The sequence below is a fragment of the Polypterus senegalus genome, chromosome 10, assembly GCF_016835505.1.
Source record: "Polypterus senegalus isolate Bchr_013 chromosome 10, ASM1683550v1, whole genome shotgun sequence".
Taxonomy (NCBI): Eukaryota; Metazoa; Chordata; class Cladistia; order Polypteriformes; family Polypteridae; genus Polypterus; species Polypterus senegalus.
In genome coordinates this window covers 147,969,167-148,113,345 of record NC_053163.1, presented here as the reverse complement: position 1 = coordinate 148,113,345, position 144,179 = coordinate 147,969,167, and the positions used below count along the sequence as shown (strand labels likewise).

The 144,179-nt window shown below is 42.1% G+C and overlaps 1 protein-coding gene across 1 annotated transcript; it reads left to right on the top strand.

Annotated features, from left to right (window-relative positions):
- Positions 1–85,815: 85,815 nt before the first annotated feature.
- ccl25b (chemokine (C-C motif) ligand 25b) lies at positions 85,816–140,356 on the top strand. The gene is made up of 5 exons (XM_039767034.1): positions 85,816–85,954; positions 132,568–132,680; positions 135,351–135,471; positions 135,634–135,742; positions 138,770–140,356. The coding sequence occupies exons 2-5, from the start codon at positions 132,617–132,619 to the stop codon at positions 138,779–138,781; spliced, it is 306 nt and encodes a 101-aa protein (XP_039622968.1). The 5' UTR covers positions 85,816–85,954; positions 132,568–132,616; the 3' UTR covers positions 138,782–140,356.
- The last annotated feature ends 3,823 nt before the right edge of the window (positions 140,357–144,179 follow it).

Below are 144,179 nucleotides of genomic sequence, written 5' to 3'. Positions count from 1 at the left end.
TCGTTTCTTTCCCTCTAATAAATAAAACAATTTTTTGAATGTTTGCCTCTGAGATTTGTAAATTGTCTTTGCACAAGCTATATGGGAAACTGTCAACATTTTAATTTGAATGGCATATCAAGATCTCCTTTGGTGTCCAATGTTATCCACAGAAGATGTACTACAGTACATTATGTTTCTTGGGTACATCTTTCTTTCAACATTAGATATTCTTCATGATATTGTAAGTTGATGTTTTAATCTTCCGCACCATCACCACCAACTGTTTCAGCAGAGTCTATTGATACGCATTTAACCAATTTGCCGTGTAACTGATCGACAATTTTTACATGAATTCGTTTGACTTCATTGTTTCTCGGTACTAGGATTGCCCGTGTACTCATTATTTCTGTTGATAACCCTTTGGGCTGAAATTCTTCAATAGGATTTGGACATAATACGTCTTCTTTAATTAGGAACTTAAAGTGAGGAAAACGTTAAAATTTATAAGAGCTGAGAGAGCCGAAACTGTGTCTGTCAAAAGCATTCACACGAATGAGAAGTGAGAGGACCGCAGGCGTTTTTGAATAGGGTTGAGAGGAGGGCGGGACTTGAAAAAATCACATGGCCAAAGTCTCATCTTGTGGGACTTGAAAAAAATTTCTTGAAAAAAGTCTTGTCTTGTCTCAGGATTTTTTTATATAATAGAGAGATGCATCTATTTATTAATTTATGACTGTCCAGCACTTTGGTCAGTGTTGGCTGTTTTTTAATTGTGCTTTATAAGTAAACTCAACTGCATCTGCTCAAGCTTCTTCTCTCTCCTCAGTCCTTATCCTTCTTGACTGTCATTGTCTTTCATCACTGGTACCCACTTCTTACTTATCTCTTATCTTGATAAACTCAAAATCCGAGGTTAGGCTTTGGACTGGTTCAGGTCCTACCTGTTATACCAATTATCTTTGTGTCTCCTTGTCTTCTCCACAGGTGTTCCTCAGGGATCAGTGTTGGGTCCACTTCACTTTTCTCTCTACATTCACCCCTTGAGGAGTGTTATTTCTTCTCATGACTTCAACCACCACTTCTATGCTGATGATGCACAGATCTTCCTCTTATACAACCCACAGGTTTCAGCTCAGAACTGCAGCTGTCTCTCTTTGCCACCTGGTCAACTTAAATTTAACCTTTTAAAGACAGACATCCCATACTTGTCCTATGACTCTCCTTCCTCAGATTTGTCTCTAGTTAATGCTCTTGAAGATGTTACGCTTTCACCATCAGTTACGGTCAGGAATCTCGATGTGAGTCTGGACTGCTTACTTTCATTCATTCTCCAGTGGCCCAATCCTGCCGTTTCTTTGTTCATAATATTCAGAGGATTCAACTGTTCCTTACTAACTAGGCCACACAACTTCTTTTTCAGGCACTAGTGAACAATTATAACTCTCTTCTGGTGGGGCTTCTTTCAACTTCTATCAGAACACTTGCAATGGGTCTAACTGAAGCCTGCAACAGTTATGACTAAGGTAACAGAACACCCGCAACATCAGTCATGAAATGCCCTTTGAATCAGATAACCCTCCCACCACCCTAATCTTAACCACCGTGTAACCAGGCATTTGATGGACATTTTGTGACTGATGTTGTGGCCCTATGTGATATTTCGGGGCATTATGTAATAGACCTCATAGCTTTTGCAAACTTCTGTTGGACCTCTCCTGCTCCTCCTGGTTTTTTTTTTTTTTTTGGTGTTCACTGTTCCTTGTTTCACTCCCACCACACATCTGCTTTGTTTCTCTAAGCTTTTATTTCTAGTAGGATTGACCACCACAAGGTGATCTTCTCTGGCTGCTCAAATCGTTCTTTATACAGCTTTCAGTTAATTCAAAATGCTGGTGCAAGAATCATTACAGGATCTAAAAAGTATGGATACATCACTCCAGTTCTCACGTCCTTACACTGTCTCCCGGTTAGGTTTAGGGCCGATTTCAATATCCTCCCCTTAACTTATAAAGCCTTAAATGACTCAGGCCCTGCTTACTTATCTAAACTGATCATCACTTACAAACCTGAGTGCACATTAAGAACTAAAGAAGCTTATGATTCGAATGATTAACAAAATAAGAGTAGGAGGTGGATCTTTTAGTTGCAGGGCCGTGAAGCTGTGGCTTGATCTGCCTTCTACTATCAGAGGTGGCCATTCACTCTCAGCTTCTAAATCAAGGCTGAAGACTCCCGAGTTCAGTTTAGCATACCCTGACCAGAGCTGCTGATTAGCTGTGCATATTGCATCTCATCTTTGTTAGTTTTTTGTGCTAAAATATAAAAAATATGATAATTATAAACTGTTATTAACCCTCCTATATTCTGTTTCTCGTCTCGGTATCCACTCAGTGCCACTGCTCTACTGCCAAGTTGTTTGCCTGCCTATGGAAAAGACATCTCAGATAAAGGAGCACTGGAATCATCGGGTTGGAGCTTCCTAGCATCTGATTGGTCAGCCCAGCACTTACTCAGCTGTAGAATGGCCAATGGGGGGAGGTGGCTTATCGGCCAAAGTCTCCAGGACTCTGAATGTATCTGGCTTGTCTGACTCCTTTCCTATAATCTGGCCGTGGCTCTCCAATCAGCTGATGGACAGACATTGTTATTTTTCATTTATGTTAATTGGTTTCTATTTTGTTTTTGATGTAGCTGTTCAAATCCATGCCCTTATATGTGATAGTTCTGTATTTTTTGAGTGCTATAATCTGCTCTTCTATTTTGCTTTAAGAGTTGTCACTGCGCTCTGTGCCTGTACTTGATGAGGTGTGCTGTACAAGAACAAAGTCGTTTGTACTGTTGTGTTGTATTTCTGAAGTGGCCATGACAGATTGGCCACCAGGCTCTATAAAGAGGATATCTTATGTTCTGTTTCCTGTGTTGTGTTTACCCTATTTATGACACTCATTGTGTCCCAACATACCTGAAAGGTGGTCTCTCTGAATTACCCTTCTTTCATCTTTTTTCTTAAAAGGATTTTTTTCTTGTTTTCTTAGTCAGTCAAGACAGACGGGCTGTGAAAAGTCGCGGTCTGTTAAAGCCCATTGAGCCATTCTTTGTGTGGTTTTGTGCTATAGAAGAAATACATTGTTGTTGTCGCTGCTGCTGTTGTTGTCTCTCCACTGGCTTCCGGTTGGTGCAATGGTCCAGTTCAAACCTCTTGTCTTGGCCTGTAGTTCTCAGAATGCTTCTGCTCCTCAGTCTCTGCAGTCTACATCTACGGAAGTCTCTATTCTGCCTTTGCCCATTTGCTGACCGTCCTTCTTTTTGCCAGATTTGCCAAGACTGGACAATGCATCTTCCATTGTTGCTCCAAAGCTGTGGAATGATCTCCCTTTGGCTGTTCAAAGTGCACCCAATGGTTAGGCGACACCTTTTCATTGAATATTTCAGAAGTGCTTAGTGTCTCTTCTACAGGACAGCTGATTTGTGTCTCAGTCAAGTTGCAGGTTTAAATTTGTAGCAGTAGACCTTTTGGTGCTTGCATCTTCTAATCATTCTTGTATGTGTTTTAACTTGTTTTGTAAGATGCTTTGGATAAAGGCATCTGCTAAATAAATTTCCTATATAATAAAACACTTAGGTATGGAGCAATCTGATTGGTCAGTTTGGCTTTGGTGTGATTGGTCAGTTTAGCAGTTGGTGATGTGATGAAAGAGGAAGTGCAAGTGTGAGAGGCACAAGGTGGGGTGAAGGTCTCCATGAAAACCCTAAATACAAAGAGGACTGTTTGACTTATGTTAGGTAGATTGCCCAGAGGGGACTGGGCGGTCTCTTGGTCTGGAACCCCTACAGATTTTATTTTTTTTTCTCTCCAGCCTTTGGAGTTTTTTTTTTTTTTTTCTGTCCACCCTGGCCATCGGACCTTACTTATTCTATGTTAATTAATGTTGACTTATGTTTATTTTTTATTGTGTCTTCTATTTCTCTATTCATTTTGTAAAGCACTTTGAGCTACATTTTTTGTATGAATATGTGCTATATAAATAAATGTTGATTGATTGATTGATTCAAAGATGGCAAGTATAAAACCGGATCGGGGCAAGAAAGGCACTTTGAAGATAATGACAGAGTCTGAGAGGCATGCGTTTGAGAAAAGGAATGCCGATGAAGAAACGTTCACACACACATGAATACTGAGGAAAGGTGCTGGAGGTACACGTAGGGCAAGAGACAGCAGACATCTTTAAATTACACCACGGCTAGCAAATCATAATCTGACATCAGTTATCGGCTGGGACATCGTCTCTCAAGCAAAACATGGGTTAAAAAACGGGCATCTCTTGGGAAGCCAAAGTAATGAGGAGAGTTTCAACACTCTGGATTAAAAAGACATGGAGATAAATGCATTTAATGATCTGAAGTGGGTAAAAAAAAGAAATAAAAAAAAGAATGGCACTTAATGAGTTGCCAAACAGATACTTTTTTTTTTTTCTTGTTTGTTTTATTGGTGCTTTGAAGAAAAAAGACATTTCCTGTTATTGTTTCCATTAATTTATCTTGTTAAACACCTACAGCTGTGAAAACTAACCAATCAGCTGCCTGGGATCTTACCGGGGATTACCAAGCAGAAACACACACAGACACACAAACACAGGCGTCCCCGCGTGTCACACATGCAGTCCCACGCCTACGCACACCGTCAAACACCCAAAGTCACAACCACACTCATACACCTACACACACATCTGCTCTTACAGGCTCTCACACATATACGGTGTGGACTGTGGGGGGCACTCAAGAGTACTTTATAAACACAACTAGAGACCCTCAAAAATAAAATCAGCAACAGAAATAACTTTATTAAAAAACAAAGGACCTACTACACAGGACAAATGGCCTCCCCAAAAAGACAACCATCAGGGCCTGACTGGCCTGTGGAGTGCCTGGTCCACTTACCCACTGCCATAACCTTTCTTCTAATAATAATAATAATACGTTTTATTTATATAGCATCTTTCCCATGCGCAAGGCGCTTCACAGAGTCGCAGAAAGAACAGCAGGGTATACGTAATATTGGATACCAGTAACGGCCCACTGCACACTTGACTTGAGCATTCCTAGTTTTTATCCTCCTTCTCTGTTTATCATTTGTTTGCTCAGAGGTTGATGCGCTTGCTGATTCCTGAGCAGCTCTTCTTTTCTCCACCCTAGCGCCGCTTCTTCTCTTCTTTTGTCGGCATCTTTTCGCATTAAAACTGATTAAGTCAGTGTTTGTGTTGCAATTACTTAGTATGTTTTCCTTAATTCCTCACTTAAGCTGAACCCTAAGTCTTCAATCTGCCTCAAGAATGATTTAAGATATGAAGAGGTAGGGGAGGTGACTGCGAAGGTGGTAGGGATGAGAACGGCGCCCATACGCCCTGCTGGCCGGTGTCGAGAGTTGATTCTACAATAAAATAAAATAAGAATAAAAGAGGAATAACCTTGGAGGTCAATCATCACCCTGAAAGCGGACAGTAGAGGTCATGTATTATATGTGTACCAAATTTCAGGTCAATAGGTGAAATGGTTTGTGAGCTCCAGGGGCCTCATGTATAACGCCGTGCGTAGAACTCGCACTATAACATGGCGTAAGCACAAAAGCCGAAATGTGCTTACGCACAGAAAAATCCAGATGCAGGAATCTGCGCGTACTCCAACTTCCACGTTCTTCCGTTACATAAATCCCGATCAACGTGAAAACTAACGCTCGTGCACGCGCATTTTGTAACGCCCCAAATCCTCCCAGAATTACGCCTCTTTGAATATGCAAATCAATATAAATCGCCCTTAAGCGCAGCCTTCTGTTAAAAGACAATGGGAAAAGCACAGGGAAAATATAAGAATTTCAGCGAATACCAAGTGGAGGCAAAGGAAAAACATACTATTTGTTCAAATAAACTGTGGTATAATCAACAAAATGAAGCTGATCGAGTGGCATAGCGTGTTGAAGAAACTTGAAAGCTCACATCCACAAAATCGCACAGTGCCGGAAATAAAAAAGAAGTCACATATCAAAGTTGCCGTGAAAAGAAGAGTTGTAAGCCCACTGTCTGAGTGTCATATGAAAGTTTATTAGGGTACAGAGAAAAAAGGCACACGGTGGAGAAAAAGCACGAAATGTCAACTTTAATCTCGAATTGTCCACTTTAATCACGTAGTTTATTTTGTCATTTAGTAGAACATCATAAACTTCATCTTAAAATCGTTTAATTAACCAGTTTCTGAAAATTACATCGTAATTAAAGTAGCACGTTAAATGCTTTGTTTTGTATTTGATCTTCTACTCGTATGTGATCTGTGTGTGTGAATCACTACTTGCTTCTTAAACTGGCTCTCTTCCTCAAACTGGACACAGAGTCCATTACATTTGTGATATTACAGCTCTCTGAATAATTAAAATACTGAGATGTATACGTGATGTCATTTTCATGATGATAGGAGCTAAAGCACGTTATTAAACATGTGTTTCATGAGCCTCGTGCTCATGACAAGTATTTATCTTTTGACGAAATTTGTCGCTGCGTTTTTAGCTGTGTTGTTATTTTCTCTTTCTGTTTTATATTCAATATATATTGGCGTGGCCGCCCCAAGAGTCCTTGCTTTTCTTTCCCCATGTAACCGATCGCCACACAATCAGCTCTGTAATAGACGTTCAGCCATCTGTAAGCTTAGCGCCGATTCTTCAAAACGTTTAAAGAACATTGAAATATCTTCGTAGTACATGTTTAATTATTCTATCCTTCACGACACTCCCAGTGAAGAATATAGATTATTTAAATGAAGTTAAAGTTTTATCTGTATAATTTAACAAACATATTTTGCTGCATTTCACCTTAAAAATGATATCGTCATCATATGTAAATACGCGCTTTATAAAGTGGCTCAGGTTGTGTAATATTATAACTGTAGTGCAAGTTTACAGTGAGGTGATTGTACTTATAAGTACAAAAAGTTCTACAAGGAGCAATTGATTGAGTGCATTTAAAGTTCTTGGGATTAAACTGTTTCTGAACCGCGAGGTCCGTACAGGAAAGGCTTTAAAACGTTTTGCAGAGGCTGAGACAGCATGCCCTTAAAGCTGTATATCGATAATTCCCTTTCCGATCAGCTGCTGCTGTGATTCACACTCAGATACAGTGTATAAATACTCCGAGTCGTGCAGTGAGAGTGATAAGGAAAAAGATGATCCGCTGTGGCAACTCCTAACAGGAGGAGCTGAAAGAAGAAGAAGAAATAGAAGTGAGAGTAACAACACTAAAGCAGTTCTGGTATTTGGAATACTATGGCTGTTCCCTCTACCATTATATTGTTACGAGTTAATTACAATCAGATGCATTACACTAATAAACAATATGCGGTTAGTTTCTGTGTATTTATAAAGCCGCGTCATGAAAATAATGAGTAATCACATAAGAACAGTAGCACTGCTTTGACGCTGGGTGCCGCCAGTTTGCAAAACCGAGCGGAGAGTGCGTGGCTTTACGCCAAGTGTAGGTTTTATACATCGCGATTTGAACGGGGAAAAGTTCTTACGCAACATTTCTGTGCGTACGCACCGTTTATACATGAGGCCCCAGGTGATTTAAAATCCTGGACAGACAAACGAACAGTCACGGTAGCGTATTATATATAAAGACAAATATTTCCTGCATAGAACACAAAACAGACAAATACAGGATATACAAAGCAATAAACAGAATAAAAGGAAGAAAACAAATAAGCGAGTGTCTGAACAAGTAACATCATCTGTGATATAACTCTCCTTCTCTCTCACACACACACATACAAATTATCCTAAGCACCTGGACAGAATGTCACGTTAAGTTCAAAGTCTTCCTGAACAGATGAGTTTTCAGTTGTTTTTTAAAAGAATGAATTGAGTAATTACTTTCAACAACAACATTTATTTCTATAGCACGTTTTCGTACAAACAATGTAGCTCAGAGTCCTTTGCAAGATGAAATAAAAAAGGAAGTTAAGATTAAGCAATAATATTAAACAGTGTTTAACAAAGGAAACACTAAGGTCGGGTGGCCAGGAAGACAGAAAACACACCAAAAAAAAAAAAAACCCCAAAGAAACTCCCATTAGCCTGGAGAAAAAACAAAATCTGCAGGGGTACCAAGGCCAAAAAGACCACCCAGCCCCCCCCCTGGGCATTCTATCCAACATACTGTAAATGTTCTAAATCAGACCTCATGGTTTTTGGGCTTCACATGGAAAAAATTGATGATGATAGTCATGTAGACATCTGGGACACACGCCATTCAAGCCATAAATGCAGGGGGCAGCACCTTGATCAGGTGGTGATGGCACAGATCGCCACCACAGAAGAACCAGAAAAGGCAACAGAGAATTGTAGAGATTAGTAGGGAATTTCAGAACCCAGCGGAAAATGATTATTCAATGCCAATGCAGACTAATGTAGCTACGAAAAAGCCATTTTAAAATAATGGGTTTTTAGCTTTTTAATTGTTCTATAGTATCCATCCATTATCCAACCCGCTATATCCTAACTACAGGGTCACGGGGGTCTGCTGGAGCCAATCCCAGCCAATACAGGGCGCAAGACAGGAAACAAACCCTGGGAAGGGCACCAGCCAACTGCAGGGTATTCTATAGTATTAGCTTGGCAAATATCTGTTGGTAGTTAGGTAAACAACAGCAAAAAGCTGCCTTACCACTTCTTTACAGGATGGATCTTGGAATTATAAGCAGACTTTTATTTGAAAATCTGAGTTTACAACTTCCAAAATATAAGACAGGGCAAGATTATTTAAGGCTTTGTAAAGCGTTAGTCATATTTTAAGGTCAATTCTAAATGTTGTGGGTAACCAATGTAACAACGCTAAAACTGGTGACTTTGGGACTCCTTCTCATGTCTGGGCTTCCTTCTGTGAGAAAAAAAAGCCATTTTAAGTTGTGGCCCATACTACCTTCATGTATCCCTCAATAAACCCTTCCAGGTTATCCTTGGTGTCATTTGGGTGGAGCTCCTCCAGCAGCACCAAGGGCCTCATGTATAAATGGTGCTTAAGCACAAAACTGTTGCATATGTCCGTTTCCATGCTCACAACGTGATGTATAAAAACCAAACTTGGAGTAAAGCCCCGGTTTTGCCAACTGCCGGCACCCAGCATCAAAGCAGTGCTACTGTTCCTGGGTGGCTTCCCTTTATTTTTTAGATTCTTATCCCTGATGCGGCTTTATCAAATACCCTGACATTAACCACATATCATTTTTTAGTTCAGGGCATCTGATTGTAATCAACCTGTAACCAGATAATGGTGCTTTGGAATGGCCAAACTATTCCAAATACTATAGCTACTTTAGCGTTGTTACTATCAGTGCACCACTGAGTATGTTCTATAGTATTAGCTTGGCAAGTTTCTGTTGGTAGTTAGGTAAACAACAGCAAAAAGCTGCCTTACCACTTCTTTACAGGATGGATCTTGGAATTATAAGCAGACTTTTATTTGAAGATTTGAGTTTACAACTTCCAAAATTCCAAAATATAAGACAGGGCAAGATTATTTAAGGCTTTGTAAAGCGTTAGTCATATTTTAAGGTCAATTCTAAATGATGTGGGTAACAAATGTTGCAACGCTAAAACTGGTGACTTTGGGACTCCTTCTCATGTCTGGGCTTCCTTCTCTAAGAAAAAGAGAGCCATTTTAAGTTGTGGCCCATACTACCTTCAGGTACCCCTCAATAAACCCTTCCAGGTTATCCTTTAGATTCATATCCCTGATGCGGCTTTATCAAATACCCTGACATTAACCACATATCATTTTTTAGTTCAGGGCATCTGATTGCAATCAACCTGTAACCAGATAATGGTGCATTGGAATGGCCAAACTATTCCAAATACTATAGCTACTTTAGCGTTGTTACTATCAGTGCACCACTGAGTATTTTAACCCACTGTATCTGAGTGTAGAATCACAGCTCTACGGCAGCTGATCGGAAAGCTCTATGGCAGACTGTGTCAAAAGTGGGGAGAAACGAGCACACGCTACCTCAGCCATGCACACAGTCTATTTGAACTACTTCCATTCAGCAAATGCTTCGGAGCCTTTCCTGTAGGGACCTCGCAGTTCAGAAACAGTTTCATCCCAAGAGATATAAACACACTCAATCAGTCCATCAAGTGCTCCTTGTAGAACTCTTCGTACTTATAAGTACAATCACCTCACTGTAAACTTGAACTACAGTTGTAATATTGCACAACCTGAGCCACTTATGCTTTCATATTGTATATTTTTCATTGTTTTTTATCGTATTATTATTTTTTTGCTGTTGTTACGTTGCGATTTCATAGGAAAATAAGTTTATTGAGGATTTGCATATTGAATCTTATTGTGCCATGCAATAACAATAAAGGACTTCAATTCAATTCAACAGAAGAGAGCGTGTATTTACAGATGATGATGATTGGCTTCTATGTCAATTTAGATTTCTAGGTGCTATCTTCTTGGAGCTCTTGATATTATTTTTCGGATAAAATGCAGTAAAATATATATATATTATATTATACAGATAATTTTTTTTAACTTAATTTAAATAATGTATACTCTTATTAAATGTGTAGACACAGTGGACAGTGGTAGAGATGAGCTGGCGCCCCATTCAGGGATTGTTTCTACCTCACGCTGTATACTTCCTGGGGCTGGCGCGACTCTGGAAAGATGGATGGAATAATTAAACATGTACTGCAAAGATATTTCAATGTTTCTTTAAAGTTTTGAAGAATTGGCATTCTAAGCTTACATATGGCTTGACATTTATTAAAGGGCTGATTGTGTGACGATTGGGTACTTGGAGAAAGAAAATGAAGGACAGGAATTGGGACAGTACTGCTGCAATAAATAATTTCATCGAGGGTGGCGCATGGCGCAGAAAGCATCTTGCTGGAGGCAGGAACAATCACTGGACAGGGTGCCAGCTCATCACTACCCCTGTGCCACTGCGGCCCCATTATTTAATACATGCTTTAGCTCATTTCATCATGAAAATTATATCAAGCATACATTTTTGTATTTGAATTGTTCAAAGAGATGTAATATCATGAAAGTAATGTATTCAGTGTCATGTTGGCATAAGAGTAAGCCCGTTTAAGAAGCATGTAGTGATTCACACACATAGAGCACATAGAAGAACACACAGAATACAAAGCATTTAACGTGCTACTTTAGTTACGATGGGATTTGAGAAACTAGTAAATTCAACAATTTTAAGATGAAGTTTATGATGTTCTACTTTAATGACAAAATAAACTATGTGAATAAAGTAGATGTTTCAAGATTAAAGTTGACATTTCCAGCTTTTTATTTTCACAGTGTCCCAGTTTTTTTTCTTTTCTCTGTACCCTAATAAGCTTCCATATGATACTCAGATGGTGGGCTACAACTTGCCTCGATATCTGACCACTTCTTTTTTATTTCGGGCACTGTGCGACTTTGTGAACTTGAGCTTTCAATCAACTTCCTTATGTTGTTTATACCACTGCTTAAACCAACAAATAGTAAGTTTTTTCTTGCCTCCACTTGGCATTCACTGATGTTCTTCTTCTTTTTTCTCCTTGCTTTTGCCATTGCCTTTTCACAGAACGCTGAACTTAAGGGAACATTTATATTGATTCGCATGTTCAAAGAGGTGTAATTCTAGGAGGATTCTGGGAGTGGCAGCAGGTGCTTGCATTTCACGCAGCCTGGAATTTATGGAGCGGAAGTGCGTGGAAGTTGGCTTACGCACGATTTTCTGCATCTGTATTTTTAATTCATACGCACATTTTGACTTTTGTCCATGCGCCATATTTTTGTGTGAATTCTACACATGGCCTCAGGTGTTTCTGCAGGTTTACTAGATGTACTAGAAAAGACCAATGCCTGTATTTATCTCTCGGAGTTGAAAAATGTGCCTAACTGGCCAAAACATTTCATAGTAATGCAAATTTGATCCTCCTCCTCTGTGTAGGGGTAAAAGAATTGTATTGATTTCCCTGATATAGGGAACCACTCCTAACTTCACCAGGATTTAAGAGAGCTTTGCTAACTTGCTAGGAGCTGCCAGAAGAAATCTGCCAATCACACATTCCGAGAAAGACAAAATGTTTTAGAAAGGCTGGACAATAATGAAAGTATAAAAAGATACCAATTTGACTGAGATCGTAACAAATCATGTATGTTACCTGATCCTGCCATCTATGTCAAGAAGCCATGTGCAGTCAGTCGAAATGAAAGTGTTACATTTTTTTGGTCCCAGGGAAAATGCATGTTTGTAATAACTGTGATTTGGGAATGTCCCAACCAACATTTTCTTGAATTTTGCACCAGACTCTAAACACCCTAACAATGCGTGATGTCATATGCAGATTCTTAGTATCTGCACCACTCTACGTGACGTAACGTTTAAGCAAGCTGCGGCCTTACAGATCATGATACAGATATGTTGCAGCCTTGACCTCAAATAACTACTTTTTCCTCACATTAAGCAATGCTGAAAATTCCAGAATGGCAAAGGATTTTAGGTCTGGCTCAGGTGTGCTCCATTCTATTGATCACCGTTGAGATGTTTCTACACTTTATTTGGACTCTGCCTGTGGTCAAGTGAATTGATTGGACTGATTTGGAAAGGCACACACTTGTCTATAGAAGGTCCCACAGATGATTAAAAACTAAGCCATGAGGGTGGGTGTCCACCAGAACACCAGAAGAGCATGCTACTGGCTCACTGAGGGTAAGTGACCATATGGGTCTGGTTTTTCTTTTTGTCTTTTTTTGATTACTTTACCCTGCTCTGATTAGCTCTGTCATCTGTTCCTGTGATCCAATGACTCCCTAACTTTTCCTGCATTTTCAATTAGAATTAGAATTAGAATTAGAACAATCTAGACGAGAACAGGCCATTCAGCCCAACAAAGCTCGCCAGTCCTATCCACTTGCTTCCTCCAAGAAAACATCAAGTCGAGTTTTAAAAGTCCCTAACGTCTTACTGTCTACCACACTACTTGGTAGCTTATTCCAAGTGTCTATCGTTCTTTGCGTAAAGAAAAACTTCCTAATGTTTGTGCGAAATTTACCCTTAACAAGTTTCCAACTGTGTCCCCGTGTTCTTGATGAGCTCATTTTAAAATACAAGTCTCGATCCACTGTACTAATTCCCTTCATAATTTTAAACACTTCAATCATGTCACCTCTTAATCTTCTTTTGCTTAAACTGTAAAGGCTCAGCTCTTTTAATCTTTCCTCATAATTCAACCCCTGTGGACCTGGAATGGAAAGGATGCCCTTGCGATTGGCATGATGATGCATTGGTAGCACTGTCACCTCACAACAAGGAAACTTTAGCTCAAGTTCCACAGGTGCCAAATACAATGCAATACAATTTATTTTTTTATAACCCAAAATCACACAAGGAGTGCTGCAATGGGCTTTAACATGCCCTGTTTTTTGACAGCCTCCCACCCTCGATTCTCTAAACTCCCAAAAAAACCTTTGCAGGGAAAAAACAAATGGAAGAAATCTCAGGAAAGGCAATTCAGAGAGAAACCTCTTTCCAGGTAAGTTGGGTTAAAAAAGGGGTCAATACAATACAATACACAGAACAAGACACAAGTAATCCTCAATACAATACAATAAAACAACAGTAATATTACATGTACAGAGCAAAATTCAGTAGATGTTATCACATAATAGGACTTTGATTAGTTCAGAGTCCTGAGGACCTCGGCCATCAAGCTGCCCTAACCCTAACCCTCCCCAATGTTGGCCATTCCACAGCTGAGTCAGTGCTGGGCTGGTCAATCAGATAAAAGGACCCTTCTACCTGATTATTTCAGTGCTCCTCCATCAGAGATGACTTTTCCTCAGGCAGGAAGGCATCTTGGCAGTAGGGCAGTAGCACCAAGTGCCACATTTGAGTATTGAGAAGAGAAAAACAACAACAACATTTATTTCTATAGCACATTTTCATACAAACAGTAGCTCAAAGTGCTTTACATATTAAAGAATAGAAAAATGAAAGACACAATTATAAAACAAAATAAATCAACATTAATTAACATCGAATAAGAGTAAGGTTCAATGGCCAGGGGGGACAGAAAAAACAAAAAAACTCCAGACGGCTGGAATAGGTGAGGGTCAGTAACAAACTTCTACAGATCCTCTATAGAAAGCATTCTCTGTCACAGTATGACAGTGTGGTATGGCAGCTGCACAGCACAAGACAGGAAGGACTTGGCACGGGTGGTGAGAACAGCATAGAAGATCATGGGAAGTCCTCTCCTAGACCTGGACTCTGTATATGCTGGAAGGGTGCAGAAAAGGGCCAAATGTACAGCTGCGGATCTCACCCATCTGGGAAATGGACTGTTTGTACCACTGAAAGCGGTACAGAAACATAAAAACACGTACCAGCAGACTGAAACACTGAGAGCTGTGAAGTCCATCTGCCCCTGCTGATACACACACATACATCTACAACAACAACAACATTTATTTATATAGCACATTTTCATACAAACAGTAGCTCAAAGTGCTTTACATATTAAAAAATAGAAAAATGAAAGACACAATTATAAAACAAAATAAATCAACATTGACATTTACTCTAACCTGCCCCCCTGTAGACATGCACAAGCACTTTCCCTCGTAACACAGTTTATTTTTGTATAGCCCAAAATCACACAGGAAGTGCCGCAATGGGCTTTAACAGGCCCTGCCTCTTGACAGCCCCCCAGCCTTGACTCTCTGAGAAGAAAAGGAAAAACTCCCAAAAAAAAACCTTGTAGGGAAAAATGGAATAAACCTTGGGAAAGGCAGTTCAAAGAGAGACCCCTTTCCAGGTAAGTTGGGCGTGCAGTGGGTGTCAAAAGAAGGGGGTCAATACAATACAATACACAGATCAGAACAAATCCTCAATACAGCAAAAAATAAAAATTTTAGAAGTACGGAGTAGAATTTAACAGTAGATGATATCACAGAATAAGATTTGGATATTTTTAGAGTCCTGGAGACCTCATCCATCAAGCTGCCTCCCCATTTGGCCATTCCACAGCTGAAACAGTGCTGGGCCAGCCAATCCGATGAAAGGACCCCTTTTTTCCATGATTCCTGCGATCCTCCATCAGGGATAACCTTACCTTAGGCAGGCAAACAACTAGACAGGTGGGCCGTGGCACCAATTGCCACATTTGAGTACCGAGAACAGAAACAGAATAGGTGAGGGTTAGTATTCAATTATAACTATCATGTTACTTATGTAATCAAACACACACACTCGTATTCCTCCCCTGCAGACCCACGCACACAGATCACTGGTCTCTGCAGGCGTACTATTCAAGTCTGGACTTGATGATGTTTTATTGCTGCTGTCTTTTATACTTATTTTGTTAATTTTATTATTTAAAGTGTATTGTGTATTTTAAGTATTCTGCCTTGAAGCCGAGTCCTACCAACAAAAACATTTTCTTACATGTATGCATAATGACAATAAAGAATTCAATTCTATTCTTATGTTTTAGTGGTAATGACTAACAACAGAGATGCAGTCTGCACAGTTAATCAGCAGCTCTAGTCAGGGTCTGCTAAACTGAAGTAGTGAGTCTTCAGCTGGGATTTGAAAGGTGAGACTGAAGGGGCATCTCTTATTGGAGCAGGCAGACCAGTCCACAGTTTTGGGGAGGTCCTGTAACTAAAAGCTCGACCTCCCAATGTTATTTTATTAAAACTCAATCATCATAAGCAGACCGGCATCTTGAGATCTTAATGTGTGCTCTGATTTGTAAGTCATGAGATAAGCTCAGATATGTAAGCCGGACCTTGGCCATTTAAGGCTTTATATGTTTAAAGGAGGATTTTGAAATCTGTCCTAAGCTTAACTGGGAGCCAGTGTAAAGATTTAAGAACTGGTGTTATGTGTTTGTATATTCTTGCTCTTGGAGTAATTCTTGCAGCAGCATTTTGGATTACAGTTTTTCTCGATTGCTAAAACACTAAACCCTATTGTCTGAACCAAATTCTCAGTTGCCTGAACCCACTTATTGAATCAGTCACACTTTTGGCAAAACCATAAGCACTTTTCACCTGTTTAGACACATCTTGTCAACACATTGTCATTGTGATGCACCTGTGTTGCATAATGGTGAGCACAGGTGGCAAAAGTCAAACACAATTAAAGCTCAGTTGTCACCGGTTGAACACAACAACTCAAAATTTATCACACTTGTGGCTAATGATGTGAGGGTACATATAAGCCAGAGCACTGGTTTGCGAGGCACTACAATGGATAGAAATCTAAGAAGAGGAGTTCGTGTGAGAGGAGGTCGAGCAGGTCAAGGTTGTCAGCGAGGACAAAGAACAGTAATATCTGATGAAATCAGAGCTACTATAATTGACCATGTTCTTGTCCATGGTATGACAATGAAGGAGGCTGGACTAAGGGTACAACCAAACATCAGTAGATTCACTGTGTCCACCATAATCCGAAGATTTAGAGAAGAGGTAGTTACCTTTTTTGACATTATAGTATGTAAATGTTGACAACAATTACATATGTACAATGACTGTACTATATACTGTACCACAGTAAACATGTTTCTGTACATCACTGTGCCAGTGTACTGTAGTAGTGTAATGGAGGGTTAGTCTGACTGTTTGTAGGCCTATTCCATGTATGTATTTTTTGTAAGTGCATGTTCTCTTTTTGTAGAATTGAAAGACTGCCACATGGGGGTGGTAGGACATCTATGTTCTCCCCACACCAAGAGACCCTAATTGTCGACATGGTCCATGAGAACAACACCATTAAACTGCGTGAAATTCAGTTGAGGATCATTGAGGACCATGTGCATTTTGAGGGTATTGACAGTGTCAGCCTCTCTACTGTTGACCGTGTCCTCAAGCGCAACAGACTGCGCATAAAACAGCTGTACAGAGTGCCGTTTGAACGCAACTCTGATAGAGTCAAAGAGCAAAGATTCCAGAATGTACAGGTTGGTATATATCCAGACACATAAATGTTGGTTACTGTAAGTAGTGATTTACTGTAGTTGGCCTACATCACTTACAAAAATATATATCTATTCCTACAGAGAGTTTTTGAACTGGATGCAATGGAAAAACCTCCATGAATACATCTACATGGATGAAGCTGGGTTTACAGTTTTTTCCAATTGCTAAAACACTAAAATCTAATGTAAAGCTCAACTGCAAAACCTGACACTCAGAGAGCAAAATCTCTCCTCACATTTGTTATATTCAAAACACAAATCACACATTTGAACACAAAAAGCAATTAACTTGACTTCTTTTGCATTAGAGTGTGCACACTTTCCTACAGAAAACACAGGAATCTGACAGCAATAAACTTTTAGCCATTTCTAAACACACCCATTCAAAAAGCCACACCCATGTACCAATTAGGCTAAAACAAGTGTCACCCGGTCAAGCACCTGACTGCTTATTAGTTAACTCAGCAATCAGAATGTGAGAACTATAAAACTCCACAGATTTACCAACACTAAAGAACAATGGAAGCTGGAGGGAGAGGAAGAGATGGTAGAGGTAGAGGTAGAGGTAGAGGTAGAGGTAGAGGAAGAGGTAGAGGTAGGGGTGCACAGAGAGGTGAAAGAGGACAAAGACAAAGAAGACAAGCACTTTCAAATGAAATTCGGGCAACATTAGTCGACCATGTTATAAATCATGGATTGACAATGAGAGAGGCTGGACAGAGGGTCCAACCCAACCTGAGTCGATTTACTGTTGCCTCTGTCATCCGGACATTTCGGCTTGAGAACAGGTATGTTCTGTAACACCCACTCTGTACTGTATATATACAGCAATTCAAAGTATTCTTTACTTGTACAATACTACTGCATAATCCTCATTAGAAACAAGAAAGGCTACATACCAATATATACATTGTTGTCTTCTCCAAGGACTGAGAGACAAGTAGGCGTGGTGGAAGAGGTCGGATGTTCACAGAGGCACAGGAGGTAGAAATCATAAACATGGTTTTGGCAAATAATGCCATAAGACTTAGGGAAATTCAAAGCCACATCATGAGGGACGACACAGTTTTTGGCAACATTAGGCAAGTTGCCTTGTCTACCCTTGCTCGTGTTCTCCAGCGACACCAAGTACGAATGAAACAGATATACCGGGTTCCTTTTGAGAGGAACTCCGAAAGAGTCAAAGAACTGAGGCACAATTATGTGCAGGTAACTATTAGACTACAGGATGTTACATATAATGCTGCATTTTTCCAGTACTAAACATAAACCTAAACCACTGCTTATGTAATCTTTTTTTGTTCTCAGACAGTGCTGGAAATGGATTCAAATGTGATCCCACATGAGTTTATTTTTATTGATGAGGCTGGCTTCAACCTTACCAGAACCAGAAGAAGGGGAAGAAACAGAATAGGTCACAGAGCTATTGTGAATGTTCCTGGCGTACGTGGGGGAAACATCACAATGTGTGCTGCCATCACAGGACATGGAGTTCTATACCACCATGCCATTCTTGGTCCATATAACACAGAGTTGATCCTGACATTTCTGGACAGAATGCAGACATCTTACAACAGGCAAACCATACGGACGATGAAGGGCAGGAGCACAGATATGTTGTAGTGTGGGACAATGTGGCTTTTCATCGTGCAGCCATGGTGCAAAATTGGTTTGCCAACAACCCACATTTTATAGTGGCTTACCTTCCCCCTTATTCTCCATTTCTGAACCCCATAGAAGAGTTCTTTTCAGCATGGCGGTGGAAGGTCTATGATCGTCAACCCCATGTGCGTGAGGGCTTCTACAAGCAATGGAGGAGGCATGTGAGGAAATTGACGTAGGAGCTATCCAGGGATGGATAAGACACTCCCGACGCTTCTTTCCTCGCTGTCTAGCAAGGGAAAACATTGCATGTGAAGTGGATGAGGTGCTGTGGCCAGATCCACTGAGACGACATGACCCTGCATAAATCTTGTTTTGTTGTTCATTTGTTTTTTCACTTGTGCATGTTTGGGTTTTTCTGTTGCAAATTGTAGCTAAATAAATTATTTCTTTGAACCTAATTTATTTCTGCACATATGTCTCTGTGTCCAATTCTCAGTATTTGCAGTTCTGACAGTCCCTAAAGAGATAAAAGTGTTTCGGATTTTACAGAGTGGTGTTTGGTTGGTTGGAGGAAAAATTTAGGCATGGGACAAAAATGTTTACAATTTGGGGCAAAAGTTTGGTTTTGATAAGTGTTTATATAGTTTTGACTGCAGAGCTTCATTTTGCAGGATATGTGAGGTGTTTTGCTCTTTGGGTGAGGTGTTTTGTGAATTGTGCTAAATGATTTGCAAAAATGAGCCTTGTTGTCAAAATTGTGCTTTAGCAATTGGAAAAAACTGTAATCTCACCAAAAGGAGAAGGAGAGGCCGTAGTGTGATTGGCCAATGGGCCATCGTTGGTGTCCCTGGGCAGCGTGGTGGCAATGTCACACTGTGTGCTGCCATCAGCAATCATGGTGTTGTCCACCATCAGGCCAACCTAGGGCCCTACAACATTCACCAGCTCCTCATTTTCCTCAATCACATGCGAGATGCTCTGTTAGGGCAGCAGGATGAGCAGCCCATCTATGTCGTTGTTTGGGACAAAGTGAGTTTTCACAGAGGCCTCCAGGTTAGAGAGTGGTTCAATATGAACCAAGGTTTTATCAATCTTTGCCTTCCACCATACTCCCCTTTCCTGAACCCCATTGAAGAATTCTTCTCCTCATGGCGGTGGAAGGTATATGAATGCCAACCTTATACCAGGGTAAATCTCCTGCAAGCCATGGAACTGGCCTGTGGTGACCTGGGTGTGAAGGCATGTCAAGCCTGGATACGGCATGCCAGGGGTTTTTTCCCATTGCCTGGCCAGAGAAAATGTGGCCTGTGATGTAGATGAAGTCCTGTGGCCTGACCCAGTACGGAGAAATGATGCTGTGGCGGAGTAATGCACTTCTTTTCTTTGTACTTCATTTGTATATTTTTGTGCTCTTTTTTTACGTACAAGTGCTACATGTAAATGCACAGAATTTCTGTTTTTTTGCAAATTCTTTTTTCTATGTGCAAGTGTTAAAAATGCCCAGGTATTTTGTTTTGCAACATGCATTTAGCCTAAATAAACATTTATTTCTACCGCTTCATGTCCTGAGCATTGTGTTTTCCTTTTTTCTATGTAGTGTTTAGTGACTACTCAGTAGAGTATTTAATTTAGATTGACTTGAGGCCTGATTTGACAGCATAGTTCAGTTTTGAGCACAGATTGAACTGTTTTGGGGTGAAAGTTTGGTTTTGCAAGAAGAGTCAGAGGTTTTGTGAATGTAGCTTGAAAATTGGGTTTTGTGTTCACAGTTTAGGGGAAAGGAGAGCAGCTTTCCAGGAATGTGTCTTAGCAATCGAGAAAAACTGTAACTGGAGGCTGTATAGAGAACAGTTTGAACATCCAGTGAACTCCGCATTGCATTAGTCAATCCTACAGGTCAATGCTCCCCTGTCTGGAGTTTGCGTGCACTCCCCTTGTTCATGTAAAATTCCTCCGTGGTTTCCTCAACAGGCTAAAGATATGCAGGTTAAGTGTTGTCTCTTTTTATTACCCTCCTGGTTCATCCTTGATAAGCAATACCACTCTGGAACGAGAGGAGGCACTGTCGCTAACAGAGTCAACTCTTTCAGTTCACATAGCAAAGAGAAGACAATGAATAAATGAAACTGACTCTGTCCCCTCCGGTTAGAGGACTATATATATTTGAGGTGCTCACAGAAGGTGGACTGACGTTCGATGGAGAGGGAGCGCCAATCCAGACCCGAAAGGCTTTAGGATAGAGATAGCAGATCTTAATTTTGGTTTGTGTGTGTCATCACACTCTGTTTTTTGTTCAAATCCATTTTGTTGATTAAACTGGAGCCACCCGATTGGTACCCCAGCATTTATGGAGATCCGGTGTCATACCTCACACAACCACAGTAAACTGGTGTTGTTAAATTGGCCCTGGCGTGCGTGTGTGTCCACCATGCGATAGGTTCTCATCCTGTCCAACGACTGTTCCTGCCTTGGACCTGCTGCTCGCTGGGATGGGCCAATGCTTCTCCTTCCCCCTGCTCTGTATAATCTGGTTTAGAAATGGATTGGCTGGTTGTTCTCGCTTGCCAGAATATTTAGGCCCTGACTTGACAGGACTGGACAACCATGGGGTTCAATTCAGACAAAACAATTGGAGAGAAGCAAATGACCACTCACACTGGTCCCGTGATCCTGCAAGTGGCCTCTATTGAGATGTACCTGCCCTGACAGAATATTCATAAACATAATTCAAATGAGATCAACCTAATATGTTTATTGTAGGGAGGAAGCCATGAAGAGAAGAAACAGTGAGGCAGAACAGCAGTTGCTGGTCAACCTGGCAAACTCACACAGATTTGATCCCCCGACCACCACCAGCATGTTCTCTCCTCACTGGCTTCACATTCCTTCAAGTGACTCTTCTTGTGAGCCCCCTAGTGACACAACAACTTTATTACTCATAAATGATGGTGTGGAGGAGGTGAGGGCGACTGTCCATCACAAAGCAGACCATCAAGGCAAAGTCTGTAATTTGTTTCAGATAATTAACATCTCAGTCCAGGAAGTTGTGTGCTCAGTCAGATAAGAAATATGAAAACAGAGAAGGCTGTGGAAGGGTTAGAGGAGGGGATGTGAGAACAAGTTCTGAAACTCTGAATCAGCTTGTTTTTTGATCCTTTGCCCACTTTGCACTATCCAACTGGAGTCAAGGCCAAGTGTGTGAGAGGCAAGCCTGGGAATTTTGGGGAATTCTTCTCCTTAGCTGTAATCCCTGAAGCCATTTCTGCTTCTGGCCTGCCTAGCTCCTAACCCCCTCATCATAGTCGCTTCAACTTCAAACCCCCACTCTTCTTTACCTCTCCAGGCCCTTCCGGGAAAACAGCAATGGATAACCCACTGTGCAGACTAAACAGCGAGGCAGCTTTAGGGATAAGAGAATGAAGTGAGAGGTCACTCTCCAGCCGTCTAACACTTCACATATGGAGGGGTCCGTCTAAAGCCTTAACACAAAAAGCAGAATGGCTTGTGCATCACCAGATGAGATTTTACATGTAATCAATCAATCAGTCAATCACTCGTAATCAATGGCGTAGCTAGCTTGCTGAAGGCCCTTGTGCAGCACCCTGAGGTGGGAGCCTCTTGTCTAACATAACTGTTAGTAATTTATTCACAAATAGATCCTAGGGGCCGGCAGGGCAGTGGTGTCCGTGACCGCGTCACTATCAGATCACACACTGATGACAAACAAATACTAATTGGAATTTGTAATAACTTTTTTAATCGCTTTATTACAGCAGCTGTAAGTTAGCAAAAATAAAATAAATTGTGGGAATGGAATGTGGGAGGTGTGGATAGTAGTAGTACATAAATATATGAAAGATGTGGACCCGCTTACTCCTCCAAGACCACTTTTTGAAGGAAGATGACTAAAATGTAACGTAAGCTAGAAAGTAGAAACTGTTCTGTGCTATAAAATGAAGCCATTTCAATATATAACAAATTAAAGTGACAACACCGGCTAACGGGATACTACTACACAATCGATCTGTTTTTACACAAGTTCTGAGAAAATCGACATCATAAAGTGAGGTGTCAATGGTTCCAAGAAATTTGCCTTGTCGGTAGGAGATTTCTTGGTCACACACAGTATATTGCTTGTTTGACTTTAGTAGTTTCTCCATTTTTAACGGTTTTTAGCAGATAGCACCTGATCTGAAGCCGTTGTATCGCTACTTTCAGACTCGGTAGTTGCAAACATTTCACTCACTGCACTGTCTGCATAATCTGCTTGTGGCCATTGTGATGATTCACCAGCATCAGCATTCTCAGTTCCTACCACTGGTCCTTGCTCAGTTTTGAGAAAGGTAGAAGTCTTGGTAAGCTTAGTGTTTTTCAGCTCCTGTTGCAGGCGTGCCTTACGTTTAGCAGCATCACTCTTATAATGTTTGCCGAATCCGCTGCAACTGGCCGACATGATGTCGTATAGCGAGACTAAAAAAAGTGTCAAATTGTTCAAATATTCGCCGTTTGCCAATTAACAGGGACCATAACTTAACAATAGAATTGCTATGATTTACGAGTTCGAACTTTGAAAACTGTTGACATCAAATCAAAGGTCAAAAGTAACAATTATTTATAATAATAATAAAAGATGCTTTGGAAAACATCTTGTATCACCCCAGTCCCAAAGGTATCACGTCCTAGTGAGCTGAATGACTTCCGGCCTGTCGCTCTGACGTCACATGTGATGAAGACCATGGAGCAGCTGCTGCTTCACCACCTGAGGCCACAGGTCTGCCATGCCCTCGACCCTCTGCAGTTCGCATACCAGGAGAAGGTGGGAGCGGAGGATGCCATCATCTACATGCTACACCGATCCCTCTCCCACTTGGACAGAGGCAGTGGTCCTGCAAGAATTATGTTTCTGGACTTCTCTAGCGCCTCCAACACCATCCAACATCTGCTCCTTAGGGACAAGCTGACAGAGATGGGAGTAGACTCACACCTGGTGGCATGGATCGTGGACTATCTTACAGACAGACCTCAGTATGTGCGTCTCGGGAACTGCAGGTCTGACATTGTGGTCAGCAGCACAGGAGCGCCGCAGGGGACTGGACTTTCTCTGGTCCTGTTCAGCCAACATACATCAGACTTCCAATACAACTCAGAGTCCTGCCACGTGCAAAAGTTCGCTGATGACACTGCTATCGTGGGCTGCATCAGGAGTGGGCAGGAGGAGGAGAATAGGAACCTAATCAAGGACTTTGTTAAATGGTGCGACTCAAACCACCTACAACTGAACACCAGCAAAACCAAGGAGCTGGTGGTGGATTTTAGGAGGCCCAGGCCCCTCATGGACCCCGTGATCATCAGAGGTGACTGTGCAGAGGGTGCAGACCTATAAATGCCTGGGAGTGCAGCTGGATGATAAATTGGACTGGACTGCCAATACTGATGCTCTGTACAAGAGAGGACAGAGCCGACTATACTTCCTTAGAAGGCTGGCGTCCTTCAACATCTGCAATAAGATGCTGCAGATGTTCTATCAGGCGGTCGTGGCGAGCGCCCTCTTCTATGCGGTGGTGTGCTGGGGAGGCAGCATAAAGAAGATGGACGCCTCACGACTAAACAAACTGGTGAGAAAGGCAGGCTCTATTGTAGGCACAGAGCTGGACAGTTTGACATTCATGGCAGAGCGACGGGTGCTGAGCAGACTCCTGTCAATCATGGAGAATCCACTGCATCCACAGAACAGGATCATCTCCAGACAGAGGAGCAGCTTCAGCGACAGACTGCTGTCACCGTCCTGCTCCACTGACAGACTGAGAAGACCCCACACTATGCGACTGTTCAGTTTCACCAGGGGGGTAAACGTTAACATTATACAAAGTTATTGTCTGTTTTACCTGCATTTTTATCACTCTTTAATTTAATATTGTTTTTTATCAGTATGCTGCTGCTGGAGTATGTGAATAGGATTAATAAAGTATCTATCTATCTATCTATCTATTCATGTGATATTCATCCTTCAAAACTCCTGCTACGTCCGCTACGGCATGCCAAAGATCGTCAAATTTTGGAATGTGCGCTACTCTGTAAGGTGGACTAGGTTGTGTCGTGCTCCGATTAGGCTCCAAGTATCCAAACCCCCGAAGTTTAAAGTCGTATCATCATGGATTGGATTAGATTTACCTGGTGATGGTGCAAACTTGCCACTGAAACTGTGAATTATTAATGCAATGAACTGTGCAAGTGATTTAAGTTATTAAAAATATTTTTTAAATGTATACGGCCCTAAATGGGTTCCCCTTAAGCTCGTAGGCCCTTGTGCTTTGCACAATCTGCACAATCCATTGCCGCGCCATAGCACGTAGTGCTAGTAGTCATATTGTCACCTGTACGGAGCACGTTGAAATTCTGGTATGTTCAACCAACATGCAACACGTCACTGTGATAAATAAGAAAATCTGTAATCCAAAACTCTAAACCAGGTAAACAAAATCAAAAGCCAACACCCAAAGTATAGCTTTTGTTTATTTTTCTTTGTTTACCTTAAATTATGATTTCCCATATGTTTATTGTAATTGTGAATTGTTTGCTAATATTGTTCTGCTTATTTATTGTTTAGTATTTATGTGTTGTGCTATGCTTGCTCATGTTCAATGTATTTTATGGGTGGAACCTCCAAGGGGCGGGCCATCATGATATCACTTCTGAAGGACCGCCCACTGCCTGTATATTCCGAAGCCAAGAGCACATCCATCAGTGGTTCAGTGACGTTTGCAGCATGCTGTGTCTATTGTGAGTGTTCATTTTGTTGGTTTCTTCCACGATTGCTTTTCTTCTTGGATTTTGTTCTTCTTTTATGGATTTAGTTCTTGTTCACATTGGATCGCTGTTTACGCAAATCCATTTGTTGTATTTTGACATTTTTGTTCTTCTCGTGTTTACATGATTACATTTTTCTTTTGGAAAGATTCCACAGGTATTCAAAAATTAAGCTCATAATTGTTAATTGTTTTAAATCCCAGACACAAATGACAGTCCAAATACAAAGAAGTTTAATGGCACCAATATCTTTTTACAACAGTCTCTCTTCCACTCCCTCGCCTGCATCGATTCTGACTGGCAGGGAGTATGGCAGGGAAATGTCTCTGCTCCCCAGTTGTCCATTTTTTCCTCACTGCCTCCTGATCAGGTAAAGGAGCAGGACCCGTCCTGGCAGGGATGCCCGTTGATCCCTCACACTATTCATAAACACAACAAAAATTATCACTAGAATGTTTTCATCACATCACATTTAAGTGCAAAACGGAAAAAAATAATTAGTAAAATGTAATGAATTGCACAATTTATTTATACATCAATATTGTTTTTAAATCATTTGAGAAGAAATAATATTTATTCAAGCTAATATTTTTAACATATATGTAAAGAAAACAACAATAACCTAAAATTGCACCAGGGTATTGTACAATAGCTGACCATGTGCTCTGACCCCCAAAGATCATGTAAAAATACAGTTTTGCCTTAGGGATTAATAAAGTATCCCATCATCATCATAAATATTCATTGACTTGCATATAATTTCTCCAGTTTTTGTCACTTCTTAGTGTTATTTTGATTCAAAACATTGTTTGAATGCCCGTATTTTGTATTGGGCACAGAGTCAATATTGGGCCCTGGTAGGCCTTGGCCCATCCTGTGTTGTAGCTTAGGTTTTTTTTACAATCTTGCAGTTGAGTAATGCGTTTAGTAGTCTGATTACTTTTTAAAGTAATGAGTAACCAAACCCAATGTCTATTTTACTGAAGTAAAAATACCCGTGTTATTACTCTCCAAGCAGGACTGTGTGTAGGGCAAGACGCACACAAACTGGCATGACGCTCCTTTGCAGAGCTCAATTGCACAGCAATGCAAAAATGACTGTTATGTGAGCAGTGAGCAAAACAAGACAATGTTAAATAAGATACCAGCTTAGGTTTAATGCATCTATTTGGTATAGATATGTAGAAACAGTGTGATTGAGTGATGCAGCGGCCTGCGTTCATACCGAGAATCATCGATGGCTCAGATCCGTGGTATAGAAAGGGGATGAATGCAGAGCACATGATGGACTAGACATATTAGTAACACACAAGACAATTATCACAGGCGTCATGCTTGTTTTCAACTTCACAGTGGGAAATGGTGACATTTAAATCTTTTTTTTCTGCAGTTTACTGATGTCGGAATGTTTAGACAAAGGAGAACTCCATAAGATTACTTGCGCATGAAGACGCAGATTTTTAAGATAGCAGGGGCCTCATGTATAAAAAGTGCGTACACCCAAAAATGCTGTGTACGCCTGTTTCCACACTCACATTGCAATGTGTAAAAACTAAACTTGGTGTAAAGCCATGCACATTTTCACGCTAGCTGAATCCCTGGCGTATGCAAGTTCTCCACTCGGTTTTGCAAACTGGCGGCACCCAGCGTCAAAGCAGTGCTACTGTTCCTGTGTGCTTTCCCTGTAGTTATTAGATTCACATCCCTAACGCAGCTTTATCAAATACACTGAAATTAACCGCGTATTTTTTATTAGTTTAAGGCATCTCATTGTAATCAACCCGTAACCATATAATGGTCCATGGAATGGCCAAACTATTCTAAAGACCATTACTGATTTAGAGTTGTTATTCCCAGTGCACCACTGAGTATTTAACCCACTGTATCTGAGTGTGGAATCACAGCTGATTGAATTATTGGTATACAGCATCAAGCACAAGCTGCATCCGCAATGCGCACAGTCTATTTGAACTTTCCTCAAACGGCAAATGCTTTTCAGAGCCTTTCCTGTAGGGACCTTGCGGTTCAGAAACAGTTTCATCCCAAGTGCTCTAAATGCACTCAATCAGTCCATCAATTATTCCTGGTAGAACTGTTTGTGCTTATTAGTACAATTACCTCATTGTTAAATTTGCACTCCAGTTATAATATTGCACAACCTGAGTCACTTTATAAAGCGTGTATTTACATATGATAATGACTGGCTTCTAAGTCGATTTAGATTTCCAAGCGCTATCTTCTTGGAGCTCTTGATATAATTTTTAAGATGTAATTCAGTAAAGCATGCACAGATACATTACACAGACAATTTTTAAACTTCATTAAAATAATGTATATTGCTAATAATAATTAAACATGTAAGGACATGGTGGTGCAGTTCTAGCGACGAGCTGGCGCCCTGTTCTGGGATTGTTCCTGCCTCGTGCTATATGCCTGTTGGGATTGGCGTGACCCTGGATGGATACATGGATTGAATAATTAAACCTGTACTATGAAGATATTTCAATGTTCCTTAAAAGTTCTGAAGAGTCATCATTCTAAGCTTACAGATGGCTTGACATCTGTTACAGAGCTGATCGTTTGGTGATTGGTTACTTGGAGAAAGAAAAGGAAGGACAGGAAATGGGGGTTAGTACGTTTTAAATAGACAGTACTGCTACAGTAAATTATTTCATTGAAGGTCGCACACTGCACAAGCATCTTGCGGGAGGCAGGAACAATCTCTAGACAGGGTGCCAGCTTGTTAGTATCACTGCGCCACCGTGTTCCCATGTTTAATAACATGCTTTAATTCCTATTATCATGAAAATTATATCAAGTATACATCTTAATATTTACATTATTCAGAGTAATATCACGAATGTAATGGATTCTGTGTTCTGTCGGCAGAAAAAAAAGCCCATTTAAGAAGCACGTAGTGATTCACACACATAGAGCACATGATACAATACCATTTATTTTTGTATAGCCCAAACTCACACTAGAAGTGCTGCAATGGGCTTTAACAGGCCCTGCCTCTTGACAGCCCCACAGACTTGACTCTCTAAGAAGACAAGGAAAAACTCCCAAAAAAACCCTTGTAGGGAAAAAATGAAAGGGACCTTGGGAAAGGCAGTTCAAAGAGAGACCCCTTACCAGGTAGGTTGGGCATGCAGTGGGTGTTAAAAAGAATGGGGTCAATACAATACAATACAATACAATACACAGAACAGAACAAATCCTCAATACAGTATAAAAATAAAAATTTTACAAGTACGGACCAGAATTCAACAGTAGATGATATCACATATTATGATCTGGATTTGTTTAGAGTCCTGGAGACATCAGCCATCAAGCTGCCTCCCCCATTTGGCCATTCCACAGCTGAGTCAGTGCTTGGCCAGCCAATTCGATGAAAGGACCCCCTTTTCCCATGATTCCTACGATCCTCTATCAGGGATGACTTTACCTTAGGCAGGCAAAACAACTTGACAGATGGGCCGTGGCACCAAGTGCCACATTTGAGTACCAAGAAGAGAAACAAAATATGTGAGGGTTAGTAACAAATACTAATTGTACATGTTACTTATGTTTTAGTGCTAATGACTAATAACAGAGATGCAGTCTGTACAGTTAATCAGCAGCTCTAGTCAGGGTATGCTAAACTGAATTAGTGAGTCTTAAGCCGGGATTTGACAGCTGAGACCGAAGGGGCATCATTTATAGTAGCAGGCAGACCAGTCCACAGTTTAGGGGACCTGTAACTAAAAGCTCGACCTCCCACTGTTATTTTATTAATCCTTGGAATCCTAAGCAGACCGGCATCTTGAGATCTTAATGTGCGCTCAGGTTTGTAAGTCATGTTAAATTCAGACAAGTAAGCCGGACCTTGGCCATTTAAGGCTTTATATGTTAAAAGAAGGATCTTGAAATCTGCCTTAAACTTAACCGGGAGTCAGTGTGAGGATTTAAGAACTGGAGTTATGTGTTTGTACATTTTTTGTTCTTATAATAATTCTTGCAGCAGCATTTTAGATTAACTTGAGGCATATAGAAAACAGTTGGAACATCCAGTGAACACCGCATTGCAGTAGTCAATCCTACTAGAAATAAATGCATGAATTAATTAATTTCTCAGAATTCTGTTTATTTAGAAAGCGCCCTAATTTCCCAACATTTTTAAGATGGAAGAAAGCTGATTTGGACAACTTTGTAATATGGCTTTAAATGATATGCTAGAGTCAAAGATAACTCCTAGATTGCGGGCTGATTCAGTAAAATTAATTGGGATTCCAACTGAGTTAAATGACGACAAAATATTGTTGTGATCAGCGTCATTCCCTCCGACAATTAACATCTCTGTTTTATCTGTGTTTAAAGACAAGTAGTTCTCATCCATCCACTCCTTTAATTCACTAACACAACTAATTAAAGACATTGGAGAAACTTCATTTGATCTAAATAAAAGGTATAACTGGGTGTCATCTGCATACAAGTGAAAATTAACATTATGTTTCCTAAAGAGATATCCCAGTGGCAACAAGTAAAGTGTAAACAGTGAAGGTCCCAGTACTGAGCCCTGCGGGACACCATATTGAACTTCTGTTCATATTGAATCTTCTAGTATTGTTATTCCATGGAAGACCCAAAGAGTGTCTGATTTTTAAAGAACATGCCGTAGAGCGTAAATGGAGGAAAACTAAACTAACTATCCATTATGAGATATTGAAGGCTAAAATAACAGAATACAATAACACAGTCCGTCTTGAGAGGCGCTGCTATTTCTCTAATATTATAAATAACAATGCTAGTAATCCCAGAGTCTTATTTTCTACAATTGATCGTCTGTTAAACCAGGTAACACAAAGGAATGCCCCCAGAAAACTTCCAGTGAAACCTGTGAGAACATTGCTGTATTTTTCAATCAAAAAATTAATGATATTAGAGATAACATAGTATATCTCCCCAACACTGCAGAACCTCCAAAGCCCCGGTACTCCATTATAAACAAATTAAATGCTTTCACCAGGATAGATTTACCTGAATTACATAGTATAATCTCTCAACTGAAACCCTCCACCTCGCCCTTGACCCAATACCAACAAGGTTTTTCAAAGAAGTATCAGGCGTGCTAATTGACAATATTCTGACATAGTTAATTGTCATTAGATACGGGGTCTTCCAGACTGTCTTAAGACTGCTGTAGTTAAACCCCTGCTCAAGAAACATATAATCTTGACCCCTCTGACTTTGAAAATATTAGACCCATTTCTAACCTGCCCTTCTTAAGTAAAATTCTAGAGAAGGCAGTCATTATGCAGTTAAATGACCACCTCAATAAACTTGCTATTCTTGATAAATTTCAGTCAGGTTTTAGAACAAATCACAGCACTGAAACTGCACTCGTTAAAGTAGTAAATGACTTGCGGTAAATGCAGACAGAGGCCATTTATCTGTTCTCATCCTCTTAGATCTGAGTGCTGCATTTGACACCATTGATCACAATATTCTTAGAAATCGCCTTAGTCAATGGGTGGGCCTCTCTGGCAGTGTCTTAAATTGGTTTGAATCCTACCTGGCAGGGAGAAAATTCTTTGTTAGTTGTGGTAATCACATGATATTCTATATGGTGTTCCACAAGGCTCTATCCTGGGTCCGCTGCTTTTCTCAATCTACATGCTTCCGTTAGGTCAGATTATCTCAGGTTACAACGTGAGCTACCACAGCTATGCTGATGACACACAGCTGTACTTATCAATAGCACCTGATGACCCCGACTCTCTCAATACACTAACACAATGTCTTACTGGTATTTCTGAATGGATGAATAGTAATTTTCTCAAACTAAATAAAGAGAAAACTGAAATTTTAGTAATTGGCAATAATGGATTCAATGAGGTTATCAGAAATAAACTTGATGCATTAGGATTAAAAGTTAAGACGGAAGTAAAAAACTTAGGGGTAACTGTTGACTGTAATCTGAATTTTAAATCGCATATTCATCAGACCACTAGGACAGCATTTTTCACTTAAGAAACATAGCTAAAGTTAGACCTCTTATATCATTGAAAGATGCTGAGAAATTAATTCACGCTTTTGTTTTCAGTAGACTAGATTACTGTAACGCACTCCTCTCAGGACTACCCAAAAAGACATAAATCACTTGCAACGAGTGCAGAATGCAGCTGCTAGAATCCTAACTGGGAAAAGAAAATCCAACACATTTCTCCAGTTTTGATGTCACTACACTGGTTACCTGTGTCATTCAGGATTGACTTTAAAATACTGCTTATGGTTTATAAAGCCTTAAATAATCTGCTCCATCTTATATATCGGAATGTCTGACACGTTATATTCCAAATCGTAACCTTAGATCTTCAAATGAGTGTCTCCTTAGAATTCCAAAAGCTAAACTTAAAAGAAGTGGTGAGGCGGCCTTCTGCTGTTATGCACCTAAAATCTGGAATAGCCTGCCAATAGGAATTCACCAGGCTGATACAGTAGAGCACTTTAAAACACTGCTGAAAACACATTACTTTAACATGGCCTTTTATAACTTCACTTTAACTTAATCCTGATACTCTGTATGTTCAATTCATCATAATAACTATTCACAGTGGCTCTAAAATCCATACTGACCCCTACTCTCTTCTGTTTCTTTTTCCGGTTTCTTTGTGGTGGCGGCCTGCGCCACCACCACCTACTCAAAGCATCATGATGCACAACATTGATGGACTGAAAGCCAGAAGTCTACGTGACCATCATCATCAGGTCCTTCGATGAAAACCCTAAATACAAAGAGGACTGTTTGACTTATGTTAGGTAGATTGCCCAGAGGGGACTGGGTGGTCTCTGGTCTGGAACCCTACAGATTTTATTTTTTCTCTCCAGGTTTTGGGGTTTTTTTTTTTTTTTTTTCGGACCTTACTTATTCTATGTTAATTAATGTTGACTTATGTTTATTTTTTATTGTGTCTTCTATTTTTCTATTCTTCATTTTGTAAAGCACTTTGAGCTACATTTTATTGTATGGAAATGTGCTATATAAATAAATGTTGTTGTTGTTGTTGTTGTGTATAATGATGGAGTTAATTACTAAAATGAAGCCCACTACTTGTTCCCTAGATCCAGTGCCAACAAAACTAGTAAAAAGTGCAATGGATGTTCTTGCAGCCTATTCTAACCGTTATCAATAGTTCATTACTGCATGGCACCGTACCTGATACACTAAAAGTGTCAGTCATTAAACCTTTACTTAAAAAGTCAGACCTAGACCCACACACGGAAGCAGAAATTTACCATTTCTCTCTAAAATACTAGAGAAAGTAGTCGCCAGTCAGCTTCAGTCACACCTTACGCATTACAATTTATTTGAGAAATTCCAGTCTGGCATTCGCACTGGTCATAGTACAGAAATGGCACTAACACGGGTTGTAAATGACATTCTGATATCCTCTGATGAAGGAAATTCCACTGTAATTATGTTGTTGGACTTAAGTGCAGCATTTGACACCATTGACCATTCTATTTTACTGCACAGGCTAGAAAACGATGTTGGGCTTACAGGCCCCGTGCTCGCTTGGTTTAGTTCCTATTTATCAAATCGATTCCAGTATGTACAGAAATGTGCTGACAGTACTCCATCATTATACACAGAAGTTCAATATGGTGTCCTGCAGGGCTCAGTACTGGGACCTTTACTGTTTTCACTTTACATGCTTCCACTGGGATCTCTCATTAGGAAACATAATGTTAATTTTCACTCGTATGCAGATGACACCCAGTTATACCTTTCATTTAAATCAAATGAAGTTTCTCCGATGTTGTCTTTAATTAGTTGTGTTAGTGAATTAAAGGAGTGGATGAATGAGAACTACTTGTCTTTAAATACAGATAAAACAGAGATGTTAATTGTTGGAGGGAATGACGCTGATCACAGCAATATTTTGTCGTCATTTAACTCAATTAATTTTACTGAATCAGCCCGCAATCTAGGAGTTATCTTTGACTCTAGCATGTCATTTAAAGCGCATATTACAAAGTCGTCCAAAACATGTTTTTTCCATCTTAAAAATATTAGGAAATTAAGGCGCTTTCTAAATAAACAGGATTGTGAGAAATTAATTCATGCATTTATCTCTAGTAGGATTGACTACTGCAATGCGGTGTTCACTGGCTGTTCAAACTGTTCTCTATACAGCCTCCAGTTAATCCAAAATGCGCTGCAAGAATTATTACAAGAACAAGAAAATATGAACACATAACCCCAGTTCTTAAATCTTTACACTGGCTCCCAGTTAAGTTTAGGGCAGATTTCAAAATCCTCCTTTTAACATATAAAGCATTAAATGGCCAAGGTCCGGCTTACTTGTCTGAACTTATCATGACTTACAAACCTGAGCGCACATTAAGATCTCAAGATGCCGGTCTGCTTAGGATTCCAAGGATTAATAAAATAACAGTGGGAGGTCGAGCTTTTAGTTACAGGGCCCCTAAACTGTGGAATGGTCTTCCTGCTTCCATAAGAGATGCCCCTTCGTCTCAGCCTTTAAATCCCGGCTGAAGACTCACTACTTCAGTTTAGCATATCCTGACTAGAGCTGCTGATTAACTGTACAGACTGCATCTCTGTTGTTAGTCATTAGCACTATAACATAAGTAACATGATAATTATATTTGAATACTAACCCTCTCCTATTCTGTTTCTTTTCTCGGTACTCAAATGTGGCAATTGGTGCCACGGCCCACCTGCCAAGTTGTTTGCCTGCCTATGGTAAAGTCATCCCTGATGGAGGATCACAGGAATCATGGGAAAGAGGGGTCCTTTCATCGGAGCAACGTTTCAGCCGTGGCATGGCCAAATGGGGAGGCAGCTAGATGGATGAAGTCTCCAGGACTCTTAAAATATCCAAACCTAATTATGTCATATCATCTACTGTTAAACCGTACTTCTAAAATTTTTATTATTATGCTGTCTTAAGGAATTGTTCTGTTCTGTATATTGTATTGTATTGACCCCCTACTTTTGACACCCACTGCACGCCCAACCTACCTGGAAAGGGGTCTCTTTGAACTGCCTTTCCCGAGGTTTCTTCCATTTTCCCTACAAGGTTTTATTGGGAGTTTTTCCTTGTCTTCTCAGAGAGTCAAGGCTGGGGGGCTGTCAAAAGGCAGGGCCTGTTAAAGCCCATTGCGGCACTTCCTGTGTGATTTTGGGCTATACAAAAATAAACTGTATTGTAAACTGTATTGTCCTGTCAGCACATTTCTGTACATATTGGAATCGATTTGATAAATAAGAACTAAACCAAGTAAGCACAGTGCCTTAAGTCCAACGTCATTTTCTAGCCTGTGCAGTTAAATCGAATGGTCAATGGTGTCAAATGCTGCGCTTAAGTCTAACAACATAATTACAGTGGAGTTTCATTCATCAGAGGATATCAGAATGTCGTTTACAACCCGCGTTAGTGCCATTTCTGTACTATGACCAGTGTGGAAACCAGACTGGAATTTCTCAAATAAATTGTAATCTGTAAGGTGTAACTGAAGCTGATTGGTGACTACTTTTTCTAGTATTTTAGAGAGAAACTGTAACTTTGAAATAGGCCTATAATTATTTAGTATGTGTGGATCTAGGGAACAAGTAGTAGGTTTCATTTTAGTAATTAAAGTTAAGACTTCCTGCTCAGTTACAGGTTTAAAATTACTAAAGTGCTGAATGCAATGTGCAGCAGGGTCTGCTAAGCAAGTATTTGGTTTGTACTGTGATGCAGAGAGCTGGTATCTTACATTTTTAATTTTCTCATTGAAGAAGTTCATAAAGTCTGTACTGCTAATATCTGTTGGTATTTTGCACTGTTGATCTGAATTCCCATTTGTTAATTTAGCCACTGTTCTAAGCAGTACCCGAGGATTTGTATTATTGTTATTTATTATTGTAGAATAGTATTCTGAGCGAGCTTTAAAGAGAGCTTTTTTATATTTTTTAACACTCTCTGTCCATGCAATTTGAAAGACATGTAGCTTTGTTGTTCTCCATCAGCACTCCAGTTTTCAACACTCTAATTTAAGAGCTTGAGTGTTTTCATTAAACCAGGGAGAGTTTCTATGTGCTTTGATCACTTTTATTTTAAGGGCTAGCCACTGTGTTCAGAGCATCTCTCAAGGTCACATTATAATATGATATTAGCTGATCTAAATTGTTTTCCATGTTTACATTTGATGTTAACTGATCTAAATGGTTTTCCATGATTACACCTGACTTACTCAAAGTATCTATAAATTTTGAAGCAGAATTACAATCTAGATGTCGCACTGTCTTTGTTTTAATCTGTGAGTGCGTTGGCAAGGGAAGGGCTGAATCAAATGTAATTAAGTAGTGATCAGAATTAACTTCATTTAATGGAGTGATATTTAAATTTTGAATTTCAACTTTGTAAGTTATAATTAAATCTAATGTGTGGTTATGATTATGAGTTGGATATTTGACAATCTGACCAAATCTTACTGAATTTAACAAATAAGTAAAACATTTGCTAAAATTGTCAGTTTCCACATCAATGTGTACATTAAAATCCCCCATCAGTACTACGTGATCATAATTTATAGCCAAATCAGATAAAAAGTTGCTAAATTCAGTCATGAACAATGAATATGGCCCTGGTGGTCTGATGACTAGCACTATAATTGTGTTGTAATCTGTTTTAATATTTAAAATGAATGCCTCAAAGGATGTAAAGGCGCTTAAATTTTTAGACGTGATTTGCATTTTGTTACAATGAATTATTCCAAGGCCTCCTCCTCGACCAAAATCTCTAGACTTATGAAGGAAAGAGTATCCATCTGGTGACGCCTCTGCTAGGGGAACAGTGTCACATTTACTATGCCAGGTTTCAGAGAGAAGACACAGATCAGATATTGTACTTGATATAATATCATTTACCAAAACAGCTTTACTGTCAAGGGAGCAAATGTTCTATAAGCAGCATTTAAAACTGCATGCTTCTTTCTGAACTGGTGATATATTTTTTGTTTTAATTTGAAGTAAATTTCTATTACAGATACCCCTGGTGGAGGGTCTGGTTTTAACCCTTGGTCTAATTATACAGCTTATTTTATGGTTATCAAATAATCTAAGGTTTGCATCAAGACTAAATTTACTGGATGCCCCACAACAGGGATTATGGGTAACAGCTTCAAGATAGTAACAGGTGGGATAAACAACAGCCTGTGATTTAAGATCACATGACTGTGGCCTGGATGGTGCTCTAATCGGTCAGCCAGGCAGTTTTGCTGCCATATTTTGGGATAATACATAAGATCCCCTCCATTTAGGATGAAGACCAGCTCTTCTGAAAAACCCAGACCTTTCCCAAAAATCATCCCAATTATTCACAAACGCTATTCTTTTATTTGCATACCAGGTTTCTAGCCAGCAGTGAAGGGAATGCAATCTGCTATAAATCACCTCCCCTCTATATAATCTTGGTAAAGGGCCAGATACAATTAAATTCTGACATTTTCTTTTAGCTTTGGAGCACATAGAAAGAAACATTTAATGTGTTACTTTAGTTACGATGGGATCTGAGAAACTAGTAAATTAAATGATTTTAAGATGAAGTTTATGATGTTCTACTTTAGTGACAAAATAAACTACGTGATTAAAGTGGAAATTTCGAGATTAAAGTTGACATTTGGACATTTTTTTCAACTGTGTCTCTATTTTGTTTTTCTTTTCTCTGTACCCTAATACGCTTCCATATGACACTCACCTTTTCATGGCGACTTTGATATCTCACCACTGCTTATTTATTTAGGACACTTTACAAATTTCTGAAATTGAACTTTCGAGTTTCTCCGCCACTCTGTCACTCAATCAACTTCCTTTTGTCATCAATACCACTGTCTAAACCAACAAATAGCACATTTTTTCTTTGCCTCCACTTGGTATTCACTGAAATTCATCTATTTCTCCCCATGATTTTGTCATTGCCTTTTCCCAGAACACTGAGTTTAAGGGCTATTTATATTGATTTGCATATTCAAAGAGGTGTAATTCTAGGAGGAGTGGCAGCAGGCGCATGCACGTGCGTTACTTTTCACCCTGACCAGGATTTATGGAGTGGAAGAACGTGGAAGTTGTCATTCGCACAGATTTATGCATCTGGATTTTTTGTGTGTATGCATGCATATTTCCTCTTTTGTCCATACGTCATGTTTTAGTGTGAATTCTGCGCACAGCGTTATGCATGTGGCTCCACGTTTCTACCTTAATGGAGTTACTCACCCTTTCCCGGTTTTGTGCACGCACATAAATGCACTCATTGATGCCTGAGGGGCACAGCTCTCTTAAGACAACACTCATTTCCGGCACCGCAGCGAGTGGCAGCCATTCCAGCATCTCCGTGTATGACTTTATCTTTTTACCCTTTTTTTCTATTTTTCTCTATTTCACTGATCACTTCTATCACTTTCTTTTATGTAGAATCGCTCCCTGGACACTTTTTACTATTTTTACTACTTGACATGGATTTTTACACGCCGAGACTCGCCTATTCAAATAGTCAACTTAAAGCACTGAGAAGAAATGCTTATGCCAGTGTGGTTCCCTATTTACCTGATGAGGCAAGAAGACGATATCGGGGCAGCCGAGCCGGCACAAAGATAAAAGATAAGATAAAAGCCAAGCAGCTTGAGAGAAAATGGCGTTATAAACCGTCGGTGCCTTCTGTGATCCTGGGAAATGTGAACTCACTACCAAATAAGATCGACGAACTGGCTGTGCTGGTGAAAAATGTCAGAACCTACAGAGAATGCAGCTTGCTGTGTTTTAGTGAAACGTGGCTAATAACTACCATCCCAGATGCTAACATGGAGCTACCTGGGTTTAGTACAGTTAGAGCCGACAGAGACGCAAATACCAATGGGAAGAAGGAGGACTCGCTCTCTATGTCAATACAAAGTGGTGCAACTCAGGACATGTAAACGTTAAAATCTCCACTTGCTGCAGGGACATTGAACTGTTGGCCGTAAGTCTGCGCCCCTATTACTTGCCCAGAGAGTTTGGACACGTGATTGTTGTTATTGTTTACATCCCCGCTCAAGCGAACGCGGAGATAGTGAGTGACATCATCCATTCCGCAGTTGCTAAGTTACAAACGCAGCACCCTGAGGCACTTGTGCTAATCGCTGGAGACTTTAACCATGTAACGCTGGACAAAACATTACTGTACCTGCCTTCTTCCAGTATGTGGACTGTAACACCCAGGGAAACAGGACTATCGACCTACTGTATGCAAAAGTTAAAGACGCATACAGCACCACCCCACTGCCTGCACTTGGGAAAGCAGATCATAACCTGGTTCTGCTTCAGCCTCACTACAAACCAAGAGTGAGGGCGCTACCTACAACTACACGCTCATTCAGGAAGTGGTCCCCTGAGGCAGAGCAGGCTCTGAGAGACTGGAACTACAGACTGGGATATCCTGCAGGGGTCACATAGTGAGAACATTGAAGAGGCTGTTGAATGCACAACTGATTACATCAACTTCTGTATGGACATTGTAGTTCCAGTAAGAACAGTACGCTGCTATGCTAACAACAAGCCATGGATTACAAGTGACATCAAGGGCCTTTTGAACCAGAAGAAAAGGGCTTTTAAAGGTGGTGATCAGCATGAGCTCAAGTGCGTGCAGAAGGAACTCCGAGTCCAGCTCAGGGCGCGAAAGAGCAGTACAGGAGAAAGCTGGAGCAGAAGTTGCAGAATAACAGCATGAAGGAAGTGTGGGACGGGATGAAGATCATCACTGGCTGCAGCTCGAAGCGGGGAGCAAACCAAATGAACAACTTCTTTAATAGGTTTGACCACCCTAACCCACTCTCACCTCGGAGTACTGCATCCTCCAACCATCCTTCTTCTGATACCAGCATAGGTGAGACATCCCCACCCACAATTACAGCAGCCCATGTGAGCAGAGAGCTGAGGTGACTTCGTGCCAGCAAAGCAGCGGGTCCAGATTTTGTATCGCCATAACTGCTGAAGGCCTGTGCATTGAAACTGGGGAGTGCTCTACAGTGCATCTTCAACCTCAGCCTGGAACACGGGAGAGTCCCAAAGCTTTGGAAAACATCTTGTATCACCCCAGTCCCAAAGGTATCACGTCCTAGTGAGCTGAATGACTTGCTCTGATGTCACATGTGATGAAGACCATGGAGCGGCTGCTGCTTCACCACCTGAGGCCACAGGTCCGCCACGCCCTCGACCCTCTGCAGTTTGCATACCAGGAGAAGGTGGGAGCGGAGGATGCCATCATCTATATGCTACACCGATCCCTCTCCCACCTGGACAGAGGCAGTGGTGCTGTAAGAATTATGTTTTGGACTTCTCTAGCGCCTTCAACACCACCCAACCTCTGCTCCTTAGGGACAAGCTGACTGAGATGGGAGTAGACTCAGGCCTGGTGGCATGGATCGTGGACTATCTTACAGACAGGCCCCAATATGTGCATCTTGGGAACTGCAGGTCTGACATTGTGTCAGCAACACAGGAGCCAGCAGGGCACTGTACTTTCTCCAGTCCTGTTCAGCCAACATACATCAGACTTCCAATACAACTCGGAGTCCTGCCACGTGCAAAAGTTCACTGATGACACTGCTATTGTGGGCTGCATCAGGAGTGGGCAGGAGGAGGAGTACAGGAACCTAATCAAGGACTTTGTTAAATGGTGCGACTCAAACCACCTACACCTGAACACCAGCAAAACCAAGGAGCTGGTGGTGGATTTTAGGAGGCCCAGGCCCCTCATGGACCCTGTGATCATCAGAGGTGACTGTGTGCAGAGGGTGCAGACCTATAAATACCTGGGAGTGCAGCTGGATGATAAATTGGACTGGACTGCCAATACTGATGCTCTGTGTAAGAAAGGTCAGAGCCGACTATACTTCATCAGAAGGTTGGCGTCCTTCAGCATCTGCAATAAGATGCTGCAAATGTTCTACCAGACGGTTGTGGCGAGTGCCCTCTTCTATGCAGTGGTGTGCTGGGGTGGCAGCATAAAGATGAAAGACGCCTCACGCCTGGGCAAACTTGTTAAGAAGCAGGCTCTATTGTAGAAGTAAAGTTGGACAGTTTAACATCTGTAGCAGAGCGACGGGCATTAAGCAAACTCCTGTCAATCATGAAGAATCCACTGCATCCACTTAACAGTGTCATCTCCAGGCAGAGGAGTAGCTTCAGTGACAGACTTTTGTCACCGTCCTGCTCCACTGACAGACTGAGCAGATCGTTCCTCCCCCACACTATGCGACTCTTCAATTCCATCCGGGGGAGTAAATGCGAACATTACTCAGTTATTGTCTGCTTTTACATGCATTATTATTACTATTTAATTTAATATTGTTTTGTTTTTTTTGTATCAGTATACTGCTGCTGGATTATGTGAATTTCCCCTTGGGATTAATAAAGTATCTATCTATCTATCTATCATATAGTTCCTTATCTATCTATCTATCTATCTATCTATCTATCTATCTAAGATGCCACCAGCACAGCGTCAGACTTCTGGACTTTGACTTGGCCAGTCAATCAATCAATCAACTTTATTTAAAGTGCAAAATCACCATGCAGTATGGTCCCAATACACTGTTCAAATTGGAAGAATACATGAAACATGATGTAAAAAAGCAAATAAAACAACATCAATGTTAAAAGAATAATTAACAAAACTGGAATAAAATAACATTAAAACATTAAAGTTAAGGTATGTTAACAAAGAAATAATATAATAATGAACATTTCAAGGATGATAGATGACTGAAATCTAAGGCACATTGTAATGAAGGGAGTAAAAGTGGATTTAAAAGGCCCAATTGAGTGGGCTTCTCTTACACATAATGGCAGGCCATTCCAGAAAGGTGCACGATAGGCAAATGCTCTTTGACCAACTGATTTTTTCTTAACTGAGTGAATGACCAAAAGACCAGCATTAAGAGACACCTCGACAGTCCAAGACCTCGATTTTTTTTCTCTTTTCTAGCTATTCAGATGCTGATTTGCTGGTGTATTTAGGATCATTAACCTCTTGCGTGATCCAATTTTGTCCCAGTTTAAGCAAGTCAGACAGAGGGCCTCAAATTTCTCTCAAGACAAATAAGGTGGAGTTCATGGTTGTCTCAATGACTACAAGTTTCCAGGGTCTTGTGGCGGCAAAACAAGCCCACATCCGTACACGTACACCGCTGTGCTGGGATGAAGAGTTTGGGGTGATACGCAGTGCCACAAATTTCCAACCATCTTCACCTTCACCTCATTTGTCTAAAAGACTTTGTTCCAGAATTGTTGTGGTTTGTTCAAGTACAATTTGACACACCTAGAACTCTAGAACAATCTGGACGAGAACAGGCCATTCAGCCCAACAAATCTCAGCAGTCCTATCTGCTTAATTCTTTTAAAATAACATCAAGTTGAGTTTTGAAAGTCCCTAAAGTCCTCCTGTCTACCACATTGCTTGGCCACTTATTCCATGTAGTTCTCTGTGTGAAAAAAAAAAAACTTCCTAATATTTTTGTGAAATTTACCCTTCACAAGTTTTCAACTGTGTCCCCGTGTTCTTGATGAACTCATTTTAAAGTCACCATCTCGATCCACTGGACTGATTCCCTTCATAATTTTAAACACCAGTCAGGTCTTCTCTTAATCTTCTTTTGCTTAAACTGCAACTGACATACTGTATGCTATGGCAATGCTACCAAATTCTTTTTGGGGAGAAGGAGCTTTCATTCTGCCACCTTTTTATGAAAGTTATACTTGTTCAGACTTTTGTTTTATTGTGTTGTCATAAACATTTAACATGCTTACCAGGGTCTGTAGCTCTCTGAGCATTAAACAGTTTGACCATGGGCTGAATTTGCTGGGATTTCTGCTCCTGAGAAGGTTGGCAACTATCTTGAAAGCTGACCATTTAGGAGCAACTCTTCTCAGAATGTTTGGAAATGGACTTATAAGCCTTCACACACTGGTGATCAACAGCAATTGCTTCTCCGAAGTCATGGCTGATGTCCTTTTATTTGGCATGATGTGAACACAATTGTGAGTGCTTCAGAGCACCAAACTGTCAAGAGTTTGCTTTTATGGAGGTAGTCACACTTCCTGGTAATTGAGTAATCTTCAGTATTGCATTGTGTGAAAGAACACAACAGATGAGGGAAAGGTTTGGGGTTCCACCCTGTATTTTATTAACAATATCTCAAATAACGGGAGGACTAAAGAGTAATCTCAAATGACTGAGTCCAAGACAGGACGTACTGGGAAAGGCAAGTGGTTAGCTTAATAGGCAGTGGGAAGGAAGAGGAGGGTATAATGAGGAACAGGTGGAAGTGAGGTCAGTAGGAGGGTGTGGTCTGGTGACGAAGTTGGAACCTGGTTGGGATTTAGGTGGTCTTTCCTTCTGGTGATCGGCAGAGGAGGGAGATAAAACATTAAAACACTTTGTCAACCCCTGACCCACCATTTTACCCTTAGTTAAGCCCAGAGGCAGCCTTAGGGGTGTGCGGGGCCAAAGGCTGACCAACCCCACACTTCAACCGGTATGTGTGGACTGTAACAACTTGCACGTGAATTTAATAAAAGTGATGTTAACATACACCGGATTTTCTCATTACAATATTGAGCTAAATTTTTGCAAGATAACTCGCAGACTTTATCAAAATATAACAATATAATCTATTAAAAAGTGCACCACGATCACTTGCCCTCATGGCATCGATAGCGATATGGCTAAACGAGTCATAACATTTTGCTGCACGTTCCACTACCAAACACTTCCCGCACTGTTTCAACGAGACCTACTGTAGCAAACTGAACCAAAGACTCGACTAAGAAAAGATGGTAGGCTCTCCGGACACGAAGGAGTCATAAGTGACAAGCCATCAGTTGTTCCCAAGTCAATACAGAAGCCAACCCAGCGACTAATGGGCTAGACCTATTTTATAATAGAATAGAAAAGAATGCCTTTTATTGTCATGATAGATAGATAGATAGATAGATAGATAGATAGATAGATAGATAGATAGATAGATATGTAAGGCACTATATAATAGATAGATAGATAGATAGATAGATAGATAGATAGATAGATAGATAGATAGATAGATATGAAAGGCACTATAGATAGATAGATAGATAGATAGATAGATAGATAGATAGATAGATAGATAGATAGATAGATAGATAGATAGATAGATAGATAGATAGATGCTTTATTAATCCCAAGGGGAAATTCACATAATCCACATGTACAATAAGAATAAAAGCAGCACCTCCTGTGCAGACATATACATTATGCAGAACACAACAAACAAATAAATAAATAAATGGTGCAAACAAATTGCAGAAAATATACATATGGAAAGACTAACTATTGCACTATTGGGTTATTGCACATAATTTAAATATTGCACAATGAAAATGGTCATGTGCAATGAGTAGTGGATGTTGGACCCTGAGAGTAATGATATTGAACAGTTATTATCAATACCATTTAGATATTGGGCATTGCACAGTTGATGGATAGAAGGAAGTCCAGGGGTTGGGTGGTGATGTAATGTGAGATTTTGCATATAATTTGATAAATGTTTTGTATGTCTTTATTTATAATTTAGGCAAACCAATGTAATTCACTGTTACTTTGGTGAGAGGTATTCTTGTTTGACCCATTACGACTGTCTCTTTGTAATTTTATGACAGGATTTGGGGAGATGTGTCTTAAACCAGTTTGATGAATATTCCTCTGCTAAAGTCTTTCAACCCCCCCTGCAAAGAGGCCAGGATGTTTAACGTATGGTTTTGGGGCAGGAGATAAGATGTTCTGTTTCACCCATTGGTCTGAGATATGGCTGTCTGGATTGGCTGTAGGGGTTGGACAGAAAACCTATAAATTTGCTTGCTCAACCAAATTCTCTCTCTCTAACCAACAAATGATGAAGAAGCATCTCTCTTGCTAACCTGTGATGATGAAGACAACACAATGAAGAGCACAGCTCAGCAGCCATATTAAACAGACATGCGGCTGAAAGCTGAGCACCAACGATGCCTTAACTAGAGACATTAATGGCGCTTTTCCACTGCATAGTACGGCACGACACGGTTCAGTTCAGCTCACTTTTGGGGGGTTTTCCACTGGGAACAGTACCCGCTACCTGGTCCTTTTTTTAGTACCACCTCAGCTGAGGTTCCAAGCGTGCCGAACCGTTACGAAAACGTGACGTGTAAACTCTGCTGGTCACTGATTGGCCGGAGAAAATTATCATTACTGCGTCACTGAACTTGCGACACGAGACACAACAGACCCGCTAGATTTTTAGCACAGCCAGCGAAGGTTCGGACGCACCTTTAACCAAAAATGGCTGTTTCGTGGTCTATTGAGGAAGTACAGACGTTCCTCTCGTTGGTAGCCAAGGAGCAGATCCAGCGAGAGCTGGATGGGGGGATGCGGAATGAAAAAGTTTTTCAGGAGGTCGGCGCAACTATAACGACATGTGAATAATCCCGCCCACTCTAAAGCGGTACTAAACTGCAGTCGAAACGCAAACTGAGCCGAACTGAGCCGAACCAAGGTGAGCTGTACTGAACCGTGCCGTGCCGTACTATGCAGTGGAAAAGCGCCAAATGTAACTACAAGTCTGTGTGCCACCTGAATTACACTTCACCATTTTATCAGGTTGTATGGTTGCCAATATTCAAATGTACTTTGCATTTTGTTATTTATGAATATTATCAGTAATACATTATTTTATGTGTAGCTTGACTCCTGCTTGTCTTTTTACTACATCTAATTGCCTGAGGTTATAGATATAGAAGGGAAGGTGGGGATAAGTTATATACAGTGGTACGTCTGTGAGATTAGGCATTCTAAGGCTACATATTAATAATACAATAGGGGAAAGTAGAGCAATATATATATTAGTCTACCAAGATAAAACAGGTGGTTAGACTGTGTAGTCAGTGCATGTGTGAGTTTAGAATGGTTATGGCTTTTGGGAAAAAAAAACTGTTCTTGAGTCTGTTTGTCCTTGTTGTGATGCCCCTGTAGCGCCTCACTAAGGACAACAGGTCAAACAGATCAGTGCCAGGGTGGGAGCTGTCCTTGAGGATGTTTTTTGCTCTGCTGAGGTGTAAATGTCCATCAGGGAGTGGAGAGGGCAGCCGATGATCTTCTGTGCTGACTTTACTACTCTCTGAAGCTTCTCCTTGTCTGCCATAGTGCAGCTAACGTAGCATACTGTGATACAGTACGTCAGCAGGCTCTCAATGGATGGGCAGTAGAAGGTCAGCTGCAGGTTGGAGTCCAGGTTGTGTTTTCTGAGGACCCTCAGAAAGTGTAACCGCTGCTGAGCCCTCTTGATGACTGCTGTGATGTTGTCTGTCCAGGACATGTCTGCAGAGATAAGGACACCGAGAAACCAGAAGGTATGGACCCTCTCCACACACTTGCCGTAGATGTAAAGGGGGCTAAGTCAGGGCTGTGCCTCCTGAAGTTGACAATGATCTCTTTGGTTTTCCTGGTGTTCAGAGTCAAATTGTTCTTTGAACACCAGGCTGCCAACTTCAGGACCTCCTCTCTGTAAGCTGCCTCGTCTTCTTTTGAGATGAGTCCGACCACTGTGGTGTTGTCAGCAAACTTGTTGTTGTGGGCTGGACTGCAGTCGTGGGTGTAAAGACAGTACAGAAGGGGGCTCAGCACACAGCCTTGTGGGGTACCGATGTTCAGTGTGTGAATGGAGGAGGGGTGGGGGCCGAGTCTCACAGTCTGGAGCCGGCTGGTAAGAAAGTCTTTTATCCAGACACCATGAAAGGGGGGAGGCCAAGAGTGACCAGTTTGGTGATGAGAATGTCAGGAATGATTGTATTAAAAGCTGAGCTGTAATCCACAAGGAGCATCCGGACGTAGCTCTGCTGCTGCTACAGATGGCTCAGCAGAGAGTGGAGAGCTACGGCGATGGCGTCTTCTGTGAATCTGTTCATGAAAAATGCGAATTGTTAGGGATCGAAGTCTTGGGAGAGACAGTCCTTGATGTGTTGGAGAACAAGTCTCTCGAAGCACTTCATGATTAGCGGAGTGAGGGCCACAGGGCGATAATTATTTAGGCTGGTGATGGGAGACTTCTTCGGCACTGGTATGATTGTGGCTGATTTTAAGCAGGATTGAATGACTGCCTGGGCTAAGGAGAGGTTGAAGATTTTGATGAAGATTAGGGTGAGCTGGTGGACACATGCTCTGAGCACCCTACCAGGTACTCCATCTGGGCTGGCAGCTTTCTTGGGGTTCACTGCCAGGAGCACCCATCTGACATTGTGCCCCTTTACAGTGAGTGGAGTGGTGTAGGAACCCGGTGAGGGTGGGAGCAGGGCTGGAGCTGGTGAGTACTGCTGTTGCGATGATTCAAAGCGAGCAAAGAAGCAGTTTAGCTCCTCTGCTAGCTGCACACTCAGATCTCCCGTTGTTGCATCACAGCCTCTGTCGTTTGTGATGTTTTGTATTCCTTGCCACACCTCCCGTGTATTGTGGATGGACAGGTGGGACTCTATGCTCCTCGTATGCTCCGCCTTGGCTTTTTTAATTCCACTTTTCAGAGTGGCTCGGGTAACCCTGTACAGAGCTCTGTCACCTCACCTGAAGGCAACGTCACAGGCTCTGAGGAATGTAAGGACCTGGCTGGTCATCCAGGGTTTCTGGTTTGGGAAAACCCAAATGTTTTTATTGACAGTCACATTTCCGATGCAGAACCTGATATAGTCCAGTACTGTTCCTGTGAATGTTTCCAGCTCTTGGTGTTCAAATATGTCTCAGTCTGTCTGTTCGAAGCAGTCCTGTAGTTTGGAGAGTGCAGGTTGTAATAGTCTTTATGGTGGGCCTGGCATTGTGTCTGAGGGGCGGTGTAAACTGGGATGAGCAGGAGAGAAAGATGGGATTATACTGGCGACCCTTTTCAGATGATGAAGGTGGACTATGGAATATTTTCAAAGACGTACATGGATTGAATTTGACCTTCAAGAGGGATTTTAAAACAATTCCCCTTAGAAGCATCTAAATGGCTAAGATCTGGCAGGGCACCCACGTTACCTCAAATCAATAACACAAAAGCTAAGAACGAGCTTCATTAGCTAGGAGATAAAAGTCAGAAATGGTCAAATGGTCATCTAGTCAGGCATTCCTCAAAATTGTACAAATAGTCAATCTATTATTACGAGGGGAGAGTCAAGCTAAAGTTAGAACATGGGGTTTATTAGAGAATGGCAAGGAAACTTAACAAAACTGATCACGTCCTTTCTCAATGTCGTCTCCACCCTTATCAATGCACTTGTGCCACCTGCGTGGAAGTGCCGGGATTCCAGCAGAATAAAAACCCCAATGAAGGCACCCTGAGACTCGGGACAGACAGTAGAATTAAGCTTTATTGAATGGCACACATTCAGACTGAACTTAGATGGAATAATGAGCCCCCAGCAATGGACACCTTTTACTTTTATTACAATTCTTAACATTTCCATGATTATTCTTCTTAGTCTGGCCTCTAATTAATCCCACCAATAATTCTTAATTGAGTGGGTGTCAGACCCCGCTCTGTCCATCTTATCTGTTTGATAAGCCCCTACTATCTCAGCGCTTGCTACCATGATTTACAATCAAAGAGTTCACATTAAATCATCATTTTTCAAAAATATGTTATATTTTATGTATTGTGGACTACCGGGGCACGTACAGCCACACTAACCCAGACACAGACTGGCAGGAAACAATTTGCCACATGGCACACCTTTATTTATAGGTGGGGAAGCGCTTTCTTCGCTCCCCACAAGAGCACAATGTCCACAAGACAAAGCCCAGTCTTTTCCTTCTCTCTTTCTCTCTTCTCTCCACCTCCTCTCCCCTCCCAGCAAGCTTCAACCACTTCCTCCCGACTCTGACTTCTCGAATGGAGTGAGGCGGCTCCTTTTATTCTACTCCTGGGAGTGATCCAGGTGGCTCATCAGTATTACATGGAATCACCCCCAGGTGTGGTGGAAGTCCACTATAGGGCTCTACAGCTCCTCCTGGTGGCCCCCACAGAACCCGACAAGGGTGTTCCAAGTCCCAGCATGCCCTGTGGGAATCCATGGTGCCACAGCTGCCCAGGATGGCTGCCCTCTAGCGTCCCAGAGGAGGTAGTGCCTCAGAGATGCTTCCTCCCCCAGTCCTTCCATCCAGCTGGCATCCCAGCCGTGTAATGACCAAGGCCGCCCGTCAACTATGTGTACCCACACCATAAGAAAACTGCATCAGTTCCTTGCTAGTTGGTTAATGGCTTCCAGCATAGCAGGCATGACAGAGTGAGCTTAGCTCACTTAGCCAGCTCCCTAATTAGCTGATTAAAAGTGAAAGAAACACAAAAGTTCTTCATTGCAAATACGCAGCATTGACCCTCATAACAGGGAACTAAAATACAGGCAGTGCATCATATTCATCACTTTTGTCCCATCAATACACATTATAATAACGGATCAGTGATATGAATTATTATATTATTATTATCATTTCCAAGTTGCTCCAAAATGTTGCATACTCACGTTTCAGAGATGCCGTAAATATACGCTTTGTCACGCATGTGCGTCTTTAGGGCTCCTCCACAAGCTTGCTACAGATATGTAATAACCTGCCGAGATGGGACGGGACGGGGTGGGGGGGGCTCAACGCTAACTTTGTCCTCTTTGTCTTCTTCCCACGCAGCGCCAAGCAGCTGCCCAGTAAGGGCACGTAAGCCCACCCCTTCTGGTCCAACTGCCATAAAGGATGGGCGCCCCAGGAGATGGTGTCTTTAAAGGCCAGAGCAAGCCGCAGGATGGAGCACTGTCACGCTGATCAATTTATGAGAAGCACAAAGTCGAGCATTTTCTTTTCATTTTTTAAGTTCTGTTTATTTCGTCTGGCGATGAATAAAAGGGACGACCCCGTTGGCATCCTAAAAATCCTTCATTTTTCAAGTCTTTCCACAGCTCGACCACAGCATGTTTATTGTCTTTTATAAATGCCAATGTTGTGTTGTGGGAAGTTGCATACGCAACATTTCAAGCCTCTTTTTGTGCATACACAAGCTTTATAAAAGAGGCCGCAAGCGAATGTGACACTCTGATGGTGTCAGTGAAATAGTGAAACATTATAGTGGCAGTAGTAGGAAGACTTCAGTTCCTAGTCATGCATCTGTGCCCTTGGTGGACTGATTCTATTAATGTCTGCTGTGGACGGGTGAATAATCACAGGTAGAGTGAAAAAACAGTATTGGGGTGCTAATGCAGTCGCCCCATTGAATAAAATCAGTGCTCAAGGGCACAAAATAGAAACACAAATATGCAGCCTTCCTGACAACCAGAAAAGGTGTTGGCTCTTGACAGCAGGGGTCTGTCACAGGAAGTTCGTTCCTTTCACCAAGTCCGGGTCCAAAAGACATGCCAATATCAGCAGGCGTCGGTCCTTTATAGCCCTGCGGCTGAAAGGGATGGAGTTATTTTCCTTCAAGTGGTGTCTTCTCGCTGCTGCGGAGAGGAGGAGTTAAAAGATGAGGCTGTTAGCGACAGCGCCCCCTTTTGGCTCAATTGGGTATTGCATACCTCTGATGAGCCGGGAGGGGGTTTCTCTGACGTGCTTGTGTGACACTATGGAGTCCAGTACGAGACTGAGCTCTAACATATTGGGTATGAGACTTCCTGTGGGCTCACTTATCATCAGCTTTCTATATTCTCTTACCTTGAGAGACCCTCCATCACTTCCTGCTTCCAGGCACTCCTGTCTAAAGCAACTTACTGCCTGCCAAGAGCTGCTGCGGCTGCCAAAAGCCTGGAGGTCACGCATGCAGACATCCTTGTAGTGCATCATGGGGTCTTCCTGTTGGCCTCTTGCCAGATGCCAATTCTTCGAAGTGGAGGTCCTTGGATATCCAACCATCGGCCATGTATGAAACGTGACATTGCCAGCACATACATCTGTGCTTGAGAAATGTGGAGACGAGGTGATGCCTGCCCTCTTGAGCGCTGTGTTTTTGGTGACCGTGTCTCTCCAAGTGATACCTAATATACAACTGTGGTATCACATGTGGAAGGAGTTGGCCCGCTGTTCTTGGTTGGTGCACAGTGCCCAAGTCTCACTGGTGTACTGGTGTACAGCAATGTGCTCAGCCTACAGGCAATACCCACCTGGATTTTGGTATTCTCCATGAGCTTGCAGTTAGCGCATACTCTCTTTGCCAGTCTTGAAAAGTTGTAACTGCCTTTCCAATGAGCTTCTTGAACTTTGTAACAACAAGGCAAGAGAAAGAAAAAGGTTTGGGGAATCCATCTTGTATATTGCCAGGCAAACTCAAGCAAATAACTGAGTAGCCACACAGACTAATTGGGGAAGAGAGGTGTGGGCTTTTATAGTTGGTGCACAGGAAGAGGAGGGTCTGTGCTTTTAGAAGAAAGGTCAGTAGGAGGGCGTGGTCTGGACCAGAAGTCGGAAGTTGGTGCTGGTTTAACTGGGTTTGCCTTCTGTTGATCTGTGGAAGAAGGAGAAGAAAGGTTAGTGCACTTCATCAAAACTCGAGCTGAAATCTTACCCTCAGATAAGCCCTGCTTCCCATGTGCATGTGTGTGACAACTTGCTTGCGAGTAAACGCACGGATGACTTCTGGCTCGTAGTTGACAATAGTAATAGAAGAGACAATGACAACATCTTGGGCCATCACCTGCATGTTCTTCAGGTTGATAGTGAGGGCAAATTCCAGGCAGGCTTCCTCAAGGTAGGACACGAGTGGTTATGGCTCCTGCTGAGTGTGAGTGATGACAGAAATGTCATCACCAAACAGGAATTCTCAGATGTGTCACATCTACACCTTGGCCTTAGGTCAAAGCCTTGACAATGTGAAGAGATTCTTGTCTGATCTGGCATGGAGATGGATGCCCTCCATGGCCCCTGCAAAGGCAAACATAAGCAGGGCCTTAAAGAAGGTTCTAAACAGTGTCGGAGTGAGAACACGCCCCGCCATCACCACGCCTGGTGTGTCGAAGGACTCTGATATTGAGCCGTCTAACACGATGGTACCCCTCATATCTTCATGGAATGGCATGATGATGCTGAGCAGCACTGGCCAGAATTTCAAAGAGGCCCTTTCTGCCCGTCCATGCAGACAATCAGTCATTATAATCTGTAGATAATGGAGCTGGTTAGATTGGTTCAGTGTAAACAATGGAAGTTTCTGTTACAAGTAATAACATTTTTTCTTGTTGAAAAAAATTCAATGTTTTTGGCTTGTTTTTTTTCAGGGGAGGGGGCGCTATGGGGGCTTTGATAGATGAGCTTTCAGATTTGCCAGTGCTTTTCGATGGGAGATTTGGAAATTTCAAAACCTTCAACAGTGCGTTCTACCTGAGATATCTCAACAGAAATGGAACCGTCTCATCAAATTTCTTTGAAGAATAAGCATGCCATGTCCCACAGCGGGGCCGCGTTATTTCATGCAGGCAGGTAGGCAGGCAGACAGACAGACAGGACCATCACCATTGATGCTTCTCACATTACACGCTAAGTGTCACGGGGATTATCCGTCAACATCGGATAAAGAAAAAGTGAAGAGTATCACTTTTAAAGTGTTGCACTGCTAATGTCATACGTTGTGATCTCGGACCCGATTACCTGGGCAGGACAGTAACAGCAGCATGACAAAACATTGGTGTCGTAACCCACCGGCAACTGCTTGTAGTTTGGACTGACCGGGACCTTAGTTGAAAAAGAAAAAAAAACATACTAAGATGTCAAGATGTTAAAACTAAAGAATTTGCATTTTATTGCATACAATCCTTTTCAGTCTGTCTTAGGGTGTAACCATATATACAGTGAAGAAAAAAAAAGTAAATAAATAAATAAAATAGAAAAATTATAAAGCTCCAAGAAAAAAATATAGGCTCTGTTGGAGCCCAACTTCTAAACAGAACCAATAAGACTCCCTCAAAAAAAAAGAACAAATCAGGGGTCATCACTGGCTTACTGGGGTTGTCATTTTTTTACATGTACCCAGAACTTGCCAGCCACTGAACCACACAATCTTTCTCTACTGTGCTCTCAGTTTTTTCAACACTCTTGTCTACCACGTCTCTGCAGTGCTGTCTCCCCCCCTCCTCCTGTCTGTCTGTTATACCTTCATTGTTATCACTCTTTAATTTAAAATTGTTCTTTATCAGTATGCTGCTGCTGGAGTATGTGAATTTCCCCTTGGGATTAATAAAGTTATCTATCTGTCTATTGTCAGGGATGCCAGGGGCAACGACCCGGCTGGGACGCCCGCCCTGGATCACGTGGGGGCCGCCACCCTGGTTGCTTTGGGGGCCACTGGTAGAGGGCTTGGAAGCCCAACCCTGTAGGGAACCGTGGTCACTGCCAGGGGGCGCCTCAATGCCTTGGGGACCCTGGACCTCAGCACTTCCGCCACACCAGGAAGTTCTGGGGGGAAGAGGAGCAGGGACACCCGGAGAGCTTCCGGGAGAACAGCCGGCACTACCGCCACACTGGGGCGTGTCCAGGGAGGAATGCCGGGAAACACCTGGAGCCCATCCGGGGTGAAATAAAAGGGGCCGTCTCCCTTCATTCGAGGCTGGAGTCGGGTGGAAGCAGGACAAAGCAAGAGAGAGAGTGGAGGCGGCCCGAATAGGAAGGCCTTGTGTGGCCAGGACTGTGTGGGGATGGACAACATGTCCGCCTGTCTGTGTCCGGGCCGCGTCCACATCATCTATCTATTATAAAGTGCCTTTCACATCTATCTATCTATCTATCTATCTATCTATCTATCTATCTATCTATCTATCTATCTATTATATAGTGCCTTTCACATCTATCTATCTATCTATCTATCTATCTATCTATCTATCTATCTATTATATAGTGCCTTTCACATCTATCTATCTATCTATCTATCTATCTATCTATCTATCTATCTATCTATCTATCTATCTATCTATCTATCTATCTATCTATCTATCTATCTAGATGGGTGCAGAATTGGCTCAGACACAGGAAGCAGAGGGTGATGGTGCAAGGAACCTCATCAGAACTGGGTGATGTTAAGAGTGGTGACCAGCAGGGGTCAGTGCTAGGGCTGCTGCTATTTTTAATATAAATAAATGATTTAGATAGGAATGCAAGTAACAAGCTGGTTAAGTTTACAGATGATACCAAGACAGGTGGATTAGCAGATAATTTGGAATCCGTTATATTGTTACAGAAGGACTTAGACAGCATACAGGCTTGGGCAGATTTGTGGTAGATGAAATTGAATGTCAGTAAATGTAAAGAATTACACCTTCTTCTTCTTCTTTCGACTGCTGCCATTAAGTGTTGCCACAGCAGATCATCTCCTTTCATATCTTTCTGTCCTCTGCATCTTGTTCTGTTACACCATCACCTGCATGTCCTCTCATCACATCCATAAACCTTCTCTTAGGCCTTCTTCTTCTCATCTTCCCTGACAGCTCTATTCTTAGCAATCATTTTATCTATTTATTTATCATATAGTGCCTCTCTTATCTATCTATCTATCTATCTATCTATCTATCTATCTATCTATCTATCTATCTATCTATCTATCTATCTATCTATCTCTATTCAGCCTTAAATAACCTAAAACCAGCCCATCTAATGATACGCTTCACCAAGGCATCTCCTTTCTTTTCCTTTATACAATCACTTTATCCAACTCCCAACAGTGACAAAAACTAAATCAAAACCTGTCGTTAGCACCCTTTACGGATACTTTTCTTATATTAACAACGCACAAACCACATGACATCCACACTAAACCCACACTTTCCCATCAAAACAACCCTGACACTCACATCACCTCCCTAATGCTCAATCTTCTACCTACCCACACGGTCTCGCTGTACTGTACGGACAGTGCGCCATGTTTAAAACTGACAATGGCTTTGCGTGCGCCTGTCCCCCAATGCAGAGCAAATCCCAGCGAACACAACGGAAAAAAAAAGCAAAACCGAACGAGCACAATGCGCACATTTCCCTCCGACACGGTATGTTAAATAAAACTCTTCGTTGTTTTTTTTTTCTTGCCTTTTCTTATAACCCTCTCCTAGCGAAACAGGTGAATATACATCCCCAAAGCTTACGCAGGCTTCTACTACCACCATATCCACGGCACCGGGAGGCTTGTTACCCATGTCTGCATGAGACTCACGGTCTCACAATTGGTGCTGTGAACACCAGGGGTCGCTGTTGCCCCATTAGTCCCAACAGACAGACGCTGACAAAGGGGTAAAGGCGCCAAGAAGTTTTCTTTTTATTCTTTTTTTCCTCTGTAATGCCTCCAAAGCACCCCAGCCACAGCAAACAGACAATACAATAATAAATAAACACAATACTCTTCTCCACTACACCTCCCAGCAAGCTCCGACCCACTCCTCCCAACTCCGGCTTGCTTGCTGGGCGCCCATCACTCCTTTATATAGTCCTTGACCCGGAAGTGCTTCTGTTCTTCCTCCCTCGTGACTTACTAGCACTTCCGGGTCAGCTGTAGAATTCAGGTTTTCAGTCAGCCCGGAAGTACTTCAGGGCTTCTGCTGTCATAGTCCATTAGTACTTCTGAGCTAGGTGGGAATGTTTTCCCACCAACTTCCCACAGCATTCCCTGGCAGCACCCACGGTACCCAGCAGGGCTGTGCTGCCAAACTCCAAGTCCCATAGTGCCCTGCGGGCATCTGGGGCATTGCTGCAGTTCAGGTAAACTGCCATCTATTGTCTTGGGGGAGGCAGTGTCCTTGATAAGATGCCTTCCCCCATCCTTCCATTACTGGGGCTTACCGGCTGAGCCTTATAGTGCTCATAAAAATAAAAAATGGCAGTCGAAAAAGATATACATTCTAAGGGCACCGAAATGAGCGTGAAACAGAAAATAAATATCAAAATAGGATACAGCAGCCCAGAACACAGAACAAAATTGCTTCTGTTTGCTAGTACTGTACGTTTATCTGGCTTGGCTTTCTATTGTGTCTTTCCATGGTTAAGCCCTGTTCTGGAGATAACTGTTTAACAAATTTCAAACAGAACTGACTCTATGTCTATTAACTACAAATGAGGTGGCAATGATGGCAATTTGATATAGCACCTGTCCATAGTGCCAAGCATCCTACCATAGTGCCCACCATTGCAATGCCATGGTTCTGCATCATCATCTAATAATTCTTCTCTTGAAGTTCTGTAGTAAATTCAGAATTGCTTAGGGTAGAACATGCCAACCTTGGTATTTTAAATAGTGGTATACTTACCTCGGCAGTGGCATTCATGTCTCTGGTGACTCATCCTATGAAGTCAGTGGAGAGCATGGGGGGTCATGAGGTCGCTGGAAAGGGGTGTGTGACACTCCTGATATCTCTGCAATGGGACGAAGGTCCAAGTCTTTAGAGTCGTGGTGCCTCCTGTTTTACTAAATGGCTGTAAAACATGGACGCTATCCAGTGAGATGAAGACTGGACTCCTTCAGTATTGTGTCTTCTGGGAATCCTTAGGTACCACTGGTTTGACTTTGTGTTGATCATGGAGTCCTGAAGGAGGCACATTAACATGCATCACAGGAAAATTAATGGAAGGAATTATCCTTCTATATAAAAGCGGTCGGGTGTCCTTCTGTCCCGTGAGTGCTACGCAGGCGCTGAGTTTCACACACGCCCCCGTCCATTTTGCAATGCACGATGGGATTTGTAGTTTCATTTTTCCAGGTAAAAGATGATTTTCTACTCCAGACTGTGCAATATCTTCTTCTTTCTTACTATATAAAAGCGGTCGGGATTGTCCTTCCGTTCTGTGAGTGGAAAGCGTAGCGGTATTCCGCTTATCACAGACTTACTACTTGCAGCTTGCGGTACGAAGAGACATGATGTGAGCAGAGTTCTGGTGCTCCCATCGTTCCCTTGCTTTTGTGCGATGCGCTGGAAAAATAGACAAAATTATGTCTCTGGAAATAATTAATGTTGATGGAGTACAAATGCCTCACCGCGTAGTAAATATCAGGAGGGTTCAAAAGGGTGACCTCAATATAGAAAAAAGTTTACATTTCATCACAAAAATAACAGAAACTACGAGTATTAAAGTAATCCCGCTTAAATGCAATATAACCAAATTAATGAGTTTGTATAAAATATCAAATTGATCTACATATTGAATTGCCTTAAGAAGTGGTCAGCTTAAAAGTGGGTCGCCTTAAAAGGCGGGTCAGCCTAGTTAAGGATAAGATTGAGCAACACCTGGCAAGGACAGGAGTTATTCTGAACAGTCAGCATGGGGTCAGACGAGGGAGGTCGTGTTTTACTAACATGCTGGAATTTTATGAGGAAGCAGCAAAATGATATGATCAAAGTGGAGCAGATGATATTACTTATCTTGACTTTCATAACACATTTGATAAGGTGCTACATGAGAGGTTGGGCATCAAACTAAAAGAAGTGCGAGGTCAGGGTGATGTTTTTAGATGGGTGCAGAATTGGCTCAGACACAGGAAGCAGAGGGTGATGGTGCGAGGAACCTCATCAGAACTGGGTGATTAGTGATTAGTGCTGGGGCAGCTGCTATTTTTAATATGAATAAATGATTTAGATAGGAATACAAGTAACAAGCTGGTTAAGTTTGCAGATGATACCAAGATAGGTGGATTAGCAGATAATTTGGAATCCGTTATATCATCACAGAAGGACTTGGATAGCAGACAGGGTTGGGCAGATTTGTGGCAGATAAAATTTAATGTCAGTAAATGTAAAGAATTACACATTCTTCTTCTTCTTTCGGCTGCTCCTGTTAGGGGTTGCCACAGCGGATCATCTTCTTGCATATCTTCCTGTCCTCGTCGTCTTGTTCTGTTACACCGATCACCTGCATGTCCTCTCTCATCACATCCATAAACCTTCTCTTTTTAATAATCTATCCTTAGCATGCTTCTCCCAATATACCCAGCATCTCTCCTCTGCACATGTTCAAACCAACGCAATCTCACCTCTCTGTCTTTGTCTCAACAACCGTCCCCCCTGAACTGACCCTCTAATGTCCTCATTTCTAATCCTGTCCATCCTCGTCACACCCAATGCAAATCTTGGCATCTTTAACTCTGTCACCTCCAGCTCTGTCTCCTGATTTCTGGTCATTGCCACCGTCTCCAGCTCATATAACATAGCTGGTCTCACATCCGTCTTGTAGACCTTCCCTTTCACTCTTGTTGATACCCGTCTGTCACAAATCACTCCTGAAACTCTTCTCCACCCATTCCACCCTGCCTGCACTCTCTTCTTCACCTCTCTTCCACAATCCCCATTACTCTGTACTGTTGATCCCAAGTATTTAACTCATCCACCTTCACCAACTCTACTCCCTGCATCCTCACCATTCCTCTGACCTCCCTCTCATTCACACATATGTATTCTGTCATGGTGGTCCTACTGACCTTCATTCCTCTCCTCTCTAGAGCAGATCTCCACCTCTCCAGGGTCTCCTCATCCAGCTCTCTACTATCGCTACAGATCACAATGTCATCAGCAAACATCACAGTCCATGTGGACTCCTGTCTAATCTCGTCTGTCAACTTGTCCATCACCATTGCAAATAAGAAAGGACTCAGAGCCGATCCCTGATGTAATCCCACCTCCACCTTGAATGCGTTCGTCACTTCTACTGCAGACCTCACCATTGTCACACTTCCCTCGTACATATCCTGTACAACTCTTACGTACTTCTCTGCCACTCCCGACTTCCTCATACAATACCACAGCTCCTCTCAGTCACCCTATCATATGCTTTCTCCAGGTCCACAAAAACGCAATGCAACTCCTTCTGGCCTTCTCTAAACTTCTTCATCAACATCCTCAGAGCAAACATTGCTTTTAAAATTATTTAATATAAGCTAAAAAAAATTATGTAAGAGTGAAAACATTAGAAAATATTTATTTAATATAGACAACAGAGCAATATTATTATTATTTAATACAGGCAGTTAGAAGAAAAGTGGGCCTTGGCAAATAGTAACAACACACATTGTTGACAGTCGCTGTATGTTGCAATGCTGATCCAGAACTGCACAGCAGTGCGGCTGGAGAGCCCAACGGTAAGAGTGTCGCTGAACTCAGCCAACCATAGCAACTGAACAAGCTGCAAACAGGCAGCAAACACTTGTTTCCTCGTTACATTTGGGTTAAAGAGAATCATCAAGAGAATCTGAGAAAAGTATAATTACTTTTGAATTTACAACTAAGTACTGTAAGAAGGTAGTAACAATATATTTTTATTGCAAAATTTGAAAAATGAACTAAACACGGGATATTTGGATGTCCCTGAAAGGTCAGTACGGAACAGGGGACAAAATTATTAAATATGGAACATGTCCTGTATATAAGGGACGTCTGGCAACCCTACATCTCAACCTAATCAAAGCACCATGATGTCCTTACATTGATGGATTAAAGGCCAGAAGTCCACATCACCGTCATCATCAAGTTCTTCCATGAGAACCCTGAATACCATGAGGACTGATTGATGTCATTGATGTTACGTAAAATGCCTAGAGGAGGCCGGGTGGTCTCGTGGCCTCTGAGCCCCTGCAGATTTTATTTTTTCTCCAGCCGTCTGGAGTTATTTTTTGTTTTTTCTGTCCTCCCTGGCCATCGGAACTTACTTTTATTCTATGTTAATTAGTGTGCCCTAGTTTTAATTATTTATTTTGTCTTTTTTTCACTTTCTTCATCATGTAAAGCACTTTGAGCTACATTGTATGTATGAAAATGTGTTATAGAATTAAATGTTGTTGTTGTCTCACGAGACATGAGTTCTTGATATTTTTTAGTTTATAATATAAAAACGGAATAAGAATCTGAAAATCTAACAACATCACATTAAATTTCAATAAATTCTGAAAAGAATGATACCAATCATATATATATATGTAGGTTTTAAAATAAGCCCGATTTAAAGCGTGACAAAAAACGTGGCATAAAACCATTGCACAAAATCGTTGCACTTTTAAGCTTAGGATTTTATATTTAGAGAATAGATGAAACAATCAGTACATAAATGTCCATTAAAAAGCTCAAAGTTCTAACAAGTCCTCCTCAGGAGCGCCTGCCACCTAACCCGCTTACTAGTTCTCCTTCTGTTCTTCATTCCTCCTCCCACCGGTGCCACATACCCACACCCTCCAGATCATCAATCGAGTGTCTAAGCTTCACTGGGGTCACGTTTTAGATGAACTGAGATTCAAGTGACCAATTTATTTTTCATTTTTACGCACGGAGTTCAAGGCTTATTCTTTTGACTTCAATTTGATCAGTGCTGTATGTGGTTCAAAAATGAAAAATACTAGGGGGCTCTTTGCTTGCCAAACCCTGGGTTTGGTTAACCGGATATACAATTTAAAGAGATTGTTTTTTTTTTTCATTTCATTCATTGAATGAGTTTTGTTCTTTAAGCTAGCTGCTGCTTGTGCCGTGCTGCATGATCTGCTTGTCGCGCTGCGCGTCAATCATTTAAAAGCCTGACAGCTGCTGTCCTTTTGTCTCGTGGGATTGGTTTGGATTAAAGTGTCTCAGTTTAATATAGCGCCTTTTCATAATATTTGCAATCTCACGACACATTATAAGTTGCACACAACTGTTTGATTTCACCTACACTCTGAACACTGGCAGTTGGCCTGATTTTTTAGGGTTGGTTATAATTGAAGTGTCAAGAATACTGTTTGATATAGTGCCTTTCCATGCTGTTTGCAATCTCTAGACACATTACAAGTTACATCCTACTGTTTGATTTCACCTACACTCTAAACACTGGCAGTTGGCCTGACTTGTTTAGGGTGGGTTAGAACTGAATTGTCAACCCTCAGTTTGATATAGCGCCTTTCCACGCTGTTTGCAATCCCAAAGCACTTTACAAGTTGCCCACTTCTGTTTGATTTCACCTGCAGTCTGAACACTGACAGCTCGCTCAGTGTTGCGTAAGCCTGAACTGTCAGCCCTGGCACTTATTACAGAGCCTTTCCATATTGGTTGTAGTTTCAAAGCTCCCCAGATCCCACTCTAATTTGTCCAAAGAAAGGTCATTCCAGTGATCCCAAGGACTTCAGACCAGTTGCTGCTTTTACTTACAGGCTCTATTGTAGGCACGGAGCTGGACAGTTTGACATCCGAGGCAGAGCGACGGGCGCTGAGCAGACTCCTGTCCATCATGGAGAATCCACTGCATCCACTGAACAGGATCATCTCCAGACAGAGGAGCAGCTTCAGCCACAGACTGCTGTCACCATCCTGCTCCACTGACAGACTGAGGAGACCCCGCACTATGTGACTCTTCAATTCCACCTGGGGGGGTAAACGTTAACATTATATAAAGTTTGTCTGTTATACCCGCATTGTTATCACTCTTTAATTTAATATTGTTCTTTATCAGTATGCTTCTGCTGGAGTATGGGAATTTCCCCTTGGGATTAGTAAAGTAGCTATCTATCTATCTATCTATCTATCTATCTATCTGTCTATCTATCTATCTATCTATTATATAGTGCCTTTCACAGTTCCTATCTATCTATCTATCTATCTATCTATCTATCTATCTATCTATCTATCTATCTTTTATATAGTGCCTTTCACAGTTCCTATCTATCTATCTTTTATATAGTGCCTTTCACAGTTCCTATCTATCTATCTATTATATAGTGCCTTTCACAGTTCCTATCTATCTATCTATCTATCTATCTATCTATCTATCTATCTATCTATCTATCTATCTATCTATCTATCTATCTATCTATCTATCTATCTATCTATCTATCTACTTCATACATCATGAAGACCTTTGAGAGGCTGGTCCAGACACAGCTCTGACCCCTGCTTTCAGAACATCTGGATCCTCTGCAGTTTGCCCTTCAGACACATACATCTCCATGATCCACAGAGCCGACTCCCACTTGGACAAACCACAGTCAGGCTCGTGCTCTTTGACTTTCCAGTCTTTTCAAATCACCATTTTGCCTCATCAACTGGAGATAAAGCTCAAGGTTTTGAAAGTTTGATGTCCCCACAATCTCCTGGATCATGGACTACCTGACCAGCAGACAGCAGTTGGTGAGGCTGAAGGACTTTGTGTCAGAGATGGTGGTGTGTAAAACAGGAGCACCTGGGTGGGACTGAAGCATCATCCCTCAGTTAAATATAGCGCCTTTCCATCCTGTTTGTCATCCCGTACAGTGCTATGTATTGCTTTGATGTCTCTATATGGAGATCGTATAACAAAGTATGGCTGTTCTTGCCTCGTCTCCTGCGTTCCCATTGGCACGTTTGCTGTCTCTTCCAGACAGAGCAAGACAAGTTTACATGAGGTCGTGGGGGCCATTCATAGTCATGGAAGATTCATAACTGGGAACAGAATTTTTTTTCAACAAACTCTTTTACAATTAGTTCTGTTTATTTTTCTACTAGACATGTTTATTTATCGAAATCAAGCACAATTGTTTCCATATTTGCACAAGAGATGCACTGGCAGATGGCAGTATCTCACACAGTAAGTCAATCAGTGGTGGAGCAGAGGGAAGGAGCCAACGTACAATACATGCCATTACCACTAGGGGGAGACACTGCCTGGTAAACCTCTGGGGAGGTCTCTACTGTCGACAGTGCAATTCTATGGGGTACATTTACATTTTAGTTGCTTAGCAGATGCTTTTATCCAAAGTGACTAACAAAAGAGTTCAACCTAATCAATAGACTTCAGTGTGGGTGACCATTTGGGAACAAGTGTCATACAGGAGACCATCGCAAGTGAAGAGCTCAGAACAAAGTGACTTTGGCTTTTTGGGATTGGGATCAGAAGAGGATGGACATCTGGGGACATCACAAAACACTCGCTAGACCAAGGTTTTACTGTATAGCCAAAAATCACACAACGAATGCCTCAATGGGTTTTAACTGTTGCTGATTTTTTTTTTACAAAAAGACCCCCAGTCTTGAATCTCTAAGAATACAAAAAAAATCTTGTAGGAAAAAAAAACAAAACATGGAAGAAATCTTAGGAAGGACAGTTCAAAGAGAGACCCCCTTGGGTGTGCAATGGGTGTCAAACAATGGGGTAAATACGACACGCGAAACAGAACACAAGTAATTGTCTGGATGGCCAGTCTATCAAGACCACCTCAGAACTACAACACAACGGTACCACCGACTTTGTTCACCTCGCCAAGTGCAGACGCAGACTGACGTGACAAATCTCAAGGCAAAATACAAAATACAGATGATACCACTCACTGAATACGGAACTACCACAAATAAGGTTACAGATTTGTTCACATACATCAAAAACAAAGTAGAAACAATGAACAAAAATAAGAAACCACAACGTCTGTCTACCAGCTGATTGCAGGACCACAGCCAGATTGTAGAAAAGGAGTCAGACAAGCAGACACAGTCAGAGTCCTGGAGACCTCGAACAACAAGCCGCCTCCCCACTACTGGCCATTGTGCGGCTGAGTCAGTGCTGGGCTGGCCAATCAGATGAAAGGATTCTTCTATCCGAAGATTCCAGTGATCCTTTCTCTGAGGTGACTTTTCTGTAGGCAGGCAAATAACTTGGCAGTGGAGCAGTGACACCAAGTGCCCCATCTGAGTACCAAGAAGAGAGACAGAATAGGCAAATGTTAGTAACAGTTTATAAATATCGTATCACTTATATTTTAATACTAATGACTAACAGAAATGCAGTATGCACAGCTAATCAGCAGCTCTAGTCGGGGTATACTAAACTGAAGTCGGGAGATTTAGAAGCTGAGACTGAGGCGGCTCCTCTTACAGTAGCACTAACCGACCACATCACCACAGATGCAGTTCTTCATGCACAAAAGTGTCAGCTATCAGTCGTTTACTTCAAATGCCAGAGTTAGACCCACACAGGCGTAGAAATTACAGACCCACTCTCTCTACACCCTTTCTGTCTACGGTGTTTGAAAAAGCAGTCGCCTCTCAGCTTCAGTCTCACTTAAGATTGAGACAGAACTTTCATGTATGACAGAGGATGTTGTCGATGCCAAACTACTTGAACTTGTCATAGCTTTGTGCGTTACAGTTCACTGACTTAACGACTGTGAAAATGAACATACACGTCAGTATGCAGAAGGGGCTATGCGAGATAAACTGTGAATGAGCGACAAGACTGCCGCTATGATTGAACATCTCGACTAAACTGACTTTGATCAACGTGAAAAATTCATTTTTCATGCAGTGTGCACTTGAAGTGCTGGAAGGAAACAATTAAAATTAGAAAAACAGAGACAGGAGCCATGCGTGTCTGTCTTAACTTGATCGGCTCGCAGCTCTGATGCCAAACTGACAGCAAGCGAAGCGCAGAAGGAGCCGCCTGGACAGGAGCGAAAAGCGGAGTTGGGTCTATGAGGAGCTCACGAGGGGAGGAAGAGGAGCTGCAAAACGATAGCTTGTCTGCAAATAAAGGCTGATGTTAGGAAACCAAATACAGCTGAGTGTTGTTCTGATGATTATCTGAAGCCTCTGTGTGTGTGTGTTTTGTTTTTTTTTAAGCAACACAAATTTTATTACTGGGTAATAAATTGAGAACGACATTTTTATTGTGGTATCAGACACCACTAAAGGGATTCTTGGCTGAATTACAGGAATTCATTTGTCAAGACGTTCTTCTACACGGGTGTTTAAAATATCAGCCACGCATTTATATTCCTTTCATGCCTCTATTTCTGTCTATTATCTTGTAGAGTGTAACGGCCGACCCCTTACCCAGACTAGCCACTACACTACCAAGACTGTAACTTGGAATACCTGAGGTTTCTAGCTCTAATATCAAGCCGTACTCCTTACAAGTTGTCTTACTTTTCCTGACACAACTAAATAACCAGAAACCATAACAGATATGTAAAATCAAACACGGATACAGTCATATAAAAAAGTTTGGGAACCCCTCTTAATTCTTCGGATTTTTGTTTCTCATTGGCTGAGCTTTCAAAGTAGCAACTTCCTTTTAATATATGACATGCTTTATGGTAAAAGTAGTATTACAGCAGTGACATCAAGTTAATTGGATTAACAGAAAATATGTAATATGTATCATAACAAAATTAGACAGGTGCATAAATTTGGGCACCGCAGCAGAGATATGACATCAATACTTAGTTGAGCCTCCTTTTGCTAATCTAACAGCCTCTAGACGCTGTCCTCCTATAGCCTGTGATGAGTGTCTGGATTCTGGATGGAGGTATTGTTGACCATTCTTCATACAAAATCTCTCCAGTTCAGTTCAATTTGATGGCTGCCGAGCATGGACAGCCTGCTTCAAATCATCACATAGATTTTCAATGATATTCAAGTTCAGGGACTGTGACGGCCATTCCAGAACATTGTACTTCTCCCTCTGCGTGAATGCCTTTGTAGATTTCGAACTGTGTTTTGGGTCATTGTCTTGTTGGAATATCCAACCCCTGCGTAACTTCAACTTTGTGACTGATGCTTGAACATTATCCTGAAGAATTGGTTGATATTGGGTTGTATTTATCTGACCCTCGACTTTAACAAGGGCCCCAAGTCACTGAACTAGCCACACAGCCCGACAGCATGACGGGACCTCCACCAAATTTGACAGTAGGTAGCAGGTGTTTTTCTTGGAATGCGGTGTTCATCTACTGCAATGCAAAGAGCTTTTTGTTATGACCAAATAATTTTTGTCTCACCAGTCCAAACCATCCATCCATCCATCCTCTTCCGCTTATCCGAGGTCGGGTCGCGGGGGCAGCAGCTTAAGCAGAGAGGCCCAGACTTCCCTCTCCCGGCCACTTCTTCCAGCTCTTCCGGGAGAATCCCAAAGGCGTTCCCAGGCCAGCCGGGAGACATAGTCCCTCCAGCGTGTCCTGGGTCTTCCCCGGGGCCTCCTCCCGGTTGGACGTGCCCGGAACACCTCACCAGGGAGGCGTCCAGGAGGCATCCTGATCAGATGCCCGAGCCACCTCATCTGACTCCTCTCGATGCGGAGGAGCAGCGGCTCTACTCTGAGCCCCTCCCGGATGACTGAGCTTCTCACCCTATCTTTAAGGGAAAGCCCAGACACCCTGCGGAGGAAACTCATTTCAGCCGCTTGTATTCGCGATCTCGTTCTTTCGGTCACTACCCATAGCTCATGACCATAGGTGAGGGTAGGAGCGTAGATCGACTGGTAAATTGAGAGCTTTGCCTTACGGCTCAGCTCCTTTTTCACCACGACAGACCGATGCAGAGCCGCATCACTGCGGATGCCGCACCGATCCGCCTGTCGATCTCACGTTCCATTCTTCCCTCACTCGTGAACAAGACCCCGAGATACTTGAACTCCTCCACTTGGGGCAGGATCTCTCCCCCAACCCTGAGAGGGCACTCCACCCTTTTCCGGCTGAGGACCATGCTCTCGGATTTGGAGGTGCTGATTCTCATCCCAGCCGCTTCACACTCAGCTGCGAACCGATCCAGAGAGAGCTGAAGATCACGGCCTGATGAAGCAAACAGGACAACATCATCTGCAAAAAGCAGTGACCCAATCCTGAGTCCACCAAACCGGACCCCTTCAACACCCTGGCTGCGCCTAGAAATTCTGTCCATAAAAGTTATGAACAGAATCGGTGACAAAGGGCAGCCCTGGCGGAGTCCAACTCTCACTGGAAACGGGCTCGACTTACTGCGGCAATGCGGACCAAGCTCTGACACGGTTGTACAGAGACCGAACAGCTCTTATCAGGGGTCCGTACCCCATACTCCCGGAGCACCCCCACAGGATTCCCGAGGGACACGGTCGAATGCCTTTTCCAAGTCCACAAAACACATGTAGACCGGTCGGGCAAACTCCCATGCACCCTCCAGGACTCTGCTAAGGGTGAAGAGCTGGTCCACTGTTCCGACCAGGGCTAAAACCACACTGTTCCTCCTGAATCCGAGGTTCACTATCCGGGACCCTCCTCTCCAGAACCCCGAATAGACTTTTCCAGGGAGGCTGAGGAGTGTGATCCCTCTATAGTTGGAACACACCCTCCGGTCCCCCTTTTTAAAGAGGGGACCACCACCCCGGTCTGCCAATCCAGAGGCACTGTCCCGATGTCCATGCGATGTTGCAGAGGCGTGTCAACCAAGACAGTCCTACAACATCCAGAGCCTTAAGGAACTCGGGCGATCTCATCCACCCCGGGCCCTGCCACCAAGGAGTTTTTTGACCACCTCGGTGACTTCAGTCCCAGAGATGGGAGAGCCCACCTCAGAGTCCCCAGGCTCTGCTTCCTCATTGGAAGGCATGTTAGTGGGATTGAGGAGGTCTTGAAGTACTCCCCCCACCGACCCACAACGACCCGAGTCGAGGTCAGCAGCGCACCATCCCCACCATATACGGTGTTGACACTGCACTGCTTCCCCTCCTGAGACGCCGGACGGTGGACCAGAATCTCCTCGAAGCCGTCCAAAGTCGCTCTCCATGGCCTCTCCAAACTCCTCCCATGCCCGAAGTTTTGCCTCAGCAACAACCGCCGCGTTCGCTTGGCCTGCGGTACCTATCAGCTGCCTCCAGAGACCCACAGGACAAAAAGTCCTATAGGACTCCTTCTTCAGCTTGACGGCATCCTCACGCGGTGTCCACCAACGGGTTCGGGATTGCCGCCACGACAGGCACCACCACCTTGCGGCCACAGCTCCGGTCAGCCGCCTCAACAATAGAGGCACGGAACATGGCCCATTCGGACTCAATGTCCCCACCTCCCTCGGGGCGTGGTTGAAGTTCTGCCGGAGGTGGGAGTTGAAGCTACTTCTGACAGGGGACTCTGCCAGCCGTTCCCAGCAGACCCTCACAACACGCTTGGGCCTACCAGGTCTGACCGGCATCTTCCCCACCATCGAAGCCAACTCACCACCAGGTGGTGATCAGTTGACAGCTCGCCCCTCTCTTCACCCGAGTGTCCAAGACATATGGCCGCAAGTCCGGCACACGACCACAAAGTCGATCATCGACCTGAGGCCTAGGGTGTCCTGGTGCCAAGTGCACATATGAACACCCTTATGCTTGAACATGGTGTTCGTTATGGACAATCCGTGGCGAGCACAGAAGTCCAATAACAAAACACCGCTCGGGTTCAGATCGGGGCCATTCCTCCCAATCACGCCCTTCCAGGTCTCACTGTCATTGCCCACGTGAGCATTGAAGTCTCCCAGCAAAACGAGGGAATCCCAGAAGGTATGCCCTCTAGCAACCCCTCCAGAGACTCCAAAAAGGGTGGATACTCCAAACTGCTGTTCGGGGCATACGCACAAACAACAGTCAGGACCCTTCCCCACCCGGCGGAGGGAGGCCACCCTCTCGCCCACGGGGTAAACCCCAATGCACAGGCTCCAGTCGGGGCAATAAGTATGCCCACACCTGCTCGGCCTCTCACCGGGCAACTCCAGAGTGGTAGAGAGTCCAGCCCCTCTCAAGGAGATTGGTTCCAGAGTCCAAGCTGTGCGTCGAGGTGAGTCCGACTATATCTAGCCGGAACCTCTCGACCTCGCACTAGCTCAGGCTCCTTCCCCTTCAGAGAGGTGACATTCCACGCCCCAAGAGCCAGTTTCTGTAGCCGAGGATCAGACCGCCAAGGTCCCCGCCTTCGGCCACCACCCAACTCACACTGCACCCAACCTCCTTGGCCCCTCCCATAGGTGGTGAGCCCATGGGGAGGAGGACCCACGTTACCTCTTCGGGCTGTGCCCGGCCGAGCCCCATGGGTGCAGGCCTGGCCACCAGGCGCTCGCCATCGAGCCCTACCTCCAGGCCTGGCTCCAGAGGGGCCCGGTGACCAGCGTCGGCAAGGGAAAACGTCGTCCAAGTTTTATTCTTCATTGGAGGTTTATTGAACCGCTCTTTGTCTCATCCCTCACCTAGGACCAGTTTGCCTTGGGTGGCCCTACCAGGGGCATAAAGCCCCGGACAACATAGCTCCTAGGATCATTGGGACACGCAAACCCCTCCACCACGATAAGGTGACGGTTCAAGGAGGAGTACCAGTCCAAACCACTTTGTTCTAAAATGAATCTGGCTTGTCTAAATGAGCATTTGTGACTCTGTTTGTGGCGTGAGTGCAGAAAGGGCTTCTTTCTCATCACCCTGCCATACTGATGTTCTTTGTGCAAGTTGTGTTGAATTACAGAACGATGTACAGATACACCATCTGCAGCAAGATGTTCTTGCAGGTCTTTGGAGGTGATCTGTGGCTTGTCTGTCACCATTCTCACAATCCTGCTCATATGCCGCTCCTGTATTTTTCTTGGCCTGCCAGACCTGCTGGTTTAACAGCAACTGTGCCTGTGGCCTTCCACTTCCTGATTCCATTCCTTACATTTGAAACTGACAGTTTAAACCTCTCAGATAGCTTTTTGTAGCCTTCCCCTAAACCATGAGACTGAACAATCTTTGTTTTCACATCTTTTGAGAGTTGCTTTGAGGATCCCATGCTGTCTGTCACTCTTCAGAGGAGAGTCAAAGGGAAGCACAACTTGCAATTGACCACCTTAAATACCTTTTACCACTCATGATTTGGACACTCCTGTCTATGAAGTTCAAGGCGTAACGAGTTCATCCAACCAATTTGGTGTTGCAAGTAATCAGCATTGATCAGTGACAGGCATTCAAATCAGCAAAATGACAAGGGGACCCACATTTTTGCTCAGCCAGGTTTTCACATAATTTCATACAACTAAATACTGCTTCACTAAAAATCTTTGTTCGGAAAACACCCAAATATTCAGATGTTCCTAGGAAATGAAAGACATACCACTGTTATCTTTTTTCTTGGAAGGAGAGTCAATTATTATGCAGGCTGAGGGGGACTCCCAAACTTTTTCATATGATTGTATATTTTATATTGAAACGACAGACAAATATTCAATAATATATACATATGTGCACACAAAATACCACTATCCCAAAAACACCAGTGACTAATTACTATATAGGCACAAGAATATACAAATATTTACATTGACCCTCCCTTGCCCCTAACAATAAACAAAAACACGTAACACAAATACAAACACGGATCGGGTAAACACAGCAATTGAAAATGTGGTGAAAAATGAGTCCAAAATAAAGTTCGGCGGTACTAAAACTGGCTGCAGCGTTATTGTGCTCCTTCCCGACAACAAAACGACCTCACCGTGAAAAGTCCTGGCAGTGGCTGGGATGAATCCAAACCCCGGGGTTACTCGGCTCTGGCTGTCGTGATGATGAATCGGATGTTGTAAAAAGCAAGCAGTGGACTAAAGCAATGATCGGCAGTGATGAGTTGATAAATGGACGGTTAAATTGTCTCCTTTTCCTCTCGATTTGTCTCTTCGCCACTCTCTCTCACCTTCGCTCCTCTTTTTTAAATACAAAATGTCTTGGATGTAACCAGTGGATCCAACAGGTGATTTCCGTCTCGGGGCTGCGGTCTCTCTCCATCATCCTTCCCCTCTGCACTTACATGGGACAACATTTACTGACGCACATATAATGGACAGTAAACAGGACTATGAAAACAAAACGTACTCAGCACACACATAGAACATACTATTATTATGTAGCTCCGCTACAACAGTGTCTACAACTTCTACAGTGCGGTAAAAAAAGGATTTACCACTTCCTGATATCTTTTGCTTTTTCTTGTTTCGGCGGCTTCCTGATATCTTCTATTTTTGTATATTTCTTACAATAAATTACTGTAGATCTTGAGATGAAATATAATCTCTCTCTCTATATATATACACTCACCTAAAGGATAATTAGGAACACCTGTTCAATTTCTCATTAATGCAATTATTTAATCAACCAATCACATGGCAGTTGCTTCAATGCATTTAGGGGTGTGGTCATGGTCAAGACAATCTCCTGAACTCCAAACTGAATGTCAGAATGGCAAAGAAAGGTGATTTAAGCAATTTGGAGCGTGGCATGGTTGTTGGTGCCAGACGGGCCGGTCTGAGTATTTCACAATCTGCTCAGTTACTGGGATTTTCACGCACAACCATTTCTAGGGTTTACAAAGAATGGTGTGAAAAGGAAAAACATCCAGTATGCGGCAGTCCTGTGGGCGAAAATGCCTTGTTGATACTAGAGGTCAGAGGAGAATGAATGGGCCGACTGATTCAAGCTGATAGAAGAGCAACTTTGACTGAAATATCCACTCGTTACAACCGAGGTATGCAGCACAGCATTTGTGAAGCCACAACACGCACAACCTTGAGGCGGATGGGCTACAACAGCAGAAGACCCCACCGGGTACCACTCATCTCCACTACAAATAGGAAAAAGAGGCTACAATTTGCACAAGCTCACCAAAATTGGACAGTTGAAGACTGGAAAAATGTTGCCTGGTCTGATGAGTCTCGATTTCTGTTGAGACATTCAAATGGTGGAGTCAGAATTTGGCGTAAACAGAATGAGAACATGGATCCATCATGCCTTGTTACCACTGTGCAGGCTGGTGGTGGTGGTGTAATGGTGTGGGGGATGTTTTCTTGGCACACTTTAGGCCCCTTAGTGCCAATTGGGCATCGTTTAAATGCCACGGGCTACCTGAGCATTGTTTCTGACCATGTCCATCCCTTCATGACCACCATGTACCCATCCTCTGATGGCTACTTCCAGCAGGATAATGCACCATGTCACAAAGCTCGAATCATTTCAAATTGGTTTCTTGAACATGACAATGAGTTCACTATACTAAAATGGCCCCCACAGTCACCAGATCTCAACCCAATAGAGCATCTTTGGGATGTGGTGGAACGGGAGCTTCGTGCCCTGGATGTGCATCCCACAAATCTCCATCAACTGCAAGATGCTATCCTATCAATATGGGCCAACATTTCTAAAGAATGCTTTCAGCATCTTGTTGAATCAATGCCACGTAGAATTAAGGCAGTTCTGAAGGCGAAAGGGGGTCAAACACCGTATTAGTATGATGTTCCTAATAATCCTTTAGGTGAGTGTATATATAAAATCCAACGTCTGTCTGTCTGTCTATCTGTATGCCTGTCCAATTTTCACGAGAGAACTACTTTACGGATTTAGATCGTTTTTTTTTTCTAGAATTTTACTTGAACATTCCAATTGATTTTGCGACTTCTCTCATCGTGCTAAGAATCATAGTTCACTTACTGGAGTGATTTATTCGCACTAATCCGAGCAAGAGGCTGCGGGCCAAGGGCCCTCCTCACTCACACACCAACCTCCGTTCAAGACGATCTACCTCTCACCACATGTTGGAGTGTACCTTCCCTCCGCCTAGCTAGAGATACCTGTTTATTTATTGATTTTTAAAGTTTGCCCTGTTTCACTACTACAATGTGCAGTCGCCGAGGACAGCAAGTCAAGTCAAGTTGGGGAGCCTGCACCAGTACAGTGCGTTACCACACCCACCACATGACGAAACAGCTCAGGATCCTGGCTGGCAACCCCCCAGGCAGACACGCAGTCCAGTTCCACCTCCAGACATGACCCTCAATCTGCCGCTGCCAGGTGTTATGTGGGCGAACCCCTTAGCCTGGTCCAGTCACTCAGGTCCCCAACAATGAGGATCTTACGAGCCGGATCACACTTGGGGAAACGCGCCACATGGCCGTAGTGCCGTAACTGACGCACCCTCCCAATGCAGGTAATGTGCCTCATTCGGGACTCCGTGAGCAACACAAAGTCAAACAAGCAGGACACAAGGATTTTCTGCAGAGACACAGTACCAAAGGAGTCCAGCCTTCATCTCAGGTCACTGGATAGCGTCCATGTCTCACAACCATATAGCAAAGCAGGAAGCACCAGGACTCTAAAGACTTGGACCTTCGTCCTTTTGCAGTGTTATCAGGAGCGCCACATACCCCTTTCCAGCGACCTCATGACCCCCATGCTCTCCAAATCCGTCTACTGACTTCATAAGAAGAGTCACCAGAGACATGAATGTCACTGCCGAGGTAAGTAAACCTCTCGATGAGGTCGACACTCTCTCTGCACAGACACACTGCTGATGGCCGTGCCTAATCGGTCATTAAAGGCCTGGATGTTGGTTTTTATCAGGACACTCACAAGCCCAGACACTCGGACTCCTCACTCAGTCTCTCGAGTGCCCCGATCAGAGTCTCCATTGACTCAGCGAAGATCACAGCATCGTCAGCAAAGTCAAGATCCGTGAATCTTTCTTCACCAACAAATGCCCCACAGCTGCTGGACCCCACAACCTTGACCAACACCCAGTCCATACAAGTATTGAAGAGAGTAGGAGCAAAAACACACTCCTGATGGACCCCAGAACCAACTGGGAAAAACACAGCGGTCACAGCACTCACAGTACCAGTGTACGGGCCTGTCATGATATATAGCAACCTCAAGGGGATCCTGCGAACCCTCACAGGGCAGCTCAATCAACTGAGTTGAACGCTTCACGAAAATCGACAAAGGCTGCAAAGAAACTCTGCCGATATTCACATTTGTATTCTATGAGAACCCTCAGTGCCAGGATGAGGTCGATGGTAGACTTCTTCGGAGTAAAACCAGACTGCTCCGGTCACTGGTAGGTTCATGTGATCATGGATCCTATTGAGGATGACCCTAGCAAGGACCTTACCCGGCACCGAGAGTAGTGTTATCCCCCTGTAGTCACCGGATTCCTTCCCTTTCCAGATAGGGATGACAAGTTCCATTTTCCAAACAGTTGGGATGACGCTCATCTCCCAAATGGAAGCAAAGATTGCTTGCAATGCCAGGAGGACAGCCTTACCACCAGCCTGGAGAAGTTCACCCCGGATACCACAGATCCCTGCAGCCTTTCCTCCCCTCAGCTGGTTCACCACCTGTGCAATCTCAGTGAGACTCGGGGTTCACAGCTAATTGGAGCTAAGAGCGGAGGACAGCTATTATGAGATCAACAGAACCTGAGCAAACATTTAGCGCTGTAGCTGCGTTTGTCCCCAATTACCAGAGTTCTGCAGCTTTTAGTTTGCTTCACAGGACAGTTCATGCAATAGTGGGATGCGTGTTCAAAAAATTTCACCGACCAAATATTTTCATTTTAAAAGGTTTAATAAGAATTCAAAGTAAAACAATTCACACAAAAATGAAGAAAACAATTGAAGGAAATAAGGAAATTTTCTTGTTTAAAGAAAATTCTGTTTAAGGTTCAATTATCTTGTGTCAGATTTCTCTAAGTTTGTTCACACAGTCGTACTTTCAGATCTTCCTATCAAAACGGTAAACTGTATGCCAATCTCCGTTTGCCAGCTTATATAACAGACCCTGCTGGAAGTGAGACTATGCCGTAACTGGCTAAATTAACACCCAGTTTTACACATCTAGCAAAGAAAGTTCTATGTTGTGTTAACTTACAGGGGGTTAAAGACTATACCATAATCTAAGAGAGGTCGGGAGCATGCGCTGATACACCGACCACATGACGAACCACCCAGATTGGGATTCAAGTGCAGCCATGCTCATCAAAGTAAGGACGAGAAACTGACATTCCATTGAAATTAGGCAGACGCTTAAGTGAATTTCACATTTACATTAACTTTCTATTGTGGTGGGCTGGCGCCCTGCCTGGGGTTTATTTCCTGCCTTGCACCCTGTGTTGGCTGGGATTGGCTCCAGCAGACCCCCCTGACCCTGTAGTTAGGATATAGCGAGTTGGATAATGGATGGATGGATTAACTTTCTATGAGTGCTTCTTGAAAACACCATTTCTAGAATACTTACTGTAAGTAATAAAATTACCCAATATCTGTGCTGAAGGTGTGAAAAGGTAATTGCCCCCTTAGAAATTCACTCAATCAGCTGGTCAAAGCTGATAATCTCCTCTGACTGAACAATGCCAACCATTATGTTTCTAAACCTCACCATACTGACCCTCACCATGACAGTGAGGTCATCACCACAAGGTTACTAATAGAATGTTAATCCTCAAAGAAAGGAAATCCCAGACATGTACCTGTGTTTATCATTAGAACAATCTAGACGAGAACAGGCCACTCAGCCCAACAAAACCCACCAGGCCTATCCACTTAATTCTTCTAAATTAACATCAAGTCGAGTTTTGAAAGTCCGTAAAGAAATCCTGTCTACCACAATGCTTGGTCCATGTGTCTGTGGTTTCCTGTGTGAAGAAAATTTACAAATGTTTGTACAAAATTTACCCTTCACAAGTTTCCAACTGTGTCTCTGTGTTCTTGATGAACTCATTTTAAAGTCACTGTCTCGATCCACTGGACTAATTCCCTTCATAATTTTAACACTTCACTTCTTTTGCTTAAACTTTAAAGGCTCAGCTCTTTTAATCGTTCCTCCTAACTCATCCCCTGTTGCCCTGGACTCAGCCCTGTCGCTCTTCTCTGGACCTGTTCTAGTGCTGTTATGTCTTTTTTGTAGCCTGGAGACCCAAACTGCACACAGAAGTCCAGATTAGGTCTCATTAGTGAGTTATTAAGCTTGAGCAGAACCTCCTGGGACTTGTGCTCCACACATCAAGGCGCTATGTAACCTGTTTACCAGGAACTGGTGGCAGTTAAGGACATGACAGGATTGTTCCTGTGAACTACAAGTCCCATACAACCCTGCGGGTGTTTGAACTGGAGCCATGGCAAAGAAGCACTGCTACCTCTCATCAAGAGCTTTTATGTGCATGGTGGGCAACATCGTCCAAGTCAAGGCCGGAGTGAGACAGATGTGTGCTGTCATCAATGCTCATTATCCCGGTCATCGACTGGGTGATGCAACACATAACAGAAGATCAAGTGAGAGAAATCAGAAGGACCTTGTTCTCTACTTTGGAAGAACTTGACTATGCATAAGACCTCACTTTGCTCTCTCACACTCCCCAGCACAGTCAAGAAAAGACTTCTCATGTTTAATATCTGTGGACAACAAATGGGCTTGAAGATCAACACAGTGAAATTGTGTAGTGGTGATACGTGATTAACGACGTCTTAAATGTATTCTATGCCGAGTCGCATCTTTCATAGCGTCGTCCTGTTTTGCATGATCTTTGTGTGTCTGTGTAAATGATGACCCCCTGGAAACAAAGGGGGGAGGATAATGCTGTGGAACCGTGGTCCCTCGTGATAATTTGCTCTGTCTCGCCTATCAATTGCAATCCGGGTCATTACTATTTAAACATAAGGACGAAAAGACGAAAGGGTCCGTTTACTACACTGACACTTCATTGCAGAGCCAAAAGAGCACCAACATAGATCACCTCCACCTTTTCCAGCTTGCTGCTTTCAACGGCAGACATTGACAACTTCACCATTGCAACGCAAAACCCCAGGGATTATGTTCTCTGTGTGTCTTATTTGTTTCATGTGCACTGTGGGGTCAAGGGAGGGTTTGTGTTGCATATTAGTTATTTTTTCAGCACCTTTTAATTATTATATTCCGCCGGTCGCTTTTGGGGTTGTGAGTGATGTGGGAGCTTTAGAGGGAGTGAAATATCTATTGTTCTGTTGTTTGTTTCTTATCACTGTTAAAACCCCTTAACATGCACACGTACCGGTCCTGGTACATAATGACGATTTTACAACGTCACAATCATATCACAGCCATGTGTGCATGCCCCTCTGTCATGCACCTCGACACATTACACATCAAATGAAAATTCAGAGTCTCGTCTTTCCGATGATATAAACCATTTTGACACACAACAACCACAGCACTGACACTAAATCCTTTTTTTACAGAGAAGTAAATACTTTTTAAGAGCTGACTTTTCCTACCTTTGACTACCTTTGAAGGCTCTCTGCAAGTCAAACATCAATATTTCCGAGCAGTATTGATCTCATTCTGTCCGTAAGGCTCCAGGGAATATAATCCAGTAAAACGATTAGGTCCAAAACACACGATAGATCCTCAAAGGGACAAAAACTCCAGAAAACGTTTCTTAACTTGAGACTAGCTCCGACATTTTTTTCAATTTCTATTGGTCATATCAGACGTAATTTGTTTCTTTCGGCAATAACCATGCTAAAGCATGTTACACGGAAGTGTTAGCTTCTGATTGACACCTAAGTCTGGGGGGTGACTGGCACCTCGTATAGCCAACGAGTGTCACAGACAGCTGAACGATGACGCACAACTCCAAACCCTGGTAGAATCTACCAGTTTGATTGGACACTGTGAGTGTCACTCCAAACTTACAGCCAATGAGCAGCTGAGCACGCCGATATGTAACTTGCCATACCAACTTGTAAACAAAACCGATCAGAGCTGCGCCAAGCTGGCATTTGTGCCAGTCTGCAGACTTGGTGCGTGGTTGTTTATTGTGATTTCACCTAGTTTTTTTTCGCATTTTAAATATGGAAATAGTACAGATAAACGTAAATACACTCTCGATTAAATAATAGATGCATGTACGCGGCGTGAAAGTGATCAATCGGACCAGGTGACGTCTAATGGCAGAGAGCGACATGTGACACGCCCTTGTGCTTTCTGCCTGCTAGAGATTGCTACAATCAGTGGCACGTGGAAAAACACTGAGCTGTATTGTAACAGTTTGTAACAAAATGTATATAGTTTGTGTGCATTTTATTAAAAAAAAAGTAAAAAATAAAATATATATATATTTTTAGCCCATAAGACTTGTTTTGACTATTTTTATATTGAAATGTGTATTTTTTATTGTTTTTATTATGGAATATGAATTTCCATAACTAATAGAGTGACACTGTGTGTAGATATAGATTCGTTTAGGTGTAAGCTTTCAGTAGAGCCCTCATTGATATCTGTGGGTTGAAGCATTCAAAAGTTGTTGCACTTTTTCCATACGTTCCCAAATGTGGATGATGGATAAACCAGAGGCCCCTCTAAAAAGCACCTGGACATGCCCACATAAAAACTGGTGTAAAAATGTCATTTTGACAGGTATTCTTTTCAAATTTGAAATGTGAGTCGTCAACAAGTTATTCTGTTGGTACATAGTGTGTTTCTGTCCCCACCTACCTACTGCAGCTATAGAGGCCTTTATTTTCACAAAAAAAACTTAGGAGAGAACAAAAAAAATCTTTTTTTCTGTGAGTTCTAATGTGCATAACTTTTGATCAGTCACACCTACAGTGATTCTGACTACTAAGGGTGAAACTAGAGAATGTTACCTTTACAAAGAGACCAAACATGTGTTTATACTCCAGATAGTTCAATAACAGCCATGATTCTAATTTGGAGAGGTCGAATTACAAGGGATTTAGCAAAAATGACTCCGCTTGATATAAACTGCTCAAAAAAATTAAAGGAACATTTTGAAAACACATCAGATCTCAATGGGAAAAAAAGAATCCTGCTGGCTATCTCTACTGCTATGGATTGATATGGTGATGTGTTAGGAACGAAAGGCTGGAAATGAAAATGATCGACCTACAGAGAGAGGGCTGAATTCAAAGACACCCCGAAATTCAAAGGGATAGAATGATGTGGTAGGCAGCCAGGCGAGTCCAAACTGATGAAATTTCATTGCATTAACTCCAAATCGTACTCAGTAGTTTGTATGGCCCCCACGTGCTTGTATGCAGGCCTTACAACGCCCTAATGAGATGAAAGATGGTGTCCTGGGTGGTCTCATCCCAGATCTGGACCAAGGCATCGCTGAGCTCCTGCACAGTCTGAGGTGCAACCTGGCGTCATTGAAAAACAAAATGTCCCACCCAGAGATGTTCTATTGGATTGAGGCCAGTCAATGGTATCAATTCCTACATCCTCCAGGAACTGCCTGCATGCTCTCGCCAAATGAGGCCAATCGAGCTCCACGGTGCCAGACAGGTAGTGAGCACAGGGCCCACTAGAGGACGTCGGGCCCTCAGACCACCCTCATGAAGTCTGTTTCTGATTGTTTGGTCAGAGACATTCACACCAGTGGCCTGCCTGCTGGAGGCCATTTTGTAGGCTCTGGCAGTACTCATCCTGTTCCTCCTTGCCCAAAGGAGCAGATACCGGTCAGTTCTGCTGATGGGTTAAGGACCTTCTATGAGGGGCCCTGTGCAGCTCTCCTAGTGTAACTGCCTGTCTCCTGGAATCTCCTCCATGCTCTTGAGACCTGTAGGGTCAAGGTATGCCTCATGCTACCAATAGTGACACTGACCATAGCCAAATGCAACACAAGTGAAAAACCAGTCCGAAAAGATGAGGAGAGAAAAATGTCAGTGGCCTCCCTCCACCTGTTAAACCATTCATTCCTGTTTTGGGGGTCGTCTCATTGTTGCCCCTCTAGTGCACCAAATCAGCTGACACTGATGAACAAGCCCCTCTGCTACTTAACTGACCAGACCAACAGCCCACAAGTTCCACTGACTTGATGCTATACTCTCATTAAAAAGTGTTCCTTTAATTTTTTATGTAGTATACATACACATTATTATTTCATAAACTATTTGCTTTATGAATATTTAACCGTCGATCAGTGAAGTTTATTTAGAAGAAGTACAATGTTCCTCAGCTTTCCAGGACACGGGTCTTGGTGCTGTAGCTGCTGTTCCGGGTGAGTGGGTCGGCTGATACAATTGGAAGCCGTGCCATTTAACATCTCAAATCCCACACCAACCAACTGGAGAGGACCTATATAACTACCTACTCAGTATTGTCAGATGTGATGGAGAAGCAGGAGGTGACATCAAGAGAAGGCTGAACAAAGCTTGACATGCCTTTGGGATGCTAAACAATGTGTGGAGGCCATCTCAGTACAATATCAACACCAAACAAGGCTTTACCAGATTACTGTGTCAGGTCCACACTTTTGTATCGATCAGAATGCTGGTGGATGACGGAAGGAAACATTTACAAACTGTCCAGATTCTTCACCAGTAGCCTGGTGGTCTGGCCATGAACTATCTTAAATCAGGAGCTGCTCATGGGATCCAAGCAGGAGAGTATGGAGACCATCACCATCAGAAGAAGATGCATATGGATTGGATGAATTATTAGAGAAGTGCAAGACCTCATCACCAGAACATCTCCCCACTTGACCCCAGAAGACAAATATATGAGAGGCAGGCCGAAGAATTCATCAGAAGAACTGAAGACCATGAACCACAGATGGAGCACCCTACAGAAATTCACCCAAGACAGACAGAAGTGGAGGACCTTTGCATTCCTCACAGCAGTGGTGGCAGTTCTGACTGTAACATCTGATCTAATCCAGGCAAGAGTGGCACCTTCAATACTTTTTGGTCGGAACCTGATTTGTACGCGTTCTGAGACGTTCGTGACCCGAGGTTCCACTGTATATCTGTGGCAGCAATTTTGTTTCCTCTCAGTTCTGTTTTGAGCTCCTGTTTGTAAAGACCTGCTCCCCACCATCCCTTATTTCAAGTATATGGGGTGGACCCCCAAACCTTTCACGTTGTTTTTGGTATTCTTTTAGACCGCATACTGTGGGGGATCATGACATACTTTCCAGTGCTATGAAGGGCTTTACAGCCAGACGATAACACCTCATAAACACCCTGCTGATCCAAAAATGCCTGCAAGTTGAGAAGAGGACAGCTTTCTCCAACACTTCAGACAGGAAGGGTAATTTAGAAAGTGGTCTAAAATTGGAAAGATCAGAGGGGTCCACATTTGGCTTTTAAATTGGGGGCTGCACTACTGTGTGTTTAAAAAACATCTGGAAAATGGCTAGAAAATGAGTGGTTTAAAAAAAATGGATAAAGCAAAATTATTGCAATCCACATCTACGGCTGGTCTCATGCCTTGCACCCAAAGTTCCTTGGAAAACAATTGGCTTCTAGGGGACGAGAAACAGATGGAATGAGAGATCAAGGAAAACGTTACACAACTCCCGCTTGCTCAGTTTCCACTTGCAACATCAACATTGCTCAGCTTGTGAAAGGAGACGTTTCTGTGGTTTTGTGGTTTGAATTTGATAGCGGGGGGTTCGAGAGCAGTTTTAAATGGAGTGGGAGTTCTTGTGGTCGGATTGCTTTTCTTGTTTGGGATGCGTTACGGTCTCACTGCTGTTTATAATTTAAAAACGGTCAGGAAAATTAAAACTGGAATGCGCAACATTAGGCACAAGTGTAGAGGTGACCATGCTGGGCCTGCGTAGAGTGACCACTCAACCTAACGTGTGTACTTCAGTATGACCTGGGATGGGGTCATCGAAAAGGCACACGGACAGGGGGAAACACGCAAGAGCCCACCACAGAGAGCAGGAACCCAGGGGTCCTGAGCCGTAAGTTGGCAGTGCAGCCCACAGACTGCTGGCGTAACCTTACAGGTGGCACTCGCGCCACCAGGGCTGTTAATCATCAAGTGACCAGTGAAGGAAATCAGGACAAACAAAACTCGACTGAGACACCATGAAGCCTGAGAGTCACATACTGACAAGACGCAGGTGGCAGTTTTGAGCTGAGGGTCAGCCAGGGGGATGGGGGCAATTTGTGGGTGTGGGCAGACTGAACGCTGCCACGAGGCTTCTGGGTTTCTGTAAAGAAGAAGAAAAACAAACAAATAAATAAATAAAGCCTTGTTTTTGTTATGGTATGAAGAGTTTATAAAAGAGGAATGGCCACTCTTTGATGTTACAGTTACATAAAAGAATTACAATTTAATATCATATCAACATCATAAATAACAAATAAATTAAAGAATCATACAGATATAGATGGAAGATTTCCAAAGTATATACACACCTTCTGCACACTTTATTGTGATATAAATAGATAAGTATGCAAGGTGCTACATATGATTTAAAGAAAAGGCATTATGTCATAGATAGATAGATAGATAGATGTGAAAGGCACTATATAATTGATAGATGTGAAAGGCACTATATAATAGATAGATGGATGTGAAAGGCACTATATAATAGATAGCTAGATAGATACTGAAAGGCACTACATTAGATAGATAGATGTGAAAGGCACTATATAATAGATTAGATAGATAGATAGATAGATAGATAGATAGATAGATAACAACAAAAAATGACGATGATGAATAAAAAATGAAGAAATATAATTTGCAAATTAATACAAAACATGAAAATGAAATTTAAAAAGAATTTCTTAGGAATGAAAACACAACCATGTTTTAATGTTTTCATTTCGCGAAGCTCCATCAGCGCCACTAACTTCTTGTGTATTTTTGTGCGCTGGCCCCCACTATCGGTTTGCCGACTGCTGATTTCAGTACACTTTGGAGCTGAGGTGTGCTGCGCTTTGCGTTGCTCGGGCTCTAAACGCTGTGGTGTTGACTAAGTGCAGAAGACTTCGCGCTAAACGCAATAGCGGAATTCACTCTGAAACAGACCGATTTAAAATTCTTTAGCGTTCCCTTGTCGTCTCCGTTGAGAATGAGAGACGAGCTCTTCATAGCGGACTGGAATCCGAGGTGTAGAAGAAAGAATATTAAACAGTCAGACTCATCAGCGCCTCAGACGACGCCTTAGGTATAGTGTGTATATTAAATTATGTAGATTTAGACTTGGTTTGAACTAATTATATTAAAATTACTGTAGATACAGTACATATTCAGTGTGATGCATGTACTGTTTATGTAAGTAATCTGGATACTAAATCTTGATAATATACACAATATTTAAACGCGGGGAAAATCATTTAATGTGTGCAGTATTTATAGTGTCTGACGCAGTGATGTACACTCTACGAGCGTTCGGGAAAAGCAATGCAACAGTGTCTTTTTTTTTTTTTTTTGCTTACTGATGATATGTTTCGAAAAAATAAATCTAACATTATTTATCAGGTAATAATCACAGGTATAAAAAAATGCTCACGTTTAGCATTTTATACAGACAACGATTTTGTTCTCACAATGCATTAAACGAACTATAACTTTTAACAACGTTATAGTTTTATTATTATTATTATTATTTTAGTAGTAGTAGTATTTTGATCAAAAGCGGGTCACATTTACAGTCGCCAGTAAACCTAACACGTTTTGGGAAAGCAAAATACCCCTCTTGGGACAAAGACAGTTCTATCTATCTATCTATCTATCTATCTATCTATCTATCTATCTATCTATCTATCTATCTATCATATAGTGCATTATCTATCTATCTATCTATCTATCTATCTATCTATCTATCTATCATATAGCGCCTTTCATATCTATCAATCTTGGGACAAAGACAGTTATCTATCTATCTATCTCTCTCATATGACATACTTTATTTTGTATAGTGCCTTTCTTGTCTATCTGTAAGTATGCCCTTCATATCTAAATCTTATAGAAGATTGAATTATGTATGTCATTCTTATGTCACTTTTTATATTTACATAGTACCTTTCATTGTCTATTTCATTGAACCTTTCCTGTATCTCTACATGTCATTGGTTGTTTTATATACTGCTTTTCCTATCTACAATATATCAATATACTGAATATTTAGAATAACATAGAACATTGTTTTTTTTTTATATATGTCATCATTTGTATTTATATAGTGCATTTTCTATCTATCTATCTATCTATCTATCTATCTATCTATCTATCTATCTATCTATCTATCTATTACAATGCATCTTTCATATCTGTATGTTATTCTTTATTTTTATATAGTGCCTTTCACATATATCTTTTTAATCTGTATATTACAGAAAAACACGCGTGCACGCTTGGATTTTAAATCCGCGCAGCGATACCCGATACCCGATCACGAAAGCTTCGATCAGCGACCAGTTGTATAGAACGGCGGTCCCATCCCCCAACATGTAGGTAAACTCTTCCAAATGCGGACACCCTGTCGCCCGTCGGGTTGTTTCGTTGTCACCAACTAAGGTGACATCCAAGTCTGTCCTCATTATTTACATGTGTGTGAGGTTGTGTACACCCTAGAAAAGTCCACATGGACAATTTAGTGCAGCTCCTCCAAACTTCACAAAGACTGTAGGTTAGCAAGAATCAAACACTGCGAGCTGTATTATTAATACAGAAACGAGTTATTCACATGCTTGTGATTTTTCGTGCCCACGAACAAACGGTCACAGTTATGATATAATTTTTGAAATAACATTTACATCTGACGAGCGGGCACGCCAAGTATTTCAGTCGATCCGTTCCGGTTCGACTCCTGAGACTGCAGGCTGCAGAGTGCCGCAGTGGTCAGCGCCGATGGCTCACACATTCAGAATCTAATTATTACTGGTTTAAATGCCCGTCCAGATGTCGCCGTGTCCACTTTGCTATTTTTCTCCAATGTCCGCTTCGGTTTATTCCATTAAGGTTAATTACCAGTGTAAACTGCATAGCCAGGTGTGTATTTGAGAGTGTCACTGCTACGATTGGCGCAGTCTCATTGTAAGGATTGGCAGAATCCTGACCTGCAATTTACAGCTTAGGAAAACTTAATAAAATATACGCGTGTAAATGTGAGAATGGCGTCCACTCCAGGCTTTGTTCCTATCAGGAGCTCAATTTTTCCTATATGAGCTCGGGCTCCGCATTTCAGTTGTCTAGTGTTTAAAATAATAATAATAATAATGAATGATTACCTTTGTACCTGCAATTTGAAAACTGTAGTATCTGCTGCTCAATTTGTTTATTTATTCTAAATGTAGTGGTGCCTTGTCCAAGTGTTGATGACCCTGCTTTGCACCTTATGAATGCTGGGATAGGCTCCCTGTTCTGGATAAGTTTGGAAAATTGATGATGATGATAAGTAATACAGCCACAGTGCTTTTCGACTAAAACCAAAAAATGTTAAGTGAGAACCTACAATAAATTCAAGCATCATCGATCATTTAAATCGATGTGACATTTTGTTATTATGAATGAGCTCCTGCCATCCAGTAAAGTCGCACTATGATCTTTTGATTTAAATCCCATGACTTTTTCTTGTGTGTCATTTTCTTGCTTAATATTTTTTCGGCTGGAAGGCGTTGGGCTTCATGCCGCCACAGATCCCGCGTTAACAATCCGCTTCCAGTATGCACTGACGAAATGAAACAACGCCGGACAACTGCGGCTCCGCCAATCCGCTGCAGAGAGCGAAGAAGCTCAAAGACTGGCATGGGGCTACATGCGCGCAGCTGGCATACACGTCTGAGGCATGGGCAACGAAGACCGACCGGTAATCATGCAAACTGCGCATTGATAGCACCCTGGCTGAAATTCGAACTCCACAAAAGCGCACAACACTGAAAAATGCCACTTAAAATCTAATGTGAAATACAGTATTTTTAATTTTCATGGTGCAGCCCGTTGTAACTGTGAACTCAGTAAGTCTAACGCGTTGAATTGCATGGCGTTTATTATGGATGCGCACATCCCCTCCTGGTGCTTCGTTTTCCTCGCACAGTCCAAAGACACGCTGCGTCTCTGTGTTCACCCTGTGATGGACTCCTCTCGTGCCCAGTGATTTTTCTTGCCTTGTGCCCTGTACTTGCTGGCATGGGCTCCGGCTTCCTCGTGCCCCTACTCCGGATAAACGGGTTTAGAAAATGCATGCACTCTTAAAAATAAAGTGGCCAGAGCGGTTCTTTATAACGATTCCACAGGGGAACCATTTTCGTTTCTCAAAAGACCCCACCAATAATGAAGATTCCAGAAATCTTTATCCAGATCCTTTATTTATTTAGATCGGCATCAGGCTCCATACATTAAATAACCACGAATAGATACAGATTTGCGACATACCAGTGGGTTCCAAACGGACTCTCACTGCTTACAATAACTCAGGCTAAGTTCAGTTTTTTTTAATCTGTTAGTATTAGGATCCCGCTAGTTTGCCTACCATACATTAAAGATTTCATTTTTTCTACATATTAGGGTGTTTTTCAAAGCACAAAAGGATAAAATCATATGCAAAGAACCCGTCCCAGAATGAACGTTTCTCAAGCAATAGCTCAACAAGGAACCAGGAAACCCAGCAAATAACCATAAAATGCCATAGGAACCAGTACTTGTAACAGTGTGATTGATGGATTGTTTGGATGAAATTCAAATACAATTTAAATTAATGGACAGATATTGTTGGCTTCCATTTATATTAATGAGTTGCAGACTACTTGGGCGTTTAAACAAATGTGTGTCTTCTGTATTTAGTCATTTGTAAAGCTTATATTTATATTTTACCTGAGAACTTGTCACAGCACACTGCGCCCGCACTCAGAGAAAAGCTCAATACAAAAATAAACCGATCCTAAATGAATTATTTTGCAAAACTGAAATTGCATTTTAGAAATGATTTTAACTGAATCGAAATGCTGTAAAAAACGAAGGTTTCAGTTGTTTGTTATGGGGACTGTATTTTTTTATTAAAAATTAATATTTCTTTTATTACAGTCTTGATTCCAAACAATTTCTGGGAGGTCGAGGGGAACGGCACCTGAAAATGCTTAGTTGCAGAAGGGGGCTAGGGTTGCATACAGGGGGTGGAGCCCTCGGGGGGCGAGTCGAGTAAAACTATAAGACGAAGCGCGTGCTCTGCAAAACTGCAAAACTTACGTTTGGCTGCTTTCAACTTAATCCCCACAGATCCACCGATAAGGAGGTCGCTGTAAGTATCTTAGATGATAAGAGTGGAAAGCAGCGAGCGAGCGCGTTAATGCATGCTGAGTGAAAAAGGAGCGCAGATTGCTGCTGGGTTAATTCGTGTACCTGTTCGCGCGAGTGTTTGTAACGTGGATAATACACTGTATGCTGTTTAACGTTTTAACAAGTGTGCGTGCAATTGATTTCCCTCCGCGGACATGTCTTTTCTCCCAAAGTTCAAATGTTGAAAACTTCAATCCGGACTCTGTTTAACCCAAAACTAAGGGAGTGTGTGAATAAGTGTGCGCGCTGACGGACAGACGCGGAATAGTGTGCCCACAGACGGACACAGGCGGAGGGAGTGTGCCCACAGACGCCCCACTCTAAGGTTGAGTTATGTCTTTGGTGACAGCCCCACACTGATACCGCAATCCGCGGATTCGGGAACTTAATGACTATTTGAAAGACGCTTGTGTCTTCCAACACGTGGGCGTGCGAACATGTTTATGTCTGCCCCACGCAGGCGCTCCAGAAATATGGATCTGGGGCTGAATGAACGCGCATGATTCGCTGCCTTTGCGATCGAATGAACGCGCATGATTCCCTACCGCTTCTGCGCCTCCACGTGCGCGTTTGTTTCCGAGTCTTCGTGAGAGCTCCGCGATCTACACGTTAACGGGTCCTTAATGGCATTCTTCTGGGCTATATGGTTCCCCTCAGAACACTTCTTTGAACAAGGAACCATTTTATTCGGGCAAGGTTTCTTTGCACGTTAAATTGGTTATTTGAACTTTCAAAATGTTCGGACAAAACAGATATCTTGATTGCATAATGGACTGTTTTAACTGATTTGAAATCAAATACATGGAAACTTCAATTATTTGTCCAAGAAACATTTTGACAGTTTTTTTCCCGAAATATTAATACCTTTTCATGCAAACATGTCATGATGCCAAAGAAGTGAGTGTGCCCACAGATGGACAGACGCTCTGTGTCTAAGGTTGATTTCTGTTTCTAGCAAGATATCAAAAGCCAGTGTTATCCTGTGCATTAAAAGTCCTTTAAAACCAGTAACCTGCTGGCATTACACAAACCTCTTAGCTTCTATTCATGACTATGTACTACATAAATAAATGCTATTACCTGAACTTTCAATGTGGACGGTTCTTTTGGGAACAACAAATGATTCCCCTATGACATCTGTCTAAAGAACCAACTTGGCTCCTTTACTTTTAGGAGTGTGCCCCACAAATTGTCAAAAATAAAGGTGGCAAAGTGGCTCTTTAGGGAGATGCCAAAGGGGTACCATTTGTGATTCCCCAAATAATTACCCATATGAAGGTTCCAGAAAGATCATTTCATTATTTAGATCCATAACATGCTCCAAAAATTATCCTGAACAGATGATAACAGATTTGTGAAATCTCAGTACGTTCCTGATTTGAAAAGGATCCTCACTGTATACCATAACACTGGGTAAGTTCAGGTTTTTTTTATCAGCTTGTGTCCTGCTATATCCTATATACCTTAAACTTTTCTATTTTGTCCACGGGACCTGGAGTGGTGCATATCCCGGGTCATCCCTACGTGGAGATACTTGTTCTCCATGTGTCCGTATGAGTTTCCTAAGGGTGCTCCGGACTGATCCCATGGCCCATGGTGTTTGTCCTTCACGTTTAATCCTGCAGGGTCGATTTGTTCTCACTCCGTAAATCGACGTTTTCAGGACTGCGTGGCTGCTGTATAATGTTCATCAGTCTTTCACTTTTTCAGAATATGTCCACTATTTTTAAGAGATGAGACATCTGATAATACATTTTATAGTGCTGTTCCCATACTCTGCGGTGGACTGGCGCCCGGCCTGGGGTTTGTTTCCTGCCTTTTATCACTATGTTGGCTGGGACTGGCTCCAGCAGACTCCTGTGACCCTGTAGTTAGGATATAACGGGTTGGATAATGGATGGATGGATGTTCCCATACTTAAATGCTTCACAAAAATTCAAAATTTAAAAAAAGATAAAATACGCATCATTGACAATACAAAAGATGTCAATTAGAATAAGTCGGAATAAAATACAATAGATAGATAGATATGAAAGCACTATATGATAGATAGATAGATAGATAGATAGATAGATAGATAGATAGATAGATAGATAGATAGATAGATAGATAGATATGAAAGCCACTATATAATAGATAGATAGATAGATAGATAGATAGATAGATAGATAGATAGATAGATAGATATGAAAGCCACTATATAATAGATAGATAGATAGATAGATAGATAGATAGATAGATAGATAGATAGATAGATAGATAGATAGATAGATCTGTCTTTGTCCCAAGAGGGGTATTTTGCTTTCCCAAAACGTGTTAGGTTTACTGGCGACTGTAAATGAGACCCGCTTTTCAAAACAGACCTCCCATCATAACCTGATGCATGTGTTTGAGGTAATCTCTCTTAATCTATACATTACGGATGCTACAATCGAATGGCATGGTGTCTCTTTCGAGCTCCGTTTATATTTACCCGTCAATAAGATTATCTATTTAAAGTCAAATTCCATTTCAGGCTCTCCATATTCCTACCCATAATCTTTCTTTTCTTTTTTTTTTATGGCCAAGTTAAAAAATCTAACATTACGGCAGACGCGGCAGCAGCAGGCAACCAGACAGGACGCCAGTGAATGAGCGCGCACGAGCACACATCAAATCGGGCTATTTTAAAGTTAATAACAATCCGGTATGCCATTAGACCTGTTTAAAATATTTATATTATTAGGAAGCCATCTTCGCACTAGATTTAATAGCAGACAGCACATTTCTAGAAAACAGGGCATCACAAGCATACGCATTACTTGGCACTTTGTTGGATGATCGATAACTAACACGTGTTAGTAAGTGTTGAGTTTTTGCATGTGCCATCCGATGACAGCTCTTACCTTGCCTATGTCACAGGATACGTCATAAGGGAAAAGAAAATCTCCTTTGAAGTGGCTTTTGGGGTGCCTGACAGAATGGCTTCCTGTTGCAATCAGACTCCGTGCTCTTTGGTTTATTCTAGACTTTAAAGTGTGCGTTTAAGTGAACGTATGTGTGTGTATGTGGTGTTCCATCCAGGTCAGCTTTGAGCCTTTACTCTGTGTCGGTGCAGATGATAGGTTTGCGCATTGCGCCTGCGCTCATGGCGCAGCGCAAATTAGTTGTATTGATGGGAATAGCCGGGAATGAAAAAAAAGTAGCACGAATGACCGACTGGGAGGCACTGCACACATTAAAAATTTGGTTATTTGAGATCAAGAGTCATACATACCCACTGTGCGTAAGAGATCCACATTCTTCGGTTCACACTTCCACTTATCCATCCGCACAGACGCCCACTTTAAGTTAGTAAAGTTTATTAGTTAATGGATACCCATGAGCTCTCAGAAAAAAAATATATTTGGGAGTGGTTAAATCTTTTGGCACAAAGTCTTGTCTCATGGGACGTGAGTTCTTGATAATTTTTAGTTTTAATTTAAAAACAGAATAAGAATCTGAAAATCTAACAACATCACATTAAAGTTCGATAAATTCTGAAAAGAATGATACCAAACATATATATGTAGGTTTTAAAATAAGCCCGATTTAAAGCGTTACAAAAAAGTCACATAAAATCGTTGCACTTTTAGGCTTAGGATTTTATATATATCATCCACCCATTATCCAGCCCACTAGATCCTGACCACAGGGTCACGGGGTCTGCTGGAGCCAGCACAGGGCGCAAGGCAGGAAACAAATCCCTGTAAGGGTGCCAGTCCACCGCAGGGCACACACACAGGACAATTTAGGATTGCCAATGCACCTAGTCTGCATGTCTTTGGACAGTGGGAGGAAACCCACGCAGACACGGGGAGAACATGCAAACTCCATGCAGGAAGGACCTGGGAAGCAAAGGGTTTCCTTCTGCAAGGCAGCAGCACTACCCAATGCGCCACCATGCCACCCATCCTTAAATATAGAATTGTTTTTTTTTTTTTTTTAAGATATTAAATGATAATCAAATACAGTAGCCACGGTGACCAAAAAAAAAGTCTAGTTAAAAATTGGAGGGTTTCAAGGCCAAAAGAACGTTCAGCTGCTTAGCCCCCCACTGGGCATTCAAATTAACATGAATATTCCAAAGTCATTCTTTATCATTTTTTAGAATTCATTTGAGAGTATTTGATGTGGGGGGTCTTGTGACTAGCTGGGTTATCCTCTTACATTTAAGCATCATAGGCAGCTGCACAGGACTTTGATCAGGTGACAGGAACGTCACCAAAGAAGAAATTGAAAAAAAAAACAGAGAAAAGGAAGGATTAATAATGATTGCAGATTTATTAAGGAGTATGATAATTCTATGCATTTCTAATGTATTAAGAGTAGAACTAAAATGTAGCAATGAAAATGTCAAATGAAAAAAGTGGGTTTTTAGGAGTTTTTTTTTTTTTCATGTGATCCACCGTGTTTTCCTGGCATATTTTTATCGGTAAAGCATCTTAATATTTTTGGTTCATAACTGTAAAAGACTGCCTTACTTAAGGTTACAAGTTAGAATGTAAGTGGACAGGCACTCCAAAATATAAAAAGGAGAAAGTTTATTTAAAGCCTTACATGCCTTTCATAGTATTTTAAAGTCAATTCTGAAAGATACAGGTGACCAATGTAACGACGCTAAGACTGGGGTGATGTGCTAAGATTTGCTTTTTCTGGTTGAGATTCTTGCTACTGCATTTTGAACTAACTATTGATGTCTTTATAGGGTAGAAATGCGTTATAGTAATCTATGGAAAATAAAACAAAAGTGTGAATTATTTTCTCAGTATTTTGGAGTGTTATCAGAGGTCTAACTTTTGCAATGTTCCTTAAATGAAAAATAATAATACGGTAATATACTTAATATTAGGTTTGAAGTTCAGTTCAGTGTCAATGATTACACCTAAATCCGCTACTTGTGCCTTGAGTTTTAATGTGAAGGCTTCAATGAGTAAAAAGTTCAGTTTTCTCCTTATTCTGCTTGAGGAAATTGCTACTCATCAACTCAGAAATGCAAGGCAAACATTGGACCAGAAAGCCCAGAGCATCAGGGACTTCAGGTGCTGTAGGTACGTAAAGCTGCATGTTACCTGCGGAGCTGTGGCAGTTCATCTTGTGTTTTGACATTAGCCAGCCTCACAGGAGCCTGTAGGTTGAAAGTAACAGCAGGCCCAGCGCAGATCCTTGTGGTACACCATATACAATAACATTGACCTCCAAACCACAATCACCACAACTAACAAAGAAACTGTATTGATTTTTTGCAGATTGTAGAATTTTCTTAAAGCAATGTGAAATATCTTCATAAAGTGTGACTGGTTGTCCTGTTCCCCTAATTATTTTCATGACCACCAGCAGGGACCTGATCTGGTGAAGAGGTTGGGGTGACATATTAGCTTCTCTAGCTTCCTCCAACATGTCTAGCATTGATAATTTAGCAGAGCCCTTTTGGTAAAATTCTGTTGGAGGTTCATCCGGGCCCTCAGTTTTACCGCTTCACAAAGTGTTTCTAGCATCTTGAATTTTGACGAGCCTTGGGGGTTTGTCACACACTTTTTATGCACGATGTATAAACTTTCGGCAATTCTTTTATCAAGGAAATTTCTTGTTATAAGCTGCTCCTTCATTACACTTCAGTGTGTGTTGTGTTTAAACCACCCAGATACACATAGTCTGTTATGTGCTGACTTAATTGACATATGTATTGTATTTATTTAACATTTATTTACAATTATCAAATGCTCCGCCATTGAGGATGGCACTAAACAACCACTCTGGAGCTCACCTTGGGATTTTTTTGGCTTACAGTTTCCATTTTTCTATTCCATCCTTCAGACAAGCAGGTCCCCCAACTTTTAGTAAAAATGTGGGGTTTGGTGGCAGGATTGGCACTCCAGTCACCGTTAAAAACCTCACACTGTTCCAGTGTGGCACTGAGGGGTCACCTGCTGCACTCGGGTCCCAATCCAGGAGGTTCAGAATTAACCCTTCGCATTAACCATAACCCAATTTAGTGTTAACCCTTCGCATTAACCCTACTTGAGTGCTCCAGAATTAACCCTTCATATTAACCCTTTTGGCCCTGACATCCTATTATCCATCCATCCATTTTCTAACCCGCTGAATCCGAATACAGGGTCACGGGGGTCTGCTGGAGCCAATCCCAGCCAACACAGGCCACAAGGCAGGAACCAATCCTGGGCAGGGTGCCAACCCACCACAGGACACACACAAACACACCAAGCACACACTAGGACCAATTTTGAATCACCAATCCACCTAACCTGCATGTCTTTGGATTGTGGGAGGAAACCGGAGCACCCGGAGGAAACCCACGCAGACACGGGGAGAACATGCAAACTCCACGCAGGGAGGACCCGGGAAGCGAACCCAGGTCTCCGAACTGCGAGGCAGCAATGCTACCACTGCGCCACCGTGCCGCCTGACATCCTATTAGTAGTACATAAATACGCGGCCATTTTTGTAAAGCACAAGTACGTTTTAACAGCCGTTGGAAACTAGGCATGCTACTATTAGGCAGACTGGAGAGACTGGCATACAGTGAAGTGAAGGTAGTGAAAATGGATGCTTCCAGACTGTGTGCACCACATAGTAAGTACAGCTCCATTTTCAATTTTATTTCCTCAAGAAGACTGAAGTATTTGGCAGCTATTGTATAATAATAGGGAAACATTTTTTGTTTTTTCATTTTTAGCTTCCTGTCACTCCAAAGTTAGAATATCTCACAAAATAATTTTCCAATAAAAACAGAAAATCCAGGGCTGAAATTCTGCATTAACCCTTTTCATTAACCCTACTTGAGTGCTCCAGAATTAACCCTTCACATTAACCATAACCCAATTCTATGCTCCATAATTAACCCTTCGTGTTAACCCTAGTTGCATGCTCCAGAATTAACCCTGGTAGGTGCGTCAACGCTCTGTCAATCCACGCTCCCAACCTCTCCTCTCTGTCTCTTCAGACTCCATTCCTGTTTCCTGCTCTCTAATCTCAGTCTCTCTGTCTGTCGTGCCCAACAAATTTGTCTTGAATTAACCTCCATGTTTCCTCGTAGGGCCCAACTTGGCAAAGACACAGCCCCTAATCCCATTCAGCTCACAATGCACGCCTGTATCTGCTCATCAGTGTTGTCAGCCTGCCTGCCTTTGCAGTATCTCCTAGGCTGAGGGCTTAGTCAGGATCATTGGCTGAAATCTGAGACTTTGAAGCACAAATCCAGCAATTTTAGATTGGAATGTATGCAAGGATTTTTCACAAAATAAATGCATGCAATATTTTATGTAATTAAATTAAAGTATGTACTTTATAAAAGGGCTGTTGGCCCTGGGAAGTCACCCATCTCTTCTTCAATTCTGCCAAAGTGGTCCTCGGTCTGAAACCCTTTGAGAATCACTGATCTAATCCAAACTTGCATTGTGGTTAGCTCTAATCTTTCATAAATCCTGCTGTTTGATTTTTATGAAGTGATTAAATTTAAAAATTCCTGTGGAGCTCTGCATAATTTGTATGTGCTAAATTGTAACCAGGGTTCCTCCTCTATCTGGCAGTTCTGTTTTTTTTATGCCTTCGTTGTACATTTTAAATTTGTTTGTATATGTTGATGTCGCTTTAGTTTGTGATTTGTGTTTGTCTTTGTATTTTATGTATTTGTCTTCATACCTTTGTTATGTGCCTTATGTTTTGTGGGCGGTTCTGGAAGAGGCGGGGCCACCTGCCTATCACCTCAAGGGACTGCCCTCTGCCCTGTAAAGGTGGGAGAAAAGCACTTGGGAGTTGTGAGATATGTGAGGATGTCATATGATTTGTGTGGTACTGTGTTTTATGACATCTATGCTCTGTTTGTTTTTGGATATTCTTTAACACTGTGATTGGGACTTGTTTACTGTCAGACTGTCTCCATTATTTATAAAACTCCTTTTGCTTTGGGGCTCCTTGGAGTTAATTTGTGTGCTACAGAGTATTTGTGAGGAGTTCTGGCTCTGAGGCTAGGAATCTACACTGGCAATCGATGCCAAAATGGGACTTTGCTCTGTTGGGCCCTTGAGCAAGGAACTTAACCTACAATTGCTGAGCGCTTTGAGTAGTGAGAAAAGCGCTATATAAATGCAAAGAATTATTATTTTTATCTTTCTACTTATAAAGATTCTACATGGCCGTCTGTGTTACAGGCATGTTTTTTTTTTATAGTATTTCCCCCTCTAATGGGCATTTTTAAAACTATTTGGGACTTAAATGCTCAGGAACTCTCAAGCTCTTAACAGTATGGTAAACTAATTTTTCATTTTATTGGAGCAGTCCAGTTCATATACTTGATAAATCATATCATTTTTTAGATGCCTACTTTCATGACTTAAGTTTTAATAAATTTTGTGTTTGCTCATTTCCTGTTTGATATTTTTTCCATTTTGGTACTTCTGACTGGTACATCTAAAATAATGTTGCATTTGTGCCCAATACATCATTCAAATATTATGAATACTGCATCAGTGTTTTGTATATGAAGGTGTGTATGTAATTTCTCAATATGTCACTATTTCATAAGATACTGTAAATTCTGATACTGTAAATCCTACAGCCCTGTACTTTATACAACTTCTCATAATGGACTCAGAATAAGATCTATCTATCTATCTATCTATCTATCTATCTATCTATCTATCTATCTATCTATCATATAGTTCCTTTCTTATCTATCTATCTATCTATCTATCATATAGTTCCTTTCTTATCTATCTATCTATCTATCTATCTATCTATCTATCTATCTATCTATCTATCTATCTATCTATCTATCTATCTATCTATCTATCTATCTATCCAAATGTCCTGTGATGTTTCTGGCTAATGTAATATTACTGTGTGATTTCTATTTGATTAGTTTAGCTCATTTTAATATAGCTCCTTATTATTCATTGCCTATCTCATATCTAATAACATTTGATTGTGGACTTGTTTCGGGATACATTCCAGAACATTATATATACATATTCTTAATTCCTAATACAAATCCTTTTTTTCATTAAAACGCCTATTCTGTCTCAGGTTTTCTGTTTGAATACTCACATGAATTCTGTCTGTGTAGAATTTGCTTATTTTCCCTGTATCCATGTAGGGTTTCTTCCAGGAACTCCAGTTTTCCTTTCAAATCACTAGGCCACATTTGGTGACTCTAAATGGGCCCCATGTGAAACTGTATGTTTGAGATGCCCTGCAATGTCCTGGCACCACTTTCAGGGCTGGCTTTCCATTTTGCAGCCAGTACTGCTGGGGTCGTCATCTGTCTGAGGAACGTGATTAGTGAGTTATTACACAGGTGTATGGTTTCAATATTGTGATGTTTATTTAGCACAGTGGTTTCATGCTCAGTCCTGCGGGCCTTTGTGGCTTCAAGTCTTTGTTCCCGACAATTTCCCATTGTTTAATTAGTTGGTCGTTTTTATTTTTGCATTCAGAATAGCATTAGAATTTTGGCAATAGCTTAGAAATCTTGACAGCTCACAAAACTCAAAGAGAGACTTTACTTCTAGAAGTAGGCATCAAAGCTCCACAGAGAGTTTCTATTATGGGGAGCCTTACACCAAGCAAACATCTGACCTGCACACGCCCCACACAAATTGTGGAAAGCTTTTAAAAATTCAAAAACTTAAAGCTGGTAGAAAGGAACCATAAAACTCCTGGCCCAGAATAATGAAAAGTATGCCTTTATATTTACAAAATTATTAAATAAGGAAATAGCCCATCTGCAAAAATAGTAAGTAATAAAAAATCAAAAAGAAAAAGTATTCACAAAATGGCAAAACCCTAAATTCAAAACACCATAGAGCTGAACAAGAGAGCGAACCTCAGTGCATCACAATCATTAATACTGCTTTTACAAATTCCATACCAAACAGCATATAACAGAGACTTATGCATTGCATGTGTCATTCCAACAAATGGCTCATCACAAACATTTGTAGAAATACATTTTATTACTACAAATGTTGGTGATGAGCCAACTGTTGGAATGACACATGCAATGTATTTTATTACTACAAATGTCTGTAAAGCACCATCTGTTGGAATGACAAATGCATTTTTTTTTATTTCTATAACTGCTTTTCATGCACCATCTGTTGGAGTGACAAATGAAAAACACATTTTATTATTACAAATGTTTGTTAATCACCCTCTCCTGAAATGGGAAATGCAATATTTTTTTATTACTACAAATGTTTGTGATGCACCATCTTTTGGAACGACACATGCAATGTTTTTTATTACTACAAATGTTTGTGATGCACCATATGTTGGAATGACACATGCAATGCATTTTATTAGTTTATGTATTACCAAGCATATTCCAAAAGATGGTGCACTGCAAATGTTAACACTGAGGTCTACATTGGTTATTTAGATTTCAACTTGTCTTAGATGGGTAGCACAGCTGGAAGTTTAAGAAATGCGGCAGGTGAATTTTGAAGGGGTATTTAATATGAGACAGGAAGCCAGTGTCTTTTATCGTCAGAAAGTTTATCTCAATGATGATATGTTCTCCTCAAAGTCCTTTAAAAGACTAGTTCAGCTTAGAAGTGATAAAGAATAACAAGTTGCTGTGATATCCCATATAGAAAGTCATAACTGGGGGTCTGCTGATGTGTTACTGCTGATCAGAAGAAGTGCTGGCAGATGGTGAGGGGATTGCAGATCAGGTCACTTTGAACCTGGCCACAGAAGAGGATGGGATCATTTTACAAGAATCCCCTTGTGTTTCATTTCCATCTTCGGGATGGAATCCAATACCAGTAAATAAAACATCTCAGAGGGTGGGCCTGAGTCAGGTGTGGCAAAGGGGGGCAACTACACTACCTCTCTGACAAATCAAGTTACATTTTTCTTCAGTGTTCCCGCCTGTATGCGATCGGACTTTGGCTGGAATTACCTTCATTATATTGTGCTCTCAGCTTTCCTGCTGTTCTTAAAATGCATCAGTCTCTGTATTCATACACCAGTAGCACTGCTGCCGTTTATTACTTCATTTTATTAGGCTGCCATCACTTTTGTCAGTTGCTGAATCTCAATACATTTGAGGTGGGTGTCGGTGAGACTTATAAGACTATAATTCTTTGCATTTACATAGCACTTTTCTCACAGCGCTCAGCAATTGCAGGTTAAGGGCCTTGCTCAAGGGCCCAACAGAGCAGGATCCAAATTGGCATTTACGGGATTCAAACCGGCAACCTTCTGATTGCCAGTGCAGATCTCTAGCCTCAGAGCCACCAGACTAGGTGTGCAAAATCTGCGGATGCCAACCTCAGAGCTCAAACATGGCGTCCCTTGATTTGTGTTCCGCACTTTATGACAATACACTGTGGACCACCCTTCTCTTCTCTTCTCTTCTCTTGCTCTTCTCTTCTCTTGCTCTTCCACCTCCACTCCTCCATCCGGCTTTTGCTCCCAGAGTAGTGTCAGCTGATCCATTTCCAGCAGCACTTCCGGGTGTGGTGGAAGTTTTGCAATTAAGTGTTCAGGAGCTCTCTAGGCGCCCCCTGTCGGTGGCCATGGGCCCCAACAGGGTTGAGCTTCCATGCTCTGGACCCATGGTACCACCACACTCCAGGGGGGCTGCCCTCTAGTGCTTCAGGAGAGGCAATGCTCCAGAAACACTCCTTCTCCTGGTCCTTCCGACGTAGAGGCGTCCCGGCTGGGGCCCTTGGCACCCAAACCCATTTACCTCATTTCCAGACATTACCTGGAGGGTGCTGATCAACATAACCTCCTACTGTTAATCCTTTTCTGGCTTTGGCCACCATTTACCATAAATCAAACAGTGTGTATTGTTAAGTAGCAGACATCACATACCAAAAAAAAAACAAATCCTCCTTAGGGGTGACGGGACGGGCAAATGGGCCAAATCTGTCTGAGGTGACAGCAAAGTGGTTTGACATGAAACCGGGGGCAATAAGGGGGACTGCAAACTCGAGACTAGAAAAACCACATCAGTCACAGCGTGGAAGGGGCCTGGCAGTCGGCCCCCATTTTGATAAAAGGATGGCGTGCATTATTGGAGACAAGCCGCTCACTGACTTCACTCCAGGCGGCAATAATAACATGTCATCCCGCACTCTTGAGGGGTCTCCCTGAAATCCAGACAGCCGATAAATGCTTCAATATGCTTCAAGAAGAAAACGTCTGACTGTTTGCCACCAAGCCGTCTCATCACTTGGAGGGTAGGTTCAATAGCCCACCTCATCCAAATTCAGAATCGTAGGAAGCTGCAGCCCATCCTGGCAGCACAGGGTGCTAGGCGAGAAATGAGTCGTCATCATGTGAATCGATTTGCGATTACAAACGAGCGGATTCAGCCGAGCCCATTGGGAGTGCTGACTTGCATGCGTGATGTTGTCAGCATTTTCATTTTGCATTGTTAAAAAGCATGTGTGTAAGTGCCGCTGCCGAATTCATGATTCCCACTCACTTCACTTATGGTTCTTTAATGTCTGAATGTAATCATTTTCTGGCAAATAAGAATTCAGTCACCGATGATTCACTCATTCATCACACAAGTACAACAGAATGTTTTTATTGTTTGTTTTGTACAAATTGTTGTTGGACTTTTTATTTAAAGATAATATATAATGTGGGCACCAGGGGGCACTCCAGCTCCCTAAACACCCAGCATAAGCAGGCACGGACTCAAGTTAAAAGGCACAAAGAGTCTTTTATTGTGGGAAACTCTTTGAATCAAGTGTTTCCCACCACAGCCATAACTGCAATAAGCACAGTAGCACACAATAATTCTTTTTCTCCCTTCTCTCTCTCCTCTCTCTCTCTTTCTAAGTTACTCTTCCGATGCCTACTTTACACCTCCTTGCAAGCTTCATCCACCTTCCACCCAACTTTGGCTCCTTGATGTGAGGCTGGCAGCTTCTTATAACTAATCCCCAGGAGTGTTTCTAGTGACATTACGCTGAAACTCCGAAGCACGCCTGGGTGAGGTTGGACCCCAATGGATTAGGGACTCCGAAATCCCACAGCTCCCCCTGGCCGCCCCCACCGGGACCCAATATGGCTGTCACCCAGGACTACAATACCCAGCATGCCACCTGGACAACCCATGTGGGGACTCAAGGTTGGGATCGCTGCCATCTAGCATCCTGGGGAGACAAAGCCCTGTGTCAGCTGTCACTCCCCTGTTCCTCTACCTCTAGGGCATCCTGGCCGAGTAAGAATGAGAGCTGTCCCTCACAATAAACATAATTTAAACTAACACATTCATGTCCCTTTGTATATTAATTTTTAATTCTATTTGCATCCAAATTTCTTTAGCACAAATATTATAATGGCTCATTGACTGCACCAGGTATGTATAATTCACAGTTCGAAATTAATCATTACTCGAGAATGAGTCACACGATTCTTGTTCATTTGTTTCAGGAACTAAATCATTACCCGAAAACGAGGCATGCGTTTCTGTTTTTGATTTGTCAACTGAAACTTTTCCCAAGAACAAGGAACATAATTCTCTACCTCTTGATTCATGAACTGAATCATTACCTGAGGATGAGGTGTATGATTCTCACTCATTTGAGTCACAAACTGAGTCATTACCCGAGAACAAGGCACATGTTTCTCGTTCATTTGGTCTGTGAACTGCATCTTTTCCCCAAGGACAAAAAACATAATTCTCATCTGCTTGATTCATGACATGAATCATTACCTGAGAACAAGGCTTATGATTCTCACTCATTTCATTTGAAAACTGAATCATTACCTGAGAACAAGGCACACAATTCTCGTTTATGTGATTTGTGAAGTGAATAATTACCTATGAACAAGCTGCACAATTTCTATTCAAGTATGATTCTCTAACATATTGTCTTTTTTTAACTATGTTTTCACACTACCGTATAACCTGAAAAATTAATCATAAAATCAGACCCCAGCTTATAGGCCCGTTCAAAAATGCAACACTTAATTTTTTTTTTTTTACTAGGGGGCTCCACCCCCTGCTCGCTTCGCTCTCCCACCTGGGTTCGGTTAACCAGACATACAATTTAAAGAGATTGTTATTTTCATGGGAGTTGTTACATATAAATTATTTTCATTTTTACTTTAAAATGTGTTTGGACTTACATCGTGACAACACAGCCTGTGAGTGAATATCGTTTCTTTCTCTCTAATAAATAGAAAGACTTTGTCGAATGTTTGTCCATGCTTTCTTCTTCGCTTTGTCGTTGACGTGTCATCTAGATCGTGTAAAATTATTGTCCTGTTAAAATTTGTAAGAGCTGAGAGTGCAGGAAGTGTGTCTGCCAAAAGCATTGACATGACTGAGGTTAGATGACGGTGGTCTTGTTTAAAAATAGTTGTAAGTAGGGCGTGACTTGAAAGAATCTCATGTTAAAAATCACCGTCTCGTGGGACTTCATACCGTGCTAATGTTTTTGGAAACTTTACATTTTCGCTGGCAACACGAATTAGATGATCTACAAGTCTCTGATTTAAAGTTTAAATCCAAACAATATATTTGATCTCTTTTCACTGTTCCGTTATCTCACCGATTAATAATTTTTGTTTGTTTGCGCTAATGCGATCTTTACTGTCCTTTTTTTGAGACTTTCGAATTTTCATACTTCCATTATTATAATGTGTAACTGTCTTTCTGAGAAAATCACGTCTCGTCTCCTTCCAAGATTCTTTTTTTATAATAGAGAGACATGTTCTTGCCTCCTCCAATCTCACACCAGTTTCTCAGACACTTTGAATTTTGTTGCAGCAGCGCAGTTACCAATTTCTTTCGTCACTTCAACGACTTTTAATTTAATTCATATTTGCTTCTGATCGAACGCTCCATTGTAGATAACGGATGCTCTTACGATAAAGGTGTATGAGGGTGTGAGATAGAAAAAAACACAAATCAGAGCAAACGTGGCTTTGGAATAGTTTGGGTATTAACGTGTGGTCACGTGGACACGATACATAGAGAAAAAAAGGCTGTGTGTTCCATGGTTACTCTCTCAGGTGAGCGTTAGCATATCGTAATCTCTTGGACCAATAGTGTGAGTTTTCCACATTCGGCTTATACGACCGTGACCCTGTGTTAGGATATAACGGACTGACTGACTGACTTATATGACCGACATTATAAAATACCAGAAATTATACGGTAAAATCGAGTCCCGACTTATCCGCGGGAGAACTTAAATGGGAGTATATACATGGTAATTACTTTACCTTCACCAGTAACTGGACTAAACGTCCGCCTCTGATTGAGAGCCCGTGAAGCGCAGGATAACTTATCCGCGAGTATATACGGTATATGCTGTTGAACATATTGATTCTCGTTTATGTCATTTGTGAACTGAATGATTACCTGTGAACAGGCTTCACAATTTCCATTCAAGTTCGATTCTCTAACATATTGTCTTTTTTAACTACCGTATTTACGCGTGTATCACGCACACATATTTTCCCGAAAATTAGCATTAGAAAATCAGGTGCGCGTCATACACGAGGAAATGTAATCCTGTAATGTTAACCTCTTCTGCTTGGGCTCGCTCGCTCGCTCTCTCTCTCTCGCTCACTTGTTGACGCACTCATGCTCTCTCTCTCTCGCTCGATAGCTCGCTCTCTCTCTCTAAACACTTCCTATACAATCACGATGCACCTCATAAACGGGGCAAAACTCTTTTCGCACTTTTCTATGTAAAAATTAGGGTGCGCGTCTTACACGAGGGCGTGTGGTACACGAATAAATACGGTATGTTTTCCTGCGGTGGGCAGGCGCCCTGCCCGGGGTTTGTTTCCTACCTTGTGCCCTGTGTTGGCTGAGATTGGCTCCAGCAAATCCCCATGACCCTGTGGTTAGTATATAACGGGTTGGATAATGGATGGATGGATGGAACTATGTTTTCACGCTATATGCTGTTGAACAGGACCATGTCATACAATAGTGAATAGTCAGTATGTTTAATACACAGTTATACAGTAAATACAGCATATAAAAGTCCACACAGTGATTACTGCCGTGGCCAGAGTCCTACTTTCAAATCCCGTGCGCCATTGTTGTCAAGGCCATTTTAAGACACCCCACAGGCCGCAGGGTGTCAAAGCACAAAGGCCCTCACTCACCTCATGTCACTATCCCACCAGGCACATGCATATACTCACACATTAGGAAAGTCACATATGTTAAAAATAAATCAGGTACAGTGATTGAAGTACAAAAAAACGTGACAGTGGGTCCGCTTCACTTTCTTTTTTCTTTTTTTCTCATCTGCGTATTCCAATGAATGGAACAAACAGACCTACCAATGATTTCTGTAAATGGTGCTCTTTATTTAAAGCTATGAAATCTTTTGTTTGAATGCACACTGTGACACCTAAGAAGGTTGAGTCCGTTTTTTTTTACTAGAACTGGATACGTCCAGCCTTACTGCCTTTTCATTTCGAGTAAAGTCATTCCGAGTTGACCGCAACATTCCCTAAGACTGTGTGTTTAAGTGTGTAAGGGGGGCATGAGTTAGATGGATGACTCGTTTTTTTTTTTTTTTTTTTTTGTTTTTTTTTCAGAGTAGACCCCCGTCTCGACTCTCTCATTCTCCCATTTCTCTGTCTGGCTTATCCACTTATCTCTTGGGAGCCCTTTACATTGTGACCGTATTTGCTTCTGTTCAGATGACATCTGGCTGCGATTCCTCTTCTCTTCTCCCTCACTATACAGAGGCGCTACAAGGTGCCCCTCGAGAGGTTTCTATTTGATCTCCTAATGGGACCGATCTGCCGAAAATCTAAAGCACATTTGAATTATTGCGTTTCTTTTTCCAATTTCCGCTCACACCAATTTGGCTTGAGTGAAACGTCAAAGAGATAATGGAGCAGCGAAGGGGAGAAAAGCAAAGCAGCCGACTGTTTTGACGAGCAGCTGAAGCCCCTGATACGGGACAGCCGCGAGCCCTCCTCGTGTCGCTCCAGTGCTCCTTACGTCCATTTATTACTGACGCTGCTGAGAAATGCTGCCAGTGGCGTACCTGAACAAACACTCCTGCTAATAAAACTCGTTTTGTTCTGTTATGAGTGAGACCCACGGATGGAGTGAGGCGAAATTAAATCCGGGGTTCATTATACCGAGTGCTTGTCAGAGTCTTTAAAACTGCACCTATGTTATGTTTGGAGTCGGGCCACCGATTACATTTTAATGATAAGATTGTGGAAAATAAAGAAGAAAAAAAACATGTCCTTTTAAAATTCACTCAGATCCCCGTTAAGCGGAGTGAGAAACGAACTGCGGTGATTTAAAGTCTGGTATGAGCACCAGAGGAGGTTTACACGTAAAGTTCAAGGCTCGATGACAAGCTGGGCTGTTACGATCAATAAAATGGCCTTTGAATTCTTCTTCTTCATCAACTTTCCTAGCCTTTGTCTTGCGCTAACGCAGGGTTCGCTACTTTCGACGCCTCCCTCCACTTCTTCCGATCTGGGGCGTCTTCCGGGTCGATGTCAATCTGTCGCATGTCCTCCTTGATTCTGTCACGGTCTTCCACGTTGTCGCTTGCCATCTGGGCTGAGTCGAAGGACGATCTTGCGTATCCACCAAGTTGACATGTTCGCACCTCCGAAACCCCCTCGTAAACGCTGATACAATGGGAAACAAATAACAGTTGTTTTTTTTAACCTCCTCTTTGCTTGATCAGCTGCTGGCTTTCTGCTTCTGCTGTGCCTCGTGATCTGCACTTCACTCGTCTCTCTTCTCCCCCAGACATCCTCAAACACCATTCTACCTCTTTTTGCACCGAATGATATTTTCCGTTTGTTTGCACTAATGCGATCTTTACTCTCCTTTTTCTGAGACTTTTGAATGTTCCTACTTCCATAATCACTATCCCGTTCTGCATGTGTTTCACGGGACTTGTAAGTATGACGTGACTTCAACGTCTCTCTTCAAAAGATCACGTCTCATCACAAGAGTTTTTTTTTTTTTATACTAGAGAGATTTCACCAATTTCTTTGTATGAGGAATTTGTTACTTTTCGGATACCCTCTGGGGTCAGAGTGTAGGGTCAGCCGGGAATCCCCCACACAATATACAGCAGTTTTCTTGTACAGGCACAGACCAAGACCATTTTGTCTTGGAATTTTTTTATGAATGAATTTACACATACATCAGTCAGTCAGTCATTTTCCAACCCGCTATATCCTAACTACAGGGTCTCAGGGGTCTGCTGGAGCCATTCCACAACACAGGGTGCAAGGCAGGAATAAATCCTGGGCAGGGTGCCAGCCCACTGCAGGACACACACACACCAAGCACACACTAGGGACAATTTAGGATCGCCAATGCACCTAACCTGCATGTCTTTGGACTGTGGGAGGAAACCCACGCAGACACGGAGAGAACAGGCACTCCACGCAGGGAGGACCCAGGAAGCGAACCCAGGTCTCCTAACTGTGAGGCAGCAGCGCTACCCACTGTGCCACTGTTTCCTCCCACAGTCCAATGACATGCAGGTTAGGTGCATTGGCGATTCTAAATTGTGCCTAGTGTGTACTTGGTGTGTGTGTGCGCCCTGATCGGGGTTTGTTTCCTGCCTTGCGCCCTGTGTTGGCTGGGATTGGCTCCAGTAGTACAGACCCTGTAGTTAGGATATAGCAGGTTGGATAATGGTTGGATGGATACTTTCACCATTAGTGTATTTCACTAGTTGCTCTGAATGCCAGGCCAGGCAGCAGACCACTGATTGTAAACGTCACTCCGGCTCTGGCCACTGTACGGCACCCCTCAAATGATTACAGGTGATGGGCCTAGCAGAGTAGGATCCCTTTTGGGAGTAACATGGATTTGAACCGGTAACCGTCTGGATGCCAGCGCAGATCCTTAGCTTCAGAGCCACCACTCCACATCATCATAGATAGATAGATAGATAGATAGATAGATAGATAGATAGATAGATAGATAGATAGATAGATAGATAGAGGCACTATATAATAGATAGATAGATAGATAGATAGATAGATAAGGAACTATATGATAGATAGATAGATAGATAGATAGATAGATAGATAGATAGATAGATGATACTTTATTAATCCCAAGGGGAAATTCACATACTCCAGCAGCAGCATACTGATAAAGAACAATTTTAAATTAAAAAGTGATAACAATGCAGGTATAACAGACAGACATTTCATTTCATCATTTCATTTGATACCATTTGACTTGAAAACAGGATTTTCTTCTAACCTTCCAGATGAACATGAATTGTTGTTGGCAAGAAAAGCTGCAGATTCCTCCATCAACATCATTTTTCACCATAAAAATCTAAGATTTGAGAGAGAGAGAGTCAGAGCACCCTGCCACCCCCTGGTCTGGCGTGGAATTACTATCATTTAGGCCCTTCAGCTGTCTCCCAATCGCACGTGTGTGACAACGTAGATAAAGAATGACTGGAATCTTCAATGTGTGGTGACCTACCTAATAGGAGGACACTAACAGTTTAAGAAATCCTCAGCTTACTCTGTGTTACTGTATGCAGCAAGAGTCCTTTTAAAGTCAGGAGCCACAGGGAGTTCACAAATCTGTTACCATCAATTCTTGGTTATTTACTATATGGAGCTGGTTATGGATCTAAAGCAATAAAGGTTCTTTCTGGAACCTTCATGCGGAGGGTTCTTTTTGGCACCAAAAATGGCTTCCTTATCGCATCAACTTTGAACAACCAGTCCGGCACCTTTATTTTTAAGAGTGTAGGGTCATTGACTTGTTGGAAGGTGAAACTTCGGCACTCAACCCTCTCTAGTCTCCACTACCACTACCAGGGTCATCCTAATGGCATTATAGGCCCCCGGGCAAAGCAGTACACTGGGGCCTCTACATACAGAACCACTCAGCAAATCATATAGATTAGCATGGAGCCCCCGGGCAGCTGCCCAGCATGCCCATGAGTTAAGACAGCCCTGACCAAAACTCCACTACTCCTCTGTTCTACCACTACAGATTTGAACAGTCTTGCACACATGATGGGCGTTGTCTGGTTTCCTCCAGATATGATGCCAGTCTTGGTTTAATCAGACCAGAGAATCTTGTTTCTCACAGTCTGAGTGTCCTTTAGGTGTATTTGTTTGTAAACTCCAAGCAGACAGCCATGTGTCTTTTACTGAGGAAACGCTTCAATCTGACCTCTCTGTCATAAAGCCCAGATCAGTGGAACATTGCAGTGATGGTTTCCCCAGCTCAGGTAGAATGGCCATTGGGTTTTTAGTCACCTCTCTTATTAAGGCCCTTCTCTCCTCTGATTGCTCAGTTTCATTGGTCCAAATTAATCCAAATGCGTTCTTGCTCAGTGCAGAAAACATCCCCACCTATCACTTGTACACTACTCTGGTTCAGGTTTTCACAGCGTAATTATATTAAACTAGACTTTAAGCCCGTTACAATAACGGGCGCTAGAACAGCAGTGCATAAACATTAGTAGGAACAGTCGATATTAAATGGCAGGGGACCTTGTATGTGGCTGTAATGTGCGTCACTGTATTGTGTGCCTTTCATTTTCTCTCTCAGTAATACTGGCTTGTATTTCTGTAAAATGCCTGTAATCTTGTCGGACAGTAATACAGTGGAACCGAAGTAATTTCCCCCATAGGAGTGTATGTAAATACAATTAATCCGTTCCAGACCGTATGAACTGTATGTAAATATATATTTTTTTAAGATTTTTAAGCACAAATATAGTTAATTATACCATTGACTGCACAGCATAATAGTAAACTAAATGTAAAAACCTTGAACAACAGAGAAAACTAACACTGCAAGAGTTATGCTTCAGCCTTACGACCCGCTCGCTAAAAACACTTTTTTTTATTGAGTTTTAAGCACAGGGAAAAAAATGAACATTTGAAAAATCTGTAATCTAATAAACAACCAAGAAAAGTAACATTGCAACAATACACGCGGCGCCTGTGTGTGTGTGTCTGTCTGTCTGTCTCTGTCGCGGGCCTGCGTGTGTGTCTGTCTGTCTCTGTCGCGGGCCTGCGTGTGTGTCTGTCTGTCTCTGTCGCGGGCCTGCATGTGTGTCTGTCCCCTATGCGGGCCAGCCTGTGTGTGTGTGAGAGAGAGAGAGAGAGTGTGTCTCTCAGGCGGGCCTGTCTGCCTGTGTGTGTGCGCGTGCGTGCGTGCGTGCGTGCGTGCGCGTGCGTGCGTGCGTGCGTCTGTCTCTCGCGGGCCTGTCTGTGTGCCCTGCCTGCCCGTCCGTCCGTCCGTCCGTCCGTCCGTCCGTCCGTCTGTCTGTCTCTCGTGTCTTCACCAGAAGACACACACCCGGACACCTGGACCCACACAGGGGTTTTATTAAAGAGGATGATTAATAATTAGAACACGGCTTATCAGTGCGTCTGTATTATATTCTAGTTGATGCTTATAAATAATTATATGTGAAAAATTATTGCTGTTTCTCTATATATGAATAAATCTATGCAAAATTTATCTTCATTTTTCTCTATACGTCATTTTAATTTTCTATTTAAATAGATTAACATACTGCAGTGGGCTGGCGCCCTGCCCAGGGTTTGTTTCCTGCCTTGCGCCCTGTTTTGGCTGGGATTGGCTCCAGCAGACCCCCGTGACCCTGTAGTTAGGATATAGCGGGTTAGATAATGGATGGGCCTCACAGTTAGGAGACCCGGGTTCGCTTCCCGGGTCCTCCCTGCGTGGAGTTTGCATGTTCTCCCCGTGTCTGCGTGGGTTTCCTCCGGGTGCTCCGGTTTCCTCCCACAGTCCAAAGACATGCAGGTTAGGTGGATTGGCGATTCTAAATTGGCCCTATTGTGTGCTTGGTGTGTGGGTGTGTTTGTGTGTGTCCTGTGGTGGGTTGGCACCCTGCCCAGGATTGGTTCCTGCCTTGTGCCCTGTGTTGGCTGGGATTGGCTCCAGCAGACCCCCGTGTCCCTGTGTTCGGATTCAGCAGGTTTGGTAATGGATGGATGGATAATGGATGGACTGCGGTGGGTTGGCACCCTGCCCGGGATTGTTTCCTGCCTTGCGCCCTGTGTTGGCTGGGATTGACTCCAGCAGACCCCCGTGCCCCTGTGTTCGGATTCAGCGGGTTGGAAAATGGATGAATGGATGGATAGATTAACATATTCAGATATGTTGGAGGGCGTAAAATTGAAGCACCGGACACCCCGAGCGGCACGAACTTGAGCTACATAACCGTCCAAACTTCTTCTGTTTATGAATCATGAAGGTCACTATGCTGTTGGAAAACTTCAATGCCACCGGATTCTTTGTAGCCTTCCCCAGATCTGTATCTTGAATCCTGTCCCCGAGCTCTGCAGGTTGTTCCTTCAACCTCATGGCGTGGTTTTTGCTCATCTGTGGTATCTTCTATCCTCAGATGTGTGCCTTTCCTATTTGCATGCAATAAAATGGATTCACTACATGTTGGACTCCAAACATCAATGATGATCAATAGCATGAGATGCACCAGAGCCAAATTTCAAACGTCATAGCAAAGAGTCAGAATACTTGTGTTGATGGAATATTTCAGTTTTTTTTTCTTTTTCATTATTATTGTTTTTAATGAATTTGGAAATATTTCTAAATTCCTACTTTCACTTCTCTTATTGATATTGAGTGTTACTTGATTTTAGCACAAGGCTGCAACATAACAAAATGTGTAAAAAGTGAGGGGGCCTATAACTTTCTGAGTCTTCTTTATATATCGGGACACACAGCTGCAGAAGTTCAGCGGGATTAGCTTTCACCCTTATTTTCAGTTGTTGCCCCGGTCACTATGGCGTCTGCACGTGCTCTCCATGTTCGCAGGGAGTTCGTTGTTTATGTGAGCTCCGATTTCCTCCCTCATCCAAAGGCTTATTTGTTAATTTGCACCGCATCCGGGTTCTCATCACTCGAGCGGCGCGCACTTCACGGCATGGACGCGCACTCGGTTCATACTCCGCTAGAGAAACCCGCCCTCTCAAAAAAGTAATCTGCCTTTTGACTGCAAGGGGGTCTTGTTGCATGTGAGCCCTGCTGACGCAGTTCTTAGCTAACTTACAGTGAACGAATGTGGATATAAGCGTGGGATATTTTCAAAAGTGAACCGGGAGCCATAGGCAGAGTTTAAGGGGTCGCATGGCCCCTAACGGACGGACTCACTATGTTACTACAATCGTTATCCAATAAAGGGTTGTTTATTTCCTCAGAAGTTTATATTTCGATTTTCATGGAACAGTTAAGGCAAATATTTTGATAACCAGTGAACACGGTAATTAAATCCATCCTAAGCGGATCTCACGTAGTCTACTCGCCTATTCTTAAAATAGAGAAACATTCTGAGCTACATAAATTACGGACTAGTTTCCCGTTTGAGATTTAGTTTAAGAGAAGCCATTTCAACTTTCATACTTTGAATTCAGGATTTTCCTCTTTTATATGTAAAATAACCGCTCCTGTCGGCTATAACAGATCCTCAAGTCGCATTTTAAATGACCGCCAAGTGGCACGCGCGCGTGCGTGTGTTCGCGTGTCCGCGCCTTAAATGCCGCCTGTGCAAACAGTCTGAGCAAAACTTAGACATACGTCACGCACACCTGGTGACAAAAATATTCAATAAACAAAATTGTTTCGATCAAGTGAAGAAAATATGTTAAATGCTTCAACTTTTAATTAATCCATCCCTTTCCTAAACTCACAGAGCAGGAACGCTGGGAAACTCATCGGGCGCAAGGCAGGAACATTCGCTGGACGGGACGACTGCACATTGAAGGACGAACGCACAAATACACAGACACAAACATCAGGGGCCACTTTAGCGATGACAATGCTCCTAACCAGCATGTCTTTCAAAACAGTTAGCCCAGTTCCAAATCACCTAACTCCATGCATACGTTTTTCAAAATTGTTTGAAAAATAAGAATGTGTTTATTTTATTACAAGCACAATAAGCAGGCATTTCAGTATTGTTAAGGGAACTTGTGCACTATTCCATATTTTACAGTTTTAAAAGCATTATTGTGAGATTTAAGTTAAATTGTAACTTTATATTACAGACAATTTATGATTTGTGTGTACATTCTTACAAATGCTGGTTCTTTAATGGCACTTTAAGGGTCTTTACTGGGTTGTGTGTTCCTTGTAGAACTCTCACTTCACAAACCACCATTTCATTCTTGGACGGGTTCTCTGCATATATGAAGTTGGTTGCTTCTTTGTACTTTGAAAAACTTTTTAATGTGTGGAAAAATCTGAAATCTTTAATGTATGGTAGGCTACCTAGCATGGAAACTAACAGAGTAAGAAAACCAGAACTTAGCCATTACTCATTGTAAGCAGTAAGAGTCCTTACAAAATCAGGACCCACTGGTACTTCACAAATCTCTTGCTGTCTATTCATGATTATTTACTGTATGGAGTGTGGAATAAGTGCTTCACCAGCGCCGACCCAACACAGACTGACGACATGAGACGTGTGAAAACTAAACAAACAGATTCATTTTTCTTCACCCGTGGGGCACGTCTTCCCCGTGTCCCACAGGCAGTACACAGTCCCTAAAACACACACAAGCAAAGCAACAACAAAAATAGCAAATCTTCCTTCACCACCACTCCTACCGGCAAGCGTCGTCGTCGTCGTCGTCGTCGTGTCGTCGTCGTCGTCGTCGTTGTTGTTGTCCTCCTCCCAACTCTGGCTCCTGGAGTGGTAGCTGCAGGCTCCTTTTATAGTTCACCCGGAAGTGCTTCAGGTGATTAATTAACCTAATAAAGGCTGCACTTCCAGGTGTGGCTGCTTTACCGCCCAGACGGGCTCAGGAAGCCATGCAGCTCCTCCTGGTGGTGGCCACAGAACCCAACAGGGATGAGCTCCGGTGTAACACAATTGTGGGCCCGATGCAATCCAGGGGGGCTGCCACCAAGTGTTCTTGGCTGACGTAGTGTGCATCCTATGGCTGCTCCCCAGGATCCAGTGTCAAAGGGGCGTCCGGGCTGGGGCATGGGTCCCGGCCGTCCGCCACAGGAGAATATTATGCATTTAAATAAATAAATGGTCTTTCTGGAACTTTCATGTGGCTGGGTCTTTTGGGAAACCAAAGTGGTCCCCCTATGGCAATAAATCTGAAAAACCACTCTGCCACCTTTATTTTAAGGGTGTTGGGATATGATGTAAATATGGAGCAGTACAGTTGTGACTCAAACAAATGAAAGTAATTTTTTTTATTATTGTTTGTCTACCCCACCAGCCTAAATGTCAAACTCCACCCATGCTGGCAACTAGTCCGGAAATGAGTCTGTGGCCCAAACTATGAGGACTGAATGAAACAAGCAATTTGGGTGATTGCGCCACCTAATGATGACAATACTATGAGCACTAGAACTGCTTCTTAAACAGTTTTTTACTCTTTTTATTAGTAAATGATTTTATTTAAAGTTCACTCCTCTGTCTGTTTCTTTGTCTGGGTCAAATCTTGCAGCTGATTTTAAACCCATTTTTGGCGAAGCAAATGTCTTCAAGTTTTGCATGTGTTCAGTATCAAAACTGATGCAATTACGTAAAACAATTTGCCGTAATCAATGGTTATGTGATTCCAGCTAACACACACTATATAAGAAACATTACCTGGATGAAATGGGGCGCATCATCATCATAGATAGATAGATAGATAGATAGATAGATAGATAGATGTGAAAGGCACTATAAGATAGATAGATAGATAGATAGATAGATAGATAGATAGATAGATAGATAGATAGATGGATGTGAAAGGCACTATATGGTAGATAGATAGATAGATAGATAGATAGATAGATAGATAGATAGATAGATAGATAGATGTGAAAGGCACTATATGATAGATAGATAGATAGATAGATAGATGGATGTGAAAGGCACTATATGGTAGATAGATAGATAGATAGATAGATGTGAAAGGCACTATATGATAGATAGATAGATAGATAGATAGATAGATAGATAGATAGATAGATAGATAGATAGATAGATAGATGTGAAAGGCACTATATGATAGATAGATAGATAGATAGATAGATAGATGTGAAAGGCACTATATGGCAGATAGATAGATAGATAGATAGATAGATAGATAGATAGATAGATAGATAGATAGATAGATAGATAGATAGATAGATAGATAGATACATTATTAATCCCAAGTGGAAATTCACAGTGCTGCATCAGTGATGTATCCTGAGGTCCTTGAGCGTTTCGGGTCTTATAACATCATACACCCTTGCTCAGGCGACCCAGCCGGGGTTGATCAATCCCCAACTTGCATCCCAGTAGCGGCCCACGGATCAGCCCTCTTTATCCAAACAACAATGATGGAGAGAGAATATAGTGAGGTATAGGAGCATACAAGTGAGAGACACATCGGATTGCCCCCACTTTCCTCTTCCAATGAGCGGAGTGGATGAATACGCCTGCCGACTTTACTTATTTACTCTTGCGAAGGAGTAGCCTTGATGGTCACGGTGAGGAAGGATTGCTGTACGCTTGCCATTCTGTCGTCCATATTTTTATTTTTTGCAGCAACCGAGCGCTAATCCCATAAGAGCCTGAACAGAAATATAGAGACCGAAAAATAATTGTTTTCAGTATTCAAATAATTCTGCAAAGAAGATATATTATGTAATACTTTAAAGAAGCTTCCTGTTCATTAAAAATGATTAAAGAAAAAAAGGGGTCTGCTGGAGCCAATCCCAGCCAACACAGGGTGCAAGGCAGGAAACAAGCCCCGGGCAGGGCGCCAGCCCACCGTAGGGCACACACACCAAGCACACACTAGGGACATTTTACGATCGCCAATGCACCTAACCTGCATATCTTTGGACTGTGGAAGGAAACCCACGCAGACACAGGGAGAACATGCAAACTCCATGCAGGATGTTAAAATAATGTATTTATTTTAGTTATAAATGCACTAAAAAGCAAATAATACATTTTTCTTCAACCACAGTTTTCTTGGTTGTATGTGACAAAATAAAATCATGGGGTTGAGGGTCTCCATATACTCAAGTGCTGACCTACTACTGACTACTCTGTACAGTAGATGAGGATCATGGACTTGAACTTAATGTGTGTTGCTACAGGGAGCCAATATAGCGCCCTGAAGAGAAGAATGATGTGTGCCCTTCTCAGCTGGTTGAATCCAAGACGGCTTCTACATTTTGGATCATCTGTAGTGGCTTGATGGCACCTGCAAGTCCTCGTGCATGCAGTGAGCTGCAGAAAAATCCAGACGTGACAAGACCAAAGCCTGGACCAGAAGCTGTGCTTCATGCTCAATTAAATAAGATCGGACCTTTTTTTGGGTGTTATACAGAGTGAGACTTTGTGAAAATTGAAATGTGGCCAGAGAAAGATGAAATCTCATCAACCGCCACCCCAAGGTGGCATTACTGACTTGGATGGTGTTAATGACGGGCTAGGGGTTGTTTTTGGCAGATTGAGCTGCAGGCTACCTAGCAGGACACTAACAGATTAAGAAAAACTGAAGTTAGCCTGCATGATTGTAGGCAGCAAAAGTCCTTTAAAATTCAAAAAGAACCCTTTGGGATTTCAAAAAATCGTTGCCATCTGTTTATGGTTATTTACTTGATGAAGCCTGTTATGCATCTAAATAAATAAAATTTCTTCATTTGGAGGGGTAGAAGCAAAAATGTCTCGCTCTGAAGAACCATTCTGGCACCTTTATTTTTAAGAGTGTACATGTTTTTGTTTTCAAGTAGGGTCATTTAATCTAATTAAATGGAAATCTGTGTCAAAAGTTTATTAAGTATATACAGGTTTGTGAATGACCCCCATGAGCCCACGAGGTATCAGCAACAGCAGCAACCGCTACACCCACTAAAAGGATTAATTTAAAACAAACAAACCAACAAACACACAAACAAACAAATAAGTCTTCACTCCACTCGATCCTCTACTGGATCTGTGCGGAGAGCCTGTTGATAAAAACAACCAAAAAGGTTTGAACGGAAATAAAATGTCCGTTAAGGGGTTGGCACTCCAGCAATCATTAGAAACCTCCCACTGTACCAGTGTGGGGCTGAGGTGCCACACGCTGCACTCAGGTGCCAATCCAGGTGGTTCATCGTCTGGTGGGTGACCTCACAACCTTGGTGGCGCAGTGTTTAGCGCTGGTGTTTCACAGGTCCTGCACCCAGGCAACAGAAAATAATTAATAGCAACAAATAATATAGACGGGCGGAGTTCTATAGGTCGTATTTGTTGTGATCAGTCCGCTTTGAGGGTTTTTCTTTTTTACACCTTTTAAGAATTTTTAATTATGCTAGAAAAACTGCATACACATTCAGAATATAAAATATCTTCGCCACGCTACATATTCGATCAAGCAGGTTTGACGATCGATTAGCAAATGTGTGCTTTTTAAAGATTTGTGACTTGTATCCGCCGCCATTGTCCCCGTCTAATAAGATCGTAACTCCCTGTCTGCCCTCAGCCACTGACGCCATGAGGTCCACAGTTTCCAGACTGGCGTCTCAGCCACTTGATACGCGCACCTTTAAAACCTGCTGAGGGGTCGCGCTCCTGTAAATCGGACGTATAAAGTGGGATTAGTAAAAAAAAAAAAAATTTAGAAGACGCTTTAGGTAAGGAGCAAGCGCTGCTACACTCTGAGAAATAGCGGACTTGAATTCTGATTTGTTAGGGTTCGTCTCTTTTTGTTCCGGCTTTCTGAAGTTTACCTTTTCTTTTTTTTTCTTTTTTATCCTTTTCTCTACTCTGACTCTGAACGTATTGGTTGTATACGTTCGACTAAATTGTATTCAATGTTATTTTCTTCAGATTAGAAAAAAAAGTTGTACAACCACTAAAAAAAATGGCGTCAGATTAAAATAAAAAAATATATGTACATCGGTTGCACATAATAAAATTACTTCACAATAATCACAAATAATTTAATTATGCTTAATGTACTGAATTAATATATCCTGAAACAACATGATAGTTTTATACAAACTGAATGAAACTTTTTAATTCTCTATTAAATCAATTATGTTATGTTAAATGAACGTATATGTCAATGAATATCTTAACAATTGTTTGATAAACGTTTTAAAAAATTCACCTCACCGAGTTACTTAGCTATAACCTTTTTAGGCTGTCCATTATACATGTTTCAGTATCACTTTTCATGTTCAGAGTTATTAATAAGAAATAAACAGGTTTGCTTATACCAAAACTATACAACAATACAAACTAACAAAAATACAAAAGGTTAGTATTTAAAAGCGGAAATGTACAAGAACGGTACAAGGACACTGCTTCTTTGGCTGTGCCAGATTGCCATGACCAATGTAGAACTAAATATGAACACAAATTGCACCTTGGAAACAGTGATATATTATAAAATACATTTATTTATATTTATGTAACGGTATAGATTATAGAATAAATGTTAAATATTCATAAAATATAAAGTGCAAAAATTGCTGCCTGGCACCTTCTTTCACAATCTATCTATCTATCTATCTATCTATCTATCTATCTATCTATCTATCTATCTATCTATTATGCAGTATTATATATATATATATATATATATATATATATATATATATATATATATATATATATATATATATATATATATATATTGCATGTTCTCCCCGTGTCTGCGTGGGTTTCCGGGCGCTCCGGTTTCCTCCCACAATCCAAAGACATGCAGGTTAGGTGGATTGGCGATTCTAAATTGGCCCTAGTGTGTGCTTGGTGTGTGGGTGTGTTTGTGTGTGTCCTGCGGTGGGTTGGCACCCTGCCCAGGATTGGTTCCTGCCTTGTGCCCTGTGTTGGCTGGGATTGGCTCCAGCAGACCCCGTGACCCTGTATTCGGATTCAGCGGGTTAGAAAATGGATGGATGGATATATATATATATATATTAATATAATAATATATATAATTTTAAACGAGAAAATTCTGTAATTTGCAGTTTCTGGTTGGGCAATGTTATGATAATACAAATAAACAGCAATGCTGAAAGTAGTTGACCCGTAACGAAAGTCACAAGTTTTGTTTTTTTTTAAGTACGTAAATGTACCCGTACTAAGCGAGTAAATCTAAACAACTTAATAGTATATTTACTGATTTGTGACGGTAGATAGTGAGCATAGTTTAATAAAATATAAGAGAATTCAAAGATAAACGCAAAACGGAGGACCGTGTGTGTGTGTTTTTTAACTTTCATTTCACTAACATTTTGCTCTTCACCGGCTTCAATAACTCAAACTCACAACCTGTCGCTTCTTTGAAAGTCACGTGACTTTACCGCCACGTTATCCAGCCTGCGCTGAAGGTGAATTCGCCTGCTGCGTATTAAATTCCGATGAGGACTAAATAGAACTATTTTGATTTCTTCCTAAATGACTAAAATTAGTATATTGTACATCCCACAGGATTCAATAAATTAAAGATGGTTGAGTTATGTTCAGAAGTGGAACATAAACAATACATGTAATATAAAGTAAATAATTTTAAAATACATTTTTGTAAATGTAACATTCTGCCATTTCCCGTTTTTTCCAGTGATGTCACTTTACTCGACTGTGTGATTCCTCGTAGCTCCATTGCTTTGCAAAGCGACATTTTATTCTGGCCTTCTTTGCATATGAAGTTGGTTCTTTGGTATTTCAAAAGGTTTCTAATTTGTGGACAAACAAAATTAAAGTCTAGCCAATCGTCAAGCCCACTCTGGTCTTTAAATGACGCTTTATGGTTCTTTGTAGAAGTCTTGCTTGACAAAGCACCGTTTCATTCTGGGAGGGGTTCTCAAAGTTTGCTCTTTGTGCTTTGACGTGTGTGGAAAAATATAAAATCTTTAATATATGGTAGGCTCTACCTAGCAGGACACAAGCAGATAAAGAAAACCCAAACTTAATCAGTGTAATTGTATGCAGCGAGAGTCCTTTTAAAATCAGGAGCCCATTGATTTCTCAAATCGGCTGCAATCTATTCATTGTTATTTACTGTATGGAGGCTGCTATGGATCTAAATGAATAACAGCTCTTTCTGGGATCATCAAGTGGGAGGGTCTTTTGGGAACCAAAAATGGTTTCTCTATGGCAATGCACTGAAGACCCACTCTGGCAGCTTTATTTTTAAAATTATTGTATAGTTAAGTGTGCATATACTGTACTGTCATAAATACTTTAGACATGATGGGTCGATTAATTGCTAATATATTACTTAGCTCTAATACTACAGTATATATACACGAAATGGAAGGTATAGAAATATTTGTTTCTTTTTAGAATTTTTTAAATATATTATGTATCTTACACACTCACAGATACCATCCTTAAAGGGGAAAGAAAGCAAGCTTCAGTGATAAATAAGAAATGACTTAGAAGGGCAGCAGAGCAAGTCCACCACAAACATTAGCACTGCTTTTATGAATCCAACAGATGGCGCATCACAATTATTAACACTGCTTTTACGAATCCTGCACCAAACGGTATGCAACAGAGAAACAGACACTGGACGGACACACTGCACTATAAAATTTCTACGCTGAGGTATATGCTGATTATTTAGATTTCAGTCCATCTTAGATGGGAAGCACAGCTAGTCCACCTTAATAAAAAGACAAGTGTCTCTGTGTCCGTCTGGTGACTATGTCTCTGCTATCCAACAGGTGGTGCATCACAGATATCAGCGCTGCTTTTACAAAACTATTGGTGCATCACAATCATTAGTACTGCTTTTACAAACCCAACAGATGGCGTATCAGAAATATTAGCATTGGTTTTATAAAACTAACAGATTGCACATCACAAACATTTGCACTGCTTTTACAAATCCAACTCATGGCGCACCATAATCATTAGCACTGCTTTTACAAATCCAACTCATGGCGCACCACAATCATTAGCACTGCTTTTTTAAATCCAACACATGGCACACCACAATCCTTAGCACTGCTTTTACAAATCCACCAAATGGCGTCTCACAAATATTAGCACTGATTTTACGTATCCAACAGGTGACGCATCACAAATATTAGCACTGCTTTTACAAATCCAACACATGGAGCACCATAATCATTAGCACTGCTTTTACAAATCCAACACATGGAGCACCATAATCATTAGCACTGCTTTTACAAATCCAACACATGGAGCACCATAATCATTAGCACTGCTTTTACAAATCCAACAGATGGTGCATCACAAACATTCCATGATGTGGAGCTTGGCTGCACATCTCTGTGAAATGAACTCCATGGTGACTGCTGGTTTTCAATCCAGCCAGTTCTTGCTGTTCTTCCTGCATCTTTGGATTTTTTTTTTTTTATAAAGCTCACTGTTTCCCAGTACTGCCTGTTTATGATGTTAGTCTTGGAACTCAGTGGGGTTTATGAAAATATTGCATGAGCTCAATAACGTGAGACAAAGTATTTCTTCTTGTTATGATTTCACTTCCCTGCTGTTATTTAAGCCATACAAATGAAAAGGACGCCGAAGCTGCGTGTGTTCAGCCCTTATTATTCATTGCATCCTTGTCTGATCCTCCATATGAGCTCTCACTGTTTGGATGCAATTTATGGGAAAAAAACTTAATAAAAAAAGTGAAATCAATAGAGGTAACTTTAAAGGGCATCTGTGACTGTCTGGGTTGGCTTCACACTCCAAGGTAACTTCTGGGAGCCACTTGAACCCGGGACCATCAACATCTTAACAGAGGATGAGCCGAGCAAATAAGGATACCCACAGAATCAGCAAGGGGTTGATGCAAAGTGTTGAGTGCTTTTATTTACAAAAACAAAACAAATAGTGCCCAGAAGCGCAGTGTAAGTCTTCTTCATAATAAAAAGTCCACAATAAAAACCCCTGTGCTAAAAAGTAGAGCTTTAATTAACTAATAAATAATCCATTAATAAATGAGGTTAAAATCCCAGGCAGGTTTCTTCCATTAGAAACACAGTCCCGAGCCACAGTGCCTCTTTCCTAAAAACTGACGTCTTCTCTGCTTACCCCTGATGACTGGAGACGTCCACCAGAAGGCGCAGTCAACCCTGGCACAGCTTGGGTCATCTGTCAGTCCCAGGATGCCAGCAGGGCCTTGGTTCTGCACTCCTCATGTGGGAGCCCCTCTGAAGCGGTCGGTCACTCCTGCTCCACAAAATCACTCAGTAGGAGTGACCCGCGCCCCTCAAATGCCAGCTGTGTGCTTCTATGGAGGACGTCTTCAAGACCATCTACTTGCATTGCATCACACAGGCTCCTCCTCCTCCTCCTTGATTCTGCCTCTTTCTTTTTTCTTTCATTACCCTCCATCCTTTTCTCAGTTCCGTTTCCTTCCCTCTTTTATTCTTCCTTTTTGTTTTCCCCTCTCTACCATGGAGGGCTCAATTGAGATCGGGTTTTTTCCTCCCACCTGAACCCAACTGAGCCTGCTTGAGACTGATCCGCTCGAAAATGTATGTGAATACATGATCAGCCAAGCACCCCAATCAACCTCGGAGTGGTCCATGCACGCTCATACGTTCACCTCTGCCCATTCGGAGCCTGCAAACTCTGAGACTCATGAGTATTTACTAAAAAGAACTCACGCTTCCCAACGGACCTCTCATCACAGCATCTAAGGTGTTAACAAAACATGTAAATAGTGAAACAGTAATAATTATAAACTTAAATACACTGACTGGGCCCATTATTAGGAGCACCCGTACACCTGCTTATCCATGCAGTTATCTAATCAGCCAATCACGTGGGAGCAGCGTATTATATAAAATCATGCAGCCTCAGGTCAGGAGCTTCAGTTCATGTTCACATCCAACACCAGAATGAGACAATGAGTTCATCTCAATGATTTTGACCATGGCATGATTGTTAAATGATTTCTGTGGGATTCTGGGGTTTTTGCCCATACCAGTCTATAGAGTTTACTCAGAATTGTGCACAAAAATATCCATTGAACGTCAGCTCTGTGGACAGAAATACCACGTTGATGAGAGAGGTCAGAGGAGACTGGCCAGGCAGGCCTGAGCTGTGAAAAGGGATGCGGTAACCCAGATAACTCAGATCGCCCACATGTGGCAAACAGAAGAACATCTCAGAATGCACAGCACGTCAAGTTGTGAGGTGGATGGACTATAACAGCAGAAGACCCCATCGGGTTCCACTTCTGTCAGCCAAAAAGAAAAGGGTGAGGCTGCAGTGGGCACAGGCTCACCAAAACTAGACAGCTGAATACTGGAAAAATGAAGCCTTGTGTGGTGATATCTTGACTTCTGCTGAGGTACACAGAAGGTAGCATTAGAATTTAGCACCAACAGCACGAATCCATGCAGCCAGCTTGCCTTGTGTCAAGTGGCGGTGATGTGATGGTGTCAGGAATGTTTTCTAAGCAAACATTGAGCCCATAATTACCAGTCAGTCATCACTTAATTAATTAATTTGAATATTGTGGCTGACCTTGTGTATCCCTCCATGGTCACAATTTATCTATCTTCTAATGGCTACTTCCAGCATGATAATGCACCATGTCACAAAGCAGCCTAGTTTCATGGACATGACAGTGAGGTCAGTGTTCTTCAGTGGCCTTCCCAGTCACTGGATCTGAATACAGCGGGATGTGGTAGAACGGAGATGTGCAGCTGACAGATCTGAAAAAGTCGCATGATGGTGTGTAACATGACACAGTCACAATCACTAGTATTTCTTTTATGAATCCAACAAAAGGCACATCACAAATATTAGCACTGATTTTATAAGTCCAACAGATGGCGCATCACAAGCATGAACAGGTTTCCAACATCTTGTGGAATCCATGTCACGAAGAAATTAGGCTGTTTTGAAAGCAAAAGGAATGGGAAATGGCAGTGATAGAAAAAGTCCAGAGAAGAGCAACTAGGCTGATTCCAAGACTACAAGGGATGAATAATGAGGAAAGATTAAAAGAGCTATATAGCGCCTTGATGTGTGGAGTGCAAGCCCAAGGAGGTTCTGCTACAGCTTTATGATGCACTGGTGAGGCCTCATTTGGAGTCCTGGGTGCAGTTTAGGTCTCCAGGCTACAAAAAGTACATAGCAGCGCTAGAGAAGGTCCAGAGGAGAGTGACAGGGCTGAGTCTAGGGCTACAAGGGATGAGTTATGAGGAAAGATTAAAAGAGCAAAAGAAGATTAAGAGGCTGAGTGAAATATTTAAAGTTATGATGGGAATTAAATGTAAAGTGGATTGAGACAGTGACTTTAAAATGAGTTGATCAAGAACACGTGGACACAGAAACTTGTGAAGAGTAAATTTCGCACGAACATTAGGAATTTTTTTTTTTTTTCACACGGAGAACCAACAACACATGGAATGAGTGACCAAGTAGTGTGGCAGACAGGAGGACTTTAGGGAGCTTCAAAACTCGACGTGATGTTATTTTAGAAAAATTAAGTGCAGGGTACTGGCGAGCTTTGCTGGGCTGAGTGGCCTCTTCTCGTCCACATTGATTAAATATGGTGGTCCTAAGAATTTACTCAGTGAGTGTATATATAATTACTATAACCTGATAATTATAACGGAGGCTTCCTACAACTGATTAAAGTTTACCAAAAGATTTCCCACAGTTAGAAAACCCCTAATTAGAAGTTTAATATATATGGGAAATGTATCCTTTGAGAATACAATTAAAAATAAACTGCAATCAGGATCAAATGGCATTTGATGCCGTCGAGTTTCTCTGTTCAAATCTGCGGCTGCGGCTTAAATATGCGCACGGCTTTCGACAAAGCAGGTGACTTTGCAGCAAATGTTTCCTAAAGTGAAAATCTCACCCTACTGAAGTGTTCCAACATGTCTAAGGACGTGTAAGCCGACTCAGCTCCTCGTTGCGCTCCTAAAGAGACGCCTGATGCTCTTTGCGCTGCACGGCTTTAAGGTTTCGGGTCTGGTAAGCCTTTTTTTTTTTGTTGTTGTTGCCTTCAGGGCATCTGTCGAGATCGCCTAACAGTGAAGGGTCTTAATGTGAGAGTTAATGTCGTCGGAATTCTCCGCCGTCGGGCAGTTTAATGATCACGTCGTGTTATTCCACTCTGCCTTTGCTAAACTCAAGTGCTTCCCAGAGTGCCCTTTGGGCAGATGCCGGAGTAAAGCGCACTCGCCTCCCAGCTGGACCTCCCGCACTGTGCGCTCGCAAAACCGCGAAGGTTCAGGTCATGAGAGGTCAAACAAATGACGTGAAGCGCTCTTTAAACGAAACATTTCTACGGTTTTTTAAGAAATGGAACTACCAGATGGAAAATGTACCTTTTGGAAACTGACAGACCGTCATAGTGATGTTATTGTAACTTCTTGAGCGGTTCAGTGAGATCTGGAATGAGGAGCAGAGTGCGCTCTTAAACGTGCTGCTTCTTTAATGGCACTTTATGGCTCTGCGCACGGATATGTGGTTCCTCGTTGAGACATTGCCTGACAAAGCACCGTTTCATTCTGGGATGGGTACTTCGCCAACGACGCTGGCTCTTTGTGCTTTGAAAAACTTCCTAATATGTAGAAAAACCTGAAATCTGTAAAGTATGGTATAGGCTACCTAGTATGGACACCAACAGAATCAGAAAAACTGGACTGAGCCTGAATTAAGCCGTGAGAGGCTTTTTAAAATTAGGAACCTTTAGAATTTCACAAATCTGTTACCATCTGTCCATGGACATTTACTGTATGGAGTCTGTTACAAATCTAAGTAAAGGGTCTTTCTGGAACCCTCTTGTGGACAGGCTTTTAGGGACCAAAAATGGCTGCCCTATGGCAACACTCTGCAGAGCCACCTATAGTCTTAAAAATGAACTCTCAGTCTGATTTGGACTGCACGCCATTGGACGTCCCACCTCACAGCTCCGTGGACTTGAAGTAGTAATGCTCCCAAATGATGAATTATGGTTTATGCCCCACCTCCAAATTATGAATTATGAAAGTTATGCTACCTGTGACATGTGACTTTACTTTAAAAACACTAGAATACCTTAAGGAGATCATGGGTTCTCGTCTCGGGTCATCCCTGCGTTGTGTAGTGAGAAAAATGCTATATAAATGTTATTATTATTATTATTATTATTCAAAACTAATAATATTAAGAAAATATAAAAGTAACCGGAGCCTTATTAAAATATACACTGTTCTTCCTTGTAAGTGTGCATCTTTTTAAAATTCAAATCTAATAATATAAAAGTAACAGGAGCCTCATTAAATGATATACACTTGCTTGGCTATGTATTACAAGAAAGAGAAGTGTATATTTTAATGTGGCTCCTATTATTTTTATATTTTCTTAATATTATTAGTTTTGAATTTTAAAATGATACACACAAGGAAGAGAAGTGTGTTTTACTTTTATATTTTTTATTATCTTAATATTGTTAGTTTTGAATTATACAAAGCACACACTTGCTTGGCTGTGTATTACAAGCAAGAGAAATGTATATTTTAATGAGGCGCCTATGATTTTTATATTTTCTTAATATTATTATTTTTGAATCGAGTGTTTTTAAAATGAAATAATGTGTCACTGGCAGCATAACGTTCATAATTCATAACTGGGGCAGGCTCCAAATTTCATAATTTTGGGTGGGGCTTAGGTTTCATCATTTATAATTTGGGTCAGGGTGTAAATTGGAATACATAATTTGAGGGTGGTGCTTAAAGCTGTCAATCTATCATTCTTCTCTCCCGTTTTGACAGTTACTGTCTGGTATTATGAATTCTAGTGTCACTGGCGGCATAACTTTCATAATTGGGGGTAGAGCCTAATATTCATAATTGGGGTGGGTCCACATTTCATAATTCATAATTTTGGGTGGGGTTTAACTTTAATCATTTACAATTTGGGGTGTGGCATTAATCAGAATACATAATTTGAGGGTGGGGCTTAAAGCTGTCAATCAATCATTCCTCTCTCCCTTTTTGACAGTTACTGTCTGGTGTTACTACTGTACTTTGATTTGCAGTCTGGACAAGAGCGACTAGGCTGAATTCAGGGCTAAAGGGGATGAGTTATGAAGAAAGATTAAAAGAGCTGAGCCTTTACAGTTTAAGCAAAAGAAGTTAAGAGGAGACCTGATTGAAGTGTTTAAAATTATAAAGGGAATTATTTCAGTGGATCGAGACGGTGAGTTTAAAATGAGTTCATCAAGAACATGGAGACACAGTTCAGAACTTGTGAAGGGGAAATTTCACATCAACTTTAGGAAGTTTACAGACACTTGGAACAAGTGACCAAGTAGTGTGGTGGACAGGAGGGACCTTCAAACAGGCTCCATAAATGATTGCGTGTTTGTGAAATGCCAATGGGTTCCTAATTATTAAAAGCACTCTTTCTGCAAACTCAAACACACGTTTAGCTCAGGTTTTCCCGACTGGTTCGTCTCCTACTTGGTTGCCTACTGGACATTAAAGTTTTCTGTTTCGTCCACTGAAGCTTTTCAAAGCCCAAGGAACTGATGTCCTGTGCAAAGATAGAAGCCTTGTGACGATGTGGGTTCTGGCTCCACACTCCCATTGCTATTGGAAGCACTTGAACCCCAACACCGTCGATAATGTTGCCGAGTGAGCTAGTCAATGGAGGCAAATTACTGAGCAAGGGGAAGGTAGACAGTGTAACAGTGCTTTTATTAAAAAACAGTCAACAAAAACAAGTGTTCAAATAAATAGTGCAGATCTTCAATAAATAAATAAATAATCCATTAAATGAACACGTGGAGGTTAAAAAATCATTAAATAGAAAAAACAATCCTTTAAAACGTGAGGTTAAATCTTCTTGTGGAAGCAGTCTTTAAAACAATAACAAATCTGGTGCTCTTCTGTTAGCGTCTCACCTGCTAATCCCGTTTGGGCATCGCAGCAGGCAAGACGCTCTCTGCAGCTGCCCTCCTGAAACACACGCACGAGACTGGAGACCTCCCGATCCCTGGCTTCGGTATGGCACTCATCCCAGTCCCGGAGAACTTGGTTTCCAACCAACGGCCAGGTCGCCCACGTTGGGGATTCCAGCACCAAGTCTCCCGACTTCCGCTGCCTTTCCATGGCCTCTCTGCGGCCAGTCGCCTTCCCTGGTCACTCCCGCTACCTGATCGCTCAGCGGGAGCGACATCAACACCAACACGTGGGTGTCGGCCTAACACCCAGCTTCCATGCAGCTGTCCACGAGCGCTCGATCAGCGCTCACCACACTCACGCACCGTCTGCTTCCTCTCCTGCTCCCGGTAACCTCCGTCCTCTCCTTTCCTTTCTCTCTCTCTCCACTTTTTTCCTCCGAACGTTTCTTTTCTTCCCCTTTAAAACCGACTCGCGCTTCTTTTTAAAATGACGAGGGCCACAGCAGCTGCAGCATTAGCCGCGAGACAATCATGAATGTGGGCAGTTCCTCACCTGTGCACTAGGTGAGAAACGCCCACACCCTGGATCGTCCCGCGGCTCACTATGGCCCAACGTCCCCTCGCTAAGCCGCGAGCACATTGATTATTTATTTAAAAATGGCCTTTACTCAACGAGCTGTGGACCCATATCACCACAAGCCTTCCCAGCATGAAATGAAACGGCTCTTTAAAAAGCAACGAACCACTCGAGGAACCACACAAACCAGTAAAGAGTAAGAGGGAAGGAAAAGGAGATTTCATAATGCGTGGGATGGACAATCCAAGGCGAGTCCTTTACTGAACCCACGTAAAAGTCCGGTTACTGCTTTGACTTTGACTGCTGACCCCGGGGCTGAACTCTTACTGTTATATTTCTAGATTGGCTCTGTATGTGTGTGTGTGTGTGTTTCAGTCATGTATCAAACTTAATTCCTTTCTAATTGTTTCACCAACCAATATAGAAACAGAGAAACTCAAATCTGATGTTATCAGTCCTGTTGATCTTGGCAGAGTATTTTACTTCACTATTTGAGGCTCATGGGAAGAGTGTAGGCAGATTTCATTTGTCGGTTTTAGGCATGCATTTTAATAAACAGGATTGTACACATTGCCTGTTTATTTACTTTAGCTTATGGCTGCTCATGTTTTTTTCTTTTTTTCCTAAAATGTAGAACTGCATTTTTTTTTTTTTTTGTATTTTTATGTTGAAGTGGCATGGTGGCGCAGTGGTCACACTGCTGCCTTGCAGTATGGAGTCCAGGGTCTGCATGGGTTTGCTCCCACTGTCCAAAGACAAGCAAAAAAATGCCAGTGTGTGGCCCAAGTGTGTTTGGTGCGTGTGTGGCCATAGTGTGTGTTTGTCTGTGTGCGCGTGTCTGGCCCTAGTGTGTGTGTGTGTGTGCTTGCCCTGCAACGGACTGGCGCCCTCTCCAGGTTATCTTCTTGCCTTCCACCCTGCCATCCTGTACTTGCTGGGAATGGCAACCCCCACAGGACTGGATTAAGCAGGTTAGAAAATGACATGACGTGTTTATGTTGTCACGTCATTGTTTTACTGTTGAGATGAACATTATTCTCTTTAAGATCGTATTTTCTCTAGGTTGCGCGTGGCCTGATTTTCGGTTACGCACAGCCAGGATTACTGCTGTCGGTCATCCTCATTTTCCCGGACATGCCCCTTTTTTTAACACGTTATGGATTGTCCAGGAGGAATTTATAAAATTTTGAAATTGAATTTCGGCTCCTAAAATTTAGAAATCTCCATATCGTTATTATTGATAAAATTGAATACCGGACACCGATCAGCATTTGCGGAAGTAGTGCGCGCACTTTTTTTTTTTTCCGGAATCTCCACTTCCATTCTGTCAGTAAACAACGCAGATACTGACGAGAATAGTCGACGTCTGTCCAACTTGTCTTTTTCACTTCATCTTTTGAACTCATATTTATGTTCTTGGCGAGTAAACTGGTCATTATAGATGTTGTTCCTTTCCCTAATTGTTTGTAATCCCAATCCACCGTAACTAAGTGAAGTTATTCAAAATTGAAATAACATTGCACGCTTTCTGTGGGAGAGCTTATTTTCGATTCTTCTTTCAGCAGCTGAGTTAAGAAATTTCATACATCAGGGTACAGTCCGTCATATTTAAGTACTGCTTTGTAGTACTTTAATGGAAAATATTGTTATTACAGCATGTTATTCTAAAATGGATTTATAATTGTGAATGAGAAAGAATGAATGAGTCAACTATTATAAGTTATAAGTTCAAGTTAATTAAAAAAAAACACACATTCATTCTGTCATATAAATGCGCCATCTTTTTAGTTATCAGTTGATCAAGTAATAAGTCACTTCTTCAAGTAATCTATATATATATATACTGCTCAAAAGAATTAAAGGAACACTTTTTAATCAGAGTATAGCATAAAGTCCATGAAACTTATGGGATATTAATCTGGTCAGTTAAGTAGCAGAGGGGGTTGTTAATCAGTTTCAGCTGCTGTGGTGTTAATGAAATTAACAACAGATGCACTAGAGGGGCAACAATGAGATGACCCCAAAACAGGACTGGTTTAACAGGTGGAGGCCACTGACATTTTTCCCTCCTCATCTTTTCTGACTGTTTCTTCACTAGTTTTGCATTTGGCTACAGTCAGTGTCACTACTGGTAGCATGAGGCGATACCTGGACCCTACAGAGGTTGCACAGGTAGTCCAACTTCTCCAGGATGGCACATCAATACGTGTCATTGCCAGAAGGTTTGCTGTGTCTCCCTGCACAGTCTCAAGGGCATGGAGGAGATTCTAGGAGACAAGCAGTTACTCTAGGAGAGCTGGAGAGGGCCATAGAAGGTCCATAACCCATCAGCAGGACCAGTATCTGCTCCTTTGGGCAAGGAGGAACAGGATGAGCACTGCCAGAGCCCTACAAAATGACCTCCAGCAGGCCACTGGTGTAAATGTCTCTGACCAAACAACCAGAAAGACTTCATGAGGGTTGCCTGAGGGCCCAAATGTCTACTGCGTGCTGTGCTCACTGCACAGCACCGGGGAGCTCAATTGGCATTTGCCATAGAATACCAGAATTGGCAGGTCCACCACTGGCGTCCTGTGCTTTTCACAGATGAGAGCAGGTTCACCCTGAGTATATGTGAAAGACATGAAAGGGTCAGGAGAAGCCGTGGAGAATATTATGCTGCCTGTAACATCGTTTAGCATGACTGGTTTGGTGGTGGGTCAGTGATGATCTTGGAGGCATATCCATGGAGCGACTCACAGACCTCTACAGGCTAGACAACGGCATCTTGACTGCCATTAGGTATCAGGATGAAATCCTTGGACCCATTGTCAGACCCTACGCTGGTGCAGTAGGTCCTGGTTTCCTCCTAATGCATGACAATGCCCGGCCTCATGTGGCAAGAGTATGCAGGCAGTACCTGGAGGATGAAGGAATTGAAACAATTGAATGGCCTTCACGATCCCCTGACTTAAACCCAATAGAACATCTGTGGGACATTATGTTTCGGTCCATTAGGCGCCGCCAGGTTGCTCCTCAGACTGTACAACAGCTCAGGGATGCCCTCATACAGATCTGGGAGGAAATGCCACAAGACACCATCCGTCGTCTCATTAGGAGCATGCCCGACGTTGTCAAGCATGCATACAAGCTCGTGGGGGCCACACAAGATACTGAAAAGCATTTTGAGTAGCAGAAATTAAGTTTTTGAAAAATGGACTCGCCTGCCACATCTTCATTTCACTCTGATTTTAGGGTGTCTACACAATTGAGCCCTCTGTAGGCAGAAAACTTTTATTTCCATTAAAAGACTTGGCATCCTTTTGTTCCTAAGACATTGCCCTGTCGTTATTTGTATAGATATCCAACTTCATATTGAGATCTGATGTATCTAATGTGTTTCTTTAAAGTGTTCCTTTAATTTTTGTGAGCAGTATATATATATATATATATATATATATATATATATATATATATATATATATATATATATATATATATATATATCACTAACTCACTCATCACGAAATATCCCAAAATTTGGAATGTAGGTTACGCTTGGCCCATAGGCGCTCGCTAAGAAACAGTTTGAAAAATTTCATAGTACAAGCGCGAAATTTCTTATAGTTTTTTTAGACCCGTTTGTCTGTCTGTCCGCTTTTCACGAGAGGACTACTTCACGGATTTAGATCGTTTGTTTGTTTTTTTTTTCTATAATTTGCTTGAACATTTCGATTGATTTTGCAATGTCTCTCATTGCGCCAAGTATCATAGTTCGCTTGCGGTACCAGTTTATTAACACGAATCTGAGAGAGACTCACCGGGCTGCGGGGCCCTCCACACTCACGCGTCAGTCTCGGGACGTAACCTTAACTCCGCCTACTTAGCGAACGAGAGGACTACTTCACGGATTTAGATCTGTTGTTTTCTATAATTTGCTTGAACATTCTGGTTGATTTTGCGACTTCTCTCATTGCGCTAAGTATCACAGTTCGCTTGCAGGTATGGCCTCATGCTTCCAGTAGTGACACCGACCGTAGCCAAATGCAAAACTAGTGAAGAAACAGTCAGAAAAGATGACAGTTGCCTCCAACTGTTAAACCATTCATTCCTGTTTTGGGGTCGTCTCATTGTTGCCCCTCTAGTGCACCAAAGCAGCTGAAACTGATTAACAAGCCCCTCTGCTACTTAACTGACCAGACCAACAGCCCAGAAGTCTCACTGACTTGATTCTATACTCGGTTTAAAAAGTGTTCCTTTAAATTTTTTGAGCAGTATATTTTAATGTAAGATTGTAGTTTTATAAGTCACTACACAAATTATTGAAATACAGTCAATGATAGTTCTGGATAACCCCACACTTCACTCCTTCACAAATGCAGTAGTTTACAAAAATTGTATTTTAATTTCTCTTTGAGAAGCATGAAAAATAATTGTGTTGAATCTCAACTTACATTTTAACTACGTATGTACTATTGAGGGACTTTTTTTAAAAATCAAATGGTCACTTTATTTTAACAAGCAATGTAAATAACCTGTTTACTCTTTAACCACAGATCACATTGTATTTGTTTATCAAGCAGAACTGAATATTTCCATTTTCTACACAGTTCTGTAATGCAGGCTAATATAACACAGTGAGACACACAAACACACTCGCCATGCATACACACTGCAGGTGCTGTCATTGATTCCCCCGTGGATTGGGCTGCTGAATCGACACAATGGCTGTACATGCTGGGGTCTTTGGCACATGTCGTCCCAATATCATGTGAGGTGTCACCAACGGCTTACCCTGCTCCTCTCCTTCTCCCTGTTGTCTCAGTTTAAGGTTGTCGAGATGACAAAGTATTTTTTTCTGAGATGTTCAATATGTTGAAAAATTTGCTTGTGGCCAGCATCCAGCGTAATGTTTTGTCTAAATTCTCCACTCCTCTTTTTGTAGCATTATAGTCCATTATCATTTCTGGCAGGTCACATTGTGCATCAAGAATGTGTCATTGATTTAGACAAACTTTTATGTTTTCACTGGCCTATTCTGTGTGGCCAGCAGTTGAGATGGGAGCTCTGGCTTATTTTTCCTTATTGTGCTAAGGATTGTTACCTTCCTCTTGAGAAGCTACTGTCCCAGTTTGTGTAAAAGTAAAAGTTATTGCATATGGCGTTGTGGCCATGCAGCTTATGTCATGTCCAGGGCAACCCTCATGCCTTAATTTCTCACAGGAGTTCCTCCATCTGACTTCCCTTTGTTAATGAAATTGCCTTCTGGCAATAACACGCATTGAGGTGCCATCCTGGAGAAGTTGGACTACCTGTGCCACCTCTGTAGGGTCCCAGAATGGCCTCATGCTACCAGTAGTGACACTGACCACAGCCAAATGCAAAACTAGTGAAAAAACAGATGAGGAGGGAAAAATGGCAGCGGCCTGTTAATCCATTCATTCCTGTTTTGGGGGTCTTCTCATTGTTGCCCCTCTAGTGCAGCAAAGCAGCTGAAACTGATTAACAAGCCCCTCTGCTACTTAACTGACCAGATCAATAGCCCAGAACCATGTTAGCCACGTTTCACTAAAACACAGCAAGCTGCATTCTCTGTAGGTTCTGACATTTTTCACCAGCACAGCAAGTTTGTCGATCTTATTTTGTAGTGAGTTTATATTTCCCAGGATCACAGAAGGCATCGAAGGTTTATATCGCCAGTTTCTCGCAAGCCGCTTGGCTTTTATCTTAGCGCCGGCTCTGCTGCCCCGATACCGTCTTCTTACCTCGTCAGGTAAATAGGGAACCACAACGGCATGGGCATTTCTTCTCAGCACTTGAAGTTGACTACTTAAATAGGCGAGTCTTGGAGTGTAACAATCCATGTCAAGTAGTAAAAGTTGTAAAAAGTGTCCAGGGAGCGATTCCACATAAAAGAAAGTGGTAGAAGTGATCAGTGAAATAGAGAAAAGTAGAGAAAAAACAGGTAAAAAGATAAAGTCATATACAGAGCTGCTGGAATGGCTGCCACTCGCGGCGGCGCCAGATGTTTACATAATCTTAGCGGGTTGGGGGCAGTCAGCGCTGTGCCCCCAATGAATGCCCGTTGCATAATGTGATGCACCCAGTGACTCACTCCACTCCAACCAGTCCACGACTAACTCCAGTAAAATCAGACTGGGTTGATTTAGTCTGTAGCCATAGGGGCGGGCTCTGTGCACATGAGAGCTGACAACCAATCAGAACTCACCTTCAAGTACAATGCACAGAGTGCAGTGGTGAAGAATAAGAAATGCGTGTGTCTTGGACCTCACAAACAGAAGAGACGCTCATCTGTCTGATGTCTTGTGTTGCATGCGCCACGACAGAATGGAAAAAACAATAAGAAAGGGTGAGATTGCAAAAACCGTTAACTCTTTCTACAGAGTCAGAAAAAGGGGCGAGCACGTCTATGCTGGAAAGCCCTCCTGCAGTCACTAAATCAAATTCCAAATCATAGTCCAGATCATATTATGTGATATCATCTACTGCTAAATTCTGCTCCATACTTGAAATATTTGTATTTTTATACTTTATTCAGGTTTACTTGTGATTCCGTTCTGTGTGTTGTATTGAACTGACCGCCTTCTTTTTGACACCCATTGCACGCCCAACCTACCTGGTAAGGGGTCTCTTTTTGAACTGCCTTTCCTGAGGTTTCTTCCATTTTTTTCCCTACAGTGATTTTTTGGGAGTTTTTCCTTGTCTTCTTACAGAGTCAAGGCTCGGGGCCTGTCAAGAGGGAGTGGCCTGTTAAAGCCCATTGCGGCACTCCTTGTGTGATTTTGGGCTAAACAAAAATAAATTATATTGTATTGTACTAGAATTGTTGTGCCTGGTGATTTGCGGTTGTGTAAGCTGACATGGTCCGGCAGTGAGATCCGCAGTTGGCAAGTCGTCTGACATACGTAACAACTAGAAGTCAGCCTGAGACTCACCAGCCATTCTCGCCTACAGGCCTTTAGGATCTGAGCGAAATATTTAAATGTCCATGTTTCTGGTTGTCTGAAGCTTGCTTCTTTGTGATTTGTACAGTACTAAACCATTTTGCAATGATTGGCACTGTGAAAGGCGCTATATACTGGATATTAAACCAGGGGATTTGAGGCCTTGTCTCTGTATAGTCTTTTACTAAACAATTACTCTTTTGTCTTTTTTTTAAGGTGCCACAGAATCACCCTTGACGTCACCACTGCCACCACTGCCACCACCATGGAGTTCCGCGCCCTCTTCCTCGTCCTCTTTTTGTCATTTCTGTACCTCAGTTTTTCTCAAGGTAAGTGTGGCTGGACAGATATCTGTAGGGATGGTCAGCCCCCCTTTAAACAATTCAAAATACTGTGAACTGAGAAGTCACAGAAGCTCCCTTGAAATGGTCATTACCTATCAGACATCGCTTGTGGTTGATCAGCCAGTCAGCAAACATCCACCACGTCCTCTCAGTTGAGAGAAGCAGATCATAGACATGTGATACAGTATCTGCCCAATAATACAAAGAGTACATGACTTGTGTTTCGCCCTAATTGGGGTTCATCAGGTGTATGCCTTTCCTTCCCCTTATGGAAATTGAACCTCCGATATCAGAGCCTGAAGTGAAGCTTCTGTCATTGCTCCACGGCAACTGGTTCACTTACTTTGTATAATAATAATATAATAATAATAATAATTTGGATGACAAATTAGACTGGTCCGCCAATACTGATGCTCTGTGTAAGAAAGGTCAGAGCCGACTATACTTCCTTAGAAGGTTGGCGTCTTTCAACATCTGCAATAAGATGCTGCAGATGTTCTACCAAAATGTTGTGGCGAGCGCCCTCTTCTACGCGGTGGTGTGCTGGAGAGGCAGCATAAAGATGAAGGACGCCTCACGCCTGGATAAACTGGTGAGGAAGGCAGGCTCTATTGTAGGAATAAAGCTGGACAGTTTGACATCCGTGGCAGAGCTACGGGCGCTAAGCAGACTCCTGTCAATCATGAAGAATCCACTGCATCCACTGAACAGGATCATCTCCAGACAGAGGAGCAGCTTCAGCGACAGACTACTGTCACCATCCTGCTCCACTGACAGACTGAGGAGACCCCACACTGTGCGACTCTTCAGTTCCACCCGGGGGAGTAAATGCTAACATTACTTAAAGTTACTGCCTGTTTTTACATGCATTTTTATTACTCTTTAATTTAATATATATATATATATATATATATATATTTTTTTTTTTGTATCAGTATACTGCTGCTGTATTATGTGAATTTCCCTTGGGATTAATAAAGTATCTACCTATCTATTTATCTATCTATCTAATAATAAGAAGACAAATAATACAAATAAATAATAACAATATTTAATAAATCAAAGATAATACAAGAATAAAATGTTTTTGCATACTCACAACTGTAAACATACTTTTGCCCACCCTGTATGTATATATATATATATATATATATATATATATATATATATATATATATATATATATATATCATATATATATATATCTATATATCTCACGCTACGCATGGGCGTGTGTGTTTGTCTGTCTGTCTGGTCCGGAAGTGAGAGGTGGACTCGGGGTAAGGGCTCCACTGCCGAGGATACACAAGTGAGGTGCGCACATCGGCAAAACAAATCCTCCTAAGAGAGAGAAGCCCAGAGTAGTTCCTTTCAATTACCTGACATCTCTACATTTCAATTTTTTTCTCTGATGATTTCAATAGTTTGTAGGACCCCAGGCGTTTTACAGCATGGGCTTACACAGCTAGTATATATATTTTATTTTATATAAAATAAAAAAAATCTTGGGTGGAGACGTGATCTTCTCGGAGAGACACTTTGAAGTTCCATGAGACTTCTTGCATGTCACGCCCTACTTACTAAAAATTTCTTGGAGACACTTTAATGGCCCACGAGACAAGGAAGTGAGACAAAAGGACAGCTGCTGTACAGTATTTTAAATGATCGATGCGCAGCGCGACAATCAGAACACGCAGGTCGGCAGCAGGAGCAGTAAGCCAGCAGCTGATCCGTCCGCATCTCCTTAGCTTAGCGTGCATTCAGCCCACCCGCCCCACTTCACAATGCAAGCAGCAGAGATGCAAAGTGGCAAGCGTGAAGCGTGCCCCCTGAGAGAGGGGTGGGCAAGTAAAGCAAGTAGGGGGCACTGCCCCTAGTATATATATATATATATATATATATATACAAATTCAGACATCTTCCCTTTCTGCGCACTTGTTGTATGTTTAATTTGCTATGAATCAAAAGACCATTTTTGCCCATCTATCTACATTCAATAACCCATAGTGACAAAGTGAAAACATGCTTTCAGAAAGGTTTGCAAATTTATTAAATTAACTTTAAAGTCAAAAACTGAAGAAAGAGAAGTATTCAAACCCTTAATTCAGTACTTTGTAGAAGTCCCTTTGGCAGAGCAATTCCAGTTTCGAGTGTTCCTGTCTTCTTAAAGTCCTCCATCTTCCATATGTTAACTCATCTTTCTCTCTGAAGATGATATTTTTACACGTATGCCGTGGCTGAAGCACTACAGGTTCTCACAAGAAAATATTGGAGCTGCAACCCAGCTGTCCCCATTTATTTCAGTCACAAAACAAAAACGCCGCTATGCATGCCATGATAATCAACAGAACAAAATGAACTGAGGAAAAGAAAGCCGCTTGACTCTGACGACGTCTTCGGCTGGGTTTTAGGGAGCTCTGCTCTGTGGTGTGGTCAGTTTAGAAACTGACCACCTCTGGAGACTAGAAGGGTCAATATCCCTCACAGGGAGTCTTCTTGGAGGTGAAAAAAGGAAGAAAAGGCAAGAAGGTTAGCGTGAGCACCCCCTGTCTACCCAGGGTGGTAGTACCTGCTTCAGATGGGCCCAGAGGGTGATGCCCATGCTTGACAATGTGCATATATGTAACAAACATTTTTTTTTTTTCATTTTTTAAGGCTCTTATGAAAATTGTTGTTTGAAATACAACAAGCATGTAAGCACGAGGACGATGAAGGCTGGGTTCAAATCTTACCGAAAGCAGGAGACAGACGGTGGCTGTAATATCCAAGCCATTGTGTAAGTTGTATTCCTGGACAGTTGGGTTGTGGTGGTGGGACTGGGGTGTTAAGTAAGAGTCTGCTTTATGTTTTCATTCATGATTGACATTTTATGGACTTTAGACAATATTTTAGCCTTTTATTTATTAGATTTTGTGTTTTTTTTTTTTTTGCTTTACAGCTTAACTTCCAATTCAGGAAAAAAGGTAATCTGTGCTAATCCAACGGCGAAATGGGTGAAGAAGATTATGGCAAAGATTGATAAACAAGCCCAGGAAGACCGACAGAAGGTGAGACGTGACAAATCTTCAGAATGAAAAAGAAACAAAAATAAAAATAAAAAGGATATATGGAAAACTAAGGGGCAAGGTTTATGATGGCCCACTACACAAAACAATAAACTGTGAAATCCACCATAATACCTATTGGTAATACGCTTAAGTGCCAGTAATCAGTTCACATTTACACTACAGAGTGGCCCTGTGGTTAGTGTTGGTGCCTACCAGCTACAGAAGACTGGGTTCAGGCGCCATCTGTTGTGGTTACTTACATGAAATAGCTAACATGGTGTGAGCTCTTCAGGAATAGCCAGGAAAGCAGCCCTGACTCCAGCCAGCCAGCCAGCCAGCCAGCCCAGAGGAGGTGCAGCAAAAGGCAGCCATCCCACTGGCACTTCAGAGCAGGTCCTCCACCTGAAGCTGAGCATGTTGGGCCCCAGCCAGTACAACTAGGAAAAGCATGGGTTGCTGTTGGAAGAGGTGTTGGTGAGGCCAGCAGGGGGCACTCACACTGTGGGCCCCACTTTAGTGCCAGGGACACTGCACTGTAAAAATGGTGCCGTCCTTCAAACGTAAAGCAAAGGTCCTAACTCTTTGTGGTCAAAAAACATACCTCGGCATCTTTTGAAAAGAGTATGGTGTTCCCCACTGAAATGGCTAAATTTCTCACCACAGTCTTGTCCATTCTGGCCCCCACAATCATCCCCTGTCCCTTATTGGTTAACTATCTCTACTTCCCTTCACCAGCTAAAACGTAATGTGTGGTAAGCATACTGGCACAAAAATGGCCGCCATTGCGTCATCCAGGGGGATGCTACACATTGGTGGTGGTTGAAGTGGCTCCCCACTGTCTCTGTAAAGCACTTTGAGTAGATAGAAAAGCACTATATAAATGTAAATGATTGTTAATATTTTTCTTATTGCTAGTAGTAGTGAAACAGGACAGCGAGGAGGGCCCCGTCTGGCTCCCCACTCCTAATGTCACTCTTCCCCCTCTCCTTTTCCTGCAGCCTCCGTCTCCGGATTAGCATGAATATATCGCTCCTGCAAGCGAACTCTGATGAGAGAAGTTGCAAAATCAACCGGAATGTTCAAGCAAATTCTAGAAAAACGGCCGATCTAAATCCCTGAAGTAGTTCTCTCGTTCGCTACCTAAGTGGAGTTAAGGTTATGCCCTGAGGCTGCAGCGTGAGTGAGTGAGTGAGGAGGAGGAGGAGGAGGAAGAGGAGGAGGAGTTCCCTGGCCCCCTCCCAGCAGCCCGCTGCATCTCTCCCAGATTCGCGCAAATAAATCGGTACTACAATCGAACCATGATTCTTAGCGCGATGAGAGAAGTCGCAAAATCAACCGGAATGTTCAAACACAAAACCCAATCTAAATCCATTAACTCTTTGAAGGCTGAATTATTTTTCCAAAAAACTCAAGTTTTCTGTAAAGCACACAAAGCAATGGTTTCACACATAAATCAACATAAAACATCTGTTGCTATGTGCTGTGGCTGTTGCTGGTGCATGTTCAGCATCACAGCAGGAGAGTGGTGGTGGCGGGCTTAGTGCGACGCAATATGGTTTGTACCTCTTGTCATCATAAGTGGTGGTCCTCCTAGGCGAATGTTGCTGTAGGCGCATCAGCTACACAAAAGTGTTCAGCACCACGATCAGCTGGGGACCGATCAGATGATGCCGGTACCTCATTTTCGTTTTCGATATCCATCTCCCGATCACTCGGGAGGATGCATCAAACTCGGAGTCTGACAAGTCAGGGGCCTATTTAACGAAATTACGTAAAACATCCATGGAGTATTTTGCTTTGCACATTTGCTTTGGTCTCTCACAAGATATCGATGCCATTTTAGACGTTTTTGCTCTTCGCTACTCAAGCATGTGCAGGGAATCGAAGTTAAATCAACAAAGCTATGTAACTTTCTTTCTAGCAAAGAGAGTTGAACTAAAACGTAAGGGCGAGTTTTATCATAGTTTACAGCTGATTACCGTCCTCTACCCCTGAATTTTAACAAAAGTCGACATCAGCCCTGAAAGAGTTAAGTAGTTTTGCTGGGACAGACAGACGTTGGATTTTATATATAGAGAAATCATTATTATATATTATATATATAGTGACTCTAAAAGTTCAAAAATATATTACAAAATGCCCCATAAAACACTCAAAATTCCATACTAGATAGGGGATTACCAGAAACCCCTGGATCGCACAGAGCAAGGCAAACAAAGAATCATTTTAAAAGGAGAGTTTATTAACAAAAAATAATCAAATTTTAATGAAATGAAGAAATTATGAAGAAGGCGGCAAAAGGATTTGCTTAAAAATGCAATTCACTGCAAACAAAGTCAATCTAGAATCTTTAAATCGTAATCCGAGAAACAGGAGCACAATTAAATCGTAAACCAAAGAAACAACAATTGTAGCTCCCCCACCTCCAAAGTGCATACAAAAATACCATTGGAGGGACAGCAGTTCCCATGAGCCTTTAATTTGGGCTGGGAGCGGTCCATTGACAGAGATTGAGAGGTGGGCCTTCCTCATATGGAACCACACATAGGGACACAGCAGAACCTCTGTAGGTTTCTTTTTAGCTGGACAATAATGAATGGATTTTATAATTACTAGCCACAGTACCCATCGAAGACAGATAACAGAATGATTAAAAATTGTTGATATCTCTTGACACTTTTCCTCCATTTCTGTGTGAGTTGGAGGGCTCAGTTGCTGTCTTTCCAATCACGGCCGCTGTAACTTGTAACTCCTTCAGTGTTCCTCCCATCACTCAGCCTGCTCTATCAGATTTCCAGCTCTGCGCTTTCTCACGTCCTCATGATTGATTTAACCGGATATTCAGTCACTTGGGTATTTTCTTGTCACCATCTCCTGACTTGTGTGTCTCAATCCCCTTTTCACGGAGTTGCTTAGAGGTGTTCTTCTGGGGTGGGTTGCAGCTTTATGTGACATTTTTGCACCACTCTAGCACGGCGTGGTATCACTTTCTTAATTTGTCTATTATTTTTTTTTTCTCTTTTGCAGAAGCAGCAGTGAAACCCATGCTAGAAGTTTGGAGGGCTTCCAGGCCACACAGTGCACTTTTGAGGGGGGGTCTCAGCAGGCACCGCTCAAATGTTGGAGCTACACTACACTTCAATCTGCCCGGTACCCAGTGTACAGGGTAATGCCATAGGGTAGGGGGGCGGGTGGGTTAGGATTACGTCAGTAACAGGCCTGAAGCTCTCGCTGCCGCTGTCCTTATACGCATGTCTATAGTTACACTTGGGAAGCCATAGCAGGGGCGTGTAGTTGATTGTAGTCCTTTGATATTTTTATCAGCATACTGCTGGTGTGTGGAGCACATATACTTATAGATACACATATACACATGCAAATTATGCTTGTTTTAGCTCCTCCCTGAGGTTGGGGAGGTGAAGAGCTGCAGTGTTTGACAGCCAAAGTGCCACGAGGTTCTCTTAAACAGCCATTAAAGGGTTAATTAAAAATGTGAACGCTTTTGAGACTTTAGCTTTGGCTTTCTGTAAAATCATTTTTCACTCTGGTGCTTTACACTGTGAATATCATCTTTAGACTCGCACAGCCCATGGCGTCTGTTATGTGTGTAACCACTACATTAAACAAAACGGCTGTGTGGTCTGTTTGGTTGTTACTGGCTAGGAACTGCGCAACGAGCCATTGGCATCTTGTCAAACCCGGCTCGGATTTTTATTTTTAATTTCTTTTTTTATTAGGGTGGATACGCCTCTTCTAATGGGTGTGACTGCCACCTGGGCATTCAATGTGTAGTGAGCCAAAACTTGATCAACAACACCTCGAATCTTGGCCAGGGTATTGTGTTAAAATGTGCCAACAATGTAAAGCCTGGGTATCTAGGCAAAACTGGGCATCTGGAAAGCTGTCACCCAGCTCTGATGCTGCCAGCCAGCTGGCACCCATCCACAAACAGGAACAATTTAATACAGTTTAGAGTTTCATTTAATGATCCAAATTGAGTCACTTCAGACCATTATCTGAACCAGTGTAAATTCATCCTTTGTGGACTGGTACTGCAGCCTTATATGCCCATTCATTTAGCTCAGTTAAAATCTACACAATCAGGGCAGACCTCAGGGTTAACGTTTGCAGTGTACCATCTATTTGAATGTATTTTGTAATGCATGTAGTAATGAAATGTGCTGCAGATGGAGTACCAAAAACATTAGAACTGCTTTTATAAATCCCATACCAAATGACATATAATAGAGAAATAGCAACTGGATGGACACAGGTTGCTATGTCTCTGACCAACATTTGTAGCAATAAAATGCATCCCATACATTAACACTGCGTTTGCAAATGCCATACCAAATGGATACAACAGAGACACGTGCATTGCATTTTTCATTCCAACAGATGGTACACCACAAACATTTGTAGTAATAAAATGCATCACATTTGTTATTCTAACAGATGGTGCATCACAAACATTTATAGCAATAAAATGCACCTCATTTGTTATTGCAACAGGTGATGCATCACAAATATTAACACTGCTTTTGCAAATCCCATACCAAATGGATACAACAGAGACACGTGCTTTGCATTTTTCATTCCAACAGATGGTACACCACAAACATTTGCAGTAATAAAATACATCACATTTGTTATTCTAACAGATGGTGCATCACAAACATTTGTAGCAATAAAATGTTTTTCATTTGTTATTCCCACAGGTTGTGCATCACAAATATTATCACTGCTTTTGCTAATCCCATACCAAATGGATACAACAGAGACATATGCAATGCATTTGCCATTCCAACAGATGGTACACCACAAACATTTGTAGTAATAAAATGCATCACATTTGTTATTCTAACAGATGGTGCATCACAAACATTTATATCAATAAAATGCACCTCATTTGTTATTGCAACAGGTGGTGCATCACAAATATTAACACTGCTTTTGCTAATCCCATACCAAATGGATACAACATAGACGCATGCATTGCATTTTTCATTCCAACAGATGGTACACCACAAACGTTTGTAGTAATAAAATGCATCACATTTGTTATTTCCACAGATGGTACATCACAAACATTAACACTGCTTTTATGAATCCCATACCAAATGGCATATGACAAAGAAATGTTCACTGCATAAAAATAAATACGATTAAAGCTGCTTTGAATGTAATTCCAGTTTCATGCCTCTCCCCGCCCAACGTATTCTTCCCGAAGGCTAGAAGACGACCAGGAGATAACACATAGTTAAAACCGGAAACAAGTCGTAACCTAGAAGATAACACTTTGCACCAAAGCCTAACTGCTAATCAGTAATTTATGGGAAAACTGTAAGATCAAAAACCAGAAAAATCAGAAGAGAAATTGATTGAGTTGATATTCAAATCACAGATACTGAATGAACCGTCACACCAACATTTAAGGCGTCAAATTTGTGACATAAGACACAGTGACATCCGAGACCTCATCCTTATGGATCAGCATTCAAGAACGGGAAGTATAACAAAACAAAATAATGTCACTGCACCGTGAAATAAGTAAACATTATAATGCAAGGTAACCTCTCACAAATGTTTCCAAGTAATAATAACTCCCACGAATACTTTGAGTTAGAACATTTTTTTTTTAATAAGAATACAATTTCAACGTGAACGGCACCTAACATCACACCAATTAACTCACCCTGGTCCTCTAATCAATAGATGCATTTGAAAATACGCATTAACTTACTAGAAGAAGCACAATATTTAAATCCCAGATGCTTGCGGCCAACAATGCTTACTGCTTCTCCCTCCATGCTTATCACAAGTCGGCTCCCATATTTGAATTTGAACCCATGCTGGAAACCAATCACCCTGTTAAGTCAAGCCATCTTATACGAGGTAGATCAGTACTTTTAAAAACAAAATGCTTTCAGTTTGCTGCACGAAATGTTTTTAGCGGTTTTAATGCCTCACGCATCCCTAAACCCATCCTCCTCATTCCTGAGTTCCCAAGTTCATATTTCGGGCGCACTCCTCACCGTTTACTTCCTCTCAGGCTCACCAAATGATTAACTTGGTGGAAAAACATGATATTGAAATCCCGCCGGAGTCACTGTCAGTGTTATGGGGCGTTGCTTTCCAACGACAAGGCGTCATGGTGTGTTTTCTTTAGCTCCTCCCACTCCACTTCTCTCCAACACAACCACCAGCTGATTTCCGCTGGGTCCACGTGTCATGAGAGTGACGTGACGTCTTGCCTGCTCATTCTGGCTCGGAGTTTTGGGGGAGATGTGAGGCTGCTGTTTGGATCCGCACAAAAAAGAAATTAAAGCTGAGATTAAAGGAAGTAAGTTTAGCAGGTATCACATGACCCGAGACACGAGGCGCTCATTTTTATGTGACCCAATGACATGAGAGGTTGGCATCATGTCACAATTCGGCAAATGCTATCACAGGTGTTGTCTCCCACTGGAAAAGTTGTTCCAGTCCTTGATTGTCCCACTTGTCTCATAGCACGTGAACACAACCTTTTTTACAATGCTAGTCGGGTCGGACCACCATTACTGTCTAGACCGGTGTTTCCCAACCTTTTTGGTGTTATGACCCCATTTTTCATACGCCAGTGTGTTTGCAACCCACCAGAGGGGTGGGTTTGGGTTTGGAAAGGAGTGTTCCCCTCCGTGAATTTAGAGCAATCACCTGAACAGAGGGGGACATGGGGTGGATCCCCCCGAGTGAATTAAATCTGATGGTCAAATAGGGGGTTCTCCTGCGCAATCTCCAAAGTCTTTGACGAAAAACTTGTGATCGTCAATTCTTTTCCTCCTCGGTGAGTCGAGCACGATCACCAGAGTAAGGGTCATCCACGATCGGCCGCAATCCATCGGCGATGTTGCTGCTCTGAATCGAGTGCAATAGTAGCACCCATTTTCATCCAGGGTCAGCCGTGGCCCACCTGCAATACCACCATGACCCACCAGAGGGACCCCAGCCAATATGTTGGGAAACACAGGTCTAGACGGCGTGATGGCATCTCCCTGCGGAAAATGAAAAATGTGAAATTAGACTTTGAATGTCGTGTTTCCGTCCGTCAAAGGCGTTGGGCCTTACAAGAGCTGCCTTTGTGACATTAAATCTTTTCTGTTATTTCTGTTATTGCATTAACACACAACTTGCCATTGGCAATGGGTGCGCTTGGCATTTTTTTTTTGTTGCATTCCAATATTTGCCAAATGAACTTATGCCTACCTTATGCCAAAATGTATATCTAGTGGAATTTGACACGTCGCTGGGGCCGCACAGGACTGTGAGTGCACCTTGTGACATGTCTGCTAATTTTGAGCCTTCAGAATGCTGCTTCAAACTGTTTTATATCTTTAAAAAAAAAAATTGTATCTTAAGTGTTCTTTTTTTACGTAATCATCTTTTTTAAACGCAATTATCGATTTTGTATTTTTTTTCCGATAATAAAATGATGAAGACAATTCTTGGGTCCTCGGGTTGTTTTGTTATCCTCCGGATCTCTTGTGTGGCTTTCTTTATTTAGCTGAATCTCTCATCCAAAGTGACTTACAAATCCAAACTATGCAATCCAATTCAAAGTCACAGAGGAGCCCTGTGGTGGAAGAGCAACCAGAAGATGAAAATGGCAAATGCGAGTTGTTTTGTCTTGGTAGAGTCCTGTATTACTTCACTTTCCCCTTTTGTATTCTTTATTGAGTTGCCTTTGTCAGAATGCCTCAGACCCCACAGACGTCCCACTGTTTCTAAGGTATGGCACTTTATAACTTCTCCCCACCTTCCCTTCTACATCAATAACCTCAGGCACGTTCATAGAGTAAAAGACAAGCAGGAGTTAAGTTATAATGGTGTTTTATTGATAATCCATCCATCCATTATCCAACCTGCTATATCCTAACTACAGGGTCACGGGGGTCTGCTGGAGCCAATCCCAGCCAACACTGGGCGCAAGGCAGGAAACAAACCCCGGGCAGGGCGCACACACACGGGACAATTTAGGATCGCCAATGCACTTAACCTGCATATCTTTGAACTGTGGGAGGAAACTGACGCAGACACGGGGAGAACATGCTAACTCCACGCTGGGAGGACCTGGGAAGTGAACCCTGGTCTCCTTACTACAAGGCAGTAGTGCTACCCCCCACGCCACCATGCTGCCCATTATTGATAATATTCATAAAATAATAACAATAAGCAAAGTACAAGTGAACATTGGCAACCATACAACCTGATAAATGCTGATGTGCAGTGTCAGGCGGCACATACACTTGTTAATTTGTAACGGCCGACTCATTCTCCCAAACCGGCAGCTACACCACCATGGCCTGGCAAGCTGAGGACGTTAGATTCGACAAGCTGTACTTCTTCTACATAAACGTCCCCAATCAACAATCAAACATAAGCCAGAAGACAAACAATA

Excerpts from the sequence above, each read along its gene's own strand:
- ccl25b (XM_039767034.1), top strand. The coding sequence starts at position 132,617 with ATGGAGTTCCGCGCCCTCTTCCTCGTCCTCTTTTTGTCATTTCTGTAC. Across the intron at positions 132,681-135,350 it reads GTACCTCAGTTTTTCTCAAG|GCTCTTATGAAAATTGTTGT; the intron begins GTAAGTGTGGCT and ends TCATTTTTTAAG. Across the intron at positions 135,472-135,633 it reads TGTAATATCCAAGCCATTGT|CTTAACTTCCAATTCAGGAA; the intron begins GTAAGTTGTATT and ends TTTGCTTTACAG.